Consider the following 112,194-nt stretch of genomic DNA (forward strand, 5'->3'; position numbering starts at 1 on the left):
GTGATTGTCTGCCAAAAACTGATTTCCAATGTTTCTGTGTATTTTTTATGTGTAATATCTTTACGTATGTTCGTAAATAGACTTCGGTGAACAGGGTTTACAAAGGGGTTATATAGAGAATTAAAACAATATCTGTTTTTCAAGTATCTTTACAACTCTCTGCTATTGTACTTACATTATAACCAATCCGGTCCTTTATCCCCACTTAAAATATTTTTACAGAAATATTGTAATATTTGCTGCCATTTCTGCTGTCCTCTTGGCCAACTTACTCTTACAAAAGACATTTTTAATGTTAATGAGATTTTTTTTAACTGGATAAATAAAGGTTATATAAAAGTCACTGCCAAAAACTGATTGCGGCTTCTACCTTGTTACACGAATGTTGTTTGTGGCTCAAGATGACTTTATGTCATCCATGAGGGATGCATTTGACATATGTTTCACATATTATAGCCCAACAAGTTACTTATAGCAGTTTAAATACGAGCAATCAGTTTTTGGCAAATACCGGAAATCAGTTTTTGGCAGACAATCACTTTTTGGCACAACACCGGGTCGCGGGGGCAGCAGCCTAAGCAAAGAGGCCCAGACCTCCCTCTCCCCAGCCACCTCCTCCAGCTTATCCGGGGGAATACCAAGGCGTTCCCAGGCCAGCCGAGAGATATAATCTCTCCAGCGTGTCCTGGGTCTGCCCCGGGGCCTCCTCCCGGTGGGACATGCCTGGAACACCTCACCCAGGAGGCGCCCAGGGGGCATCCTTGTCAGATGCCCGAACCACCTCAGCTGGCTCCTTTCGATGTGGAGCAGCAGCTGCTCTACTCTGAGCCCCTCCCGGATGGCCGACCTTCTCACCCTATCTCTAAGGGAGAGGCCAGCCACCCTTGGGAGGAAGCTCATTTCTGCCGCTTGTATCCGCGATCTCGTTCTTTCGGTCACTACCCACAGCTCGTGGCCATAGGTGAGGGTAGGGACGTAGATCGACCGGTAAATTGAGAGCTTCGCTTTTACACTCAGCTCCCTCTTCACCACGACGGACCGGTGCAGCGTCCGCATTACTGCAGCTGCAGCCCCAATCCGTCTGTCAATCTCCGGCTCCCTTCTCCCATCACTCGCGAACAAGACCCCGAGATACTTGAACTCCTCCACTTGTGGCAGGAACTCATCCCCGACCCGGAGTGGGCACTCCACCCTTTTCCGGCTGAGAACCATGGCCTCAGATTTGGAGGTGCTGATCCTCATTCCCGCTGCTTCACACTTGGCTGCGAACCGTTCCAGTGCGAGCTGGAGGCCTTCACCCGATGAAGCCAACAGAACCACATCATCTGCAAAAATCAGAGATGAGATTCTGAGGCCACCAAAGCGAAAGCCCTCCGCCACTTGGCTGCGCCTAGAAATCCTGTCCATAAAAATTATGAACAGAACCGGAGACATAAATATGAAAATTAAAAAGGGTAAATTTAACTAGGATGGAATAAAATAAAATATAAAACTGAAATAACTGTACAACACAAATTAGAATGAAGGGTAAATTTAACTGGGAAAGAAGATAAAATATATAAGTTAAAGTTGAAAATAAAATAACTGTACAACAAAATACACAATACACAGTATAGAAATATTTAAGAATGTATACAAATATAAATATACAATAACAGCAGCTGTACAAGTATTAAATGGAAATGAAGAAATAGAAGATTTTTAGGCCAAAGTGCAATAAACTCAGAGTTCTCAGAATTTAAAAGTAGCAAGTTATGGATGCCTGTAGTTAAACTAGTTGATTTGTGTCATCTGGATGTGTGTATCACCTCCATAGAAAAAAACATATTCAATTCAATTTTATTTATATAGCGCCAAATCACAACAAAAGTCGCCTGAAGGCGCTTCATACATACAGAGAAAAACCCAACAATCATGTGACCCCCTATGAGCAAGCACTTTGGTGACAGTGGGAAGTAAAAACTCCCTTTTAACAGGAAGAAACCTCCGGCAGAACCAGGCTCAGGGAGGGGCGGGGCCATCTGCTGTGATTGGTTGGGGGGAGAGAAGGAAGACAGGATAAAGACATGCTGTGGAAGAGAGACAGAGGTTAATAACAGATATGATTCAATGCAGAGAGGTCTGTTAACACATAGTGAGTGAGAAAGGTGACTGGAAAGGAAAAACTCAATGCATCATGGGAATCTCCCGGCAGCCTACGTCTATTGCAGCATAACTAAGGGAGGATTCAGGGTCACCTGGTCCAGCCCTAACTATATGCTTTAGCAAAAAGGAAAGTTTGAAGCCTAATCTTGAAAGTAGAGATAGTGTCTGTCTCCTGAATCCAAACTGGAAGCTGGTTCCACAGAAGAGGGACCTGAAAACTGAAGGCTCTGCCTCCCATTCTACTTTTAAATACTCTAGGAACAACAAGTAGGCCTGCAGAGCGAGAGCGAAGTGCTCTAATAGGGTGATATGGTACTACAAGGTCATTAAGATAAGATGGGGCCTGATTATTTAAGACCTTGTATGTGAGGAGCAGGATTTTGAATTCTGGATTTAACAGGAAGCCAATGAAGGGAAACCAATACAGGAGAAATCTGCTCTCTTTCTAGTCCCTGTCAGGACTCTTGCTGCAGCATTTTGGATTAGCTGAAGGCTTTTCAGGGAGTTTTTTGGACATCCTGATAATAATGAATTACAGTAGTCCAGCCTGGAAGTAATAAATGCATGAACTAGTGTTTCAGCGTCACTCTGAGACAGGATATTTCTAATTTTAGAGATGTTGCGCAAATGGAAGAACGCAGTCTTACATATTTGTTTAATATGTGCGTTGAAGGACATGTCCTGGTCAAAAATGACTCCAAGGTTCCTCACAGTGTTACTGGAGGCCAAGGTAATGCCATCCAGAGTAAGAATCTGCTTAGATACCATATTTCTAAGCTTTCCAGGGCCGAGTACAATAACCTCAGTTTTATCTGAATTAAGAAGCAGAAAGTTAGCGGCCATCCAGGTCTTTATGTCTTTAAGACATTCCTGCAGTTTAACTCATTGGTGTGTGTTATCTGGCTTCATGGACAGATAGAGCTGGGTGTCATCAGCTTAGCAGTGTAAATGTATGCTATATCTTCTAATGATGCTGCCTAAGGGAAGCATGTATAATGTAAACAGAATCGGTCCTAGCACTGAACCCTGTGGAACTCCATAATTAACCTCAGTGTGTGAAGAGGACTCTCCATTTACATGCACAAACTGGAGTCTATGAGATAGATATGATACAAACCACTGCAGCACAGTACCTGTAATAACTACAGCATGTTCTAATCGCTCTAATAGGATATTATGGTCGACAGTATCGAACGCTGCACTGAGGTCTAGCAGGACAAGCACAGAGATGAGTCCACTGTCAGAGGCCATAAGAAGATCATTTGTAACCTTCACTAAAGCTGTTTCTGTGCTGTGCTGAGCTCTGAAACCTGACTGAAACTCTTCAAATAAACCATTCCTCTGCAGATGATCTGTTAGCTGTTTGACAACTACTCTTTCAAGGATGTTTGATATGAAAGGAAGGTTGGAGATTGGCCTATAATTAGCTAAGACTGCTGGGTCTAGAGATGCTTTTTGAGTAAAGGTTTAACTACAGCCAGCTTGAAGGCCTGTGGTACATAGCTGATCATTAGAGATAGGTTTTTATGATTATTGGTAATTTTTTCTCTAATGATAAGAATTTTATTTGTGAAGAAGTTCATGAAGTCATTACTAGTTAACGTTAAAGGGATGGTTGGCTCAACAGAGCTCTGACTGTTTGTCAGCCTGGCTACAGAGCTGAAGAGAAACCTGGGGTTGTTCTTATTTTCTTCAATCAGTGATGAATAGTAAGATGTTCTGGCTTTGTGGAGGGCTTTCTTATAAAGCAGCAAACTATTTCTCCAGGCTAAATGATGACCCTCTAAATTTGTGACACGCCATTTCCTCTCCAGATTACGAGTCATCTGCTTTAGGCTACGTGTTTGAGAATTATACCACGGAGTCAGGTACTTCTGATTAGAGACCTTAGTTTTCACAGGAGCTACAGTATCCAGAGTCGTACGTAGTGAGGAGGTGAAATTATTAACAAGATGATCGACCTCTGTTGGGGTAGCGTTCAGATAGCTGCTCTGCTCTGTGTTGGTACAGGGCATTGAAGATGATAACAGTGGGTGGATTATATTCTTAAACTTAGCTACAGCGCTTTCAGAAAGACATCTACTTTGATAAAGTCTACTCTCCACCGCTGTGTAATCAATTATTGTAAATGTAAATGTTATCAGGAAATGATCAGACAGGAGAGGGTTTTCAGGAAACACTGTTAAATGTTCAGTGTCTATGCCTTATGTTAAAACAAGATCTAGAGTGTGATTAAAGTGGTGGGTGGGTTCTTTTACATTTTGACAGAAGCCGATTGAGTCTAATAACAGACTAAATGCCATGTTGAGGCTGTCATTTTTAGCATCTACATGGATGTTAAAATCACCCACAATAATTATTTTATCTGAGCTCAGAACTAAATTAGATATAAAGTCTGAGAAATCAGACAGAAACTCTGTGTAAGGCCCAGGTGGACGATAGATGATAACAAGTAAGACTGGTTTCTGAGTTTCACAGCTGGGGTGGACGAGGCTAAGCATCAGGCTTTCAAATGAATTAAAAGTCTGTCTGGGTCTTTGGTTGATTAATAGGCTGGTGTGAAAAATTGCTGCCACACCGCCCCCTTGGCCTGTGCTTCGGGGTTTCTGGTAGTTAGAATGACTCGGGGGTGTTGATTCATTTAAACTAACATAATCATCCTGCTGCAACCAGGTTTCTGTAAGGCAGAGTAAACGATTTGTTGATCAATTATTAAGTCATGTACTAACAGAGACTTGGAGAGAGACCTAATATTTAATAATCCACATTTCACTGTTTTACTCTTCGGTTCAGATGTGGATACTGTATTGTCTCTAGCTTCACATGTCTGAGAACAGAATCACCAATTACCAGTTTGACCCCCGGCGGGTGTGTCGCCGAGTGGGGAAAAACGGTTAGACACATGAACAGGTTGGTGGTGTACCTGGGGCTTCTGTTTAGGACTATGCTTCCTCCTCACCGTCACCCAGCCGCCCTCTTTCCCCAGCTGCTTGGGATCTGCCGGGGAACAGCCAGCGGGGCCTACGCCATCTTCGGCTGCACCAGCTACAGGGGCCTGGCTAGCTACGGGTGAATGAAGGGTGCGAAGCAGAGTCTCCAATTCAGTAATCCTGGCCTCCAGAGCTGCAAATATACTACATATTCTTTTCATTGTTTTGTGTAAGGGAAACTCTGATCATGTGAAAAGCATTGGTCCCAGCATAAAACTAAGTTAAATTCCATAACCAACTTTTTGTGTCATCGAGTTCCTGTCTGTCTACATCTCAGGATTTCTTTCTGGTATCTAACAGCAGAGGGGGTACTTTTTGGCAAACTGTCCCCATTACCAAACCGATTATACTGGATGATGTTGCTGGCTGCACAATGTTGACTCCTCAGACTCATTTAAGTAAAATGCTAATTTATGCTTCTTAACTGGACAGATTGGTACCCTCCAAGTTTAGCCGACTTGTTTGGGAAGTGTACTTCACGTGGAGCTCTATATCACCACCTGTTTGAGAGAATAAGCGTCACTGTGGTTACAACCACTCACCAGTGGCTTTATGTTTAATGACGCACTTAATACTCATGTGCGGAATGGTTCTTATAGAGCATTTTTGTATGTACTTGAGTAGGGCTTTTTGAAGTTTTGTGAAGACATTTCACCTCATCCAGGAGGCTTCTTCAGCTGTGAACTGGCTCTTAAACAAACCTGCTTAAGTAATGTAACCCAAGAGTGTTTTTGGTTTTTTTTTTTTTTAACTTAAATAATAAAAACACAAAAACCACTACACTTCACTGCTCATCTTTTATTTCAGCAAGAGACCTCTTTTATACCTTCACAGTAGACAGTGCTACAATTTTGCCTTTAGTGTTTGACACCACACCCACCACCAAGAACAATCCTTTCCTCAGTAAGAATGAATGATAGGAGCACAGCATCAAGCAAAGTGCTGCAAATACAGTTTGTCAATTCACCTGATATGTTGAACTAAATGAATGACTTGAGGTTAACATCTGGTCAATGCAAACATTCATTGAACAAAAAGGCACAAAATGATTCCATTCTTGCAGGTGCCGCTTTACAGCAGACGGTGTAACTGTATCAGTCAAAGTGGGAGTTCATCACAATGGTTTTTATTTGGTCTGCCTGGTTTGTCAATTGGTAACAGACCCCATTTGAAAACAGGTAAAGTTGTGTAAGTGGTCAAAGTGTATAATCTATACTCTCACCCATGTTGTGAACAAGTTTTATGCATTAGCATGCAGCCTGACCACTATACTCAAACGTCAGTGCAGTCACCATTCAATGCAAAGCAAACAGTCCACACACTGGAAGAAGAGTCCCATCAGGCTGACTGCTACTCAATCCTGGTACAGCAGAAACCCAGAGAAGGTGCTGTACTTCCAAGTGCTGCCATAGATGGCTCCACGATGCAACCTGAGCCACACCTGGTCTCCTTGGAAAAGCGGCAAAATGGCGTGGTTGCTGGCCGTTTCATGGTCTGGGGCTCCATCGTTGGCGTATGCCGACACCATCACCTCCTCGTTGCGCATGAGGTTAATGTAGAGTGGCACATTGATGGCAAGCTTCAGGATGTGGAAGATAAAGACATAGGTTCCATTCACAGGGCAGGTAAAGCGGCCAATGTGGGTATCGTACATCTCCCCTAGGTTGCTATGGAGCTGGTCAAATACAATCGGCTGGTCGAGATTTCCTGGAGCGAAGTTGGCAGTGCGAGAGGCAGTGAAGGCCACTCGCAGAGGCTGGGAGAGTGGGTAGAGCTGCATAGGCAGCAAGGCGGTGTGGTGGTGTCCATGTGGAGTGAGTGGGACCTCCACAGTGGAAACAGACAGGGAATCCCCATGACCCGAGTCCACAATTGTGAACGCTCCCTCCCTGTCTGGGCTGCTCACCTGAGAAGAATCACTCCAGGCTGCTGTGGAGTTGAGATGACACAGAATGCCATGTTGATTATTTTTAACTGCAGGAAGAAAACATCAAATCCCAAATTTGAGAATTTGGCTGTGGAAATATGTTGGTGGCACCAAACTTAAAATCAAAAATGGAAGTGGAAGCTGTAGCAGAAAAGACAATGGTTCCTACCACTGTTGTTATGTCTCCCTGCTCGCCTGTAGTTGTGCTGGTACCCCGAGTCCTGAGAAAAAGGCCACAGAAGCACAACAGTGACTTTTACACAGAAGGAAACAAGGACAGAAGATGCGCTTGGTATAAAATCTAAGTTGAAAAATAAAAATTCTGTAAAATGGAAAATTTTGCATCTTCATTCAAGTTGCAGAGTCATCTCTGTGGTCGTCTCTTTTCAGTTGATTTTCATGGAATGGGCCCTCTATACTTCCTGCTTTGAATCTAAATTGTGAGCAGCTGTCTGACACAAACTGGAATTTTATATTTTGTTATTACCTTTAAAAAATGATTTTATATAAAAGTCAGGCATTGTTCAAAGCGTTTGGTGAGTGCTGATGATTACTTGTTATGGCAACCAACACAGTCAACATATCCCACAACTGTTTGCGATTGTGCAGCCTACTTTGTATAAGCAAATACACTTCTACACACCGCTTCTGATGATCTACTTGATTATGAATTTTAAAGCTGCAAACTTCCTCAAAACAGATTGTGCTTACAGAAAAACTGCCCCCATATAGAAACAAAACGTGTTCCTTTTCCACATGAACAGACTAGTATGAAAACTGCAGGACTTGAATAAGTTGTGCTTTTACTTAGTGAGCAGCTTCACTTCTGTAAATAAATTTATTTGCTTGTCAAGTAGGTTTCCCATCCTTTGCTTGGGTCATTTAATGAAATGCCTTTTTGGTTTATGGCCGTATTTAATCCATCATTTGTGCTGGGATTATAAAATGTTAAAAGATAGGTTGACTTACTCTAGCTGCATAGAGGAGGGGACCAGAGTCCCTGAGATGAGTTGGAGAGATGTAGGATCCTCCTGTAATCAGAAACTAGTTTAAGAAAACCTCAGTTTAAATTGTGCCAGTTCACAAAGATGCTTGATGAGAAGGTCATAACCCCACAATATTAAGGAAAACTTCACACATAAAAACACTTTGTGGTTGTAGGGAAGAAGAACTCCCTTAGAACAGGACGAGCCCTTCTGCACAGAGGCACAGCCACAGCTTGGGGTGGGGTGAGGAAACGCACAACAACAAAAAACCACCACAAACCAACCAAAAACAAAACAAAAAAAAACAAGACCAATACCTCGTTGCCACCCAGAGGAGCGAAAGGTTTGAGCCAGTGCCTTGCCACCACGTGCCATACCTCTCACAGAGCCTCTGGTGTAGTATGATTGGCTGGGTCGAGTCACACCACCCGACTGGCTTGGAGACTGAAAGATCTGTCCACCATGACCCACCGAGTAATCCGACTGGTACACTAGAGAAAATGCATCTCGATGATGACGACCGGTCTAGCAGTGAGGACACAAAGCCAAGAATGCAAAACTCAACATACCTGGCTGTGCCTCCTCCTCTGAGAGGGCAAACTCGGGTGGTGTCTGGGTGCTGGCAGTGGTGTATCTGGGCTCAGTGAAAACAGAATCTGGTTTATAGGTCACCTCCCCCGTCTGAGTTAAGGAGGTGCTCACTTTAAAGACCTACAGAAAGCAGAAAAAACACAACCAACAAAAACCTCGAGGAGCTGGTTTTTTTTGGAAGTCACAAAACAGACATTGAGAAAATGTAGGCTAATGAGCTTGTTTAGCATTCATACATCCATAAGCTGTATGGGTGTTTAATAGTTTGTGGTACTAACTATTAAAATATTAGAATCTTACTTTCCAGAACTGAACCACAAAAATATTTTAGATGAGATGTCAATTTTAAATATGATGGTTCATGCACATGGTTCTCAAAAATTACCCATCTTAAGACTTCCACCAACTTTAAGTTTGTGAACACCCAGAGACTACAGCTGGAACAGCAACACATGTTCAGACACCCAGTAAAATGGAGATATAATACCCACTAACAGCCTTTGACCCATTTGCTGACACCACAAGATCTTTAATCAGAATCTCTTATCCTGAGCTGCACCATGTGTGAGAAGTCTCAGCTCTATTTCTTGCGTACAGTGAGATCTTATCTCACCTCATTTCTTTTTATATCAACACCATCTGAATCGCATCTCAGAGAGGAGCTACAGCCCTGCACTTTGACTTTAGCCACCAATGATCAAAGTCTGAATGATACTTTGATGAAACTTACTGACTGGATGTTCTGAAACTGTGCAGAGGTCAGAGATCGCCTGGTGGGCGGTGTAGAGAAAGTCTGTCCCTGAGGGGGGGTGGAAGTGCAGGATGTTACCCCATTACAGGGCGACTGCTTCCCTGAATCTGTTACTGGTGTCTGGGAAGGTTAAAAGAAACAAAATAAAGTATTCTGGCAACACTTCACAGAAGAAGTTCTCCGATGGTGGCTAAACTAATCTACCATAGGACAGCTCTTCTCCTCCAGATTGCTGGAGGCAGTCGACTCCCGGCGAAACAGTGGCGGTGAAGGAAAAATCTCTTTTTCAGCCAACTGGAGAGACTCCTAGATTGACAACAAAGCTTAAGAGAGGCACACAGAATGCAGAGTATAACTTTATATTGAAACGAATGGCTCCTTACATGAGGTAGGGCCTTTGGGGAAAGTTCTATGTCACAGGTCTCCAGGCTCCGATTTCCATTGGTCAGACTGACTCTGCGCTCTGTAAGCCTGGTGGGCAGTGGAGTGGACTGAATATAGGAAAGGTGGATATGTCACAACTAAAAACTGTTCTCATTTTTAGTCACACCTGCTTTGTTAAAAAGGAAAAGAGCTCCTTACATGCATCACTTTGGGTAGGACATCAATTGGGCTTCTCAAACCTGCTTTAGCTGTTTAGGTGAGATGGAAAACAAAACAAAAAATATTAGGAAATTTATTCAAAAAAAATCTAAGCAATATTTCTTTTGTATGACTAAAAGACCGACAAACTGCTAAAACACAAATCACATTTGCATATACTGCTAGTACATTTATAGGCCACACCCAAGCCTGCAAGCGCTTTCCTGAATATTACGTTTAGAATAGATTTAAATGTCTTTTTTTTAGTGTATTTCACAGTTCTGTCTTAATCCTACATCTCCCTATAGCAGCTCAACCCCTTCATAGGAGCATTGCCACGCTAAATGATGAACACATTTTTATTGAGTACTCAAATGGCTTTTTAGTCACACTGAATCGGGGGAATTTGAGGTTCAGCATCGAGCCCTAGGATGGACGTGGAGACTAGATGAGCTGGGAAGTCAAACCACTGATCCAAGTAGAATGCAACCTGCTATACCCCCTGAGCCACAGCCAGCCACGCTGACAATCACCTGTACACCTGGTAAGGTCCAGCACACTCGAAAAGCCTCCCATCAGTGATGTTTCCAACACCAGTCAAGTTCATCCATCTCAACCCTGACAAAACAGAATTCATGTAGTCATCCTTTAAACTCTCCCAGTGAGTTTATTACTACACCGGCCCCTCTCACCAGTGACACCAGATCATCAGCCACCAAGACTCTTCCCATCCAGGTTTGCTTCTTTCAATTTAGATTGTTTTATTTTTTAAATTTAAACAAAACTATATTGGATCTTTTGTACACAATCTAGATAAGGTTGGTGTAATTATACCAGACTAAGATGACTCCATCCTAACCACCATCTATTCAACATCCTGCCCTCTAAAAAAACAAAAATAAAGTTCAGATCCATCAGGTGCAAAACCAACAGACCAAAGAACAGCTTCTACCCGTGGGCTGTGAGAACCATAAATGCAGAGTGAGCAGACCTCTCTCATACCATCACTTTGCCGCTGCTATTCATTCCAGTCCCTGTGCAATATTTCAGCAGATGTGCAACTTCCATCCCTATCCTTCGTGACCAAAGCCCCCACAATGCTTCCTGGAAGACAAACATTGTGTAGTGTTCTTATATTTTTTTAACTTTTGTGGTCTTGCTACCTTATTTCGCTGTGCGAGCAACCCTACGATGACAATAAAAGTTCTAATTTTTCTCTTTAAGTACCCAGTCCTTCCAAATTGATCTTTATATTGCATCATGAGAACTATTAATCACTGCTGCATTAGCAAGCTTTACAATGATCCCAAACACACGGCCAATGCAGCAAAAACATACCTTTACCATTAAAGAGTACTTTGGTTGGATCTCTTAGTTTTCAGAGTTCAAAGCTGTGCTGGTCAATGCTTGTTGGTGGCACCTTCGCCTAGATAAGGACAAAAGGACCTCCTTCCATTGAACGTAAGCTCTGTTGACCTTTGATAAGCTTCTTTTAAAAAGGTAAGGCCCACCTGTGCAGTTTCTTTCATCTATGCCATTTTAATTGTTGCATTTTATATGATAAAGCACTTTGTGACACCTGAGAATAACAGACCTTGTTAATTTTTTTCTCAATTTACCCAGAATGGAGGGAGATCCAGAAGGCTGTCTCTTCAGTCGGAGCTGGTCATTTGTAGGCGAGCTCTCACCATCTAGGAGAGAGTCCTGAACAGGACAGCATTAAAAAAAACAGAGCAATAAACCTTCAGTCACTGGCAAAGCTGAAAACAACAATAGTACCACCAGTTACACACAGAAAGTTGCAAACCAAAGTCCACCTGCATAAAACTGAAGGAGCCATGGATCTTTGTCATGAGCTCCTCGAGGTGTTGTCTTCTCAGGATGGGATCTTTAGGTAAGGCAGATGCAGAACTGAAAACTTCCACAGGTATATCCATGCCAACTACCTGTCAGGAATTACAAGGGGCTCATTTGTACACCTAAAAATATTTACAGAGCATCAATGTGCGTGTCTGGTGAAGATCAGCTGTTCAACTCACCAACTTTGAATTTTGCTCCTGTTTGGCCTTCTTCTCTTTCCTCTGGGAAGAATAGGATTTGAATCACCTGAGCTTTTGAGCCAATACTGGCAGATCAGTTCTTGTAATTTAAGATCAACTGACTACTTTCAATAAGTGCGCTCACCCCAGAGAATTACAGTACATCTGCAGCCCTTCCTTATAATAGTGAGTCTTTGCTGTCCCCTCCCCCGAAGTAATGCAGTCACTGGAATGTTACCTTTGCTAAACTACAGCATTAATGTTTCGTTTTATTCGTATCTCTACCTACTGAGCTGTTGTTCACAGACAGCCTGTTCTTCACCATGAGAAGAGGAATGCATAAATCATGTTATACTTCCGTTCGATTCATTCTGATACTAATATAATGAATAGTCGTCATCAAGTCACCCAGTTTTACTCGTCATTGCAGATGACAACTGAAGAGCAAAAATGTTTGACTATATTTTACCAGTTTGCAGTCTGCAGACTGCTTCCTTGTGGTGGATGGAATGACTTTAGGTATTAAAGTGGCAGCTCCTCTCCATGGTTTGAGGACTGCAGTTTGCGGTGATGAAGGTTCCCCTGGGAGCTCCATATCCCAGCAGTCAGGAGGGTCCTGCTCCTTCTCACTCACGTATAGTCTATTGAAAAACTGGCATACAACAGAGCAGTGGGTTGGGAACTGTTTGTATATAAAGCATTGAAATGCAGTCGAAGGAAAGGGTGGGGGAGGGGACCCTAAATTAATATTGGGCTTACCTCCTTTGAAACTTCATTTGATTTTGACTTTAGTATGGCTGACAGGGCAAAGCAGAAAAAGAAATATGGAAGTCAACTTTTTCAGGGAAAATATGGCAGTTACAGAAATACATTTCATGTAGTGATGCCTTTTAAAGCTCAGCTTAAGCAGAAACAGGGCAGGAGTGGGATCACAACACTGTCAAAACTAACCTTGGAGCTGTGCAAGGGCCAGAGAACTGTTAAACAGGAGCCCGAGGTGGGACACCTGATGCCAATACAACTACACAAAAGGAATGTAGATGGCTGCAAGTCGCAGTCTAAACAAGCAAGAAATCAAAGCCAGGAGGGGCCGTAGTCTGAAATCTCTCACCTCCCTCTATACAGTCTTATATTGCAGATCGACTAACTCATTTTTCAGCACATGAAGTTGTTCTTTGCCTGCTACAGGTTCTGGTACTTCTAGCTTACAGAACACAACAAGGACTGCCACGGGCATTTCCAAGACAGTACAGTTTGGGTCAATTCCTGGACAGGAAACTCAGGAAGCACCAAAACAATGTCAAGGACCACCAAAACTAACCTGGTCAACCCGCTGGTAGGAAAGTACAAAATAAAAACCTAAAACACCGATCCTGTAACACATGCAAGGTTTTTCATGGCTGAAAAGTTGCTATTGAAATGTAATTATGGAATCTTACAAGTGTGGCTGGCTGAGCTCAGGACCACCTCTGGAGGAGGTGGAAGACAACTGAAGTACTCGCAATTCAACAGCCTGGTGAGCTCCTCTTTCAACTGTTTAACTGAAAAGGAAAAAGAAGGCAAGTAGTAGGGAAGATATTCTTAGTAAGGTAAATCTATATGCAAGAATATCCATGTATACCCTGAAAGGCTGAAATAAAAGCTGTGGATTAGAGAAAAACAGAAACAAAAACCTCCAAACACCTTCAAGAGGCTGAGGTGGAGGTTTATGAATATTTTGCTGTGTTTTTCTTGCTGTTCTTTGAATTGTAGACATTTCTTTTTGCAGCTGGTTGTAGGGCTTTGTGTCTAATATGTTAGAATTACAGGAGCTCTAGAGATCTTTCCGGTTTTTGCACTCACACGAGGATCCAGCCACCGGCTTGTCTTTTCCCTCCAACAGGTCCATGTAGGCCAGAGCCGCCTGCTCCATTTGCTCTTGTAAACTACAGCGAACAGAAAAGAGATGTCAGTAGCTATATCCTGAAATTCAAGCCACCCTGTGCCTGACATCTACAAAAATTCTATGTCAACACTCAACTTCCACTCAAGAAGGGCAGAAAACTTGGCTCAGAATTTGTGGCCTCCTGAAAATATTGTGACATGACCAATGAGAAGTGAAAGACTCGGGTCAGAAGTTTCAGTCATTTCAGTTGCTACGTCACCTTCAAAGGAGGAAGTTCACCATCTTATGGTCACTCTCACCTCAGTCTGTTATCTCTCTTGACTCCAAGCAAGGTGGTGAGCTGGCTCAGACTATGTAGCTGCTGGCCTGGAACGCATGGTGCCTGATTCTGGCCGGCCAAAAGGTCTCTCCTGACATGCTCCTTTTGCAGGCTAGCAAGGAGGTGCTGGACCTGGAGTACAGTGGCCAGACGTCGCCTCTCTTCCTCCACTATAGCTACTTGCTCCTTCTTCATGGCTTTCCTCTGGGCCTTAATCAGCTGCAGGGGAGGATTAAAGGAGTTTTCAAATTCTATAGCTAGTTGTGAGACTTCTGACTATACAACAGTTTAATTTATATAATGCATGTGAAGACATGAACGTGCATTTATTTACAAAGTACAGTTCAAATGCAGTTTTAGACCAGATCGACATCAAAACAAAAGGAAAGACAAAAACAAAACAAAGAGCACAGGTTACATTTCTAACTGGGTGGGCAGCCTACAGCCCACCAATATCATCAGATTACCAGGTGTAATTTTGGATATGCTTATCTAATGCACCGGAGCCAAACACAGCACAAGCAACCTAATACCCAGGGCATAATAACGCCTCGCCAGGATATAAAGACAAAGTGACCAGACACATTTACATTCTGAGTCAAGCCATCCAGGGTTTTGTGGAGCTCTCGTGCAAAGTCCAAGTTGTGCAGCACCTCCTCATACTTTTCCACAGCCGCCTAAAATGGAAATGGAAAGCTCAAATCACCAGTGCAGGTTCTAGAGACAGAGCTCATTTAAGAAATCACTACTAGCTGGACTCACCATTTGATCTTTGTTTAGAACCTCACCCTGCTTCAGTCTCTTCCTGTAGCCGAGCAGTTTCAGCTGTGGGGACAACACGCGTCACAAACAGCAGGCGCCCACTTTTACAGCACTGTCAGAAACTTACCTTCTTTTTCTCTAGGTTGCGAATTTTGTGTTTGAGGCAGATGAGGCCATCTTCTATGTAGGTTTCATAGCCGTAGTAAGCAGTGGAGATTTCCATGTTGAGCTGCAGCGTGTTCAACCCAGCAGGTGAGCCCATCTTCAGGATACCATCAGTGACCGAGTCCTCTTCTCTTCCTTTTGACTTCTCAGGTGGAAAGGTGATATCCAGGGTAGGTGAAGGAGATAGCTGCACCATAGTGAGCTCCACACTGCTATGAAAAAAACAAAACATCATCAAAGCTGGAGAGGAAAGATCCTGTTGTTGCTTGCAGTGTTTCAGTAGAAACAGTGGCTGGGTGGACAGAAGAGTTTGGGCAGCCGCCAACCCCGTGACAAAGCATTTATCCCGGCCACTGAGCAGCCGGCTGTCCCTGGATGAATCATGAAAGGAGCAGAAGCAGAAAGCGCAACAACGCGAACAACGTGCGCAAAAAGATGGTTTTTGTACATTTTCATTTGAACTAAACAGCCTTGTTTAAAACATCCACGTGATTCATTTTAGCCTCACTTGTTCTGCTGACTTGTCAGGGATTCATATCAGCAGAATGGGCTTCATTAAACAACATATGAGGAATTACAGCGTTTGGCTCAAGGTTCCTCAGGCTGCAGTCAAATCCCGATTAAAAATCCACGCAAACTTTCCTGCAGATATCGCGTCAAAAGAGCAGACACTTAGCGGATCAGAACTTTGCCTTCATATTGTCATCATTTCAAATTGTATCACTACAGACGCAGCAGCGTATCATTTCAAACAAACACCCACCTGGTAGCTTGTAAAAATTCCCACAGGAAGTGCCGCCGGACAGCTGCAAGCTCCAAACCAATCCCCCTCTTTTCTAACCGCGATGTTCAGCTGGCAGAGGCCACGCGGGTGTCGGCTCACACCTTTATATACTCTGCCGCTTTACACATGCCCTGCTGGGGCCGAAAGAAATCAGCCACCCCACATCCGGTTCTAGTACCTGTCGGTGACCAGACCGGATTCTCTCTGAAACATCATTACATCACTTTATAACAATATTTCACAAGTGATTTGATGGATGGAAGCATTTTGTGTGTTTTGTTGTTGGTATAAATAATTCAACTGAATCATGAAACGAGTTTACACGCTGTTCGTTCATGACATAGTTCTGTTTAAACCACAGACTGTATTTAAAAGATAGAAGTAGTCATCTCTGCATTTAGAAACATCACCTTTACCTTTTCACTCAGGTTATTTGATGTATCTGTTTATTCATTTATGAGCAAAACGTGACCGTATTCGTACAAGAGTGTGGGAGTGCAAGGTTATTAGTTATTAGTTAGCTGTCTCCAAAAACTATTTTTGTCACTCAAAAATAGTTAGTGACAAAAAACTAGTTTGTGACAAAAAGCTATTTTTGTCCCACATAGAAACATGCATCATGGCAACTTTTGGAACCAGCCTCAAGTGACCACTGGAAGAACTGCAGTTTTTGGAACTTTCAACACAGATCTTTCTGCTCTGGAGGTTTGTGCTGCGTCTCTCTCTAACATACATTTACAAAGCTGCACAAAAGTCTGTCATGACTCTTGTTTATTCAGATCCTCATATTTTTGTGTTGCTTTGCTTCCATATTCAGAACTTCTTCAACATGCTGAAATTTATTTATTATTTATTAAACAAATTAATTATTGAATTGCGTGATAAATATATTATATTATTATTATATTATTAATACTAATATTTATTTTCTTTCACATCTAATGTACAATGTCATTCATTTACGTGTTTAGTTACTTATGTATTAATTTTACTTACTTATTTGTGCTGTTTCTCCACATGTGTGGATTTTCTTTGAGAGACTGAAATTATAGATACAAACGGTGTGTAACTGTGTGTAACTGTGTGCTCATTTAAATGAGCATAACGGCAGGAAAAGGGAATAATCGCGGGTTATAGGAACTTCCCATTCCTTGCAGAAATATTGCATTTTGGAGTCACGTATTCACACTCCAGCCCAGCAGGTGGCGGTAATACAATAAAATGTTGAATGTCAACCGCCTAAAAAAAGAACTCGAGCCAATATTGACAGGTCGTTGCCTGCAGCACTGATGTGAGCGCTGTAAAGGTGTCGGGACATTAGCAGAAAGAACACCGACGTGTCTTTAACAGAAACTCGCCTCCGCTCCTTTAAACAAAATGCTGAACATGTGTCCGATAACAAGCCTTTTATTTTGAATGCTCTGACCGGACGTTGTGTTTTTTACTACCGGAAGCCTTTTCGTGTTTAGGCCACACTGGATGCAAAAGGCACGAATTTTGGGTGCAGAAACGTTAGCTTCTGTTAGTTTCATGAATGTGAGAATAAAAATAGAAACGGAACCGTGGAACTAAACACACATGGATCCCAACCGTATAATCCAGGCTCTGAAGGGAACCATCGACCCCAACCTGAGGATAGCGGCAGAAAATGAACTCAATCAGGTGGGTGAGCTAAATAGTTTTTGGTTTGCTTGTTTTCTTTTTTCGTTCGAGCCGAGGAGGGCTGCTGGTGTTTGTGGAGGATGGCGGACCGTGTTTTGGGGCTTGCGCTCGGCTTTACCTGGTTAACGTTCAGATGCATATATTAGGCCTAAGATCAGCATTTAGTCTAACCGGTACCCCGACAGTCACTGCGGCAGCTGCCCTGGAGAACAATAGCAGGCAGTTCTGACAGCCATCACGAGCTGACGGTCAGCAGCCCAAACTTTCTCATGTCAGCACTGGAGTTCAGGACTTCCTCCAGTCCTCTGTTGTTGCTCCTGCCTTCAATGGCCGAATAATAAAAAGGATCGTAATATTTGGCGATTGAGAGCTTTGCTGAGTTACCCAGAATGATGCAGAAACCCACTAATGTTTATGCTGTGTTATTTTAACGCTGGCTGCATCATGACTGAAACTTGAATTGGTAAATCTTAAATGGGTTTGAGCTGTGGGCATTCACACTGTGTAATAACTCCTTATTTAATTACACATGCATTGTGTGATTATATAAGCTTTACATCGAAGCTCTAAACCCCCCGTTTATCAACTATCACCTGCTGGGCAATCCTCGTTTTTTTAAAGGAAAAGAAATCATCGTATCTTCTTCTGTCCTCTTTTTCTTTCTCCATCTCTGAGATCGCACATTACTTTGTGTTGTTTTTCTTTCTCGGAAACGGATCTATTGCACTGTTAGTTTGCAAAGCTATACAGAAAAGGTTGGTGTGTTTGTTGAAGTTTCATTTTAATTTGTCTGCAATTTCAAAAGAAATAACTGTGATAAGTCTTCGATGTCACAACTTTGACATCTTCCTGGATGAATTCATGGCAGGCATAAGATGTACTTCAGGATGCAGAAGACTGAGTAAGACAAAAAGTATTTAACTCCAAATCTTGGAAAGGGGGAGCTGGCCGGAGAGGAGGTGGAGAACAACAGAAGGTTTGATGTGGGATTGGAAAGTTTACAAAGGCCAGAATACATTCACTGACCAACAGCTGAGGATTGCAATCCTCTAGAAAACATCTGTCTAGGATCCAATATTCTCTTGCGAGTGGACCATGAATGGACTTTGACAGAAGTACAAATGGTAATAAAATAATAATAATAATCAATCTCGCACTGTTCAAGACAGAAATGTTAGATGGCGCCAAATTATAAAAACAGTTAGACTGTATATACTGTGATGAAGTGACGCGACAATAAGTACTGATGGCCTGCAGTGTCTGTGGGGTGCTGCAGCTGCATGAGTGGGCCAATAAAAGAGAATCACACCACTAATGCACATAGACCTGCACAGCACAGTCTTTGCATGCGCAGGCTGCAGTCAGCAAAACAGGTAGAATTTTCATATCAGTGTTATTTTCACTCATTCACTCACACTTTCCTCTTTATCCTTTGTCTTTGCAGTTTAAGTGCCTTTACCGGTCACACAGTTACACACTGGTGAATGCTTCAGAGGCCATTTTTAAGAGCTGCAGCTTTGGCATCTTACATTTCATTTCCAAAAACTTTGGGTTTAAAAATGTTTTAATATTGTTTTGAATACATACGAAATTTTGAAGCTGTCCATCTGTCTGTGTTTCAGTCCTACAAGATCATTAATTTCGCCCCTACCCTGCTTCAGATCATTGTGTCGGAGCAGGTAGAGTTTCCTGTTCGCCAAGCAGGTAAGATGCTAACTGGTTTTGGTCACTCTGTTTCCATCATTATTTAGTAGTTAGAAAAATAGCACTGACCTGCTGAGAGAGACTGTTGTATGAGTATGTCTAAAACTAGCTGCCATGGCCTCCCATTTGGGAAGCACTTCACTAGTAAGTATTTGGAGTAGCAGAAGTGTGTCGGGGTTTTACACCAAACTTGAAAGGTTAAAGATTTGGATCTGCACGTGTGGTTTCTCAGCCTTAAGAAAATATTAGATATCAACAGGCCCTGTGTGTTGGCCCTGCGACAGACTGGCGACCTGTCCAGGGTGTACCTCCGCCTCTTGCCCTATGACAGCTGGGATAGGCTCCAGCGCCCCCCGCGACCCGGAAAAGGATAAGCGGAAGTGAATGGATGGATGGATGGATCAACAGACCAGTGTTTTAAATGGAGTCTTTGTGATTTGTAGAAGCACATAAATAAATGAACAGTGTGAAACTACATTAGCTATATGACCTGTGTGATGATGGTCTGATTGTCTCGGTGTGTGTAGCTGCAATCTACCTGAAGAACATGGTGAGTCAGTACTGGCAGGACAGGGAACCATCTGTCGGGGAGGTTGTCTTTCCCTTCAACATCCATGAGAACGACCGGCAGCAGATCAGAGATCAGATCTTGGAGGGTATCATCCGCTGTCCAGAGTCCATACGGTACATGCACATGTGCATACACCTGCTCACTCAGGACAGCTTTTCCCCTTCTCTTAGATCTTAACCTATTTCAACCATTAAAAGCCCTTTGAATAGTGCCCACGACATATTGTTTTCTTTTTTCTGTAGTGCCCAGTTGACCATGTGTTTGCGAGCCATCATCAAGCATGACTTCCCCGGCCGCTGGACTGCCATTGTGGACAAGATCAATATGTACCTGCAGTCTCCAAACAGCGGCAGCTGGTATGGAACCCTGCTGGCTCTCTACCAGCTGGTCAAAACATACGAGTAAGTAACCTGTTCATGTTCAGCCCACCCACCAATCACGTCTGGAGAGCAGAACGGGTTATTATTATTTTTTATTACATCTGAAATCCTTTATTTGAAAAGATAGTGAAATTGAGGTCAGGGCCCCTTTTTAAGAGTGATATGTGTGCAAAAGAAAAATTGAGTCTTAGGCCAGCGGCCCCCATCCTTTTTTGAGCCACGGACCAGTTTAATGTCAGGCAATGTTTTCACGCTGCGGCCTTTAAGGTGTCGCGGATAAATACGACAAAATAAAATCCTACGACCGAGACAAAAACTGGTATTTTGTAAATATAATAATAAAGATGAATTCACTGTGTAACTTTATTAGCAGCGTCCTCCTGAAATGCTGAAATCCTGAAACAACATGGAGAGTAACATCCTCCTCTCTGCCCCTTAATGCTCCCTGGTCACTATGGTAACATGTAACTATTTCTTTCAAAATAAGACACATGACTACAACACAGGAAAAGACCCAGGGAAGCTGAGTTAACGATAAAAACCCCGAAAACCATAAATTTCACACCAGAGCCTCTCGCGGCCCGGTACCGAACGACTCACAGACCAGTACCGGACCGTGGCCCGGGGGTTGGGGACCACATGACTTTTTTAAAGTTCATCTGGCATGAAGCTGAAGTTTTATAAGAATCAGCAGTTTTAATCTGACGGCCATGAAGGATCTGAATATGGACTGTAGGCTGGATACTTTTTGGTGACCTCATAAATATTGATGTAGAAAAAGATTTCTGAAATTTGTCGAAAGCAGACTGTGGATTTTCAGGCTTGTCATCTGCGTATTTGCCTGTAACACCTGTTACATTAAAAATCCAAGTTACAGGAGCAGTGATCATATCAGCACTGAGGCGAAGGAGGGACAGTTTACTGTAGACCATCGTGTGGTTTATCGAGGTAAATGCAAATTAGTTTTTACAGTTCTGAATATTTGGTGGAGAACATATAAAACTGTGTTGTTAGACAACGAGTATATAAAGCAAATTCCCAGCGTGAAAGCATTCCAAACTGATTCCCGAAGGAAGTGATGTAGGTACGTTTTGAAGGCTTTCCAGAACTCGGATGCTTTTCCAGGATGTTTGCAAGAGATAACCAATAGAAATATGATTTCTGTTGTCTAATTTTGATGATGAAATTTGGGATTAATCTGTGTTTTTCCTCTCCCCAACATACAGGCTGTGTCTTTAGCATTGAGATCTCTGGAAATGACTAATGCAAACCAAGGCTTGTTCTGTTTTAAAAACACTTTCAGAACATTGAAACTTTAAATGTCACAGTGGGGCTAGTCATTTTTGTCCTTATCTGTAGCAAAGCTAGCAACCAACTAAATCGCTTCATTTGAGGTGCATTATAAATCTAGTGGAAGCCCGGCTTATGAAGACCCCATTTAATGAAGAATTCATGTTACGAAGGCCTGTGGTACGGCAAAATGCCCGCGTAACGAAGTAGATAAAACAGAAAATATTAAAAAATTAAATAAAATTCCATAATGTTATGTACATGTATACGTACATATGTATGCATGCATACGTATGCTTTCTTCAACCTCCTCCTTCGTCTTCAGCCAGCATCGCCTCACTCAAAAGGCGATGGAAAAAGGTGCTTTGCCTTAAGAAAAATTGATTCACGAAAGACCCTCTGGAACGAATTAATTTCGTAAGTCGGGGTTCCACTGTATTAATTATTTTACAATTAGTAAAAATGTGCAGCTAGTTACAGTTTACATCTTTGTGCCAGGAAAATATAACATTACAGTATGGAAGCCCGTTTCTGCCACTAAAAAAAAGGATCCATAACTCGAAATTTCGAGTTATTAACTGTGACGTCTTTTCCTTGTCACCCGGAAGCTGAAGCCCTCAGGCACAAATGCTACAGCTAAGCTGTATTACATCCAGTCATGAATGCACAGATTGCTGAGTGTTTTCAGCCTGGCTTCAAAAATGATGAAATCCTTGTGTTATTGGCTGAATCACATGGTGTTACTATCAGCAGACGTACTTGCAAAAGCGCCAGTTTTGAGTGCGCGTTGCTCTGCGCCATATGCTTCCGGGTAACAAGAAAGTGACCTCATTCACGTAGATTACTGATTGGCAGAGCTAACTCGAAATTTTTAGTTATTAACTCGAAATTTGGAGAAATATAAGTCGAAATTTCGAGTTATGGATATTTGTCTTTTTTTTGTTTGGGTGTTTTTTTAGTGGCGGGCTTCCATATTACAGTGTAATGTCATTTAAAGAAATTCTCTCAGACCAGCAAGGCATTATAGAGACAGAAGCAGATAAGGCACTCTCTGCTTCAGTCTAACAGCTGAAGGAGAATGACGTCTACAACCTGAAGCACGTTCTGATTTGAACTGAGATCATTTAGTAAGTATCACGCATGTGTGTGCTTCAGGTACAGGAAAGCAGATGAGAGGGAGCCGTTGCTTGCAGCCATGCAGATCTTCCTGCCCAGGATTCAACAACTCATCAGCCAGCTTCTGGTTGATGCCACAATCTTTTCAGTCCTCATTCAGAAACAGATCCTGAAGATCTTCCATGCTCTTGTACAGGTGTGTGCACGTGTGTGTGCACGTGTGTGAGCTTTTTTTCAGATGTTTTCATGTGCTAAAAAGCCAGACACTGAAACTTTGAAATGTCTCATGTCAAAACATGTAGTTGTAGTTGTTGACACATGTAGCTCTAAATTGATATGTTTCCTTCAGTTGTCTTATGCTGAGCTTACAGAATGTGACTGTGGCCAGACTGAATGCTAAGAGGGTGAGAGGGACTACAGTCCTGCACCTTTTTATTCCTAATTACACACTTTTCAATGTGCCCTAAACTCCACTACACTGGTACAAACAGCAGCAGTTGCTGTTTATTCAGATTAACTGTCGTCGTCCGCTGATGTGACTTATGTATTAAGGAAAGGCTCAGAGATGCTTTCAGAAAGTAGACAGGTGGTCGTAATGGAAAGGAGTAAGAACGTACTTCTTCTTTCTTGCAGTATTCGCTGCCTCTCCAGCTGATCAACAACACAGTGATGACTCAGTGGATGGAAATACTCCGAGCCATAATGGACCGAGACATCCCAGCTGTAAGATCCCGAATCATATAGACACAATGTGATTTAACAAATCCAACAGTATGTGACGTCTTGATGCATTCTCAATCATCTAGATAAGGAAATCCCAAAAAGTTGACTCTGTTCATCTGCACGTAGCGTTTTCAGTGGTCACTCGTCCAAGTGACGTCTTCAGTCTCTGACTGCAGGTTTCCCCAATCTTATAAACAGTACATTTGCATAATGACTGAAACCAGGACCACTAGTGAACAATAGGCTGTGAGGTCAGTTTATGAGCTGACCTCACAGTTTCTTGATCATTTTCACATTACGGATCATTAATATGCAAATTTCCAGATGAACAGAATCAACTTTTACATGGTAAATCCTTTTAAGGTTTGGGATTTTATTTTCAAAACTTGTGTATTGCACTTTAATTCTAGTCACAGAATGATCATTAAAGTACTAGCATGCTTATTCTATGCGCTTTCAGCCCTTTATCTGCCTCGCATTACCAATCAGCCCAGCATGGATGCTTGTGGACTGTGGGAGAGTCACACAGACACAGAGAAACCAGCAAACGTTTTGTGCTGAACATTTGTTTTAATAAAAAAAAGTCTATAATGAACTTTTTTTTTAATTAAGTCCAAACAAACCACATTCATTTGGTTTCATATTACACAATCTTACAATTACACACGTGAGCCTGAACTGTTAGAAGCTTACTTCTGCTGAGACATTCAGTTATTGTGAGAGCTGAGTGGCACAAAACGGCATCATCAGTGCAGAAACATTTTTCTACTGACACAAGTGCTCCACAGTGTAGTTAAAAACCCCGTAAATAAAGGTTTCTATACTATTTCTAGACGCACGGATTAAAATTCTAATGAATGTGTTCTTCACGAGGACCTAGTGCTGACCATACAGTGTGTTTGTTAGGAGACACTGGAGGTGGATGAGGATGACCGTCCTGAGCTGGCGTGGTGGAAGTGTAAAAAGTGGGCGTTGCGCATCATCACGCGACTGTTTGAACGGTGAGTCCAGAAATGCTGTTAAATCATTACCGAGCAGATTTGGGTTTGGCAGAAAGACCTTTTCAGCATTCCTGTATTTCTGATGTGAATCACAGATATGGAAGCCCAGGAAACGTGACAAAAGAGTACTACGAGTTTGCAGATTTTTTCCTGAAGACATATGCAGTGGGGATCCAGCAGGTAAATATGTGTCACTGAGTCTGTTTGAGTTATAGGGAATGTCCGGTAAATAACACTCTGACTTTGATCTTTAATGTAGATTCTGTAGTTGATACGTATCTTTGTGGTATTTGTGCGTTACAGTCAGTAAACATGCACTCTTGTTGTTTTACGTGCTAATTGGCTTTGTTCCTCAGCATGACAGCAACAGGTTAACTCAAGAGCTCTTCAATATCTACTTGAAAATGCTATTTTATATTAGGTGCATTCCAAATTCAAGGTTATGTGATATTCATAAGGCGTTTATGCTGTGCCTAAAGGCAGACAAAAGAACATCTCCTAGATTAAAGGATGGTCGTAACAACCGGAGAGTCAAACGCTAACAACATGACTGGGAGCTGAGAAACTTTTATTAGTGAAGAATTCTGTGCAAGTAAAGACTCTACAGACTCTACCTGAAATGCCTGAAGGATATTTTCGGAGGGAAAAGTGAAGAACCGCTCTGGACTTGCTTGAACTTCAGAGGGAGCTGGAGACTTGGATGACTGCCCAAGAGAGACGGGAAAATATGAGAATCCCTGGTATTACAAAACAGAACCTTGAACCTTGAACAGGCGGAAGATAACTTCCTTGCCATGGTGTTTTTGGAAAACATTAAGAGAGAGGTTGGAAATTCCTGAGATAACGAGTTTGAAAATAGAGCACATGAAAGTTTGGCTTCACAGCCCGACTGAGCCACGAGCGCCCAGCCCCGGACGCCGAGAACCACCAATGCGCCGGCGGCTGAGAGCATCAGCCACCAGCAGGGAGTGTGGTGGGGGGTCCCCACAGATGGGGGGTCCTGAGATGTTCCCAGAGGGGCAGTCTGCCCCCAGAGCCAGGAGATGTTGCCCTCTGCTCTGGGGTGGAGACAAGCAGACCACCCCCGGTCCTGCAGCAGCAGGGAGCATCCCAGACGCCAACTCCTCCCCTCAGCCCCCCACCCCCCAACAGAGAACGGGGGTGTGAAGATCGCAGCAGCGTATTTTACACTGACCAAGCCAGATGAGTCTGCCTGTTGCTGTCTTTACCAAGTCATGCTGGTGATGCTGCCGGCTCTGCATTGCTGGGACAGGCTGAAACGTTTGTCCGCAGTTGCTCTGCTTCGACATCTGCAGTGTTGTTGTTTTCAGATGAACAGAATCAACTTTTGGGGATTTGCTTACCTGGAGTATTGAGCAAACATCAAGACTAACAGTTTGTTGCAACTAATCCTATGAGCGACGGTGGTTATTCATCCTGTGCGGTGTGTTATCCATCCAGGTCTTGCTGAAGGTGGTGGACCAGTACCGACAGAAGCAGTATGTTACTCCTCAGGTCCTACAGCAGTGCCTCAACTACCTCAACCAGGGTCTGTCACACTCACTGACCTGGAAACAGATGAAGCCGCACATGCAGGTAGGACATGCATGAAGGAATATGATCTTTGCCTGTTCCTGATCGGACCAGACCCTCTTATTCAGTTTAGAGCGATCTGAATTTAGTTTCACCAAATACTTAAAGGTACTATTCCACCAAAAATGTCAGGAACTTTAGAGAGGAGTCCTTCGGACTCAGTTCAAAGTTGACTTTATTAAAGAGTAACGAATGGATGCTGACTTAAGTTGTTCTGTCTGTGATTTCATCATTTAATCATTCATATAGTTACAAATTTCTGCCCTACTTTTTCCACTCTGGTCATTTTTATTGTCTATTTATTTTAATAAAGCCAGTCTTATTTCTCCCTCTTGAATCATCTTTAATCTCATTAATATTATGAAGATTTTGTTTCATGTAGACCATATGCCAGGAGGTCATCTTTCCTCTTATGTGCTACAAAGACGAGGACGAGAAACTATGGCAAGAGGATCCATATGAGTATATCCGTATGAAGTTCAGTAAGTGTTCAAGTATCCTGGTATTAGGGTTGTAATGATACTAGAGTTTTAGTCTTGAATTACTTGTGCACACTCTGGAGTCTCTGCTTAGTGTTGCTGTGGTTCCCCTACTGCTCTGCACAGGAACAGGGGGTCCCCATGTGTCTGTAATCTGCAGATTGCAAAGGCAACAACAGCATATCTGAGTTTGGAGTTTGCCTACCAAAGAAACCCAAAACCCTAAAAGTGAAACTGAGAGAAAGTCATTTTTGGCCATTGCTATAACATTGAGTGGTGAAGGTGAGTGCATGTCATGTCTGGGAATATGTTATTTTTGAGAGTATCCATCTTTGTATCTAGACCTCTATGATGACCATGCTCTCCCAGTCACTGCTGCCCAGAGCCTGCTGTGTAAAGCTGCACGCAAGAGGAAAGAGGTGAGCGGGGGGGGGGCATGATAGCGCACATCCACAGGAACCAGAGTGCTTGTACACAGTATGTGGCAACTAGCCCTTTGCCCAGGGATATTGATATTATATTATAGTTTATTCCACCACATGAAAAAAGGGCTCTTTCTCTTTTCCTGCCAGTGTATTTTATTTTTATTACCACAAGCCACAAGCTTTAGTTTCTGCACACAGATCTTGTAAATGTAATCTGCAGGATGTCCTGTATTCATTTTACAGGTCCTGCCTCAAATGATGGAGTTCTGCCATCGTATCCTGATGGAGCCCTCTGCTGATCCTTGCAGGACGGATGGAGCGCTGCACTGCATCGGAGCTCTGGCTGAGCTCTTACTAAAGGTACACAGAGACACGCACAGGAACTCTAACGAGCACTTTTATCAAGTAATCAGCTTCAAGATTCGCTGCATTTCTGCATGTCTGGTCCTACAGAAGCGGCTGTACAGGGAGCAAATGGAGCTGATGCTTCAGAACTACGTCTTCCCCTTGCTTAACTCTCCTTTGGGTTACCTGCGTGCCAGGGTGAGTGAACCTTCCTCCCTCCTTGGTAGAGCAGTGTAAGAGTGTCATGATGGCTAATAATGTGTCACCACTGAATGAATAATGTGGGTGCAGTTTAATCCTGTATGTATAATTTTCACCCTGTGTTTATTTCATAAAACTAAAAAAACCCCATATTATGTCCAGTTAAGGTATTTGAGTTCTATATTAAATTGAACTGCGTGTACAAACTCATCATTTAGGTTTAGGACCTAAACTGGAATAATTCCAGTTTATTTGAATCATGTATTCCAGTGGCTATTGAAACTAATGAAAAGTATGCAATAACCACTGGTAGGGCATATATTCATTAAATGAAACTTAAAGATGACCTTTTTTTGAGGAATTATTTACATTATTTACAAGCTGCACTAGAAGCTGATGTGGACTAGTGCTGTACTGCTTTCACAAATTTGACCAAGGTGGAAATTGTATGGATGCTGTACAAACTTGGGATACTCTCCTTTGTTAGTCCTGCTGGGTGTTGCACTCCTTCAGTCCGCTGCGTTTCCATGACGAGCTGGTGCTGAGGAATGCTGTGGAGTTGGTCAAACAGGATCTGATAGATGACAAAGAGATGCCTGTCAAGGTGGAGGCTGCCATCGCTCTGCAGACGCTGGTCAGCAACCAGGAACAAGGTCTGTGGAGGACAGCTGATTCACTCCTGTGTGTTAAAGCTGACATTTGTACAATGCACCTTACCAGCTTGACTGAAATCAGAATCAGTCCCATCACAGGGTTGTGAAAATGAATGTTTTGAGGGAGGTATTAGCAGGAAGTTATAATAACTTTGAAAAGTAACGTGATATTGGCTTCGATTTTTCAGATTTTTTTTTCTTGTAAATTTCTCTCGTTTTTCAAGTTTGGTTTTATTTTCTTTCCCATCACAGGCCCAAGCTTCTATTTAAAAATAATGTGTGTGTAAGAAAGGAGACATGGGTATTCCTTTAAGTAGGGATTAGAGACTGGTTGTCATTGTAGTAGTAGAAGCACTTATGAATATTGGTAGAACATAAACACTGATAAGTGCAAATATGATCATCTCCCATACACAGATTTAGTCTCATTTTCTCACTCAATCTTTTCTCATTATAAAGCCAAGCTGTACATCAGGCCTTACATTCGGCAAGTCATGCAGGAGCTTCTGCATGTGGTCAGAGAAACGGAGAACGATGACCTGACCAACGTCATTCAGAAAATGATCTGCGAGTACAACCAGGAAGTGGCCGTCATCGCTGTAGACATGACACAGAACCTGGTAGGACGACAACACAGACTTATTTTGTAGCTTAATCAGGTATTAAGGAAGCATGCAGCATCCAGGTGTGTGTGCGTGTGTGTGTGTGTGTGTGTGTGAGTGTGTGTGTGTGTGTGTGTGTGTGTGTGTGTGTGTGTGTGTGAGTGTGTGTGTGTGTGTGTGTGTGTGTGAGATTGTGGGTTTGTTTTTCTTCTCCTGAGTAAGACACAGATGAAGCTACTTTTAGGTTAAGTTAGTTTTATTTTAAGTTTAGCTGTGATCTGGGGTAAAACTCGTGAAAAACATCAGGGCAAGGTAAGAGTTAAGATTAATGTGGATGTCCACAAAATGAATCAAGGTCAGTGAAGTGATGGGAAACACCACTGTGTGTGTTCGGCAGGCAGAGATCTTCACAAGAGTTCTACAGAGTGAGGAGTACGAGGAGAACGAAGATAAGACTGTCATGGCTCTTGGTATCCTCAGTACAATTGACACCATCCTCACCGTAATGGAAGACCACAAAGAGGTCTGAGGCGCACACAGCAAGAAGTATTTGAATTTGGGACAGTGGTGAATGTAATATTTGACGCATTATTTCTTTTCATCTCTCAGATCACACAGCAGCTAGAGGGGATCTGTTTGCAGGTGATTGGCCTGGTCTTGCAGAAACCCATCATAGGTATGGCAGGTGTGTGTGCACGGGCAGTCCAAAGAGTGTGTTTTGTTTTGTTTTTTGGCGGGGGGCGGGGCCTCCCTTTTCAAATTCTGTCGTCCTCCACATTTTCACACTTTTCCCTCGTCCTAGATATTGCAAGTGTTCCAAATTTTGTTAATGAATTAATTTTGTTATTTCAAGTAAATACATTCCTTGCTATCTTTATCAAGAGCCACAGTGATCTCTAGATTATTTTTCCATGTCTACTCAAAGGGAAGCAGTCTCATACACTGGTGTCACGTTTTATCTCCTGCATTTAATGGAAATATGTGTAGAGATTGCATGTTCATGCTGAGTGGTCTGTAAACAGCACCGAGATGACTCTGTTTCCTGTTAGTGGTGTTGGATTGTCTTTCTCTTGTATCTCAACGATGTGGCAGAATATCATTGTCATTCTTTAACCACTGCAGAATTCTATGAGGAGATCCTGTCACTGGCGTTTGGCCTTACCTGTCAGACCATCTCCCCCCAGATGTGGCAGCTGTTAGGCGTCCTGTATGAGGTCTTTCAGCATGACTGCTTTGATTACTTCACAGGTATGTCCTACACCCAGTTTCATCTCCACTAACTCTTGACTGTATGTGGTATTTTCCTCCTAGATACGTGCAGAAGTTGTATTTGTGTTGTTTTGTCCATAAATTTTCAAATTATATAAAATACGTCTGCTTAAGTTCCTTCTAAACGTGTTATTTAACCTAATTAACCGTCTGCAGCTGCCCAGAAATTCAGTTTACTGTGTCCAACAGGAAATAGAGGAAATTATCTCCCCTGAGAGGCAGAAACAAGCACATATTTCACACGTTTAAAATATTAATCATAAAACAGTTTTTTGTTATCACAATAGCTGTGAAACCACAAATTGGTAACAACAAAAAAAGTGACATGTAGCCACATTAAGACAGTGACACATCAGCCTATTACCATATTTATTAAAGAAATACACATTTGTGTTTTGTAAGTTTGACTGCTGTGTTGGAGTTTTTACACGTCTGTGAAAACCCCAGACAGCTGCAGATGATTCAAATGATTTTTGTGTGAATACACAGAGGTTGTGTCACATAGTTCCAAGAATATGAAACATAAATGACTATTAACTTAATAATAATAAAACTCTTGATTCATGTTGGGTGAAGCTTATATGAAAACACTGTTGGAGTTCAAAGTATGAATTGTGTTTATGTCACAGATATGATGCCGCTTTTGCACAACTACGTTACTGTGGACACGGACATGCTTCTGTCCAGTCCGAAGCACTTAGAGGTCATCTACAGCATGTGCAAAAAGGTCTGGCTCCAGATGTGTTGAACTGTGGTTCACAGAAATATCATCAGGAACAAACATGCAGCTTTTTTCCAATGTTGTTGCTGCATTGTGACCAGTAAGCCTTTTTGTTTAAGGTATTGTCCATGGATTCGGGCGAGGATGCAGAGTGTCATGCAGCCAAACTGTTGGAGGTTATCATCCTGCAGTGCAAAGGCAGAGGCATTGACCAGGTCAGGTGCAGCTCTGTACCTTTATTTTCCACTTATCACACAGCCAGCACCGTTTCCTTTATTTCTAACGTCCTGCAGCCAGAACACTGAAGTGTCGCTAAGTGTTTCTCTCTGTCGATGTAATTATGCCCAAAGCTGGGAAGCCAGAGTCATGCCAGTTTGTTCACCTGCATGTTTCAAGCACACTGTGCTTCAAACCACATGTTGCTGACATTCTGAGGAAACAGTGCAATGTTTTCTGCTCTTTTGTTTCTACAGTGCATCCCTCTTTTCGTGGAGGCAGTGCTTGAGCGTTTGATGCGGGGGGTGAAATCCAGTGAGCTGAGGACAATGTGTCTCCAGGTTGCCATTGCTGCTCTCTACTACAATCCAGCCCTGCTCATCCATACGATGGACAACATGCACTTTCCACACAACCCGCAGCCCATAACCACACACTTCATCAACCAGTGGATGAATGACACTGAATTCTTCTTGGGGTAAGGCAGCAAAGAGAGTCCTTTGATGCTAACTACTGAGTTAGGGTAGAGAAATTCTGGATCAATGTTCTCTTGTGATTTTAAAAATTTCATGTTGTGAAGTTTTTGAGTGAAGCTGTGATTGCTATGAAGGGAGGGACAGTTTAATTCAGTTTTATTGCTTTATATATTTATTTATATTGTGATGTAAAGATCCTGCAGCAATAACAAGAAAGTCCAGACGGTTTGACGAGTTGGAGAAAGAAGTCGTTTTCCTGTGGCTCTATATCAGGAAGATTTATGTTTTCATTTTAAACACAAATTAAATAAATTCGACAGCTAATCAGTGAGAAATGTTGATCACTGAACCATAGAGACACCGTGTCATAGATTTAGAACTGTTTGGATCTGTTTTTCTGAGCTTTGAGCAAAGCCAGACTGTTTTCCACCTACTTCCAGTCTAGCATCACTGTAACTCCAGCTCTGTAATGGGCACCCACATACCAACAGGTGTTCTTTCATTAATTCTTTTAATTAACAGATGACAGTTTAATTTGTGTGAACACTCAGAAACTGCCTTGTTCTGATTCACTCTACAGACTCCATGACCGTAAGATGTGCATCATCGGACTGAGTGTGCTAATCGAGCTTCCTAGCCGGCCAGCAGTGCTGGATGCAGTGGCTGCCCAGATTGTCCCCTCCATTCTCCTCCTTTTCCTGGGCCTCAAGCACATTAATGCCTCCCGCCTAATCAACAAACCAGAGCTGCTTGCCCGTGCAGGGGCTCAAGACGAAGACCAGAATGGTGAGAATAGAGCAGAAAGCAGGAGGTTGGCACCAACAACAGAAGAAAGAGTCAGTCAAATTAGCCACTGAACTCACCAGCGCTGAGTGTAAATTAGCTGCACTATGTTTCTCACTCTCTGCTCTACTTTGCTTCGGTTAAAAATAAAGGAATTGGGTCCTTAAACCTTCTCTACCTCTGGTGGGTCACACTCATAAATGTATTTGCTGTTATTGTTGTGATTGAGGCGTCATTCTTTTACTCGGACATGTAAATATTTTGATTCGAGTGTATTAGTTTTCTCTTAACTGGGTTGTCAAAAAAATTGATGCTAAAAATTAATATTGAATTCAGATACTCATTTGCAACAATATCGATATCAACTGTGCCGTCTTTGCCCCTCCAGCTGCACACAGCTGCACACAGCTGCACACAGCAGTCAGACAAACAGCTCCTCCCCTCACTAACAGCTGAAGTAGTTTTTCAAGAGGTCAGTAAAGCTCACGGTTCAACAACAACGAAGGAAACGGTTATCATGAATGTTAACTTGACCGGTGCACATTTTAACATTTAATGTATTTAAAATGTGTTTCTTATTTAGTTGTAGCCAGCTGTGTGGTCAGTTTTAAAATGCAGGCAGTGACTGCATGTGTTCAGTGAGCGTTCTGAATAACCTGGGGTATTATTTAAATATTTAAATGTTAGGTATTTTGCTGTTTGGCCTTTGTTTTTATTAGTAAGTTCTAAAATATTGAAATCATTTGTCAAATGAAAACCAGCACAGCTGTTAACGGAAGCTGAGCGGGAGGTCGAGGCACGGTGTGCCGGGAGTGCGGTGTTCCCCCTGGCTCTAGTGGGCCGCGACCTCCCGGTCAGCTTCGAGCTGGTGGGTAACAGACGTCTCCGAAAACGTCGGAGCACTTTTGCAAATATGTGATGTCTTGATAAACTGAGCAGATATCTGAAGTTTACACAGAAACATTCACGGCTGAAAATATGTTAAAAGTTTATTTTGTGACCCAGAAAGAGAAACATTAAAACTAAGAAGCTGCTGCCACTTTTGGAAACTGGAATTGGCTGGGCCACGCTATGAATTCTGGGATAGGTTGGGCCACAAAGGATAGCAACTTGGCCTTCAAATGTGACCTGCAAAGGATGTGACCTATTTTACGAGATCTTGCAAGAGTAACTCGACATGATCTTCATGTGTTTTTTTTCTCCACTGTCCCTTGCAGGGCTCCATATTTAACCACTTCAAAGCTAAAGATCCAATGTTACCAAAAAATAAAAAATAATCCTGATTGTGTGGAAATACATAAAAGACTGAGCTGACTATAACTGTCAGCTTCTTTAGAGATTTCAGCAGCAACTAGTACAATGTCTCATTAGACTGCACTGTGCTACCAGGTTTCCTACCGGCCTAGCTTGTAATTTTGTAATAGCTACAGACTAAAGGTTACATTACACCCTTACAAAAAGATGCTGTGGTATTCTTTCACATAGGAAAACTCTTGGGAAGATCCTGTTCACAAAGTTGCTTTGGTGTCAGAACCATAAGCAGTTGGTCTGTTGACCACGACCCACCTATAGTGACTCCCCTCTTCTGGGCCAGCACTAGTTTGTGAGCCAGTCCCCAAATCAAACTGTACGCTGAAAATAATCTCTCTTTAAATCCTGGTACCTCACTCTAAATGGCTGTGTTTGTTTACGGCAGAGGAGATTCCTAGTGATGAAGATGAGGTGAATGAGAATTGTAACACCATGCAGCAGCAGTCCAGCATGCCAGCAGGCCAAGGAGGCGATGATGATGACGACGATGAAGATGACTATTGGGATGACGATGGTTTTGAGGGAACGCCTCTGGAGGAGTACAGCACGCCTCTGGACTACGACAATGGAGAGGACGAGTATCAGTTCTTCACGTCTGCCCTGCTCAGTAGGTCATCATTCACATGTTAGAGAGAACCTTACTGTTTGTTTCCGGGACACTGGGAGCAGATCTTCGGGTCCTTTAGGAAGCAGCATGGTGCTTCATGGACCGGGCTCATTCAGGTGCAACCAAGATCTAGGAAGTTTCGAGAAAGGGTCAACAGCGTGGCCCCTTCTTCAAACCATCTGTGTGTAGTTTTTGTGCTGCTGTTAGAGAATATTGTTGACTTGGAGGTGGGTGATGCTTCTTAGTTGTCTCACTTTCACTCCCCTACTCGTCCACGCCCTGCTTGCAGTGACTGTGGTGCACTACAGTTTGAGGCCCACTGCCTCTCCTTTTATACCATTTTATTCTTTACTTAAATATTTATTTGTTCACTCACTGTGACAAATACAAGACATTATCGTAACCTTCAGAAACCAGCCTATTGCAACTGCATGTTTACATTCTTGCTCTGATTGGATTCGTTGAAGTTGAAACTTTTTAATATCACATACAAAAACATTGCAGTGGGATCAGTTCATTGCTCTGCTGTATTTATGCTGTTATTTTTCCACATAGTTTGGTAACGAAACAGGATAAACACAGATGGGACCGTCCTTGACAAAAATGTGATTCTCAGTAACTTTTTTGTAAAGCAGTATAACCCATTTATAGCAGCATATAACGCCTGCAAAAAGATAGATTGCATGTCTCCCTGGAAGCCCTAAAGATTAGTTGGAAAACTTATCAGAGGGCAGTTAAGGCCGATAAACACTCCTACTTTTCTCAACTTATTTCGGCCAACTCTCATAACCCTCGTGTTTTATACAATGCTATAAATTCTGTACTTAACTTGGAGGGTTATGACCTGTTGCCGTCCTCTGAGGCTATGTGCAATAAGTTTATTACCTTGTGGACAAGATTGCTAGCCTGAGGCCTCTGATCCCACCTATTGTTGAGCCGGCCATGTATGCTCCTTGCTCAAGCCTATTCTCTGCTTTTGCACCGATTTCTCTGCGTGATTTAGAGGAGTTGGTGCTACATGCTAAGCCCTGTGGCTCCCCGAACGATGTTGTTACTCCCCGCTTTCTCCAAAAAGTATTTCCCATCATTGGATCTTATATCCTGAAAATTATCAATACTAGTCTGTTAACCGGTCAAGTTCCTAGTGGGTTTAAACATGCAGTCATACACCCCTTACTTAAGAAACCTGGCCTTGATAGTTCTATTATGTCAAATTTTAAACCTCCAAGCTTCCCCTTTTAAGCAAGATCTTGGAGAGGATTGTACATACCCAGCTGTTGGATTATTTGAATGACTCGCAACTGTCTTCCAATCTGGTTTTAAGCCCTTTCACAGCACAGAGACAGCTCTTGTTAAAGTTATGAATGACATTCTTGTTGATACTGATCCTGGTAAATATGCTGTGCTTGTGTTATTGGACATGACAGCTGCATTTGACACAGTGGACCACGACCTGCTGATCTCCTGCTTACACCACTGTGTGGGAATTTCTGATTTGGCATTGACATGGATAAAATCATATCTTTCCGAAAGTAGTTTTTGTGTCAAGCTGGGGCTGGCCGCTTCCTCTGTGGCCCCTCTGCTTTGGGGTGTGCCCCAGGGACCTATCCTTGGGCCATTACTTTTCTCGCTGTATTTACTCCCCCTTGGTGCGATTTTTCGTAAACACGGAGTGTCATTTCATTTGTATGCCGATGACTGTCAGCTTTACTTACCTTTTAGTCATTTGGATACCTCCCCATGTCAATCACTGCTTGACTGTCTTAGCGATATTAAATTATGGATGGCAAATAATTTTTTGAATTTTAATGGTCGCCCACATCGCTCTACTGATACCCCAGATGTTGATTTTGGTGATTTGACCTCTCATCTGAAAAGTTCAGTCACTAATCTTGGTGTTAAACTTGATTCTGCGCTTACTTTTGAAGGTCATGTAAATGGGGTGGTGAAATCAGATTTTATCACCTCAGACGCCTGTCGAAGATTAAGCCTTTCCTTTCCAAACCCAATTTGGAAACTCTTATTCATGCTTTTATCAGCTCACGTCTGGACTATTGTAATTCCCTTTTAAAAGGGGTCGGGTCGGGCACCTTGTCACGGCTGCAGTTAGTGCAAAATGCGGCGGCGCGATTTTTAACCGGTAGTAGGAAATTCGATCACATCACTCCGGTTCTGGCTTCCTTGCATTGGCTTCCCATTGATTTTAGGGTTCGTTTTAAGGTCCTTTTATTGGTTTTTAAATCTTTAAATGGTCTGGCTCCTGTCTACTTATCTGACTTGCTGAAGTCACATGTTCCTCCTCGCTCGCTCCGTTCAGCTGAGCAGCTGCTGCTGTCGGTCCCTAAGTCGCGGCTGAAATGCAGAGGAGACCGAGCGTTTTCAATTGCGGCTCCGATGCTCTGGAATAACCTTCCCCTCCAAATTAGACAAGCGTCATCAGTGCAGGTCTTTAAGTCCAGATTGAAAACCTATTTTTATTCCCTGGCTTTTAACTCTGTAGGAAACTGACACCTTCTTATTTATTTTATTGTACGTAATGATTTGATGGTATTTTTAATTTGGTTGTTGTTTTGATCTGTGTTGTTCAGCACTTTGGTCTGCCTGGTGTGTTCGTAAAGTGCTATACAAATAAAACGATGATGATGCATGAAACCACCGTGACACTAGAGCTGTGCTGTGTGTTTGTCTGTGTCTGTAGGGGTCCAGAGTACTGATCCAGCATGGTACCACTGTTTGACGGCTGCGCTCAGCGATGACCAGAAAAAACAGCTTCAGGAGATCTACAGCATCTCACAGCAGAGGAGGAGCACTGCAACTAAGGGCCAATGGTGAGAGACGACATGAGGAGAGAAGTTAGAAAGACGGGAAGAAACATGCTGAAAAAATTGTAATTGACTCGGTGCATGCGTTACCGCATCCAGGGGTCCGGTTCAGCTGTTCAGCTGTTCTGGCCGTTTGCTTAAGCCCACGGTCCTGGACTACAGGGAGTGCAGAATTATTAGGCAAATGAGTATTTTGTCCACATCATCCTCTTCATGCATGTTGTCTTACTCCAAGCTGTATAGGCTAGAAAGCCTACTACCAATTAAGCATATTAGGTGATGTGCATCTCTGTAATGAGAAGGGGTGTGGTCTAATGACATCAACACCCTATATCAGGTGTGCATAATTATTAGGTAACGTCCTTTCCTTTGGCAAAATGGGTCAAAAGAAGGACTTGACAGGCTCAGAAAAGTCAAAAATAGTGAGATATCTTGCAGAGGGATGCAGCAGTCTCAAAATTGCAAAGCTTCTGAAGCGTGATCATCGACCAATCAAGCGTTTCATTCAACATAGTCAACAGGGTCGCAAGAAGCGTGTGGAAAAACCAAGGCGCAAAATAACTGCCCATGAACTGAGAAAAGTCAAGCGTGCAGCTGCCAAGATGCCACTTGCCACCAGTTTGGCCATATTTCAGAGCTGCAACATCACTGGAGTGCCCAAAAGCACATGGTGTGCAATACTCAGAGACATGGCCAAGGTAAGAAAGGCTGAAAGACGACCACCACTGAACAAGACACACAAGCTGAAACGTCAAGACTGGGCCAAGAAATATCTCAAGACTGGTTTTTCTAAGGTTTTATGGACTGATGAAATGAGAGTGAGTCTTGATGGGCCAGATGGATGGGCCCGTGGCTGGATTGGTAAAGGGCAGAGAGCTCCAGTCCCACTCAGACGCCAGCAAGGTGGAGGTGGAGTACTGGTTTGGGCTGGTATCATCAAAGATGAGCTTGTGGGGCCTTTTCGGGTTGAGGATGGAGTCAAGCTCAACTCCCAGTCCTACTGCCAGTTTCTGGAAGACACCTTCTTCAAGCAGTGGTACAGGAAGAAGTCTGCATCCTTCAAGAAAAACATGATTTTCATGCAGGACAATGCTCCATCACAGGTGTCCAAGTACTCCACAGCGTGGCTGCAAGAAAGGGTATAAAAGAAGAAAAACTAATGACATGGCCTCCTTGTTCACCTGATCTGAACCCCATTGAGAACCTGTGGTCCATCATCAAATGTGAGATTTACAAGGAGGGAAAACAGTACACCTCTCTGAACAGTGTCTGGGAGGCTGTGGTTGCTGCTGCACGCAATGTTGATGGTGAACAGATCAAAACACTGACAGAATCCATGGATGGCAGGCTTTTGAGTGTCCTTGCAAAGAAAGGTGGCTATATTGGTCGCTGATTTGTTTTTGTTTTGTTTTTGAATGTCAGAAATGTATATTTGTGAATGTGGAGATGTTATATTGGTTTCACTGGTAAAAATAAATCATTGAAATGGGTATATATTTGTTTTTTGTTAAGTTGCCTAATAATTATGCACAGTAATAGTCACCTGCACACACAGATATCCCCCTAAAATAGCTAAAACTAAAAACAAACTAAAAACTACTTCCAAAAACATTCAGCTTTGATATTAATGAGTTTTTTGGGTTCATTGAGAACATGGTTGTTGTTCAATAATAAAATTATTCCTCAAAAATACAACTTGCCTAATAATTCTGCACTCCCTGTAGTAAGAGACCCTACTGGGTGTTTGCAGAGGGGCGGACCACTAGGGGGCTCCATTCACACCCAGTGAGAAGGGAAGGAGAGGGCTAATGTGTTTGCCGCCTTGTGAGTTCAGTTGTGTGAAGCCGAGATTCAGCGTGTTTGTTCAAAATGTGTTAGCACCAGTCACAATTGCAGTGTTGGCGGCCATGGTTTTTCCACACTCGCCACAGCTGGGGATTGAAACTAGGTCGCTCTAGAGCCCTGAGCTTTTCCACACACAGCATCAGGACACGGCACTGACAGTGGGCTATTTTAGCAATCTCTTATCAAAAGCCTCCAACGAATTTAACAAGCAAAAACAGTAGAAAATAAGTCATTCAGTTTACAAATCTTGTGGGTTTTGTCGTAGCAGAGGGAGAAGGATGCAGTTTTAAACGCGTCGCTCAATCCTGAGCCGAGTTTCATCTTGTGTTTTCAGAGCACTGAAGAAACAGATGGGCTGCAGAATCAGGAGAGGGGTCAAAGAAGAGAAACGCTGCTCTGAGCTGAAGTGTACTTCAGTTCAATCTGAACGATGTCAGTCTACATCCAACCATGTCTGAACAGATCCCACCAGAACCAGAGTTTCAGTAGACCTGGATGGAGTAGCAGGGGCTGGTTTCAAATCACAATAACTGCTGATTTGCTGCACTGCTTCAGACCCCCACTGGAATAATGCTTTCACTGGGACAGGTCCACCGGCCTGTGAGTGTGTGACGGTGTCTCTGTGTATACTTGAGGAAAAGATCTGCATTATAAATATAAATGTTCTTGACCAGCACAATTCACAAAATATTTTGTACAGTGCAGTGCTTTAATTTGTAACTAAGTCAGTTGTGTTTTGTGTTTGTCTCTCAGCGAAAGTGTAAAAAAGAAAACAATAAAACTGCGTCGGAGTGTTTTTGTATGTACTCTAAGAGCCTCTTTCTTCTCTGGGCAAGAAGAGTCCCTTTCTGTCTGCCTGCGTTGTACATAGACTGTGAATGGAAACGAGATCAGAGGTCTTGTAGATCGACTGTAATGTTACATATGTAATGTAAAGTGGGAGAGGAGGAGCTTTTAGTCATGTTGGATTTGTTTTTGTGAGGTTTTTTGAAACTGATTTAAGAAAACCATGGATGTTCACGCAGTAGCATCGGAGTTTTTTCTTTACTATCGTTACTCTTTACCGTTACTAAACCAACATTTCTGGTGTGTTGTTAAATAACCTGCTGAAATAGTGCAGTTAGTCCAGCTATAAAGAATTTAGTCTTTGGAATTGCTCAGTTTTTATTTATTTATTTATCTTTTTTTGTGGATTACTCAAAAAAAATAATAAAATTTCAGTTAAGTTAAAGAACTAAACTAATAACACTAAAACACTTTTGACATCAGTAAGAACCACAACCGAATTCATGCTTTCTGTAGCTGCATAAGAGTCGTCAGTGACAAGCAGGGTTTAGGGAACATCAACAAAACGATACTTTTGGGATGTTTCGATTCATTTTTCATTCTGCTTTTGCTTCAGTGCTTTTGTTCTACAAATTCTCATAAGTTGTAGAAGTCCTGCTGTCCTTTGGGGGGGACTACACATTGTGCTTCTGTTATGATCTTTACAGAATACTTGCCACAATGAGTCGTCCTGAATTTACTCAATTTGTGCTTTTGCAAATGGATCAACACAATAGTCTTTTGCATTGATTGTAAAAATCACCACAGCAGTTTGCTCTGGGTGCTTTATATTGGAAAATACAGACTATACAATATTACCCCTCTACCAATGCCAAGCAAGCATTTGACAATGCTGGGAAGAAACTCCTCTCTTTAAAGAGACTTCATCCAAGTGACGAACACTACAAACGCTACGTCCACATTTGGGGAATAGTAGGACTTCTTTGTGCATTTTTGAGGGAGTAAGCTTTTAAGAGATACACAGAGGAAGTAAATACTGAAGTTAACAATTGAAAGCACCACTCAGGTGCATCCCAGCTGGTACTGTAAGGGTTTGCTCACTGTTTTCAATAAAGATCTGAAAAGTTTCAATGTTTGCATTAGTTTAGTCAGATTGAGTTTGTTTCTACTTTGTGAAGATGGACCACATTTTTAGTTATAAATTCAGAAATTCCAAATTGTTCACATCTTTCTTCCAACGTGGGTATGCGCTGAAGAAATACCTCTGAGACAATGCTGTATGTGCAACACTTTTAGGAGATGGTGCCATTGTATCGCTGTACTGAAGAGGTTTCAATGACAGTGAAGCCTAAGTGAAAATGATGCTTTATCTTCAGCTTATAGATGATTTCACAAATGTTGAAAGAGGACCAAGAGCATTCATTATGTCAGGTCTGTCAGGAGCACATACAAGGACTTCAGTCTTTCCTTCATGAAGTTGGAGGAAGTTGTCAGCCATCCAACCTTTGATGGATTCTAAGCACTAATTCAGAAGCTTAGAAACATCTTGGGGTTTAAAAGAAATGTATAACTGGATATCATCTGCGTTGCAGTGGTAACAAATGTCCTCAAAACGGCTCAAAATATGCTGGAGAGGAAGTGGATATATTAAAAACAATAAAGGCCCCGGCACAGAACCTTGTGGCACACCATAGGTGAGAGAAGTGGAAGATGACCTGTACCGAGAAACTGCCACAGAAAAATATCGTTCAGACAGATACGAGGAGAACCACTCTAAGGCAGATCCAGATACACCGACCCAATATTTCAGCCTCTCAAGCTGAATGTGATGGTTAACGGTCACAAAGGCCGACGTGAGGTCCAACATCAGGAGAACAGAACATTTTCCTGCATGTTAGACTGAAGACTGTTTCAGTAGAATGAGCTCTGCAAAAGCCAGACTGAAATTTGTCAAGGATATTGGGTTTGACGGTATTTTTGAAATTGGCCTGTAAGTATTTGGCAGCATTTTTAAAAATAAGCAGGGACTTTACCAGACACCGGTGAAGTGTCAAGTATGGTGAGCACACAGGGGCCGATAGACTGGAAGACATTTTTGAATAACGATGCAGGTAAAATGTCAAGTGAACAGGACGATGCTTTCATTGAAAACTACTTTTACCAGCTCTGGTAGTGAGATGGGTAAGAAACGTTCTAAGATAACAGGCCGAGCTGGAGAAGGAACCGACTATGCAGATGCTGATGGGGAAATTTTTTTTTCTTACATCACTATTTTTTCTAGAAAGAAAGAAAAAAAAATGTAAACATGGCACACAGGCCAGATCTTGTCTGAACATGTCAGGATAACTAGGCAAATATTCAGAGAAAGTAACAAATTCAGACTTCAAAAAGGCGAGAAGAAGCATAAATGAGCCACATCTCTGTTTTATCTCAGTTTAGCAGATTCTTTATGTATGTATACATGAACCATTCTGAACATGTTTTGGTTTCTTAGGTGTTGTAAGAACATCCTGTTCCTCTTCAAAGTGTAATTTCCTGCAGCAACTTGACAGATGTCAAAGCGACAACAAACCACAACATCACCGCTTTAGCTTGTTTCACTTTACTGATCTGGAGCATGGCGAGTGCAGTGGAGAGGTTGCTGTGGGCCTGCATTATCCTGGATTCTGGTGTGCGCTCGATTTCACTGCCAGAAATCAGTGATTTGAAGTTCATTGAGGAATGTGTGAAGGAGCACAACTTGGCGCGGTCATCTGTCAGTCCCCCTGCTACCGACATGCTGTACATGGTACGTGAAGAAATGGCGTTTGTTTCCTCTCTCTAGTTCTGGAAAGCAGTAATAAAATCACAGTGAGTAAGCAGTGATAGAAAAAAATGACTTGTTCATGTCTTCTGTGATCTGTCTGCAGACTTTGTTGGGAATGAGGAGGTGAGGGAAAGAAAGTTATTAAAGCATGTACAGTTGTACAAAGCTTCATGCAACACATTCACAAAGCAGACTTGACGTTATTAAGCAGAAGTCAGAGGAAGTAATATAAAAGACAGACAAAGCCACCGATAGTCACAGATAGAAAAGATCTTCGGTAAGTAAAGAAATAAAGAACAGTTCGGTGACAACAAAACTGTGCAATAGATTGCACTCAAACTGCCTTTCTGGCATGGCTAAAGTGCACTGCAAATGTTGTGGCAAAAACCTCGCCACAAGTTTGGAAGTCGACTCAGCCATTTGACTTTTTACTTCTGCTTGTGTATCACAAATAATGTACTGACTTAGAAAAACAGTGAGGAAGTCAGAAATGTGTATGCACGAAAATGAAACTAGCGTGTTAGAAAAAACTGAATTAACAAAAGATGAGGTCTAATGCTTCAAATCTTCTGTATCTGCTTATCCAGACGTGGGATGAGGCCTTAGCCATTACTGCAAAAGCGTGGGCAAAGCGCTGTATATTTGATCACAACATTTACCTCAAAGATGCTTCCCGCGTGCACCCTATCTTTCTCTCTGTGGGAGAAAACATATGGACAGCCTATCCACCATCACAATTTAATACAGCAAAAGCCATAAAGAGATGGGTGGATGAAGTAAAAGACTACAGCTACCAAAAGAACAGCTGCAATAAGGTTTGTGGCCACTACACACAGGTATGTGACCTTTCTACTGCATGCATAATGTGGAGAAAAAAAAGAGAAAAAAGTGAACCATGATTTTTATATTTTTCTGCATGTGACACTTTAACCTCTTTGGTCTTTGCAGGTTGTGTGGGCCAGCACCTACAAAGTTGGATGTGCAGTACAGCTGTGCCCAGATGGCATCAAGCACTTCACTAATGAAAAAGGTGTCCTCTTTGTATGCAACTATGCCACAGCGTAAGTTGAAAACATGTTTAAATAACACAGTGAAATTAGCAAATGAAAACTTTTGTCTCAGCAGGTTATTCTGGGCTGCCCTGAGTGTCATGTGAAAAAAGGAATTTGTTTATACGTATGTGTTATGCCGCAGTCAACTCATCCAAAATGCTGCTGTGAGAGTACCCACAGGAACTAGAGCCAGGGTGGAAACTCCAGGCCTCGAGGGCCGGTGTCCTGCAGGTTTTAGATCTCACCCTGGGTCAACACACCTGAATCAAATGGTTCGTTCGTTACCAGGCCTCTGGAGAACTGCAAGACATGTTGAGGAGGCCATTTAGCCATTTAAATCAGCTGTGATGGATCAAGGACACATCTAAGACCTGCAGGACACCGGCCCTCGAGGCCTGGAGTAGAAAGACTGAGCATATCTCTCCCATACTGGCTTCTTGTCATTGGCTCCCTGGCCCCGTCTTATCTCAAAAACCTTATGAAAAGTTACCTCCTTTGCACAGTATCAGCTTAAAGCACTTGTTGCTGCTGAGTTTGCATCTTTTGCTGTGGAGTACAGCCAGACTTTTGACTGCTTCGCCTTGGGCATTTTTAATCTGTAGCTCTGCTCTAAAAGAATGTACGTACTTGGGCCCGCCTACTATCCTTGAAAAGGTAAAATGATTGGCTAGAATTCAAAGTGTGTGACATCTCAGGGAAAAAAAAGCACCGAAATAAAGCACCAAAATGTGCGCTGCTTGTCGGTCTGGTTACTACCGTTTATGTCAGAAGCGGTGCCACAATGGCACTGGATACGGTACCCATCCCTAGTCATAACTTCTTACCTGAAGTTCAGTTCACCTGACGCTCGGACTGGCGGCCACCTCGGGTCTCTGCTCCTCCTGCCTAACCTTTCCCTCATCCACCTGCTGGCCTCTGTGGAAGCTCCGCCATAGCCACCACCAAACAACTGAGTTATTTTTACACACCGGTCAGCATCTGGACAATCCAACACCTTTCATTGTTTATACCGTCACAAAAAAACCCTCCCAAAAAAATCATCGGCCCATAAAAACTAAAAATCACCATCGGCCCACCGGGCAGATGCCTGGTGGGCCGATGGCCAGTCCAGCTATGGTCTCTCCCTAACAATGTGATGCTGGATGTCTGCCGTTCTGAAACTCCTGTTTGCAGACTACAAAATCTTACCTGGGACAATGTGTTCTAACCCCGTTGTTTTATGGAAGTCATACAAACGAAAATAGTCTGTAAAAAATATCATTCAGTATGATTCAAAGGCGAAATTTTAAAGACTAAGGAAAGTTTAGGGCCAGTCTGCCTGGGCCAGGCAGATCCTCATGTACTAATGAGAAGTGAATGAACTAAAAAAGGGAGCAAGGGTGCAGTTACAATGATCTGAGACACTTTTTTAAAAATAATGTCTGTTGTTTTTATGAATGGCCACAATTAATTATGGGACAGTGTTTTCTCCTCCCCTTTCATAAAGGTCCAGTGTATCCTATGCTAAAGGAAGCATGTTTTTAGCAAGGATGTTTGCAGCTCCAGAATTGGAACAGCTCTTAGTATGGATGCCACACAGATACTCACAGGTCACTTCTCTCACTTTTAGGACCCTCCCTAAGCAGCATGGACTGTTGGAACGAACCCACTGTGTGTTAAGTTATTAATAATCTTTGGCTCTTTTCCATACCTTCACTTTTATCCTGTCCTTCTCCCCTAACCTTTTTTGTGGTATAAAGAGGTTACTATAAGCAGAAAGTACTGAGAAACAAATTAATATCACTGATTTATATGTTTTTCTGGGATCTTTTGACAATAACAATGAAAGAAAGAAACGTCATCTTTAAAATGACCCTATGTTGAAGCAAGCAGATGTGTGTGTGTGTGATAACGTGGGAGGCGGAGGTAAGATGATAAGGGGAAGTGAAGATAATTCCAGAAATTTTCCACCTAGAGTGTGGTGAGGTGACTGAGCCTCTGTTTCTTTTCTTTTACAGGGGTAATATAATCGGACAGCACCCATATGCATCTGAGGGGGGAGCCTGCTTGAGGTGCAGTGGCACTTGTGAGAATAAACTCTGTCGTAAGTATCAAGTGTCTCTGGTTCAGTGTGAAAAGTTGCTGCTTATCTTCAATCAAACCACAAGTTCAAATTTCAGCCCAGCTCATTTTAAAGATGTGAAAATTCTGATTAGAAATCAGCATGGATATTAACTCTTTAACACAGTGGGCCTCATTAACTGACATTTGCACAGTAATGTTCTTGCTGTCATTTTCACAAACCTACAGGATTCATGAATCGTGTCCTGTGTCAGCGAATGTGAATCATTGTAAATAAACAAGTTCATGCTTGCTGTCTGCGGGTTGTAATCTGCAACCTGGAATGTTCACCGTGCATGCTGCCCAGGCCCTCTGTTATAGGAAAACACATTTAGGGTGGTGTGAAGGAGCTCCAAGAGAAAAACTCTCATCCCTTCATCAAAAAAGCAGAATTCTGACTAAAGGAGGCCAAAAAAGTCAGTGTTTTCTTGGAAGTGACACTGGTTTTAAACATTTTTAAAGTATTTAATAATAATATAAAACCCCACTTGGACTGCATGTATCCCCTGAAACTAAAAAGAGAAAAGGTATGACATAAAAGCTGGTGTAGGACAAACTTATAAAAGACCAAACAAAAAGAAGGAAGCAGGTGGAGGACGGGGAGCACCTAATCTTCCACCATGACTAACCCCCTTATCTTTTTACCATGAACCATGAGGTCCGTTTTACATCCTCTCTTTAAATGACCGTAACTTGGTTACCGTTGCAAAATTCAAATGGTTTCAGAAAAAAGAGACAACAAGCTTCATGGTGATGTTCACTTTAGCACAAGGCAATCACAGGGTAGCGTCTGAACAGAGACAGGGAACTCCGCTCCGCCCAGGTTTTGCTTCACATTTCTGCAACTCCTCAACTATTTTGGGCTCGAGAGAAAATTACATTTTTTTCCTATTATTTTATAACCAAAGTCACTAAATAGGTCCAAGTAGCCTGTATGCTACTTGGATGATTAAGGATTAATGAATGAATGACGGGGAGCACCTAATCTTCCACCATGATTATCTTTTTATCTATCTATTTTGGGCTCGAGAGAAAATTACTTTTTTTTCCTATTATAAGTCCAAGTAGCCTGTATGCTACTTGGATGATTAAGGATTAATGAATGCGGTAAAATACAGTTATTACTCACAGTCACTGAGCTGTGCGTTTACATCTTAAAATATGTCACCTTGTTCTCTTGTGTCTTAATGTTGTTGCAGGTAGTCCTGAACGTGATTCACAGAAAAGTAAGTCTGATGGTGATTAAGCCAAAAAATAATAGCAGTGAAGGGTAAGGTGTAGCTCACATGGCTTTAAAAGTCCACAGCTGAAGTTTGTCAGTGTGTAGTAATGAAGTAAGCAGCACATTCCACTGCACTCAGAATTTGTCATAAAAACCATTTTTGCATTTCCAGGCTACAACTGGAGCCCAGACTGGGACACCTCGGATACCAGCAGCTCTAGCCCTGTCAGCGTTCTGATCGCTCGGCCGGTTGCCCTCAGCTTCACTTTCATTACAGCGTATGTAGTCCACTACTTCTACCCTGATGCATTCTGCTATGAATAAAGCAGCTTGGCCTGAGCAACACTGATTTCCTTTAGACATTAAGCAAATTATTCTGTCCATGTGAGGCTTAGGCCCACAAATGTAACGTGTATGAAAATTAATAAAATTACTTTTATCTCTGCTTAATTATTATCAACTATCAACTCCACTATCAGTCTCACATTATAGCACCAACAACAAAGTCAGTGCTCAAAAGTAATCTTTCATTTGACAGCACGTTTAAGGTGGTCAGGCCAGAGATGAATGGCCAGACTGCTACGAGCTGATGACAACAGTGACTCGGCCACGCGTTCAAACCGGGGCGTGCATAAGAGCATTTTTTAATGCACAACACAAACGTTGGGCTCCAGTAAGAGCAGAATGGGGGATTTGCACCATTCATGTACAGACAAGCAACTGTGTGATGCTGTCATGTCCAAGGACCAAGATCTGTGGTCACTAGGTGGTCCAGCACGTGGTTAACGTCCACGATACTCCCAAAAGTATTCGCTCATCTGCTTTCACACACATATGAACTTGAGACTTGAGTGACATCCAGCTGCAGAGTGGGGGGCACAGTTAGGCTCAGTGGGGGAACAGGCGACCATATGGCTTATAGCCAGAGAGCAGTAAGCCTGGGTTCAACTCTTCTAGGAAGGCTTTCCACAAGGTTAAGGAGTTTTATTTTAAATGGGAATTTGTGGCCATTCTTCCAGAAGCCCATTTGTGAGGTCAGACACTGATGTTGGATGGGAAGGCGTGGCTCGCTGTTGCTAATTCATCCCAAAGGTTTTCTGTTGGACTGAGGTCAAGACTCAAGTCAAGTTTACTCACACCTCATTTGCTTGTCCAGGTCTTTCTGGACCTTGCTTTGTGCACTGATGCACAGTCATGTTGGAACAGTCCCTAAACTGCTCCCACAAAGTTGGGGCCATGAAAATGTCTGTAGTGATCGACTCTAAAGAAAGATGGTGATCTCTGCGTACTCTGCGCCTCGCCACTTTGATGTAATACCAATCAACAGTTTACTGTGAAATATTTAGGAGCATAGCATTCCTGAGAGCAATCCATTCTTTCACAAATACAGGTAGAAGCAATCTGCATGCCCAGATACTTGACTTAATACACCTGTAGCCATGGAAGTGATTGGAATGCCTTATTCCCATTATAGTGCAAATCAAAGAAAGCACTTCAGAAGGCAAAAAGGGTCCAACCCAGGCCTTGAAAGGTGTGCCTAATAATGGGTGTATTTCTTTAAGGTTTTGGACACTGGGCATCTATGGTAACACAGCAAAAATGGAAATTAAGGGAAATGTAAGAAAACAAGACCTAGTTTATTTAAAAAAGAAAAAATAACTCCTTTAATTTTACATTTTTTTTCCTCTGGAAATAATTAATAGCAAGCGAGTCAAACAGAAGGAAAAAACCAACACATTCCCGTCACTGTGTAACACTGTAAAAAGGAAAGTCAAGACAGACGAAGCATCATCTTGATCCACGCTCTACACATTCACTGAAATTCTTCTTGCTGTGAGCTCAGAGTCTTTTCTCTGTCCAACAAGTGCCACAGCACAGGGAACAGTGCACAGTTAGCCTTTGCTTTTCGCTTTGTTGCTCTTCTTCTTCTTCTTTTCAGTGGTGCTGCTGGTGGGAGGTGCAGGGTTTAATGGTGGAGCACCCAGTTTCTTTGTTTTGGCTTTTTTTACTTTGTCCTTTATAGCTTCGATGTCCAGCTTGCCTTCTGTAGGAGCTGTGGATACATAGATGAGACAAGAATGGACAAATTAAGGGCAAAGCTATACCAAGTGCTCGAGAATCCAGGTTTTTCCTTTAATTTGTCACTGCTAGGTTCTGAGATCAGTGCTTGTTTTAATATTTCTACCTTTAGCAGTCTTCTTCATCAGAGGCTTCTCTTTAGGAGGAATGAAGGCTTTGTTCCGCTCTTCTTGCTTCTTGGTCAGTGCGGTGGCCTGTTTCACCTACAAAGAGGAAGGAAGTTTACAAAGGCGACGTTACACAATGCTTGGTTGCTGCCACTGAAACTCAAAAGCAGCCTGAAGAAAACCGAAAGAGACAAAGCCACCATAAATTCTCACCTTGATTTCTTCCATCTTCTTCCTTTTCTTCACACTCTCCCGCAGGAAGAATTCTCCTGTGGCCAGCTCCTGGTCAACCTGCATAGGAAGTCCACATATTTGAAACGTACTTTAAATTGCCTCAACATGCAATTTAGTCTCAGCGGTTGTGTGTGTTTGTTATACATTAGAAACACTGAAATTCTTCAAACATGCTTCCCCTGACCTTGCTCTCTGGCTGTGGAGGAGGGAACGGGGTGTACTCCTTCTTCACGCTCTTCTTCTTGGGTTCCTTGCGCTTGGCAAGATTCTTGTGTCGGAACTTGGGCAGAAAGCGCTCCCAGTTTTGCATCCGCAGTTCGGGGTCTTTGGACAGCTCCCGTTTGATCATCAGAGTCTGATGGTTGCAGCCGTGGGTGGTGGTGATGGAGGGGCAGAACAGCAGTTATAAAGATGCAATACTTTGGTCATGTTGTGTATTTACACCTTATGTAGTGACTGCAGTAAAATGCTGTTTTATTAAAGACTGCACTGTGCAAAAGTCGCTTATTTCGTTTTTTGCTAGAAAACTGGGAAATAAGTGCAGCGGTAAGTGGAGGGATTTACTGAAATGTGCAAACATAAATGGAAACCAACGAAACCAAAGAACATTTCCAACAAGTCAACGTCTCAGAGGAAATTCCAAGGCTCTTCTTTTGTTCTGTTCACAAGATGATCCCACACAGTTTGAATAACACTGATCTGCTTTTCCATCAGATATGCTTTTCCTGCATTGGCAGTGAGTTTGAGATCGCTGTCATGTCTTCCAGATGGTATTGCATGACAGCTCAGAATCTGAAGGTATTTTTCTGCAATCAGCAGACCACCACCAATTTTGACGAGACCTCCACCACTGAAACCACGACAGAACTAGGGCTGCTCAATTAATCGAATTTTAATCACGATTACGATCTGGGCTTTCAACGATCATTAAAAAATGACTGAGCCGATTATTAGCTCCTCCCTCGTGCTTTACTCTCGCGCTGCTCCGTGTGGCAAATCCAGCGCACCTCTCTGCATTTCGAACACGTGTCACAACAATTAAGAGCAGCCAGTGTTGCCAACTTAGCGACTTTGTCGCTATATTTAGGGAGTTTTCAGACCCCCTTAGTGACTTTTTTTCTAAAAAGCGACTAGCGACAAATCTGGCGACTTTTTCTGGTATTATTGGAGACTTATTTATGACGACTTTTTGACGTGAAAATGCGTATCGCTCTTACTCTCAACAAGCAGCGGGTGCTGCCGTGGGCACCTCACCCGTGCCAAAGCTCTCCCAGGCGGAGGATAGTCCTCCCCCGCTGTTATCAGGGCAGGAGATGTTCACACCCATGCGTCCAAAGGGCAAATGAATCGCGCATGAGTGAAGCCGCTGCTCCCGCACTGACTCTAACGCAGTCAATTCTTCTTCTACTGTTATGCTGTTTTGTGGATCACAAGGTTTAAAACTACTTATAAACAAACACTCTCACACACAAACTAACTCCACCAGAGTGCCAATTTCGGGTCACTTTTGCCAGTCCAGGCCCGGATAAAGGAGCAGGGTTGGAATTGTGACATTAAAAAACAATAATTGCTAAAAGAAATTTAATTTGTAGTTCTAAATAAATTCTAACTGCATTTAGGACGTTTTTTACTCACTTTATGTCTCTTCCACGATGTTATTTCTCTCTCCAACAACGTAGGTTACAATTACATTAGCATGACCAATTATACAAATTAGGCGATGACGTCATTTGGCGACTTCTAGCGACTTTTAGGACAACCAATAGCGATTTTCCTTACTGAGGAGTTGGCAACACTGAGAGCAGCGGTCCCCAACCTTTTTTGCGCCACGGACCGGTTTATGCCCGACAATATTTTCATGGACCGGCCTTTAAGGTGTCGCGGATAAATAAGACAAAATAAAACTAGTACTGGTACCGAAAAAAAGAAAATTTATTCATAACACACGTGAAAAGACCCAGGAAAACTGAGTAAACGATAAAAACGATAACAAAATAACGCTGAAAACCGATAAAAACCCTGAAAACTATACATTTCACACCTGAGCCTCAACTCTCGCGGCCTGGTACCAAACGACTAACGGACCGGTACCAGTCCGAGGCCCGGGGGTTGGGGACCGCTGATTAAGAGGACCCGAGGGAAGCTCGGAAAGCTAAGCAGAAGTTATTTGGAGAGGAGAGTGACTGCCGTTGGTTGAAAAGAGAGGTAAAAAAAAACTTCAGTGGTGTGGAAACATTATGGGTTGGCGGAGTCAGACGTGGATCAAGTAGACACAGTGTGTAAACTTTGCTACAGTGTCGTAGCTGCACCACAGAGCAACACTGCAAAGTTCACTAAACACAGATGTTTACATTTTTCATTTATTTTTTTATATTGCAAACATTTGCACTGTTATCAGTATTTGCACACTATTTTATGACAATCTTTAAAGTCATTATTCAATACATTGTTATTGTTAAATAAATATCGTCAAATAATCGAGATCTCAATTTCAGTGAAAATAATCGTGATTATCATTTTTGCCATAATCGAGCAGCCCTAGACAGAACCTCCAGTGTGTTTTACAGACGCTGGAAACTCACTGTTGTATCTCTGTCCTAACCTCTAATACGAGCAGGAACATTTAGAGTTTCAATCCATCAGACCTGTTGACATTTTTAGTTCAGGGCTTGTGTAATTTAACCCTTTTTCCCAGTTAATTTCCCTTAAGAATAGCTTCTTCAAAGCCTGGAAGGTTTTCAAGGAGGCATTATGTTGATGCCTGAACCAGCTCAACAGGCTCCCTTTGATGTTCTGTTCAGGAGGAATATTTTTCTGTTGTAAAATATTGGAAAAACATTCCTATGAAAATGATCAGGTACCTCGACTGTAAAGGAATGAGGGAAGAAAAGACCCCATGAAAAGAAATGTAGAGCTACTATTCACACTTTTACAAGAAAGTCTGGCTCCATGGAAGTAAAATATATTAAAATGATGGCTGGCTAAAGACTTCTGCACAGTGCTGTAAGCTGTAACTACTGGTTAGGCAATTTAAATAACATTCTGTGACTCATACAAAACAGGAAGTCCTATTTTAAATAGTCAGCTCTGTGAAGCATGCTCTTTCATGCCCTCAGCTCTGGGCTGAGCCAACCTTGGCGTGCAAACCCAGAGAGATGGACTTCAGTCAGGAAATCAAGAACAAGGATGGAAAACATCATCACTGGGCATAAATGCAGCGCAGTTTCACTCTGACTATTGTTTCTGCAGCAGTTTGAACACACCTTGATGTTGTAAATGGGATGAATGTTCTTCATGGTGTCCAACACCACTTTACGAACCTGAAAAGCAGAGGCAGAAGAAAATCATAAATGCTTCAACATTCTTTGTCTCATTACAGTAACAGTTCACCTCTCCATCAGGTTTAGCTAAACCCAAACTGAAGAGCGTTTGTATTACACCAACAACTTCTCTCTTTTACTCCCACGCATGAACCCACACAGTGGGCTCAGATGTTTAGCTGTCAGGAGGTTCTGTATACCCTGATGTCACAGGATAAACAAACACACTAAAGTAGTCAGCGTAGGCACCTTTTCATTAATACAACTGATCTTATTATGTTTAGTCGCCCATTACTGACAGTCTTACCTCCTTTAATCCGCTGTAGGGTCCCAGTGCAGACACCGTGTTCCCCTGCACCATCACATAGCAGTTGGTCAGTAATTCCAGTGCCTGCAGAGAAGCAACAGGCAACATGAAGCACACAGACAGAACTTCAAAAGAAATCATCTGTTAACGAGAGTTGCAAAGACACATGGGCCGATAAATGCTGCCACCTACTGACGTTGATTCAAAAGTACACAACACAGACTTGTTTACATTGCAGACTGGTGAAAATCAGTGACACAGATGCACAATTCATGGTTTAGAAACAAATTGGATTCTCCTACTTTTTCCTAACATCCATCACAACACTCTGTGGAAGCCGTGATTAACTTCAGACAGAAAGACCTCAGAAAGCTGGACTCTGGTGTGACTCACCTTTAGGGTGGAGCCTTTGGGGCCAATGAGTCGCTGCCTTCGCTTCACAAACCGCTCTCTACTCCTCACCATAGTGCCAATTTTGATGATGTCACAGGCGATGTCATCCTGTAATATTCTTACAGCCTGGAGGCAACAACACATCACTGAGGTATCAAAAAGTCTGCATCACTCTGAGTGCTTAGTGACAGCAATCACACACATACTCGAAAACATTAAAGGATGAAATCTACATGTTGTGCATGCTGCAAACTGGCACAGTAGTGTTACCTGTTCAAATGGCACACTCCTCGCCAGCAGCTTAATAAGATCTCTGGCTCTCACAATGGCATAAGGGTCAAAGGTCTTCTTAGTGGTGCAGACTGTCATGCTGCCTTCTATTAGGTCCAAAGAAGGTTTAATGTGCTGAGAACAACAACAAATGATTCAGTATGTGAACAGCTCAGGTCGGCAATTCAGCCTCGTAAAGCTGCCAATGTAAGAGCCAACTTAACACTTAACTGTGAGAAAATGTTACAGAGGAGAGAAATAATGTGTGATAATAACTGGGGATGTGGCAGTGTTCAAAATGAATTCAAATATAGTTCAGCTGTAGGACTTTCTGACACTGTGGACCGTGGCCTTTGCTGAAAGATACAAAGAGCTTACAAAGCATCAAAGAAGTCTCACTGCTTAAAGGTGTCGTGGGCATCTTTAAACAGTGACACATTCCACAATTTCCAATGCTGACCACACAACCTCCTGAGAGGTTGTGTGGTCAGCATATGTTGTTGTAGCGATTTGGCCGAGTAAAAGAACACAAACTAACACATTTGGACCACTAGTGCTGAATTTCTCATTTCTATTCCTCCGCTTACAAGATTTCAGTGTTTTTTCATTTGAACTTACAGGTGATAAGTCACAATAAAATTTTAAAACCCTGAAATAATTTATCCTGGAACCTTTTTTACATTGTAAATCTGTTAACAGGGGAGTGCAGACTTTATATCCACTATATGTGTATATTAATACAAGATAGCATACAACCTGATTAGACTAAAGAAAGTGGTAAAAAAAAGGTTGACTTTCTTCATTGAGCTACATTATAATTGAGATACAGCTGACAGACAAGTATTATCATCTGTGTTCAGTGCAAGCAGCTTGTTCTGACTCACCACCTCTCCTAAAGCCTTCTCCACCAGAGGCCAGCACTCTTTCAAGTAGGCCTCCCTGTACTTGGGGAAGAGGGTGGCAAAGCTACTCTCCTCCAGCAAACCGCGGGGGTTATCCTCTTTGGTGAACAGTGGCTCCTTCCATCCATCGGGAACTGTCAGGAGTTCGGATTCATCCACTGCAGGACGCACGTGAAGTCACGTTACTACAACGTTACTACAACGGAGGCATGGACTACCAACACGAGGTATACTTAAGCAAAGGGAACAGGGTGAGTTAGAGACAGAATATTGAAAAGATATACTGAAGGAACGCGGAGAACAGTCCACTGACTAAAATAAGACACGTTTGAAATTCTCATCATCGACGTGTTCCCCTGGCTGAGGCGACTCAGGCTGCAGACTTTGGAAACGTGTTTGAATCCCGGCAGGTAATAGCTAGCTGCCCGGCGTCAGCAAACACTTGTCAGTTTAAGTATGTGAAAAGTAAATGTTCGGGTTATTTTTTCTTGATGCGACCATTTAGCGAGTGAGGGTAACTGCACTCACCAAACAATCTGTTTACAATGCGAGAGCCGCCATGCTAGCAGAACTCCAGCATGGCTCGCAGCCGTCGTCTAAAGCTGGGAAACAATCCTGTTGTTCACGCGGGACGGCTCGCTGGTGTCACTTAACCTCATCTGACGCGAAACAATCAAACTCACCTTGGCTTTTAGTCTTCTTCGATTTTTTCCCCGTTTGCTCCTCACTCACGCCGTCACTGGCTGTGGAGGACGCCATTGCTGAGAAGAAACGGAAGTGACGTACAGTACTCTTCCTGGTGCAACCTGGAGCGTCTACTAAAATAAAAATAAAAGCTTTCTAACATCTCACCTGTTTGTTTTTATTCAGGCAAACATGGATACCATTTTTAATGATAGAGCGATTAAGCTTGTGTTTCTGTCATGTAGTGATTGTGCTTAACTGTACGAAGCTTACTGTGTGAATGCTGTAGGCATTCTCTGTGTGTGTGTGTGTGTCTCAAATTAAAGGTAAAAACATACACACACTCTGACACACAGATGCAAACGCACAGATAGATTCCTTGCATGCGTCTTCAGCATTACTGGGTTTCTGCAGCTCCTGTTTTTCGTGTTTAATCCATCCGGCACACAAGCAATTAAACACTATGAATCTGTTCCACAATATTTGCAGTCACTTTACAATGGGTCACTTTAAAAAGGCAGTCACGGATCACCACTATAGCATTTTGACAATATTTTGACAGTATTTGAATAAAACTGTTTCCTGTAGCCTAAATACGTCTCTGTACCTGAATAGAACTAAAGCTTTTTCTCATAGGGTTAATAATATGTCTACCAACTATTTCACGTCCACATTACTGCTGAGAGTTATTCCAAAAGCTTCCTTTAGTGGCTCTTCATCAGAATATTTATTTACTTGTTGACATGAAAATCAGTCACTGTGTATTTTTAACACCTAAAATTCAATGTGATGCCATTATCCTGCCAAACAACATAAAAGTCTCCAAAACGGTTAAGTATGGAACATATTATAAATGGAAAATCTTATATTGCACTCTAAGCACAACAAATGTGAAATGGCAGGAAAGATCAGTGCTCTGTTGCTGTATGCAGAGTACATGTGTACATTTTTCGGAGTACCAAAAAACACATTGCCTTTGCAGACTGATGATCAAACACAGAGATAGAGGTCGCAGAAAAATTACAAATACCTGCACGTTGCTGTCTTATGTCATTCAGTCACCTAAAGGTGGTAAGTTTGACCTTTGTCATCATGACTAGGTCTGCATGCCTACTGTAAATGCACCGATTTCCAGTCATGTGACTGGCTGATTTGTCTTAATGAGCAGTTGAGCAGCTGTACCTAAGTTACCTGATTTTAGTCATTAGGCCTTTTATAAAGTATTACTGCCATTTGTGTCTTAATATTTCTAGTAACACTACTGTAACTGCAGTGAGCACGTGAGACATCCCTTTTTATGGAAAAGGAAGGAAAAGTCATATTTATTATTATTACACGACTGTTTGTGCTGACTGAACAGGCTCAGGCTGAAGCAGTGCAGATCCTGGCCTATTTTCAAGTATCATTAAAGTTACCACGTGTTTAAATGTCACCATTAGATGTCAGTAGATTGCAGATTGCAGTCAATTCAGGCACTTTTCTTACCCCTCCTGACTCAAGTGCATAAACCGATCTACGTTAGCTCTGGTAATTCTGACGATCGTTCAGTAATTTTTTGTTTATTCTCTTTATTTGCTTTTTGGAGAAGTGAAGTTACAAAAAGCTCTTCAAACAAATTTGCTTTGGTGGAGAGAAAACAACCGTTGTAGACTGTTTGGGGTTACCTTTTATAAATGTGGGACTAGTATTGAATTTTCAAAAGTGAAGTGAGTTCTTCTGACCAGGTTCAGACCAGGATGAACACAAGTATGATACTGAACCCACTAGAGAACCGCTCCCAGCTGTGGGTTCACCTCCTCCTGCTGAACTCATAGAGAAGCAAACAACCAGTCCAGGGACAGACTCTAACGTAGCATCACTTTCATCGGTCACTCCTGACCTCCTGTGAAGCATGACGAATGTGGCCTCTCTAAATATGAGTAACTAAGAAAACATGTCAGTAGGCATCCTAGTAGTTAATGACTTAATTATTTGGGGTATTATTGCTATAAAAAATAATATTAACAGTATTATTATTATTGTGCTTCTGGCTTTAGGCTCTACTGATAACGCAGAGGTCTCTTCTTCCTCTGGGCTGTTTAAAGGGCCAGTTTATCCAAAGCTGTGTATATACCAGCTGCTGTCAGGCTTCAGATAAATAAACATAAATAAACATCAGACTGTCAAAAGAGCTCATCTGTGCGAGACCACCGAGCTGAGAGCATTTTCAGGTCCAGATCCCCCGTACGCCATCGTTGGAGAGCAGTTAAAGTTTTTCTTCCCGACTGTGATTTGAAAACGCCGAAATGGAATCAAGTCAAGGAATCTATAAACCTATCAGGGTATGTGACCGTTTTAGTTTTTACTGCATTTCAATAATTTGAAGAATTTGTTGTAGTTTTAAAAGTTGACAAACTGAGAATCATTTTAAGTAACAATGACTAAATTGCTATTTCTTTGACAGGTGTTGTTCAACACACCGATTTATGAAACTGCTGTAAAGATCTGCTGGCATCTTCCGGGCTACAGGACTCAGGTTAGACCCAGATTCATGCAAACCAAAGCTGACAGAAAATATCAGGTCATTTCTGAGAGTGGTGGTGATTAAATGTCTCCTTTACTTTTAGATTGCGATTATGACGGAGTTTCTCAGACTTCAGCAGGAAGATCTAATTCCACCGAACCTCACTGCTGAAGATCTGAGAGATCTTTTGGTGGAGAAGAGCAGGGAGACACTCAGAGAGCAGTGAGTTACTGTCACACCTGATGACGTGTAAAACCTCTGCTTTGCTCTCTTTTGAAGGCTGTGGGAGTTTGAATTAGAGGATTTTGAAGAAGAGGAAGCCAAACCTCTTCTAAGGCTGGTAAGACGAGAAAACCCACAAGACTTTTTTTTCATTATGTTCACATAACCTTTACACATAAGCGCACTGTAAATGTGTTTTCTGTTTCAGGTGTGGGCGGTGAACGTCATCAATAAAATGAGGGACGTTGAATTTGAAGCCAGAATGCTTCTTCAGTTCCCAGAGGCCGTGCCTCCTAAATTTCAGTGAGTCACATGTATACAGTCATTAACCCTGTAAGACCCAACCCATCAAAAAACAGCCAGAAAATTCAGATTCTTTGGAACTGAGATGTTTATCAACCCTTTAAACAAAAGCCACACATGAGTTCTTTGCTATGTCATGTTGTGTATGATTTACTTTTATCATGTATTTATCATATTTTTTGTATCACATTTGATACACTGGGTGTTTTTGGCAACTTTTTGTTAACGACAATGTTAATTTTAGACAAAAAAAACTTTTTTTGTCCATAATATTTTGAAATTATAGCAAGTATTGATCATGTTGATGAGATCGAGGTCTCAGAAACTCATGTATGATACAAAGGTGGTTACAGGGTTAACAGTCCAGCTACAGTGTTTCAATATTTAAGTGATGCTTTGAATATGTTTAAAAGATACCTCTTATCATGTTTTTCTACAGAGCACCTAAACTCCTGAGCGTGGTGAAGGATTACGTTGAAATCCTAAAAGAGAAGCAGCAGGAACAGCATAACAGCAAACTGCTCACCGTGCAGGAGGTAGTGATCGAGGTAGTTCCCCGTGTTCTCCAGAGCTTCTGGGAGCTTCCTCCTCGTCCCCTCCTAAACATGGCCTCCCAGAGTCTAAGCATCCTCTCCACGAGTGTCACCAAGGCCACTTTAGATCGTGTCTCCAGGAGTCTCACGGCGATGGAAACACAGGCCATCTTCACCCGCTCCATCCGAGACGATATGGTCAACAGCATCCTGACGGAGATCAGGCAGAAATTTCCTCAAGAAATTCTGTCTATCAAAGTTGCAAACTTTGCACCAGTGTTGCTGAAGACCATTGCTGATGTAGCAATGATCCAGATATGTGAAATCTTTGAGCCCCCTTCAAGTCTTCCTGATGTGAAGAACACAAATGGAGAGCGCTCCTCTGACGGTCTTTCAATGGCAAATGTTCCACCAGCCGAAGGATCTTTTTCAGAAAGTGTTCCAGAGCCTGACGTTCCCTGTGAGGAACTTCTTGCTGAAAGGGCATCCAGTCTGAGTTTTCAAGACCTTACGATTGAAGGAGCTCTTTCCGAAAGTGTGCAAGAGCCTGACGTTCCCTGTGAGGAACTTCTTTCTGAAAGTTCTTCTAGTCTGAAGGCTGAAGACCTTACGATTGAAGGTCTTTCGGAAAGTGTGGCAGTGGCTGACGTTCCCCGTGAAGAACCCTATGCAGAGTCCAAATCCAGTGTTAAAGGCGAAGAGCATAAGATCAAAGGATCTCGTTTGGAAATTGGGCCAGTTCCTGATGTTCCCTGTGAGGAACCTTTTCCTGAACCCGAATCCAGTATGAAGTGCAAAGACCTTCAGATCAAGAAGAAGAAAAAGGGCTTCTTCAAAAGACTGAGAAGTCTGCTCTGCTGTTGTTGCAGACCAAAAGTCACCGACTGACATTGAAACTGTGACCCAGTGTTGGTGTTCCAGTAACTGTAAATATGTAAATATGTTCCTTGATGATTGCTGTTCATGATTTTGGGGTTTCTTAAGTTTTCAGTGGGCTGGGTGTTTTTTCCCCCCTTCGTGTTCTTTACTTAATTCTTGTTCATAGTTCCTGATTTGTTTTCCTAGTTTTTAGTTTCTGGAGTTCAGTTGAGTTGCTATATGAGTTTTGAGGTTTTTGTGATATTTATCCCTAATGAAGATGTTTTTCCAGCAATAAAAGCTGCTGATTTAAGTTTCATTCCACCTAAGAGTCCTGTGTTTGGGTCCTACTACCTGCCTGTCACAACACACCATGACAGTTTGACCAGTTTTATGAACTCATTCATATTTCTACACGAGTCTCCATCTAGATTCAAGATTTTTTTTCCTTTCAAACATTTATGTCTCTTATGGTTCTCAAAATACTTCCACAAGTCCAGTAAGATAACACATTGATGGTATTCATTTAATACAATTTCAACCCATTCTGATAACATATGAACAACAGTAACTGAAACTGGTATATAAAATGCATTTCCTGTCAAAAATGCAGTGTGAATGCTAATAGCTGAATAGTTTGAATTTTTAGAATTGCTAAAATCTTTGGTGAAAAACATGTTTCATGGGCTGAAATACACCAAAACATTCATCTGACAAATTTTTCTAGTTAGACATTATGAAACATGACATGTAAAAGTGAATTTTGCCAAAGTTCTAGTCAAAGTTCTAAGATAGTAGTTTTGTTTTTGTTGTTTTAAAAACAAAAACAAAAAAAAAAAACAATAAAAACAAAAAACTACTACATCATGTATAATTTTCTCATGTCATGTGTAATTTCCATTGCAAATATTAATCACAGTTAAAGTAAGAGGGGAAGGCAGTAAAAACTCTGGAACGGAGACGTCATCAAGTACACTGTCGTTCCAATTGTAAAATGATCGCGCTGTGTTCCTGGGAAGTCCACACTCGCGTGCAAACTCATTAGCGAGAACAAGTACAAACTACTTGAGAAACAGTCCGAGAGTTTACAGCAGGAAACAACAAGTTACACATACTGTTTCAGACACTTTATTGGGACCGTAGCTGTTCATAGTAAGTCATGATTGCTTTGGTAGCACTCACTAAGAGCACCGTTACTCCCAGAAAGCCTATTGATCCAGCCACAATGGCTATTACAGTCATGTACTCTGCCCCTGGAAAGAGATGGATATAGGTTCATTTCATCACCCCTGTATTCACAATACACACAGCTACACACATGCACAGCAAGTCAAGACATATTAGAAGATCAGTGACAGTGTATATCAGGACTGCCTTTTTTATATGAACCAAGTAGAATTGAAGTTAAAACAAAAAACTAACAGAAATGCATTGATGCATTGTAATCTAAGAACGGTTATGGAAGCAGATGCAGATTCTTTTAAGAGTTCAGTCTTAAATTTGAATGAATGAACTGAATGATCCCTTGACAAGCTTACAGTAAGACGGTGTAGCTGACTTCACTCTTGTGTTGACAATCAAAGGTCCAGCAGACACGACAGCAGCGTGTTTCCCCTCACTCTCCATTTGACTCACGGACCTCTTTGTGTGCTGCTTGCCAGTGCATTTCTGCAACAGAATGAGAGTCAACTTTAGACTCATGCAGAAACACAAAACAAACAAATAAACTTCTGAAATCTGGATAGAATAAGGTAAATAAATTTAACACCAATCTGACTGAACCACAGCAGCATGTTAAATGAGCAATAATGGTCACCTAAGGGAATTTCATGTACCTGTAGGTTTTTGTAACCTAAAAGCTTTGAGCTCTTGTCTTCAGAGTGTACCGGCACTTTAAAGATTCCAACAGCTGATATCAAATCCAAGTGCAAAGCTGACCACCTCAAAATGGGATTTGGCTGAATCTCACTGTGGCCTTATTTGTCAAAATATCCAAACTAAATGTTCCACAATAAATGTTTTGGAAACTTACAAAAAAAGATATTTTTTCCTCTATTCATAGAAACCAAACTAAAATAAGAGTCCTACTCCAAATAAAAACTGAAGTGGCAAAGTGCATGAAAAACAACCTGTCAAAACTTACAGCCATGACTATATGAATGTCGTTTCAGTATAATGACAGCCAAGCAGGAAACAAAATGCACTGCGACTGACATGCAGTGACACACACGTGCAGTAGTTGTTGCATGCCAAGACACAATCAGAGTGGGGACAGAAACAAGACAATGTTCCCACCTATCCGTCCCTTTTGTCTGAGTAACCTGTAGCCAGACACTTACATCAAATGGATGAACTACATTATTTTACCAAGTGCATCTCAAGCTTGAAACAATTGGCCATTTTACCAGTCGACAGTCTTCATCATGTCCACATATGCTGGCCAGGCAGTGGAAGTAAAGAGGTAACTTCTTAGGCATGTTGAACATCTGAATGGAAAACCTGCTTCTATGTGCCAGACCGTTCACAGACAGCCAGTGGAAAGTGGGGTCAACAGGACAACTGAAAGGCATACGCAACAAGGAAGAAACATAAGCGTGTGGTTAGATTTAGCAATCCCAACCTTTCAAAATGTATCTTCTGAAAGTCATCAAGTCTGTGGGCACAGAGGAACCAGACTTAACAGAGCAACTGAGAAAGCTTGAGACATACACACGCACACAGTATGATATCTATAACCATAAAGTTTTAAAAAGGTTTATTCTAATAATATAAAAAAAGAGGAATAGGTATTTGGTATGTTCAAAGTCTAGCCCATTCATTGCCAGCTGCATGCTCAGCAATGCATCCTAGTTGTCAAACATAAAACGAGATTTCATGAATACCCATCTTGCAAAAGGACGCCCTGGGTAGGGTCGTGAGGGTCGATGCTCTCAGTCGTCCAGCATGACTTCACCTGCAGGAGCAGGTCTACAGCAAAAGAGCCGTTTGTCTCCAGAGCCACCTGGAAGAACAGTGTGTCCTCGAGTTCCAGGGTTATGGCATCCCTGTAACTGTTTGTGTAAGACTCATCCCTGTACAAGGTCATTTTCAGGCCCAGGTGCACTGACGAGTTAAACTCCACCAAGGTCATGGAAGTGATCCTACAAGCAGAGAGTCAGAGAGCTGAATCAGGATCAGAGAGACTTTATTTATCCCCAAGGGGCAATTAAGAAGTCATTTTCTTTCATGTTGCCCTGATTTACAGTACATTATGATAAAAAGAAAGCACACCTGCCTCACTTCACTGAAGTTTGCATGGATTTGTTCATGCACAGCCCGTGAAAGCACTACCACAGCATTCCCAACAGGTTTAACCTCTTAATTTAAACGTATTCCAGTATTCCTCATCCTACATTAAAGATTACTACTACCCCCCTCACCTTCATTGCAATGAGTTTCTCATCTAAGGCCAACAAAACATATTTTGGATGCATCAGGGGAATAAATATTCAGACACATCATGATTTTAACTGGAATAACAGACATTTTTTGGTAAAACTTTTGGCTTCATATTTGTCTTTACAATAATTTGGTAAGGAATGTATGGTCAACTCGGGTCCTGTGGCTACATAACTAGACAAAATCACCAACCTTCCAAAGGGTGTACATTATGGCAAAACATCCAACTTTGGTTTCATCTGTCTAAAGTCTTGCAGTTGGTTCTACGAGTTTTGTAAACATAATCCATGCTTCCATATTTACAAAAAGGCTGAACAAGTCATATCTGCTCAGCCTTCCCCCCCCTAACTGTATTGTTCTGAACTTTGAGGCCTGTAGAGTCTGAGATGCATCTCTTGGGCGTTTTGCAGTTTCTGAACACTGCAGTGTGACCTTGGGACAGATTCTACTCCTGAGAAGATATGCAAACATCTTGAATGCTTTCCATTTGTGATACTGAAGACTTCAAATTGCTCCCACTGATCAAAGATCAGAAGATTATATTGATCTTTGAGAAACAAACTTTGCTGCTGTTGTCTTACATTTTTAATCCCTATGGAAACATTAACAGTGTTTTCACACATTGCTTCTGCATTTTGGCTTAATTTTTGTATATAATGTAGTCTAATATGTTTTGTAGTTTCTGTGAGGTTGCATTTACTTAAACCCCAAACTGGTAATTGTATGAATATTCCTACAAACACTGGGATTTGATGAATCTCACCATTCCATATCCACGCTGACTTGAGCATTGCGGACATAATGTCGTGGGTAAACGCACTTCCACACCACTTTTAGGTCCCGCCTGCTGATCATCTGCCCTTTGGTCAAAGTGACACTCAGAGTATTCTGGAAGTTGATGTGAGTTTTGTTAACCTAGACAAAACCGACAAACAGAAATAAAACTCAAACCACAGGTATGAGGGGAAGGAGTAAAAAAGAAAAAGAAAGAAAGAAAACTGTAAAATTAAATCCATTATTGTAAAACTCAGCTAATTTGACTGCACACAGCTAAACAGATGCATTCAAGTTGGGAAAACAAACCCTAATTTGAGTATACATCATATCACTTGGAGAGCAACAATTTTCAGACTATTGTTAAATAAGATTATAGGACTCAGGATGCTTTATGCAGACTATGATTCATTAATTATCCAGCAAATATCCAGTCATGAGGTAGGCAGTGGCACCCACCACATGCGTTTGCCTTACAAAACAAAGATCACTAGGACTGCACAAAAATACAAAATCTTTCCATCCCTCACCTGTGGCATGACATGCATATCACATAATGCTGTGCAATCAATCCTGTCGAGGGCAAATATTCAGAGGTCACCGGTGTATGCTAGGCTGACAACTTAGGATACTGAGTGAAAACTAACAGAGTGTCTTTTTTAATATTGGTAAGAAATCTGTCTGGCAAACAAACCTTTCAGAGCTTCTTGCTGAGCTTAGTTACTCACCTGCTTCTCGGTTCCACATTCAGAGACTTTTCGTGAGGTACGGAAGTAGTACAGTGTCTCACTCTCATTCACAATGCAGCGACCATCATTCAGCTTCACTGCAACTGCTCCTCCCATGCGAGAATGCAGGTAGGGCTTTGCTATTGCACCAGCCATCAATTTATCCAGACACCGGCTGAAGAGACCTTTTTCTGTTTGAAATCGAGGGTCAAAAAAACAAAAAAAATCAGCAGCTGTACTACTACACAAGCAGTTTTTTTTAAAGGATGAGCTTTTAAAATAAAATACATAGGTTTAAGAGATTGATGAGAGGTCTCTGTACCTTGGCAGACTGGATGTGAAGCTGGAGCACGCTCAGTCACAGAGCTGACGTCATAGTAACCATGCTGGCATACACAAGAATATGAGCCCAGAGTGTTGATGCACAGAGAATTGTGAGAACATAAAGGCTGTTTGGAAGCACACAGGTCTGGACCTAACAAGGCAAGCAAAGAAAATAAAATTCCACTAAAAACATGAAGGTTTTTACTGGCAAGGGCTGAGCCAGCTTTTTACCAACACTTACCATCCCAGTAAATGACTCCACCTTTAACAGTGATGTTGGTGGCATTTAGAGAGCTAGTGTAATACAGAAGATCTTTAATAGGTACGGGCACATTTTCTTTAGTTTGGGAGGCATCAAAAGCCGTGAAGAAAATCTCAGTTTTGTCTGGCTCATCTGCAGGTTCAAAAGAGTCCAACTTTATCCGAACTGGCTTATCTTTCAATAGCTCCTGCAGCTGGAGGACAATACAAAGTTTCAACTTGGCAAGTCATCATAAATTTAAAAAACAAAAAGAAACAACAACCTTAAATTCAGTAACCCTCATAAGAAACTAAAAACCTTGATTATAAGTTTTAAAGTTTAAATGGAATAGCAAGCATAGAGAGTGAGGTTACTCATGTATGGCACCTTGCAGTCTGCCAGCTTTTAAATATGAACGTCTCAAACCTGAAAGCTAAAAATTTATATTAAAACATAAAAGCAAAAATTTCTGGCACAACTTCACCTACTTCCAAATATGAGACCGATGAGAGTCTAGTGAGCTAAACAAGGTGTTGCTGACCTTTTTTCACTACTCTGGAAACAGAGCTACTATTAGCAGGTAAATTAGCACACTCAGATCTGTCATCTTAAGGTTTTTCCCTCTCACTATGCACCCTAGCTAACATTAGATGTAGAAGAGTGGGAGATATTTTAAGCTGGGTTTTCACTTTTTATACAGAATTGTATAAAATTAAGATGAGCCAATTACAGAGTTTTTAGTCCATAGCTGCTGATATTAATTTTTGATGTTTTGCTCACCTTGTTGTTGAAGATCTCCTCTATTTTATCTTTAGCTTCTGATGTGCCGTTGTCTAGATCCTCAGGCAGTTTCCAGGGTACAACCACTGTGAGACCTGTGTTGTCATAATCTAACTCTAGTTCTAAAGACACCAGGAAATGGGAACAGTGGGTAAAGGTTTACATCAAAGACTATTGAAATAAAGGTATGTCAAACCAACCCATGTCGTGAGCAGGTCCACCAGCCTTCACATGGAGCTCTTTAGATGAATTGGCTGCCATGAAAAACAAATGCGAATGTTCAGACTCCAGCTGGTTGTCACATTCTTCCCACACATTGAGAACATAAGTTTTCCCTTCTTCCAGCCCGAGGAGGCGTAGCTTTGTGACTGACACACGGCTGCTGTCGATGGTGGTGCCGTTCTTCAGGGACAGCTCATATACGAAGCCCACAGCTTGCTGCTGTGGGCTACTAGGGGTCCACACAGCAGCAGAGTCATTAGAGTGGTACGTCAGCTCAGACACACCGTAAGGTCCTGGATTCACATGCAGAATCAATACAGAGGACACAAAGACAAGTAAATAACATCATACATATGAAGCCCAACATGTTACAAATAGCAGCAGTAAGATAAGTTGACAGTGAAAATAGAGAGAAGCTAATAGAGCAAACATGTCTTTAGCTGACTTACTGAACCATCCTGAGACAGCCGTTTTAAATTCAGTAATGTATGGCAACTACCAGTTTACAATATAATTATACTTATAATTCAATATTTCATTAATCCCATTAACACTAGAAGTAGTTACATTATTAAATGCCAAACACCACCAGTTACACAACTTGGCTGGCCAACGCACACAGGTCATGTTTTACCTGTTTGTGCTGTGACCGTCTTAGGACTCATGAGCACACCATCTCCACAAAGTGCCTCCACCCTGGCCTGGTACTGTTGGCATGGCAGCAGCCCCCTCACAGTGTAGCTGTTCATGAGAGTAGTACCCTGCAGCACACCTTCATGAAACACTCTGAACATGGAGATGGAAGAGGTGTTCCTCACCTCCCAGCTCAGGGTGTAGTTGGTGGGGCCAAACAATGTTTGACGCAAGTCCTCAATGTTGGAATGGACTGAGGGAGAAGCAGAAGGGGCTTTCACTGAAGGATAACTAATAGCTACTCTGCATGAAGTTTTAAATTTAAAAATGCTATTCTATAGGGAGATAAGTGAGTGCCAGTACGGTCAAAAATGTGAGTCACATACAAGAGTTTCCGTCATTCAGGACCATCTTGCTGTAGCGGGACTCGATTCCTGCCTGGCAAACAGTCTGTAGGCCAAACTTCACTCTGCTGCAGGGCTGCAGGTCAGACAAGCTGACCTCAAAGTTATCTTTGTGCCAAAACGAGACCTCGTCTGTGATGTGGTTTGTACCGTTGAGGTGGAAGGCAGTGAGAAGGAAGACCGAGTACTTGCTGTTCACAGGGCAGTCCCAGGATAAAGATATGCTGCTGCTGTTCCATGATGTAACCTCAAAGTTCTCTGGAACATCTGGATCTGACGAGAAACAGAACAAGAGCTACAGCAGCAGTTTTAGCATGTGTTGAAAACAACTGATAGCAGTGTCACTTAAAACAAAACAAAAAACCCCAAAAAGCTTTGAGGTTAAAAAAAAAAAAAAAAAAAAAAAAACCATAGTTGGCGCCATCTAGAGGTTGTTATGTGAATTTAAGGCCTTTAACCTTTGCAAATGTACTTTAATTAACTAAACATCACTCATTAGTCCATACCAGTAATAGTAGAGAGGCATGCTAAGGAGAGAGTGTCTGCAATCTCCACACAGGCCATGTAGAGGGTGCAGGGGTCCAGAGCAGAGAAGCGGTAGTGGTTGTGAGTGGTAACATCCAAAGTATGCGTGTTATAGGAGCCTAGTTCAACATGGTACAAAGTCACATTGTGACTATAGATGACATCTGGTTGATTCCTCTCCCAGGAAACCAGCAACATGGAGGGACTGCGGGACACCAGTTTGCAAGCGAGGCGCATTGTGTGACCTGAGGAGAAAAAAATAGTTTTAAAGATGCAGAAAACTGCAGCAGTAACGCACACGTTCATCTTAATCATCATAATAGTTTGAATGGTAAACATTTTTACAGCACAACTGGGTGGCTGCAGCTCAGGAGGTAGAGCAGGTCATCTACCATTTGGAAGGTTGGTGGTTTGATCACTGGCTGCTCCAGTCTGTATGCTAAGTATCCTTGGGTACTGAAGCCCAGGTTACCCTCCAATGCATTCGCTGGAGTGCAAATGTTAGATAGAACAGGTGAAAAACACATGTTGTATGAAGAGCTTTGAGTGCTCAAGTAGAGGTGAAAAGCATTTACTTCAATGATATCCACGCTAGGGTAGCCTAGCTACAGGTCACGTGGTCTCCAAACAACTTAAATATCAACTGGTTAGATACTGGTTGGATTAAGTTAGCAGCAAACATCAATGCAAGGCAGAAGAGACTAGAACCTTTCCTGAATATTCAACATCAGTAATGGTCACTTACCTTCTTGCTAATAGTTAAATGACAAAATTGGCATCTTTTACCAGTTTATTATAAATACAGGGTATAAACATTAGGAAACAACTAACCATGTATAAATAACACCCTGTGGTTTTATACAATTCTGTTGCTAAGGACTATTTCATAGCTGGTTCAGGTGACTTCCCAGTTTTGCTGTCTAAAGTGCAACTATAGGAACGACACTCACCCAAAGCAAGGAAGAAATTTTCCTCCTGTTGGAAGTATACTGTTCCATTTTCACATGCAAACACTTCAGTGGGACTCAACAACTTGAGGAAATCCTGAGGAACGATCAGATCCCAACAGCAATCAAACTATGCAGTGAGGTGGACTGTGCATGAAATCTAACATAACCACTCATCTGTGTAAAAGTTGTTGTCAAAAGTACCTTAGTGGCATTTGTTGGATGTTGTAGTGGCTGCTTTCGGCCTCTGACTTTAGTAAACTTTATACCTTGGGGTGAGGTAAACACATTTAAAGGAACATTAAACAAGAGGTTGGGGTGTCAAATTAAATTGGGATTAAGAAGGTATGTTGCTTACGTGGGCTTTGGGGAACTGTTAGAGTCCATGCCTGGACAGAGCCACCATATTGGAGGGTTAGCTGGTTTTCAACACCCGGCGACAGAGTCACAGAAGTCACTTTGCCCACCTTTCTGATGGATTTCAATGATGTGCCATTGAGCCATATGTCTCCATTTTTCCTTCAAGAATGGGAAACAGTACACCTCATTTTCTCCTGTATATTACATGATCATTCCATGTGACTGATTAATAGCTGCCTGTTTATCGTCAGCCTTATTCAGAAATGGGCAGCATAACATGATCCGGTCACATTTGAAGTTTTAACAAGCCGTTCTCTTTATCATCTAATACAGCAAGTCATCTTGGCTAAGCTCATTAGACCTCTTTGATCAAAACTAAACATAGTATATTTACTCAGTTACTTCAGTTGAGTAGTTCTAATGTAATAGTGGGACGTTTTGTCATTGGTGTATGAATTCTTGAGGTTGTAGTGACCTTAAAAACATTTGTTACATTAAACTTTAATAAACAAACATTAAGAATTATTTGATCATAATGTATGCAGTTCTGTAAATACAGGTACTTTTAATTAAGGTACCTGACGCATATTTTTCATGTTAAAACCTCTGTACTACCAACTTATTTAAGAAACTAAATACTTATTTCATCCCTTTTACATTTGTCCTGAGGTCTCTGAACAGCACAGGGGGAGATTATGCAAATCTATGAATCACGTTTACCTGTCCAGATCATTCCCTTTGCTCATCCAACACAACGAGAAGGAAATATCGTTGCAGCGTCCTGGAAGAAAGTCGATGAGAATACCTCCAGATGTCACGTTTTATTTTCACCATTTTACCTCAGCAACCAAACTCACCGAGCGATATGACATGAGGCACCAGGATGAAGAAGACGAACGAGTACTGTAAGGAGTTCCTGAAAATATTAGAAGCATATGAATCCGCTGAATTTGAGTGAGATAAGTTTGTATGAACCGGTAGTGATAAGTTATTTCCTTACATGTTCGTTGGAAATCCAGCAAAGGAAAGTAGGTCGCGTTTATTAAAAGAAGGCCGGGGCTTGAATCAGCAGGCTGCTAATAAGTGACAGGTGTGCACTTTCAGCTCACCTGCTCAGATCCTCGGTGACGGATTACTGACGTAAAAAAGTCTTTTTTATTTGTTAGAAACAGAAAAAGCCCGCCTAGTATTGCACCAATAGCGATACGTTGTATTATTCTTTATCTGCTAATGCAGAGGGGAAGACCACGAAGGATTACACAACTTGATTGCAAATGTGCAAATGTTTTCATCTCCTGTTCAGCGACCTGCCATCGCGCACGCTGGTCGACACTCCGCTATGGTTAAGGATATGATATGTACACGTCTGTTTCCAGGATTTTTTATAAATGTCTCAACAGGTGAAGCCAAGTGGGTCATACTTACCGATTCATTAATGTGTAGTGCATCACTTTATATGTTACAGCTGGAGATTATTTTAATTGCTTATATTCTGCTTTCCAGCTTTATTGTAATAATACGCATTCGTTTATTTATAATAACATATTACTACAATCAATTATCGTCAGAATGTTAAGTATTTAACACTTTGAAACAAAAAAGGGTTAATCTGAAAAAACAAACAAACATACCATCTATATGTTTGATGGTGAAATTACACGAGAAACTGCTTCCGTCATATAAGTGATTCTACAGTCTGAACTCTGGGTGCAACTCAAAAAGAAATATCACACTGTAATCATTATTACTGGAAACAAGAAAATTATCTAATCCCATACTTTAAAAAAAAGAAAAAAAAGCAGGTTTTACGAATTTTCTGGATTTAAATTCGACTTTTAATTCTTTTCGAGAACAGCCGACATGCTAAAGATTGAGATCTTCCAAAAGGGGGAAATGTGTGTTAATAAAATAAAATAATAAAAATTAAAAATCAAAGCATACTTTTCTATGACATAACCCCAATTACAGAATAACTGTGGCATGTTGTTGTACATAAGGCCTGTAGATGGCACTGTGTACCTTGTGTTTGCTGCCCTCTGCCTGTAAAGAAAAGCGTATTAATAAATGTATTGGTTTTAATTATACATCAGTGACTGATAAGTCTGAATGGTAAAGGAGAAACAGATTTTTATATAAGCACAGAAACCGGCGTTCATGGAGCCCACTGCTTGGCTCATCCCTGTTTACCATTTGTGCGTGACTGCGATTACATTAAGCAAAGGAAAGACGACTCGTCCTCTATTAGTGGTCCTGCACCGCAGAGTCTGCATCCAGCTGTTCAGAGTCTACTGGACAGCACTCAACAGTAAGACAGAGCAGCTTTTGTCTGTTTAATCTTAATAAGGAACCAGGCAAATTGGAGTCACAAGCATGCAGAGTGTGCAGAGAGTTTCAGGCGTATGAGGGCCGCAGCCATAAGTCAAGTCAAATCATGATCCAGGCAGCTGGTCTGGGGAAGTATTAAGAGTATTCTATCACAATATGGAGAACTGGCACTGTTTGCTGCTGCTGTGCACACTGAGTTTAGAGCTTTCCTCTGGAGGAGTTACAAAAAATGATGATGACATCGACCTTGTCAGCTTTTTGAGAAATGTCTACCCCGAGCCGTTCATCATCAACCGAGACTTTGAGATAAACTCCGTCGAGGAGCTGGGACGCCCGGGGGACCCTGCAATCATACAGCAAACCAAGGACAAACCTGTCACTCAGGATACAGATGGGGCTGCTGGACCAGTGGTGATAACCAAAGATGGCCAGATCAAGGGGATTACTGTGGATAAGGCCCATGTATTCTATGGTGTTCCGTACGCAAGTCCTCCTGTTGGGGCTTACCGCTGGAAGCCCCCCAGACCTGTGAGTCCTTGGCACGGGGTTTATGATGCCTCCTTTCCCAGGGCCGCATGTATGCAATTCTGCAGTAAAGCTATCACTGAGGAGTGCCCTAAGAGTGTAGGTGTATTACAACCTTGTATTTCTTTATATCCTGCTACGATGTTTTATATCACTTTAATGTTACAGCTTGAGGTTATTTTAATTGCTTCTGTTCTGCTGCTTTGTGATAATACATAGCTGTTGTGATTAATAATAATAATGGATTGGATCTATATAGCGCTTTTCAAGGCACCCAAAGCGCTTTACAATACCACTATTCATTCACTCTCACATTCACACACTGCTGGAGGCAGCTACAGTTGTAGCCACAGCTGCCCTGGGACAGACTGACAGAAGCGAGGCTGCCATATCGCGCCATCAGCCCCTCTGGCCAACACCAGTAGGCAAGTAGGGTAAAGTGTCTTGCCCAAGGACACAACGACCAGGACAGAGAGCCCAGGGATCGAACCGGCGACCTTCCGGTTACAGATGCGATTCCCAACCCCCTGAGCCACGGTCGCCCGTAATGTGCTGACATGCTAATTATCATAAAATGACACTAACAGTATAACACTGAAATTTTAATTTGCATAGGCTTAGTGCACGCAAACTTTCACATGTCAAAGATATTTCATATCCAGTTCAATTAGACTGGTTAGATGCAGCAGGTGGATCAAAAGAGCTGCCACTGACAGTGTGATGAAGCCATGGATGCTAAATTCTGCACTTAGAGATGAAACCAATTTCATTAGAGTAAAAGTGAACAATCCAGCCCAGTGAAAGTCGTTAGAGTCCATGTTGTAAGGCTCACGTCACATGGAGCGGCGTCACTTTATGAGGCCATTGTTAATAAATTATATTTAGCAAAAAGATTCTCAAAGTGACAAATATCTATAAATAAAAACCTATGTATATTTGTTTTTTATATATTTAAATTGTATTTACAGAATACAATTTCCAAACTAGTACAGTTATTTACAATGAGGGAGAGCAGTTATGCTACTTTGCTGTATGCCAGATTTTTAAGGACAGCTGATAATAATCTTGTGTGAGTAGAAACGTAGTCAAAATCCAAATGTAATTTAAGTTAGCGATATTAACAACATGCTCCAGTTATCCATCTGTTTGTTTAAACCGGCAAACCTACCAAGACTATTAACAATATCTGTGTATATAAATAAGAACTATGTCCTTACACTAATACAATAAGCTTTCTGAATCAACTTTCTGTCTAAATATGATTTAAAAACATAACAACAACAAAAAAAAGTGCCAGCCACTTAAAATAACTGCAGAATGTATGTCGGTAAAATGACAGCAGATAACTGAGGCGATGAACAGTCTGCAGCTCAGGAGGTAGAGCTGCTCATCCAATAATTGGAAGGTTGGTGGTTCGATCTGGCTGAGATCACCAACCACCAACCAAGATACTAACCCCAAGCTGTTGCACAGTTGGAGTACGAATGTGTGTAAATGGGTAAATAAAGTATGTTATATAAAATGCTTTGAGTGCTCCAGTAAAGTAAGAAAACATCATATAAGAACCAGAACATTTAACAAAAAGTGGAGAATCCAAGCACTCGTATATGCAGCACTGGGACTACCTAACCTCTGAGAAATTCAACTTTATTAAAAACAACTAACAAACAATATCAATAAAATTAATTCAGAAAATGTGAGTAAGCAAACTGAGTACACTAACCAAGAGACGGTGCTCAAAGGGGACAAATGTCCTTATTCAGTCCTAAATAAGGTGTAAGGAGTATAAGAAACCTGCTGTGTGAGCCTACTAATTAGTTTGTACCATAAACACTAAATAAATAATTTATATTCTATCTGCAGTTTTTACCTTTCACCTGGCTGGCAATTGCCTCCTAACTCGTATCCATGTATCCGTGTATCCGTGTATCCATGTATCCATGTATCCATGTATCCATGTCACACACGGCCAGAAGTATTAAATTCAAAAGAAAAAAACAAAACAAGATAAAAGTGACAACAAAAAGTGAAAAATTGAATGACCTGCATCCTCTAATGTCTCCAAAAAGGTCAGTGAGGATTGTCTCTACCTCAACATCTTTGTACCACTGGATGTGGACTTGAGCTCTCCTCTGCAGAGCCACCTGCCTGTCATGGTTTGGATCCATGGTGGAGATTTCATTGCTGGTTCTGCCTCCAAGCCTCTGTATGATGGACGTTTCATTAGTAACTTCACCCACAGTGTTGTTGTAAGCCTGGAGTACCGACTGGGTAAGAAGGATTACGTTTAAATGGACCCATTAGTGTGTAACAGCCTGTGTATTTGAATCTCAGTGCCTGTGTCACTCTATGATCCCACGTCAGATTTCACTGTGCACACTGGGATAAAATTCAGATGAACTTTAGCAGTGGACGTCTCAAAGGCAACAACAAGAAACTCGTGGAATCACTTAGTGAAAATAAGAATTTACTTATTATAGAGAGCATGTGTGCGTCTGTGTGTGTGAGACAGTACGAGCCTGAATAATGCTTGTGTGCCACTTTAAAATGGCCGAGCCTGTTGGTAATTACTCTGCTTTCCTGCAAGACTGAAAACAGGAGCTCTGATATGTGAACAGTAATTTGGAGCTCGGAGGAAATGAATGTCTTGCCTGAGTCAATTACGTCTTGTTGATCATGTGAAATCCTGCATCATTAAAGGTGCATTTGGGTTCCTTGTGTCGGGAAAAGATCCTCACACATCAGCTGCAGGGAATTATGGGATCCTGGACCAACAGGCAGCTCTTCTTTGGGTCCAACAGAACATTGCTGTGTTTGGAGGGGATCCCGCCAAGGCAAGCAAGCACACAGACACACACACACACACCTAAGATAATTATTTTAAAATGAGGCATTTATTAATAAGGTGGGAATAAACATTGTAAGAAAACAGGACAAAAGAAGAAAAAGGGGAAAATACTGAGAGAATGACCACAGTGGGGAAAATAGTGAAGCAGTTGCTTCCAACAGTTAAAGATACTCATTGTAAACTTTATGCTCAGAAGCTCCGACATATTTTCTCAAATTCATAAAGTATAAACATTTAAAGAAAAGTATAATCTCAGAGGGGAAAAAAGGAAACACATTTCCAAATTTGATAACTCACTTGGTTTGGTTTAGACCAAAAGTTTCATGCTATTTCCATATTTAATTCTTGGACTTTGCTAGAGTAACTTTTACAGTTTAAAGTCATTTTTGTTTATCTCCTGTCAAATGCAGCATCTTAATTAACCTTCTACTTAAAGCATGCTATTTGAACCTCTTCCACTTTTCTTTTAATCCAACTTTGTTGTGATTTGTTGCCCTTCACAAACAACAGATTGGAACAGCATTCAGGTGCCCTTAGATGGCCATTTTAAGGAGATCTGCTTTCAGTGACATCATCTGACATCACAATTCTTACCTTTTTCTGTCATTCTGTTGTATACCTGCTGGTGTGGTTGGGATAATTGTCCTCTTGTAAGACCGAGGCCAAGCTTTAGCTGTCAGACTCACTTTTCTCTAGAATACTTTGGTAAACAGGAAAGTTGACTCAATAATGTGTCTGCAGAATAAGCCCAAATCATCACCTCTCTACCACCGTGCTTGACATTTTGTTTGAGGTTTTTATGCTGATATGCTGTGTTTTGTTTTGTTTGGCAAAAACAAACAAACAAACATGTCAATGTCCATTATAGCCAAATATCTGCACTTTGGTCTCATCTGTCCAAAGGACGTTGATCCAGAATTCTTGTGTTTCTTTTTCAGATGCAACCTTCCAATACTTGCAACCATGTTCTTTTTAGTGAAAAGAGACTTTCTCCTTGCAACTCTTATATTCCTTTATCATTATCATATTTACCATGCTAACTGAGGCCTGTAGGGCAATGTTTGTGGCCCACTATTGTTGATGCTGTCTATCCTCATATATACCTGAATTATCCAGACCAGCAAAGCGCCAGAACTTCTGCTCTTATAGCAGAAGTTTTTTGCTGATGAACAGTTTGATGCAGTTTGGTGCATTTGATTATCAGCACCGGTCTACTTTATAATTTCACTTTCTATGGGCATGCTCAGTTTTTCACAAACGTCTTCTACATTTTGGCTTAATTTAATTTTTGTTAAATAAATAATGACATGGTATAATATGTCCTCTTTTGTTGCTCATCTGAGCTTATTTTATTACCTGGTAAGGAACAGGTTATTTCTGTTACACCCTGATTGTCATGGATCGCTGTGTGGCAAGCAGGAGGGGGACCCAAATGCAAAACTCACAGACACGGGGATGAACTCGAGAAACACAGCTTTAATGCTGGCACGGCAGAACACAGGAAATACAAAACTAAACTGGGAAAAGTAAACTAACACTCTCAGGTAGACACAGGAAGATCCACACAACATGAGGGAGAACGCGACGCCGAACAGAGGGAGACGCAGACAGAAATACACAGAGGGTTAACGAGGAAAGTGGGAACACACGGGGAACACAGCTGACACAGATAACCATAACGAGACAGGGCGGGGTGAACATAACACTGACGGGAGACGGGCAGAGTCAAACAGGAAGTACAGAGGTTCAGACAGGAGGAGAGAGAGCACGGGGAGAACACAGACATAACAGGCTGGGGAAAACATGGAATAAAACACGAAAGGGGACAAGGGCTCATGAATACATAGAGGGGCACACAGGGGGTGAGAGTCACAAAGGGAAAGCACACAGGGAACATCATAACAGGGCAACTCAGGAAACAGAACCTAAACAGGGAACTGAATACAAAAATACAAGAGAACTAAGAATACTGGGCCAACACGGCCCAGGACCATGACACTGATAAGTTAAGCCTTTCTCAGGTCAAGCCAACTCCAAATTACAAAGTTTCCTTGAAGAAGCAAACTTGCTTTTCTTTCCAAGCTCCTTAGACTACGATCACCTGGATGTAGATGTCGTACATTTACTAAGCCTAACTTTCATTGTTCTGTTTGTATTTCGTTTGATATGAAATTAATATTTTTTGCAATATTAACAGAAATTAAGTTAAAGAATTTTAAGTAGCGACATTTTTTTAAAATCAGGTCACAGTATTTGGGGAGAGTGCAGGCGCTCAGTCGGTAAGCCTTCACCTGATGATCCAAAGCAGCAAGCCTCTGTTTAACCAGGCCATCCTGCAGAGCCTGCCCTTCTCCATCCCTCTGAAGACCAGGTGAGGAACTAACAGCTCAGGGCAATACTGGGCATGGATGTGAGATAGATGCATGCTTTGATTTAAAGCTGAGCATTAGATTACGTGAAAGATCTTGATCACATTTCAGGATGACTTCAAGCTGAAATGTAATTTTCTTTTTTTCTGCACATCTTTCCCAGACATGATGCCCTGAAACTGGGAAAAGGCTTTGCTAAACAGACGAACTGCTCTGTGAGCGACTTTGTCTGCCTGCTGTCTCTCACTCCGCAGGCCATCCTGGCCGCCCAGATGAAAACAAGTAGGACGCCACAAACCCCAGATTTAGAGCAACACTCATTGCTGCCCACATATTACATAAGGAAGCAGGATATAGTATATTTGTCTGCAAATGACTGTGAAAAACATGTTCATAGTGAGATACTTGTAAACAAAATCATTATGACTGAACAATGAGCCTCTAAAGGGGCAATTAGAGTAATTTTACTGTCTAACAGCAAGGAATAAATTTGATATATCTGCAGGCCCGACATTGTTATTGATCTGTATCACTGTGATTACATCATCGACAGCAGTTTTCAGGATGGATGAACTCACGGTTATAGCTTATAATTGAGGCAGGAAAATGCACTCTGGAGAAGAAGTTTAGCTCCCTTCCTTAGACAAACAAATCACATTAATAGGCTTTTGAGTTTTTATAACACTGCATACGATGCATTGCTTAATATACTTTTCTCCCTCTGTGTTTTAACTTGCCAATCTGTTTTTGATCCCAGGTTCCAAGATTTTGAACCCATTCAGGTTTCTGGAGGTTTTTGAGACGTGGGGTCCGTATATCGATGGGGAGTTAATCAAAGAGCAGGCTGTCACTGCCTTTCAAAAGGGGCACTGGCAGAAAGAAAAGCCAATACTGCTGGGTAAGAGCAATAAGAGAAACCACATTGTATTATTACTGTTATTATTCAGGATTTATATTTTATTCTCTCAGCTTTCTGCTTAACTCCCACTGGTTCTTGTTATACAACTATTTGATATGAAAATTCCGACATCATGACAAAGCTGAAGGCAATGTTTGATTTTTAAGTACAGAGACAATCAGAAAAGCCATTGGGCAGAAGAATCACAGCAAGTCCACAGGCAACACAGACATCTACTTGTTTCTTTAGAGTAATGTTGTTTTCTGTCCTGCAGGTACAACGTCCGAGGAGGGGGTTCTGTTTGCGTATGGGGTCTTCAACAAGCCAGTCTCCACAGTGGAGTGCACCGTGTACATCACAGCCATCTTTAAACAACACACCCTACAGATCCTACACAAGTACCTGCCCCTGTACAGGGATGCTGACCACAGAAATATGCTGGCTCAGGTAAGAGGAGTTTAATACCGTCTTTTTAGTGTTAGTATTGCTCTTAAATTGGAAAAGAGTCTTTCACATGGCTGGGGAGGAATTTCGGCCTGCTTTTGTTTTGCAGAATTTTGCAGACGTTTTCAAACTTGAATGACCCGTTTAAAGCCCTGCTAAAGCATTTTGGCATTTCCTTCAGCACTTTCTGGCAGAGAGTCTTGTCTTGTAGCAGCCCCGATCATCACACTACCACCACCATGTTTGACTATTTGATATTTTTTTAATGAAATGCCAGAGATTACTGGACACAAAACTTGAACAAAAGTTCATTTTTGTCCCATCAACCCAGAAAATATTTTCACAAAGTCTTGGGGATCATCAGTTTTTAGCAAATGTGAGTTGAGCCTTTATTGTTCTTTTTAGTAAGCAGTGATTTTCGTCTTAGAACACAGATGCCATTTCTGCCAAGTCGCTTTCTGATTGTAAATGATGAACACTTTGACCTTAACTGAGACAACAGAAAACTGCAGTTGTTTAGATGTTGTTCTCAGTTCTTTTGTGGTCTCCTGGATGAGTTGTGTTTGTGCTTGGAGTCATTTTGGAGAGAACTTCACCACTGTTCAAAGTTTTCCTCCCAACGACCTTGTAAACTTTTCCAGAATGTTTTTCTCATCTATTCTCAAGTTTCCTCAAAATATGGCATGATGGTGGTGTTTCTTTGAGATTTTTTACTTTCTCACGTATGACTTTAGATAGCTTCTATCCAGAGGTGTGGACTCGAGTCACATGACTTGGACTCGAGTCAGACTCGAGTCATTAATTTTATGACTTTAGACTTGACTTGAAAAAATGTTCTAAGACTTGTGACTTGACTTGGACTTTTACACCAATGACTTGGGACTTGAATTGGACTTGAACCGGTTTACTTGAAAAGACTTGATATTTTACCCCAAATATAAAATTTAACATGCATATTATATAGAGATTGAAAATGTGACGTCATTCACGGGTAGAACCGCAAAGGATTCTGGGAACTCGTGGCAAGCGGTACTAGCGCACGCAGGCTTTCAATTAAAATCAGTCATACAGCAATAAAAAGAAACACAAAAATGTCAAGAAGCTGTTGTATTATTAACTGCAATAGCCGGTCGCATGACAGCCACGGGAAGCCGACGGGTAAAGAGATCGGTTGTTATCGGATTACGTCGTTGAAGAGAAATTGTTCGAGCCATGTTTCTGAAGTAACAAAGACGCGACGGATGGTCTGGATTGCAGCCATTCAAAGATCAAATATAATGTCCCAGAACCCTCCAGCTCACAGGTTAGTCTGCTCCAAGCATTTACATGAAGGTCAGTCTGCTGTTGTAGTTAATGAGTCATTTTCATAACATAATTGGTGATATAGGTTACAAGCAAGTCTGGCGCTGAACAGAAATTGTCGCGCTATGCTCCTTTGTTTATTGTGCATAAATAGTGAATTGTCCTGACACAATATTGCGTTTCGCTTCTGTTATTATGGTACATTGTGTTAAGATTCAAAAATTGAGGAAGGGTACAAGAGGTGATCGAAAAATAACCACACTGGTCCGGCCGGGTGAAGTCAAACGAAGATTTTAATTCACATGTGGGAAGATCACTGGAAACAGCAATTGATCTTCAACTTACTCAAAGCATTAAACAGATATTTATACCGTCAGGGCTTAAATTTAATGACGCCCCTTCAACGTCACAGATACATTTTATACATAGATCAAATCAAAACCACAACGACTTTTGACACCGTTTAAAAGAACAATTGTCTCCTATCTTCACAACAGGTGCTTCCTGTCACTGCCGGATGCTCGCAGCAGTTCTGCGACAAACTGCTCTTGTTGCAACCCCAGCAAAACATGATTAAACTTTCACCTATAAATGATTCTCTAACTAAGTGTGTGTCTGTGTGCTAACCACAATTGCACCCTGTTTCACCTCGCGACTAGCTCCTAACCTCTAACCAGACAGAGAGACAGAAGCCACTCTGATATGCAACAACTGAAACTATGTATGTGTCCTCTACTAAATAAATGTTTTAATCAAGAACCCCTACTTAAAGCTTAATACAAGAATATGAACATATAAAAGATATTAAAATGAACTGTTGTGTAAGCATGTACTGCAATTCCTTCTATGTTCTAGTTTTCCCTCAGCATGGATCATCTAGACACTCTCACTAGATGAAGCTCAAAACCATTAATGAACCTGAACATCAACTCAAATAAGCACAGATATGCAATATGTATAAAATAGTTATAACTGCACCTGGAATACAAAGTTAACCTCGTCATAAACATCTTAAGGCCATCTTAAAGCTATCTGTTACATTGTTAAAGCAATGATCATACTGCAGATTATATTATGCTGGTAAAATACTTTTTGTTCATCCCCACAATCCCCCTTTCGACCTCTGGCACACCAGAGGTCGATACATAGGTTGTTGTTCACTCCTCAGTCCACTCGACTACTTCCAGATCCATCATCGGCATCATGGACATAGGGGCCACCGCCCCAGGGTCCACTGCCTTTACAATCACCTTCTCTACCAACCTTCGGGCACAAGGAATGAGACAACAACCACAGGTCACCAAAATACCCACCAATACAGATAGAGACAACATAATTGACAGAACAAGCCCCTTCCACTTTCCGAACACTGAGGTCATCCAGCTCTCCAGCGGGTTGTCAATTCCCGAGTGGTCATGCATGGTCCTAGAGAGACTCTTTAGCCCCTCCAAGGCTCGCGTCACCGAGCCATCTGGAGCAGTGTTATTCGGGATAAAAGTACAACACTGATCACCGAACATTGCACAAACCCCCCCTTTTTCCGCCAATAACATATCAAGGGCCATTCTATTTTGGACTCCCATTAATGAGGTCGGACCCATTTGCTCCGCTAACCCTTCCATCCCGTCTCTGGTAAGGTTAGAGAGCCTCAGCAAATTATAGTGAACATAATTGATTCTGTCTACATTTTTGTTCGGGGTCACTGGAAAAAGAGCAGAAATTATTGGAAGATTCTCAAAACCCGCAGCTATTTGGTCTACGAGTTTATATTCATTCGGAACTCCTCTGGGGACCCCTATTGAGTCAATCCAGGTTGGCGAGTTCAGCCTAGGGTCATAAGCGTGTGTTCCCTCAATTGACAAAAACATATACGTTTATTCACAGGATAAAACAGGTTTTTTGTATCACTAATTGCCCAGTACGATTACAGCATACAGTATTATTGTCACTGCTACATTTTTGTGATGCTACCAGCAATTATTTCCACTACTAATTAATTACCGTTGAGCTCAAAGGTTATATTAATAAACGGTTAAGGAATGTGTATTTATGACGACGATTTGTGAGACTGGTAAACTGATGATACGTACGATGGTCTTTCGTTCTACACGGTGCATTTCAAGTTCCTGCACCCATCCGTCGGTAAACTGTACCTGGACTTGTTGCAGTGACCGGAAGTTACTAAACTTCATGAGTGTATGCACTCACTCCAAGAACTGTATGATTATAAATATGCATATAAATAAAGAAGCTATTTTGTGCAAAGATGTCAACTGTAAGAATGCTGTGCATAAACATTTACTCTGCTCCATGTATGATGATATAGTGACTGCTCTGTATAAAAGTGGCACACTGCTTAATAAACAATATAAGCATAAGAAACCTAACATCAGACCTGGCTGGAAAGAACATGTATCCATGTACCATGATGAAGCTCGCATAGCTTATAAATGTTGGGCCATGGCTGGAAGACCTAAACAAGGCCCAGAATTTGAACAGAAAAAATGTGCGAATGCCAGATATAAGTACGCTGTTCGCTTTATAACTAAAAATGAGCAAATGCTAAGAGCAGATTCTTTGGCCAGGAAAATGCTGTGTAATAATACGGCAGATTTTTGGAAAGAGGTGAAAGCTCTTAATAACTGTAAACCATCTCTACCATCAACTGTTGAAGGTGTTTCTGGGGCAGATAACATTGCAGCATTATGGAGACAGCATTACAGTGCGTTGTTTAACTGTATAAAAAGTGAACCATATGAGGACAATCTTGACATGAGTAATGACACAATAAGTGTAAGGACACATGAAGTATATGAAGCCATTCATAGGTTGTCTGATAATAAATCCTCTGGTTTGGATCACATCACTGCAGAACATTTAAAACATGCTAGTGTAAGGCTAGCTCCTCTTTTAGCACTCTGTTTCACTGGGTTTATGATTCATGGCATATTACCAGACTCAATGCTGTGTATTTTACTGGTACCAGTTATGAAAGACAAAGCTGCAAAAGTGAGCTGTTTGGATAATTACAGGCCAATTGCACTAGCCAGTATTTTATCTAAGGTGTTAGAAAGAATCTTGTTTGACAGAGTTAGTGTGTTCATCTCTTCTCTGGATAATCAGTTTGGCTTCAAAGCACGGCACTGACATGTGCATATATGCACTCAAGGAAATAGTCAGTTTGTACAGGGCTAAAAATTCATCTGTCCTCATGTCTTTCATTGATGCCTCTCAGGCTTTTGATCGAGTGAACCACAGAAAACTTTTTGATAAAATGAAGAGATGGGGAGTTCCTCAGTACATCGTGAGGATTCTCTCTTACTGGTACGCTCATCAGAACATGCAGGTTAAATGGGGAAGCAGTATTTCTGCCCCCTATGGTGTCAAACAGGGTGGGATTTTGTCTCCAATTTTATTTAATTTGTATGTTGATGATCTGTCCATACAACTGAGAGCCTGTAACACTGGGTGTATATTAGGTAAAGCACTGATAAATCATCTTATGTATGCAGATGACCTGGTTGTTTTTAGTCCAAGCAGTGCTGGGTTACAGGATCTTCTTAATGTCTGTACTGAATATGGTGTGCAATATGACATTGAGTACAATGCTGCTAAAAGTGCTGTTTTGATATGTAGAACCAAGCAGGATAAACAGCTAAATTTCCCTTTGTTTAAACTGGCACAAAAAACTCTTGAAGTTCATAAAAAGGTGAAATACCTCGGTCACTTTATTACTGAGCAAATGAATGATGATGATGACATATACAGACAACGGTGTAAGCTCTATGTGCAGGCAAATACTATTGCACGCAAATTCAGCTTTTGTTCACTTCCAGTTAAAGTGGCTTTGTTTAAAGCGTATTGCACACCGCTATGTACTGCCCCCTTGTGGTCATCCTACAAACAATGTAGCATGCAGAAGCTGCATGTTGCATATAATGATGCGATGAGAATCCTTTGCAGGATACCTAGAAGTGGTAGTGCCAGCCAGATGTTTGTAGCTGTGGGTGTTTGGACTTTTAAAGCACTTTTAAGGAAGTTAATGTTCAATTTTAGAGAACGACTGGATGGTTCGAGTAACAGTATAATTTTAGCACTCACAGATCCGACAGTGAGTGGTTCCCGTTACTCATCCAGTCTCAGAAAGCACTGGTTAAAGTGTTTGTGTATTTATTGATTTATTTTAAGTAATTGTGTTTTATGTATATTATGGTTTTATGTTTTTACAAATGTTTTAGATACTTATTTATATACATATATATATTTAATGGTGTATACCTTGTGTTGGGGGGGGGGGGGGGAGTGTTGTGTGTGCGTGTGTTTTTTTTTTTTTTTTTTGTCTTGTTTTTATGGACATGAAGTCTGCCAATTAAGATTGAATTGAATTATAAAGATCCATTAGAGTGTTCATCATATCGTCCTATATCACTCTTAAATGTAGATTTAAAAATACTGTCAAAAACACTTGCTCTCAGGCTAGAGCAACATCTACCATTGTTAATTTCTCCAGATCAGACAGGTTTCATGAAGGGTAGGCATGGTTTTTTCAACCTGCGCAGGTTTTTGAACATATTACACACCAAGTCAACTACAACCCCTGAAATTGCCTTATTACGCGATGCTGAGAAGGCATTTGACCGGGTGGAGTGGGATTATCTGTTTTATACTCTGCATAAATTTGGATTTGGCCCTAATTTCATTTCATGGATTCAGTTACTTTACTCCTCACCTATGGCACGTGTTAGAACAAATTCGTTATTCTCTTCTTATTTCCCACTTCTCCGTGGTACGAGACAAGGTTGTCCCTTATCCCCTCTTCTTTTTGCATTATCAATTGAACCACTGGCGATTAAACTGCGAGCTGACAGTTGCATTAAGGGCATCTTCAGAGGTGACCAGGAGCACAAAATATCCTTATATGCTGACGACCTCCTGCTGTATATGTCAGAGCCTTTATGCTCTCTTCCCCGTGCTCTTGCCATTTTTGAATGTTTTGGTAATATTTCAGGTTACAAGTTAAATCTGCATAAAAGTGAACTTCTCTGTGTCAACTCTATAGCCAGAAAGATTTCATTTTCAGATTTTCAATTTAACGTTAAATCAGGGTATGTGACCTATCTGGGGGTTAAGGTTACCCACTCATACAAAGATCTTTATGAAAGAAACTTTGTCGCGCTGCTTAAAAATACTGAGACAGATCTTCAGAGGTGGAACAATTTACCACTGTCATTAATTGGCCGCATCAATTCTATCAAAATGAACATACTACCCAAGTTCCTTTATTTATTTCAATGTATCCCATGCTACTTACCCAATAAGTATTTTATAACACTGAATAAGCATATCTCTGCATTTATTTGGAATGGCAAAAGTCCACGAATTCGTAAAGATTTCATGCAGAGGACTAGGCCAATGGGTGGATTAGCCTTGCCAAACTTTCAGTCTTATTATTGGGCAGCAAATATTCGTAATATGCTGTACTGGATGAGTAATGTTACTACAGAGACTCCAGCTTGGCTCCAAATTGAGTCATCCAATTGTGGCAAAATTTGCCTATCAGCTTTGTTGAGTTCAGCTCTCCCATTAGAACTATACACCTATAAACGTAACCCTTTGTTGTATGACTCGCTCAGAATCTGGGTGCAATGTAGGAAAAGGTTGGGGTTACACTTAATGTCAATTAAAGCACCTATCTGCTCAAACCATATGTTCCCACCCTCCATGATGGACTCTGCCTTTAAAATATGGGAAAGTAATGGCCTTAGAAATATCAAAGACCTTTTTGTAGATGGGATTTTTGTCTCATTCACGCAGCTCCTGAAGCAGTTTAATGTTCCTCGGCAACATTTTTTCCGCTATTTACAAATTCGTCACTTTGTAAAGAGTCGATTTCCTTCATTTCCGGAACTACCTGAGGAAACTTCTTTGGATAAAATTATTAATATAAACGTTCATAAGAGAGGGCCGATTAAAGAAATCTATGCTATACTATTAGATCTTCAATCTCCTTCTCTCTTCATCCTTAAAGCACAGTGGGAGAAAGACCTTGGGATGACTATAACAGATGAGCTCTGGCAATCTTTTCTCCAGAGGGTACACTCTTCTTCGATATGTGCCAGGCATGGGCTCCTTCAATTTAAGGTCCTACACCGATTACATATCTCCAAGGAAAAGTTAGCCAAGTTCTATCCAGGAGCTGACCCTCTGTGTAACAGATGTAAAGCAGAAACAGGTTCGCTCCTTCATACCTTTTGGACATGCCCCAATCTTCATACCTATTGGGTGTCTATATTTAACACTCTGTCAGAGATGTATAACGTTAAATATGAGCCTTCTGCTCTAACGGCTATCTTTGGGGTGATACCTCAAGACATCACTTTGCCAAAATGCTATTCGAATTCTATTGCCTTTGCTTCACTTATCGCAAGGCGCCTTATACTTTTAAGATGGAAGCAGGAAGCTCCTCCCACACATGAACAGTGGCTTGCGGAGCTCATGAGGTTTTTACATTTAGAAAAGATGAGATATACACTGGCAGGTTCAACCACCAAATTTCTTAGGGCATGGCAGCCATTCTTGATGTACATGGAAACATTTAAAATGACCACCTTATCATGACCAGATACCATATCTCTATATCGCTATCATAGCTAACTGTACGCTGAATGTCCCTTATACATTTTATTTTTCTATTTGTTTGTTGTTGTTTGTTTGTTTTTTGTTGTTTTGTAGGGGTTTCTTTGGTTTGTTTGTTTGTTTTTTCCTTCTCTATTTCTGTTATCTTTTGGGGTATTGTAAATACTGAACAGCAAACTACTGTATGTTCAATGTTTTGTTGTTAACATGCTGCTGTCACTGAAAATAAAATTTATAAAAAAAAAAAAAAAGATTGAATTGAATTGAAATAAATATGCTAAGATGAGATAGCTGACCTCATCTAACTAGCAAATGTTGTCCAGGCTACGTTGGTGATACAGTTTTTTTAATGTGTATGATATTTTTGTCATGCGATTTTAAAGCTGGTCCTACAACCGCATCCAAGAATAACATGCAGCTTATCTCAGAACTGTCGGTGAAAATTATTCTTGGAGCTAGGTTTAATTGAGCTGCATTTTAAAGAGGTGCAATTTCACAATTTGTGTATATTTTCTAAGTTCACTATTTTGTCATGTGTTGAGAAAAACACAGATTTTAAAATTACATGGTCTAATATTTACATTTAGCATAACTGCAACATTATTTTTTCGTTTTTTTTTTTTTAAAGACTCGAAAGGACTTGAAATTCAAAGTTTCAGACTTGTGACTTTACTCGGACTTTTACACCAGTGACTTGAGACTCGACTCTGACTTGCCTGACATTACTTGAGACTTGACTTGAGACTTGAGGATAAAGACTTGAGACTTACTTGAGACTTGCAAGACAATGACTTGGTCCCACCTCTGCTTCTATCCCTCATTAAACAAAATCATCATTTAAAAAGTACATTTTGTATTTAGTAGTAGTAGTATTTATTTATTGTCATTGTCAAGAACAATGAAATTGCGTTTGGGGCTTCCATACAACCCACTATCTTTGTCTAATATTTATATATGCAAAAAAGAAAAAAAGAAAAAAAAAGAAAAAATCTAAATGATCAAAATTTACACCTTTTACCACTTTAAATATATAAAGTGCACCATACTGGCAAATATTTAAAAGTGCCAGTATGGTGCCATATTATTAGGATGCAATGTTTGACTTTAAGCCTCAGTTTTATATAGGGTAGGGCTGGTGTGCAGTTTAACACTGAAAACAGGTCAAATGTAGTCCACATGTAAAAGAAGTTCAATTTCTGGTTTGAACATGCTGGTTGGTGCGTAGGTCCTCTCTGTGCTAGCTTGTTAGTTTTTTCAACAGCTCTCATGGTTTTGATCTCTATCTCACACACTCATACTTAACAGGTGGAGAAAATCCATGTCACTTACATCGTCTTGATGCATTCTCAATCATCCAGGTAAGTCCATCTGGACGTAGCGTTTTCAGTTGGAGAAACATTTCGTCACTCATCCAGGTGACTTCTTCAGTCTCAGCTGACTGCAGGTTTCCAATCTTATATCACATAAATGGCCCCATGAAAAGTGGCAGGTTAGCCTCCTTAGACTGTGAGATTTCCATCAGTAATGGGGGACATCTAAAAGCTGACATGTACCGGAAACCTACGCATATGGGTCAGTATTTAAGGTTTGACTCTCATCATCCACTGGAGCACAAACTGGGCGTCATCAGGACGCTACAACACAGAGCAAACACCATCCCCACTGACACAGCAGCCAGGGAGGCAGAAGAACATCAAGAAGGCCCTGAGTAAATGTGGTTATCCCAGCTGGACTTTTGTCAAAGCTGGACAGGCACCTAAAGAAAGCTCCAGCCGATCCAGGAGAGAAGGACAATCGCTGCCTAAGCAAAAACCTGTAGTGATCCCATATATGTCAGGAGTATCGGAGCAGTTGAGATGCATTTTTTCTAAACACCGGGTCTCTGTGTCTTTTAAACCCCAAAACACGCTGCGCCAAAAACTGGTCCACCCCAAGGATCGGGTCCCCCGACACAAACAGAGTAACATAGTGTACGCTGGTAAGTGCAGGAGGATTGCCAGGATTTATACATCGGGGAAACCAAACAACCTCTGGCGAAGCAGATGGCACAACACAGAAGAGCCACCTCGTCAGGCCAGGACAGAATCAACCTTTGGAGACATGTCACTTACAGCTGTTTGTAGTAGTCTTTTTTTTCATACCAGCAGCATGAAGTAGCAGATTTAGATCAATAATTATTCATGACTGCTTAAATTTCCAGCGGACACTAATTTTATGATAAATTGCTTCAGATATTTGTAATGGTTAACATGATGGTTGGTAAGCAAACCAACATTGTCTGATGTTGGCATGTGCTAGCATAAACGTCTTTGTGTGCTGTGTTTATCATTAATTTTGATGAGGGAAAAATGAGAAAACCCCCGAGCAGTATTCTGGCTGCGATTTTGATGAATAGTGTAAGGTGTCAGCCTCTGGGAGCGGGTCAGGAGGTGACACCTATTTAGTATTCAGTCACAGCTGACTGTGCAGTGAGGCTGTCCTGCATTTCTTCGTGAAGGGTGCTTCTTCACAGGACCGGGGGTCAGTGCAAATATCCGAGCATTGCTGGGAAATGTATTTTAAAGAAGCTGTTTTGAATTTTTCCTGCCATGCTACTGTGATTTATTATTGCTGTTCCTATATAAAGAGGAAATGTTTTCCCTCACTCATTAAAAGTGTAACCCCTAGCCTCCATTGCCAACCTTGAAATTATGACAATAATTATGGTTGCCTGCCAGAGACAAAGTTTTGAAGAGACCAAAGGCTAATTATCTAGAGTCCCTTGCTTGCATTTCCTCTGCTACAGGGTGCACTGGTTAACACTTGAAGAAGAGTTCACAGAAATAGAGAAATATTCAGTTCACAGAAGGGGAAGTTTCTGAAGCATGCTGCTTTTGATCCGACAAATTGCATATAATTAATATTCCTCCATTTGCTGTGGCTTCGTTTCTATCGTTGTTCTATCTGGTGGCTGTCAGGAAAGTGTCAGGGAGCTTTACATTCAGCCAATAATTTGCAAGAACCTGCAGAGCCGAACATCTCTACAAACCTAATGCGCTGTCTGTGTTCAAGAAGTCAAACAGCTTATGTAAAAGAAAAAAAGGATGCATTTACATAATGAGCTGCATCTGAAGAGGTTTTGTTCTGTTCCATTCCTCCTCTTGCTCACAGACTGAACAGTAAATCCTCACACACACTCTGCCACACACATGCATCAATAACTACTCATTGCGTGGCTGTGTGAGGCAGGACATCACGTATGGATCGATAACCCTCCTGGCCAGTGCTTGGTGTGTAATGAGGACCCAGCTGTGTTGTACTGTCTGCCGCCTGTCTGTGTGTAATGAGTGATGGGAAACTGAAAACAATTGAACTCTTGCTGCTGAAGTTGGTTTGAAATAAATGTTGCATTTCCTTATGACCAGACTGAAAAGACAGGAAGATTTCACCACGCATCAAACTTTGGCATTATAAGTAACCTTCCAGATTTCAGTGGAAATCAAACAACATGCTTTAACGCTGCCTACAGAGGGAGCTACAGCTCCACTGTCTCTCATTCAGTATTTTTTTTCTCACCTCCATCATTTGTATGGGTGAATCATTGGGACCACCTGGAGTCAGGGAGGTTGTCTGCTTGAGATTCAGCTTGACTGCTCCACTAAGAAGCAACTCGTCTCTCCTGAACATCTACAATGACAGGGGGGACGAGCTGAGGAATCACAGATGAAGTAGAGGACAGGCTTCCAGAGGAGGAAGCAATTACTGGAGGAAGACACCCTGTGTGTATTAATGCGAGTAGAGTGAATAACAAAAACATCTCTTAGAATGACGTACTCTGATTGGCCTTCAAAATGATTATAAGATTGTAAACTCCATAAAGGTACAATCTCTTGCAGCCTGTGTTATACTGCATCAGCTCAAACTAAGTATATAAAAACAACTGTCACCTGAGTGTAATCTTAAATAATGTCATAATCACTGATGTTAAAAACTGTAATACGTTTGCTACATGTAATATGAGCAGTGTTAGTCATTGTGACTGACCCACAGAGAATTAGCTGTTGACTTTGCAGTTCCCCACTGAGTGTTTTAGCATCACTTACATCATTGTTTTGGTTCCTACGTCCAACAGCTATGGTTTAGTCTCACTGATGTCATCAACCTCATTTTCAAGTAGCTGCTTTCAGAGAGGGAGCTTTAATAAATCCAGAGTAAATAGCCTGAGGTATACTCAGCACTATCTGTCGGGAGCAAATAAAGTCAGGAACTAGCTGGCAAACATGCTGGAGATTTTTCCAGTTAAAACGCCAGCTATTTCCAGAAAGACTAAACAAAGCAAAAAATGAAATATCCAAAGTCAGAATGTATCTGTCCAAAAATCAAGATAAACTGCAATAAATACAAGTGCCAGATTGAGATTAAACATGCAGCTAGCCAGCTTTTTATCTTGCAATATGTAGTAGTACCATTACTGGTAGCATGTTTTCCAAAATTGTGGCTTTGAAGCAAAACGATACTGAGCCATGGGGGTAACTTCGACTTACTGAAAAGTAAAATATATATGTTCTACCTTATAAATAACCATCATCATATTTGCAATAATTCAGAATGAACTATTAGAGGTATAATTGCCACAAAATTAAAGAAGCATACTGATGACATGGCATCAGTCTTGTTTTGCCATTTTGAGCTGCGTTTTTCACACGTGTGACACTAATGTTTAGCGTTTGCTGCGTTTTTACTAACTGGAAAGTTTCTTTTTCTGTCCAAACGTATGTTTGGAAGACTTGGTTCCACACTTCAGTCTCAGTATGGTGTACAGAGGTTAGCACTGTTGCCAGCTAGAAGGTTTTGGATTTCTGATCTTCCAGCAGTGTTTGTTGAGTTTTCATGTTCTTCATGTTTCACTGTGGCCGTCTCAGGTGATGTTCTAAACGGGCTGTAGGTGTAGATGTGAGTGTTTGTGGTTATGTGCTGCCTTTTCCCACCCAAGGAAAATCATGCAAAACATTTTTACCTTTCAGAAAGATGCATTTATTGCTTGAATTTAAATCATAAACACCAATAAAACCAGCAAACCTCATATATTCCTTAGCTATACACATGAGGAAAATGAAGTACAACCTTACAGCTTCTATAGGAATCAAGAGGCTGATAATCAAAGGCACTTCATTAGTTGATCATTAGCATCTGTGCCCACTTCTGCACTGAAGCAAAAGATTTGCTGGTCTGAAGCAGTCAGGTGTGTCTTAACTCAATAGCAGAAATGATTTTTCCAGCAAATTCACCCCAAAGTCAGATTGTGAAATGCTCTGTGAAACATGCACCTCAGACTTTACAGGTCTGAGTTAGCATTTCAAATATAAAGTTCATGGCAGTGCAGGACTCTTCTTTCTTTCAGCAGGTTTCTGTCACATTTTTCAATTCAGAATGGAAGGTATCTTCCCCCAGGGAACTCCAGGGCGGTCAGGAGGTGACACTGCTGGATATATTTAATATTCAGTCGCAGTTCACTCTGCAGCAGGGAGTTGGTGAAATTACAACAGGAGCTTACTCTTCCACGTACACACACTGTGTGTCTTTATAATAAGTTAATATACTGTGTTGTGTTGTTTGTTGCGTTGCGGTGTGTCATATCGTGTCGTGTTGTGTTATATGTAGTGCCGACGTAGGACAGTTTTCCAATTTCATTGTACTACTGTACTATGTGTGACTGTGCAATGACAATAAAGAGTTATCTTATCTATAAATGCCACTTTTCCTGAGGCCCGCAGGGGTCAGCGCAAACCAGTCACAGTGGAAGCAGATGTGGAGAGCTCAGCTTTAGTCCTACAATTTTTATATTTATGGAGTATATACATTTTCTCTGCATTAGACAAACACAGTATTTCTGAGTGCATTTTGAACAATACGACTAACATAATCAACTTCGTTCCCATTGAAAACCCCACTAACCAAGTCTATGAGCTCTGTGACAAGTCTCGCTATGGCAGAATTATAAACACCTCTGCTGTCCTAAGGAAAAATGAGACTTGATTTTGTAAGCGAGGGAATTTCAGCTGAATCACTGACAAGCTCATCGACTCTGTGTGAAGTGCTGCCATCACTATGAGCAGTTTCAGTAAAGCGGCAGCTTCTGTCAGACTACTAGAAATGACGTGGTACAGATTTTTATGTCTGTGAAGGTTCTCGGTCATCCAGGTCATCGTAGTCCAAGGAGCTTGGAAAGAAAAGCGTCTGGAGGTTGGCGAGCAGCCTCCCAAAGAGAGAGTGAAGGCCAGAGAGATTACAGGATCTAGCTTTTATACTCCGGTCATTCCCACCGCTCATGTGCTGTTAGATCATTAACGATCTGACCAGTGCTGCGGGGAGGGAACACAAAAGGGCCCAAACAGTGCTACCAGGCCATCACGCGCCCACCCATAAAAATAGGGCTTAGACAGCCATGACGTTAGTTAACATTTTGCCAACACTTGAAGTTGTATTACTAGGACACAGCCCTTGATAATGCATCAGCCAAAACATTGTCTGCTCCCTTTATGTGTCAAACTTCCAGATTATATGGCTGAAAGAAAAGGCACCATCTCAAACGCTGATTGGGATTCTGGGGATTCTGAAGAAAATGAAGGAAGGTGAGGCGATTGTGATCTGTGTAAACTAAAACAGGATTCCCCCCTGCCCCTACATACACTTCAAAATGTTGTAGAGCCCATATTAAAGCCGATGCGCCCTTCTCCACTATCGAGTAGTTCATTTGGTATAATTTGAACTTCTGGGAGAAAAAACTGACAGGAAGGTCCACTCCATCCTCCCCCTCCTGCAACAGAACAGCTTCGGCTCCCACCATACCAGTATCTACCTGTAGTTTGAGTGGCTTATCCATGCAGGGAGCCGCTAGAGCAGGTACAGAGGAAATCAAAATTTTCACTTCCTGAAAGCCTTCCTGACAAGGTGGCGTCCAAAAAATCGTAAGCTTGTAGCCGAGAAGGTTAGAAGCTACAGTGGAAAATTCTTACAGAATTATCTGTAGTAGCCAACAATCCCAACAAAGCAACCAAGTTACTGGGTGACTCAGATGTCCCTGTAAAATGGAATCGCCAGGCGCGCATTGGTGTAACATCCTCTGCACCACTTGCACAGACATGATAAGGCTTTAACAGGTATGCATGAAAAAGTGATTTCCTTCTGTGGTTGGGAGTAGCAACCAGATGATTTCGATCTGACACCTGCCGCAGTGTCTTCCAATCATCCTGTAAAACTGCTAGTCGACCCTGAACAGTGTGACCACAAACCAATTAATTTGGGCTGAACCCAGTCCCAGCCTGAGTAACTTCTCGTACCACTAGCATGAGCCAGTCCCTCATTGTTTTGGTTTCTACGTCCAACAGTTATTGGTAGGCAGTCCCTCCTTCCAGTCACGATCCACTTCCGTACAATAAGCACGCAACAGGACTTCAAGGTTTGGTGAAACCTTTCGATAGCTCCCTGACTTTGTGGATGGTAAGGATTGGACTGGGCATGTTTTACCTGAAGGAGCTTCAATATTTCTGTGAACATACTTGATGTGAAATTTGTCCCTCGGTCACTCTGAACAATCTTTGTGATACCAAAAACCGAGATAACCTGTGACAGGGCTTTAACCACTGCTCTCTGGTAATGTTGGGTATTGGGTAACCAGCTGCGTAGCGAGTAGTTAAACACATCACTGTTAATAAGTACATATTTCCTGCCTTTCACCTGGGTAACGGCCCCACACAATCAATCGGCAAATGCTCAAAAGGTAGGGCAGCACGGTGGCACGGTGGTTAGCACTGTTGCCGCACAGCAAGAAGGTCCTGAGTTCAATTCCACCATCAGGCCGGGGTCTTTCTGTGTGGAGTTTGCATGTTCTCCCCGTGTTTGCGTGGGTTCCCTCCGGGTACTCCGGCTTCCTCCCACCGTCCAAAGACATGCAGCTTGTGGGGATAGGTTAATTGGATAATCCAAATTGTCACTAGGTGTGAATGTGCGAGTGAATGCGAGTGTGAATGGTTGTCTGTCCCTGTGTGTTAGCCCTGCAACAGACTGGCGACCTGTCCAGGGTGTACCCCGCCTTTCGCCCTATGACAGCTGGGATAGGCTCCAGCCCCCCGCGACCCTGAAAAGGATAAGCGGAAGCGAATGGATGGATGGATGGATGGGACATAAAGCACACCCAACATGCTCCTCTGACCATTGACGGAGCGTCTGTGGAGAGAGTGAGCAGCACCAAGTTCTTGGGTGTGCACATCACAGAGGATCTCTCCTGGACGTACAACACCAACACCACAGCACTGGCCAAGAAATCACAGCAGCGTCTCTTCTTTCTCTGCAAACTAAGAAGAGCAGGAGCTCCAGCCCCCATCATGTACACTTTCTACAGAGGCACCATCGAGAGCATCCTGTCGAGCTGCATCACTGTGTGGTTTGGAGCCTGCAATGCGTCCTGTCATAGAACCCTCCAACACATAGTGAGAGCTGCAGAGAGGATCATTGGTGTCTCTCTCCCCTCCCTCCAGGACATTTACAGCACCCGTCTCACTAAAAAAGCCCTTTGCATAGCGGCTGGTCCCACGCACCCAATGCAAAGCTTCTTCAAGCTGCTGCCGTCAGGGAGGAGACTGCGGAGTCTCCAGGCCAGGACCAGCAGGCTGAAGGACAGCTTCATCCATCAGGCTGTCAGGAAGCTTAACTCCCTTCCGATTCTGCCCCCTCTCCCCTCTCTCCTCCACGGTCTCACTGAACTCTGTCACACACACACACACACACACACACACACACACACTCTCTCTGACTCACTCACTGGCCTGCACCAGTTACCAGTCACTTTGTGGAGCATTGGACTGCCATTACCTCATAAGACTTTGTTGTTACACTATCTCTTACCGTATATTACTAAATCTCCATTTGCACTATTTGCTTATTTGCACTACTCTGCCTGGTTTACACTCAATGTCATTTACCCTTACTTGAATATTGTATATTGTATATTGCATAGCTTTCTTGTTATACGTAAAATGGTATTGTAATTATTAAAATTTTTACTTTTTAATTATTTTATTTGCATTTTTTAATCACTCTCTTATATTTAAATGTTCATTTGCTATTTCATCTAGGGTTTGAGAGTAACGAAATTTCTATTCTCTGTATGTCCTGTACATGTGGCAGAATTGACAAATAAAGTTGACTTGACTTGACTTGACTTGACTTGACTAAAGGTGCTCAATTGCTTGGTTGGGCTTTCCAATCACTTGACAAATGTGACCTGTTTTAATGAACAAGGAAATGAACTTTTTCAGTTTTGGCCCAAAAAAATGGCAAAGGACTCTGTCATAAGTTTTCTGAACACCTAAATGTCCAGCAGTGGAATCATGAGCCGTCTTCAAGACATCCGCTCTAAGTTTATGTGAGATGACAGAAAGCATGTCCCATTAAAGCTGGGCGTACACTGTGCGATTTTTGGCCCATTGTGAGCTGATTTTTCAGTCGTGCGACCGTTTTGGTGATCGGCCCGAGTTGATATACTGCTTAACGATGGTGGCCAAGAGCAACTTCACCCTGTACTAGCTCTAATGACAAAAACAGATGATGTAACGGTACAGTCATTACATTTCAACTCATACCCAGGACTTTAGAACAGCAACCAGTATCAATTTCTGAGGGCAACACTGGGATAAATAAATGATAAATCCAAAGCACCTCTGTCTCTAAGAATGTTTACAGCTATCTTCTGGTCATGACCCACCAATGAGACTAAACCTGCAGATACGTATGGTCTATACCCTGGGTCAGTGAACTGGAAATCCAGTGGATTTCTTTGAATAATCCCAGGAGTAATCGCAGACCTAGTGTGAACCTGCACAGCAGCTATTACCTTATTCCTTTCAATGGGGGCAGCCAAAACTGCAAAGGCAATGTTTCACTGAACGAGTTCCCTGTGCAGATTTAGCCTCAGCCTGCAACAAAGGGCACTCATTTTCCCAGTGCCCTTCACCTAAACAGTAATTGCATGTCCTACTTTAGTTTCAATTTGCGCTGGTAGAGTCTTGTTTAGTAATTGCATTCTGTTGGCCCTTTCTCCCAACTAACAAGACAATCTCCCTGCTTCCAACCACAACCTCCTTTGATTGTCAAAGTAAACTCATCTGCCAACACTGCAGCATCAGAAGCATTTTTCACTTTCTCCTCATTCAAGTATGTAGCTACTCGTTTAGGAAGAGTGGACCATAACTGCCCAGCAAAACAAGCTCCCCCAACTGTTCAAATGTACTTACTCCAGAGGCAGACCACTGTCGTATCTTAGCCAACCTCTCAAAATGCAATAAATAAATAAATATTGTCATAAGCTAGTAGAGACATCAAAAAGTTCTCTGAAGTCTGGTGAGCTAGTCTGACAAGAATCAGGAAGCTGACCCTTAACCAGGTTTAGTCTATAATGCTCTAAAGTTAGTGAGAGGCACACAGCAAGCTAGAGTTCAGAGTTTGGTCTTGAGCTTGTTTTTGTCCTACAGCACAGTGTGAACAGTACTTTTTGGGGTGCACCATGATGAAAGAGCAAACCTGACATGCCTAAGCTGAAAAAGCTTTGCCTAGTGAGGCCAAAGCTTGGACTGTCCTGCAGTGTGCTTTATACAGAGTGATGCAACTTGGGTAGTGTTGTTTCTGTGTGATTTCTACTGATGACTGGAAAAATCTCATACTTGGGCTCTGACGTAGATGCTGCACCTCTCCTCTCTGGTGCACCTTGAGATGTTTTATCAAACAACCTGAATGAAAAAGAGCCATAACCTATTTTTTACTCCCAAGCTTGGCATTTAAGCAGATTGCTGTTTGCTATCTGTCTTTTGTCTTCATCTCTTACTAAAACAAATTCCCAAAAGGAACCTTATCAGGATGTTAAAAAACCCCAAACATTATCTCCATGGCACCAATGGTGCCATGACACAGAACAATATATTGAACACAATCAACTTTACTGAAAAGAGGCAAGGGCAAGTTATTCCAGGGGTAGAAGATGAGGATCGGTCTGGGTGGAACACTCTAGGTCTCAGAAGTGGTATTTACCAGATGTCATCATGTGGTCACATGTAGGAAATAAAACCACAAAGGTGGAACTAATAGTAAAACAGAAGGTGGGATATTAGGAAAAAACAATCTAGTATCAGCAAATGGTCCAGCATTACATGACTGCTTACAATGGAAGTGGCCCAGCTCAACCATTCTGGAATCTCCAGATAACATTAGGCTTAAGGGTTCCCAAGAGAAGAACTCATTTAGGAAAGTGGTGGAAAGAGCTTCCTGGTGGCTGTGGCCTAGGAGAGATGTCAAGGCCTGGAAACTGTATGGAGATGAGTAGTGTTCATTGCTGAACAGCCAACTCATGACCTCAGTGGCCACATTTACTGAAAATGGTTGTGATATGCCTTCTCTTATGTAAATAAAAATGTCAGTAATTGAAATTGAAATGTCCTTTGGTAACATGGTAATTTTGCATTGTTCCCTCTTTTGCTGCCACTGCTCCTTCCTTGGACGACTTTTGATAGATACTAACCACCGTATCCCACAAAAGCCGGAGCTTTGGAGATGTTCTGCCCCGTCTTCTATCACAGCTTGGCTCCTGTCAAACCAGGTCAAATCTTTACACCAGCCCATTTTTCCTGCTTCTAACACGTCAACTTTGAGGATAAAATGTTCACTTGCTCCCTGATATATCCCACGCACTAACAGGTGCCACAGTGAAAAGATAATCAGTGTTATTCACTTCACCTGTCAGTGCTCAGAATGTTGTGCCTGATCGGCATCCATAGATGAATACGTTCAAATGCACAACAGTTACTGAATGGAATTTTTAAAGCATTTGTTCTTTCTGAACATGACAATAATCTGACACTGGAGAAAAGAAGCGTGCCCAAAAACAAGGACAGATTTTAGCAACGAGAGAGCAAGTTGGACGGGGGAGAGAGAAGAATAGAATAGAATAGAATAATCCTTTAATTGTCCCACAAGGGGAAATTTGGGTGTAACAGCAGCGATAAAGACACATAAACAAACAAACAGTACACAAGACACAGAACAGAAACATACACAATTTTTACATATTTACATCAAGGACAGTGGTTACCAAAAACAGAGTACTGTACCGTTATTAAATTAAATACAGATAAGAGGCAAACCCAGGTTGTAGTGTGAATCGGTTGATAAAATAGTGCCAAGTTGTGAGGAGAAATTCTTTTCAAAAGATATAATAAACATAACTTGTGCTCGTATTGCCTTGAATGTGTGAGACATGATCATAAACCTGTGTGGCAAAAAATAAATAAGTAAATAAAAAGAATTGAGTGAGAGAGACAGAGAGAGTCCCGTCAAAGTCAGCAAGTTGTTTTCAGCTTTCAGATGTTCAGCTGTGTGGGTGCAGGTTGTGTGCTGCTGAAAAAGACACATTGGTTTCTAGGTAACAGCCAGGAGAAGACAGTCTACCTTCATTTTCTTTGCTTCTTTTTAGCCGAGAGGGAACAACATTTTCGCTGCTCTGCCCTTAGCCCATCTCTTTGTAGATGCAAGGCTAATTAGTTATTCTTTTTCTTTTCTACACACGGCAAACTCCACAAGAATCGCAGTAAAGTACCGACTTGGATGTTTCTTTAATTTTAAATCAGATTGGTTGTTTTCATTTTGTTTCCAGGCTTAATACTATTCAATACTAGTATCTGACTAGTTAATTAATATAGAGCTACATATCCAGCATATGGAACATACAGCCATGAAATTTGTCCATACTTAACCTTAACCCACAGGTTATTATGGCTTTAAGCAAAGGGTAGGCAGTAGGCATCCATCCATCCATCCATCCATCCATTCACCCACTTCTGTTTCCCCAGTTCAAGGTCATGGGGTGAATTGAGCCTATCTCAGCTGTAATATGGAGCGAGACAGACATAGTAATATAATAAGAATATGGTAATTACTAGGGTAATCTTTGTGTGTGATCTAAAATGAGTTGGCAAATTTGCAAAAAAGAATTCAGAAGGGAGCAAATATTTTACACTGCACTGATGGGTAAAGTGCAGAAATAAAGTACTATTTGAAAAGCTTGAGTGGTCATAAGTAAATGACAGTTTTCGCAAAGGTGGGCTTACCTACCTTGACATGACCCTTGCCAATGTCAAACTTTAGGTGAGCATCATAGATGTGAATGGTGGATCTGACTGCAAATCTAAAGGACTTTGTGGTAGCAACTTGTCACTCAGAAAGCAGCACCCAATAGACACAGTGCTTTTCTCTAAGCCGTAAATGGTAAGGTGAACATCGAGCTTTACTGAGATTTGAAATTCACAATTGAGACTACAGCAGAGGGCCAGAGACATGAGTGCGAGTTTAAGGCAATTCATTAGTAACTTCACTTTGAAGAGTGAGATGATGATGACCATTTATTGTTCCAGAAAAAACTGTTTGATGAAGATTTGATCCATTACTGTAGGAGGAATATTGAGTGAACTGCATGTCAAGCAAAAGGCTTGTTTTACAATTTTGAATAGCGTCTTTCATACACATATAAACCTCATCTTATCGATTCTCTTATCGACTTTCATTAGGTTCTCAGTGGCTGCACTTTGAGAGTGGCCACCATCGTTAAGCAGCATATCAAAGACATGACATTCATGTATTCGTTCTTGTTGTGCATGCTGTGTGGTCAAATGTTTCTGCATGTTCAAGGTATTTCAGCTGTTTGTTATGATCAGTGTTGGCGTTATTGCTCAAACAAGTAATGTAGTGCACATATTACCCGGAACACTTAAGTGATGCAGTTGTTACAAAACAACCTGAAACGCATTGTCTCATAATTGTCAGCTAACAATATAAACCTATAGACTACAGTTCCACACACTCCCCTGGTACATTTCCTACAATGAGCAGACTATTGCACAAGTTCAGATAGAACCGATAGGCAAGCAGAACAACAATTTCAAGGAACTAAAGTACTAGGAGCTGGTCCTTTACAAGAACCGGTTCTCTATTCCCATGCCTCATAAAGCTGATAAAAAGTCCAGGTTTGTGAAAGTCATTACAAATCATCCTGAAAGTGTAGATTTGCCAAATTTCATTATAGTTCAGGCACTAAGACAATTTTGTGCCAACCCACCCATGGGATGTCTGATTGGACTTTGGTGGTACTATTAGTAAGGTTGTGTTTTCTGGAGTTATATAATTTATGTTTTACTCCAGTCTTATCTGATCTTAATCTGCAAAAACCACAAAGATCAGGTGGTGTTACTACAGGAAAAACAATGCTGATCATCAGAGTTAGTGGGTTTTATCTTCATGCAACATGCTTGTTTGTAAAACATTTAATAACAAGACAATTAAGACATAAATAATGTGACCTCACCATCTCCCTCTTATTTTCCTTTCCTCAGATTGTTACGGATTTTGTCTTCTTATGTCCATCGAGGAGGTCAGCATGTGCTGGCACAGCAGCGGGGAGCAAGTTCTGGATGTATGTTTTTGACCATGTGATCTCGGACCGCAGTGTCTGGTCAGGTCTCACTTTCTGCTATGAGCATTCCTGCCATGGTGCAGAGCTGCCCTTTCTTTTTCATTCAGCCTCTGTGGCCAACTTCACCCTGTCACCGTCGGAGAAGCTGCTGTCCAATCGAATGCTGTGCTACTGGGGTGCCTTCGCTCACACCGGCGACCCTTCCTCCAGGAGCCAACAGACAACTTTCTGCCGGGAGCAGCGTCTGCCTATTTGGCCGCGCTATTCTGACACCAGTGGCTTTCTGGTCATGAACCTCACTGTGCGTTCCCATACGCAAGCTGGAACCAGAAACCATATATGTGATTTCTGGGACCAGCTGGGCATCTACTAGAGAGGGAACAGGCTGGGCATGCTGTTCTTTTGTTGAAACTAGAGTCAAAAGAATGGCTCTTTTCCCTGCATTGTTTTGTTTCTAAAAGTAGGATGTGTAGATGTCTGCTCTAGCTTTGCTCTAGAGTTAGTTAGTTAGTTAGTTAGTTAGTTGATGGAGTTTTGCTAGTTACTACAGTACTGCCCTTTTGTCTTTTGTTTGTTGCAAGTAAACCATGTATTTGTTTGTATGCGAGATTTCTTTTCTAATTGAATGCAAGTCTGCATGACTTGAATTGTTATCTAGGAGCAAAGCAGCCAGACGGTACTTTTTAGCTATATCAGTCACCAGACTGGATTATTACAACAATTCACAAATTCATTACCATAATGTTTGGTACAAAAAATCATTGCTTAGGGGGAATCCTGCTCATTCTGTTCTGTTGTTTATTAGGGATTTGCATATTTGGACTGGAGTGAAATGTCTTGTCAACTATGTGGTGTGGTCCAAAATATTTTTCTGCCCTGAAAACACATCACTGAGTTATTTCTGCTCACAACTTATTAGGACCTGCAGCCATGTGTTGTTCTAAGAGAAAAGCCTCCCTTTACAAAATGTTATGACTCATAAGACACTGGCATCAAACACTTAGCCAAAAGAAAGCTGGTTCTATCTGGCAAAAGGGGAAAACGAATGCATTTGGTAACAGTGGTGAACATCAGTAGGACGATTGGTTGATGGAAGGCTAGTTTGGTTTCTGGGATCACGTCTGCTATGCAGGCTAATGTCAAAGAAATGCAGAATATCTCAAACAACAGGAAATTGGATTTATGTTGACTGAGCAAGTTCGTGGTGAGCTGGTGAACCATATCTTGCTGCCTATCTGTAACCAAATCCTTCCTGGAAATACTATTTACCTTATATAACCTGCGACTTTAAGGCAAAGTGATTGAAGATTAATTGAACTAATAATGCTGGTAGAGAAAACCACTGACCGGCATATGACAGTATGGTAAATACTCTGCTTTAAATGTGGGTCACTGGAACTAACTGCCAGTCACAAAGCAATGGTAAAGAGGGAATTGTTGCATATGAGCCCTAGAAGGCAGCATGGTACTACTCAAATTTGGGCTGCCAGTGATGTTTTTTGCTTTTCGCACCCCCCTGCAAACCCCAGTAGTCTTGCAGTGGCACCATTTCTCACACGTCATTGTTATGCTCTCCTGGCTATTGTTTCTATCTTAGATTATTAAGTAATTAAGAATTAAACCCATGTCAGTCTCCACTTTATATTGTAATAACCCTAAAGGCCATCAGCAACACATCTGCGTGTTGTGAAAAGTAAATGGCTTGACGCTCTCAGCTAAGTCACTGACATTTTGTTTGACATGTTATGTCAAAACAATTCAGTTATGATTCTCATCATATCAGTCTTGCCAGTAAGTGATATGGGTCCACAACGAATGCTAATCTAAATTTACATAAATAAGGGTACAGCTTGTCATATCATCCAAGAACAGAGGAGGCAGTAATTTGTGTGAAATAGTTGTAGTTTATGAGTTTTACGTTCCAACAGAAGTGGTTTGAAGTCTTTCAAATCCTTCACTTGATCTGGGAGCTTAACTGGCAAATGTCCAGTCATAAGCCTGCTTCCTTAGCCTTCAGGCGTTCACCACTCCTGTCTCTTTCTAGAGCAACTGAAGTGGCCTCTCTCCCTACTGGCACAAAGGCCACAGTGAATTGTCCTGTTTCCTTTGGGGCCAGTTTAATATATGCCACAGACACACACGACCATTTTTATTGGCTGTTTACACACGACTGGTAGCGCGCTGACACACTAGGGTGTGTTGAGGCCACCTCATTATCTCAGCAGACATTTACTTTGCTGTCATCCAGTATCAAAGCACGGCCCTGTCTGAGATGGCCGCACAGCTAATCAATTGCTGTTCATCCCAACACTGCGCCAAAGGCTGTGCTCACAGGCTGTCCCCCTCCCCCTAAAAAACCCTGCTGCTCATTATTGTGACAGCTGATAAGAGGGAGATGGAGTGAGAGCGAGAGGGGACAAACAGACACAATCCTTTCTGTTGCCTGTATAATTTAGAAAAGGTTATGGAATCAATGTCTGGCTGTCTCCAGCTCCAGATCAAGGTTGTTGGCTTTGCACAGACATTCCAATAAGATCTGATTATGGCCACTGCATTTGCAATTAAAAATCAGATGACAGCCTTCGCTGCCCAGTATGCTGCTTGGGACAGTTAGAATACAGCAGCACGCTGTCCACTGGCGTCCTTCTCAAAACAAATTGGGCTCGTTCAACTTTTAACCTCCTAGGACCTGGCGTCCCAATATGTGGACATCACATTTTGGGTTGTCTAGACCAAAATACTAATTTTTGCTCTACATGGGCCTGATATCCACTTACGAGGACGTTATACTGCCACTGTTCTTTCAAAATTTTAAATGAATGCCCTCTTATGTTGATCTTTTTTTTCTCAGAAACAAAAATCAGGTAAAAAAAAAAAAATCAGATAATTCTTTGTTTTTACATTCATCAGGTCCCAATCAGCCCAAATAGCAGAGAGAAATTAAAAATGCATGCCATGACAAAGTTTGGGTCTTAGGAGGTTAAAAACAGTTTGACATAATAAGTGTATTATGTGTTCTTGCTTTCAGTCAGTGAACTGATTTAAAATGTATGCCACTCTCACATCTGTGTATACTGTTGTGGAAGTTTTCCATTAAATAAAGCCTGCAGACGAGCGGTGAGCGGTAGCTAACATTCTTTAATCAAACACACAAAGAACAGACAACCAAGCTTGATGAAGTCCCTGCATGACCGCGGGACAGACGGTCAGCAGAGTCTCCCTGAGTCCAGCATGGCTCTCAGTTAAATACCTTCTCCAGGAACAAAAGGCAGGACACAGCTGTTTCATACCTTAAGGTTCACACTCCCTTGCTGCCTCCCAGAGTCCTCGAAGAGACAAAAGACTCTTCCTGTGGAGTTATCTGCTTCCCCCAACTTCCTTACTACACCCCCACCATCTGTCTTACTGTATGAGTGTGAGACATGTTAAAATCCAGTGGCACCAAGGTATCATACAATAAAATAATGTGATTAATACATAAGTAAAATAAATTCCTATACAATACCTATAAAGTTAAATGTGAAACTGACATAAGGAAAATACATAGCACTAAGCAAATCCAGAAACAACACTTCTGAGGGATTCAGTTTCTGAAAAACAAAACAAAACAAAACTCTCTAGACTTCTGGGCTACACATCAAATTTGACTTTTTTGACCCTATGCGACCCAAATCCGATCATGGTGTGACAGTGTGAACGGCACAAATCCGACCTGGGTCACTTTCATATGTGGTACTGAATCCGAGACATATCTGATGTTTCAGAAAGCGACTGCTGTTTGATGGTCACGTCGCATTAAATCCGTCTTTTACGTCACTGACACGAGACAGACGCCAATTATCAGCGCCGGAGAAGACATGGTGAACGCTTCCTGGCCATCCCGTGTAGATGTCAGTGAAACTGCTGGGAAGACAATGTTGGAGAAACGTGAACATTTTATTTGTTCTGTATAATCTGCAGATTCTGACAGAAATCTGCAGCTATCCTTTGAAGCAGCGCTCCTCTAAAACAGCAAAAAGGATCATTATTAGGCCAAATGTAAATAACAAAATAACTTTAACTTAAAGCGAAATTGGGAAACGAAAAGTCCGAAACAAGTCTTTATATCAAGGCCATCAGTCACACAATACTGTTGGTCTGGGTCTAAACAGAGCGCGTTGTGTGTGACGTCTTCTTTTGCACATGCGCCGCTTTGAGCGTTCACACTAGAGCTATGCTTCTCTCCTCTCTCTCCAGCTACCACCTGTAAACTCTAGACACCAAGGTGTTCTAGACCCAAGACCAACAGTCTGTGACCTGGGTTTGCCCTTGGTTCTCCTCCCAGCAGGATATGCCAGGACACCTAGTCTGATACCTGAACCAACTTAGCTGTCTCCTTTTCAATGTGAAAAAGCAGCAGTTCTACTATGAGCAACTCTTGTATGTCATCCTTGGATTCTTCATCTCTACGGTTTAAACCTCAGGCATAGGAATCCCCTATCTCTAAGGTTTAGGAATCCCCTTCAGTCTCAGTCTTCAGACTGAAGAAGCCACTTGGTTGAGTGAAGAAACGTTTCTCCCACTGGAAACGCTACGTGCAGACAAACATACGTTTTTGTGATTTCCCTACCTTAATTAATAAACATGCATCAAGACACTCTGGAGGAAGTTTATCGCTGTCACTTGTATCTGTGATCTTACTTTTTTGATAACTGCCCACATCTTGTTGCCATATGATGTAGGGACATAGTTCAAAAGCTTTGTCTGTGTCTGTGATTCCAAAATACTAGAGCTCCTCTAACCTGAAATGAGCACTCCACCCTTTCAATACTGAGAACCTCTCATAGTGAGGTTGTAAACCACCTCCATCCTGGAAGTCACTGGTGGTCACTGCCCAAGAAGCTCATACCTTTCCAAAAACGGTAAGGATAATTCTGAGAATACCAAATTGAAAGGTGTAGCCGATATCCCTGTGTTGCTGTTGTTCCTGCATCATAATGATAATGTTTGTAATTGAACCAGTTACACTGTTGTGATGTGATAGCATTGCAGTGTGAAGAGAACAACTGTTTATATAAAAGTCTGTACAGGAACAAGTGGTAAGCATGTCAGCTGCTTACTTTATTATTTGATATCATTTACTCATGTTGGTTTGCTCATGATCATTTTTAAAAGCATTAGCTCACTTCTTGGCTAATGCTAACTGCTCAGACAGCATCACTGGTCAGTTGATGATCCTGGACCAAAATTATTATGAGGATGTAGGAACAACACTAACACAGGGATGTGAGATTGTGAACTTGGATACCCTTCAGTCCTTGGATTCACCTGGAAATCCTGCTTATTAAAGTAATGAATGGAGATGATGACAAAGACCATCCCTGGAAAAATACATCTCCCCATGGGCACAATTCCGACTCTTTATCAGCAGTGCAAACTAAATTATTTCTACAGGAACTGAAAAAGCTGTAACAACAGGCCATAGAACTTCTCCAAATCAACAAAGCACACTGGGTAATTTCTCATGGACCCCAAAGTATCATTAACAGGCTAAAGAGCTGGTCCAGTGTTGCAAACCTTATTTTGGGATAAAGTTACCTGCAGAGTTTTAACATGTGTTTAATATTATTTGACCTGTGATTCTATATAATAATGTCCAGATGACTACAGAAATTAACATTGTGACTCTCTTCCGATTCATTTGGATAAGGGCTTGGTCTTGTAGCCTGGAATAATTTATTTCTAGAAGGACTTTGACTGAGCTCAGACCCAGTTAGCATAGCTTAGTAAGAAAATTAAAACCAACCTGACTCTGTTAGAAGTTAATGAAACCTACCTCTACACTGTGAAGCTTATAGTTTGAACTATATGATCAAATAAGTTTCAAAATCCTTATTAATAATCTGGAGAAGTGCTGCCAGGAGGAGTTTGTTACATTTTGACAGAATTGGGCTACAACTTTCTTCCATTGTTGTACTTCTAAGTGAAACTAACCCAGCAAGAAGGTAAACAAGTGTTTTTCTCAAAATGTTAAACCTTTCTCTTAAATTCTGAAAAGGGCCACAAAAACTGTTTAAAATGAAAGCATGGCGTTCTAACACTTGTGATATTCTGTTTGAACTTAGCTAAAAGAAAAAAAATGTGACAAGTTTGCTTGTAGATTATGGCTTTGGAAACCCCCCACAAATGACACTGCAGACAGATAAGACTGTTCATTTCTGTTTGTGGCTGCCTCTTCTCTTTCCTGGCTTTGCTCTTGGCTACATGAATAAAAGCAACACAAGCACATCTGTCTCAACACAGTGAAGGCTCAAGGGCAGATACGAGAGGTGAGATGAAATTAGGACTGCTGCTGTTTATTTCCAAGATTAAAAACAGAGCACAAAGGCCTTTTGGCTGAAATATCACATTGTATATGATAGTTACAGTTTCGCTTTGAATGTGGAAGTGATATTCTCTCTTATATTTCCTTTTAGTGCTGTGGGCAGATATCACCGTCGACAAACTCCTGCTTGAAGATGTGCCATTTATCTGTCTTGTGCTCTAAACAAAGCAGCCTGTGAAGGATAATCTTTTATTCTGCTGCAGACTCAGCAAACGTTTCACAGAAGGCAACAAGACCAAGTTTCCTCAAACAAGTGCAAACTTTTCAGCCTGTTTAAACTGAAGTTATGGCCTTCTCATGGACTTGGGACATATTTTAGTTTACCACGAGCATGTAGGCAAGCATAAACAGCTATCAATACTTTAGTGTAAAGTATTATATGTGGTATATTCCTACTGAATTTTGAAAGTATTCAGAACCTTGAGTTTCAATTGCACATTTCAGTCAATTAGCAGCCTTGGATATCTTTGTACGTACCTTTTAATATTTAAACTTGGTGTCTCTGCAGATTTTGGGTATATACTACTCCTATCCAAAAAATCATTACAGTAAGTATTTTCAGCTCAGCTCAGTTTATTCATTTATTTATTGTTTCGGTCTAAAGATTTTCGTAGCACTTTCTATTACAGCTCATTAATAAAGTGGTAATAGTAGCGAGGCAGAAATGAAAAAAAACCCCCCCCACTTTGTATCTGACCTTTCCATGTGCGTGAAAGTGCTGCGAGGACCTAAAACAAAAGAAATATAAGATATTAAAAATGTCCTTTTAGATATAGTGGTCACTGAACTAATATTGTTTAAACTATTACACCTGTCTGAGATTTGCTGGATTTTAAGGAAAGACTGTTTTTGTTCTTTCTTGGAATGAAAGAAATCTCAGAAATCACCAAAAGAAATTCCACAATATTATATTTTCTTTAAAACACTTTTTTTTTTAAAATTTGTCATAATACGTTATTGAATCACATGACCAAACATGGTATTGATTGTTACATGGTATGTCATTTGTATATGATCCCAGTTGGATATATTGTTGGATATATACAGTATATTGTAGCTGAACAATCCCTCCCTACAGTAATTAGTAACATACTGACAACCACCAATAATCCCACTGCTTTTACATTTCTAGTGCTAAACATGACATTTTATGAGCTACGTTTCTGTACCATCAGGGATTAACACAGGATGGATGGCTGTCAACCAGGATGCATGAGACTAGAATAAGGTGCAGACATACATTACTTTGCACAGCTTTGTTTAGTTGTTTACAGTCAGTCATCACTTCACCATAAAAAATAAACACAAACACTTCAAATGAAGGACTGTTAGTCATTTATGCAAATAATAAATAAATAAATCTGGTGAAGTATTGGTTTCAGCCAACCTCCTGGTTCAGTGCAGTGATGCTTAACATTGCTTGATGACAGAGAATGAGTAAGCATATGGATTACAGCACAGATGCATCATGGGACTGAGACATACAAATATTGAAAATCACTAGCACAGTCAGAACCAAACAGAAACATTAGAAGCAATTTGGATTCGAACCATGAATTTCAAGTTTTGAGGAGGTAGACTGTGGAATAATTTTCTTCACTTTAACTTTTATGTAACAATTACTTTACTTTATTTTTCCATTATCTTCTTACTCCACAGGGAAACACATATTCTTCTATAATTCCTTATTACCAAAGCCATCCCCTCCATATGTTTTGAAAAACACTTGCACATGTTTAGTAGGACCTTTAGGCGTAAGGCCCAGTTAAGTGCCAATTAAAAGCGAAAAAAATAATTGAATCAGCTTTTTTATTTCAGTATTATACAGAAACCATGTGCATACAAATGACCTCATTCAGAATATGGAGCTTTCTGCTGACCTGCGAGCCTGTGTCTCATTCTCTGGAGATTTACTATGTTATGGCAATGCTGCTGCCAGAGTTGTTGTTTTTTTTTTACTTCCCCAACCTCAACTGAATCAGTCCGAAGAGCTTACAGTGTACATATAGAAGGTAGACTATGGTGTTATTTTTGTGCCACTATTCTGAGTGCACGTAAAAAAAGTTTGCAGGTGCAACTGTTGCATTTTGAGGAGAAATTTATTTCGAGCGAAGAAAAGCTAAATTTGAGTGAACAAAATTCATTCCTGCGTGCAAAAAATGTATTTCAGTGTTTGCTATTATCCACACACCAAAGCAGCCCCTCTCGCTCAGTTTTTGCATTTGCGCTCGCTCGCAATGTGTTGCTCGCGCTCTCAACATTTCTGCCCGTGCGCGCTCAACTCTTTCTCTACACCAGGGGTCAGCAACCTTTAGCACCCATAGAGCCATTTGGACGCGATTTCCACGCAAAAGAAAACACTGGAAGCCGCAAATACTTTTTGACATCTAAAATGAAGAGAACACTGTATATATTGTTTTTTACTTTTATGCTTTGTGTGAACAACTAAGGTGTGTTGCTTAAATCCATGAAGTGCTACAGAGAAAATTACATTTTATTTATGTAATTAACACATTTTGAACTCTTAAAGAAATATAACAAAAGGAAAGACACCCAGCTGAACTAAAATGATCCATGTAGCAAACAAAAACTGCTGTGAGCCGCCCCCCTTATATCGCCTTTGGGCTTTTGGAGCCTTGACCTGACTTTTAAAAAAAAATAATTGGAAAAAAAGCACTATGCTGCTGAAAAAATGAAAAATAGATATTTGCAAAATTCTGCCTAAATATGTATTTTACCTGGTTAATGTGTGTGGCGGGGCATGGTCTGCAGTGCCGCTCCAGGGGTGGCGGACGCACCTGAGCGCCACCCGCAATCGCGCCTCCCCGCCTTAACGTCTGTGCTGTTGTGTTGGTGTGTGTCGGGTTGTGAGCTGAAAAGCTACAGCCGGCTGTGTGCGTACAGCAACTGTGTGTGAAAAGTGGTCAATAAAGAGATGCTGAAAAGCGTGTTCATGAAAACATCGTCGGGTCTGCCGTGATATGTTTACAACGGGACTTCTGCTCCTGAACCTCTGCGCACAGCGTCTGCAAATCGGGGCTGTACGAAGTCACATTCATCTTTACGCAGGACTGTAAGCTGTCGTCTGTGAGGCGTGAGCGGCGTTTGTTTTAACATAGTTCACAGTGGAGAACAGCTGCTGACATAATGTGGATCCAAAGATCCATAATTAGCCTACCTGGGGTGGAAATTCTCGATAAATGCACGGCGTTTCGGCGGGTATACCGGTGTTCTGGGAATCCATCCTACCTGGCAAACCATCCTACCCGTTGTTTCTGCACATGCGCACAACACGAAATTCAGTGACAAATTGTCCTACCTTTGTGAATATTAGCTAGAAAAATACTCTGACCGGTAAAATTAACTGCCAAACCAACCTACCTTTGTGAATGTCACCTACAAGCAAACTTTAACAGCTAAAATTCAGTGGCAAATCATCCTACCTTTGTTAATAACAGCTAGACACATACTCTGACGGGTAAAATTAAGTGCCAAACCATGCTACCTTTGTGAATGTTACCTACAAGCATACTTTAACGGGTAAAATGAAGTGGCAAACCATCCTGGCTGTTTGCATATGAGCTACAAGCATACTCTGATGGGCAAAGTTAGGTGGCAAACCGTCATACCTACTTAAATTGGTGCTGGAATTACTCTGTGACAGCAGAAATGTGCATAAACTACTTACGGTAGGACGTTTTGCCAAAGTAGGATGGTTTGTCAGAACACCGGCTTCCACGAGTGTGACGCTTATTTTGAGCGATCAAAAACTAATAGAATATAATTTTATTTTTATATTTGAATATCACAATAATCTTCCAATTTAGAACTACAAGTTAAAAAAGAACTAACATAAAAGGCATCTCCGAAAACGTTAGAGCACTTTTGCAAATATCTGATGTCTTGATGAATCGAGCAGATATTTGAAGTTTACACAGCACCAGTCTCGCATGAAAATATCTTAAAAGTTTATTTTGTGACCCAGAAAGAGTAATATTTCAAACTCCGCCACTCTGTGTTCCTCCGCCACTGCCTCGTTTGAGCTTTGGACCAAATGCATTCTGGGATATTGCATTTCGTCATTTCGAGCTGATTGGAGACCAGAACAGCCAATCAGATTTTTTGCATCCAAGTCTGTGATTGGCTGGTTTTGTGGCACAAATATAACGGTGTAGAGAAAGAGTTGAACGCGCTCGCTTGCAATGTGTTGCTCGCGCTCTCAACACATTGCGAGCGAGCGCAAATGCAAAAACTGAGCGAGAGGAGCTGCTGAAATACATTTTTTGCACACAGCAATGAATTTTGTTCACTCAAATTCAGCTTTTCTTCGCTCAAAATAAATTTCTCCTCAAAATGCAACACTTGCACCTGCAAGCCTTTTTTTCGTGCGCTCAGAATAGTGGCACAAAAATAACGCCATAGTAGACTACAGTGCATTTTGCTTATAAATCCAAAAAGGGCTGTAATTCTGAGCTGAGACTTATGTATTAAGAAAGTGTAGGCGGGTGAGAAGAGATAGCAGAGCATTCAAACTCCAGTTTGCTACAGCTTACTGTAACAATAACACTCGAGAGGGCACCTTTTACTGTATTGAACCAAACATTTACAGCATCAACACAACACTGATCAGAGTTTCTGAAAGCTCCTTTGTGTTTAAAGCTTTAAAGCAGCTTTGACCCAGTATAAGTGGAGCAACTGTGTTTGAACTATCCATAGTGAGAAATTCAAAATGAAAATCCTCTGTTGCTTTAGTTCTGCGTGCAAACTCACGATCTGGTTAATCCTGTGTATTGTAAAAACTGAAAGACAGCTGTGATTACTAGTAGCTCAGTGCTGCCTGTGGTATTGGACTCAGCCGTAACAGTATCCGCCTGGTTTTGTGGTTCATTGTTCAACGTTGAATTGCACACAGGTCTCAGAGCTTCAAAAAAAATGTTTTCTCGCCTCACAGTGAGCCATGAGACTGTGAGGCTATTCAGAATACATTCGTCAGTCATAATTACCAGCTTTCTGAGCAAATACCGGGATGTTTCTGCAGCTTAGTCACTCATGGGCAAAGCACTAGTTTTTGAACTTCACAGTTAATCATTTTTCCTATGGCAGATTTTGATTTGCAGTTTGCTTTAATACATGATGCAGTTACTACAGTAACTATCAAGTACAGACGTTTTGCTCGCCTCTTTCAGTAACTTTGGTTAAATCTCCATTAACCGA

General features: G+C 41.5%; 7 protein-coding genes across 17 annotated transcripts; 4 read left to right on the forward strand and 3 right to left on the reverse strand.

Moving 5' to 3' along the window:
• Nucleotides 1-5,918: 5,918 nt before the first annotated feature.
• Nucleotides 5,919-16,105, reverse strand: caprin2 (caprin family member 2). Of its 4 annotated transcripts, none has more exons than XM_082509629.1 (21): nt 15,906-16,105; nt 15,105-15,351; nt 14,978-15,040; nt 14,806-14,892; nt 14,196-14,434; nt 13,854-13,936; nt 13,451-13,552; nt 12,771-12,808; nt 12,481-12,663; nt 12,012-12,053; nt 11,790-11,918; nt 11,592-11,676; nt 9,973-10,022; nt 9,774-9,881; nt 9,595-9,696; nt 9,370-9,510; nt 8,618-8,759; nt 8,366-8,539; nt 8,032-8,093; nt 7,232-7,283; nt 5,919-7,109 (listed from the first exon to the last, which is right to left on the reverse strand). In XM_082509629.1, the coding sequence occupies exons 2-21, from the start codon at nt 15,336-15,338 to the stop codon at nt 6,490-6,492; spliced, it is 2,736 nt and encodes a 911-aa protein (XP_082365755.1). In that variant the 5' UTR covers nt 15,339-15,351; nt 15,906-16,105; the 3' UTR covers nt 5,919-6,489. The 4 variants fall into 4 exon arrangements, with proteins under 4 accessions (XP_082365755.1, XP_082365757.1, XP_082365754.1 ...); XM_082509631.1 differs by having other exon boundaries at nt 8,426-8,539; nt 15,105-15,354; XM_082509628.1 differs by having other exon boundaries at nt 15,105-15,354.
• A 1,063-nt stretch (nt 16,106-17,168) lies between these two features.
• On the forward strand, nt 17,169-39,527 carry ipo8 (importin 8; the record flags this gene model as incomplete). Of its 3 annotated transcripts, XM_082511610.1 has the most annotated exons (25): nt 17,170-17,588; nt 19,211-19,292; nt 19,820-19,976; nt 20,106-20,264; nt 22,689-22,845; nt 23,283-23,372; nt 24,279-24,373; nt 24,469-24,553; nt 25,835-25,969; nt 26,349-26,448; nt 26,788-26,864; nt 27,114-27,230; nt 27,324-27,413; nt 27,904-28,069; nt 28,529-28,689; nt 29,069-29,194; nt 29,281-29,347; nt 29,794-29,919; nt 30,570-30,667; nt 30,781-30,876; nt 31,135-31,355; nt 31,934-32,139; nt 33,833-34,054; nt 36,753-36,882; nt 39,056-39,527. In XM_082511610.1, coding segments are annotated over exons 1-25 (3,048 nt in total). In that variant the 5' UTR covers nt 17,170-17,504. The 3 variants fall into 3 exon arrangements, with proteins under 3 accessions (XP_082367735.1, XP_082367736.1, XP_082367737.1); XM_082511609.1 differs by lacking the exon at nt 39,056-39,527 and having other exon boundaries at nt 17,169-17,588; nt 29,281-29,356; nt 36,753-36,886; XM_082511611.1 differs by lacking the exons at nt 17,170-17,588; nt 39,056-39,527 and adding an exon at nt 18,532-18,712 and having other exon boundaries at nt 29,281-29,356; nt 36,753-36,886.
• A 2,498-nt stretch (nt 39,528-42,025) lies between these two features.
• glipr1a (GLI pathogenesis-related 1a) lies at nt 42,026-47,137 on the forward strand. Of its 4 annotated transcripts, XM_082509812.1 has the most exons (7): nt 42,113-42,295; nt 42,417-42,436; nt 42,901-43,149; nt 43,262-43,374; nt 45,363-45,448; nt 46,665-46,691; nt 46,860-47,137. In XM_082509812.1, exons 1-7 carry the CDS (start codon nt 42,229-42,231, stop codon nt 47,009-47,011), a joined length of 714 nt encoding a protein of 237 aa, XP_082365938.1. In that variant the 5' UTR covers nt 42,113-42,228; the 3' UTR covers nt 47,012-47,137. The 4 variants fall into 4 exon arrangements, with proteins under 4 accessions (XP_082365937.1, XP_082365939.1, XP_082365936.1 ...); XM_082509811.1 differs by lacking the exon at nt 42,417-42,436 and having other exon boundaries at nt 42,026-42,295; nt 42,901-43,128; XM_082509810.1 differs by lacking the exon at nt 42,417-42,436 and having other exon boundaries at nt 42,027-42,295.
• A 1,168-nt stretch (nt 47,138-48,305) lies between these two features.
• On the reverse strand, nt 48,306-55,099 carry krr1 (KRR1 small subunit processome component homolog). The gene is made up of 10 exons (XM_082509806.1): nt 54,983-55,099; nt 54,282-54,457; nt 53,398-53,532; nt 53,128-53,253; nt 52,735-52,818; nt 52,371-52,427; nt 49,292-49,462; nt 49,087-49,164; nt 48,873-48,969; nt 48,306-48,740 (listed from the first exon to the last, which is right to left on the reverse strand). The coding sequence occupies exons 1-10, from the start codon at nt 55,056-55,058 to the stop codon at nt 48,580-48,582; spliced, it is 1,161 nt and encodes a 386-aa protein (XP_082365932.1). The 5' UTR covers nt 55,059-55,099; the 3' UTR covers nt 48,306-48,579.
• A 99-nt stretch (nt 55,100-55,198) lies between these two features.
• Nucleotides 55,199-59,746, forward strand: LOC309691840 (uncharacterized protein). 3 transcript variants are annotated; one of them, XM_082509808.1, is made up of 4 exons: nt 55,199-57,498; nt 57,590-57,826; nt 57,917-58,011; nt 58,451-59,746. In XM_082509808.1, exons 3-4 carry the CDS (start codon nt 57,944-57,946, stop codon nt 59,430-59,432), a joined length of 1,050 nt encoding a protein of 349 aa, XP_082365934.1. In that variant the 5' UTR covers nt 55,199-57,498; nt 57,590-57,826; nt 57,917-57,943; the 3' UTR covers nt 59,433-59,746. The 3 variants fall into 3 exon arrangements, with proteins under 3 accessions (XP_082365934.1, XP_082365933.1, XP_082365935.1); XM_082509807.1 differs by having other exon boundaries at nt 55,199-57,304; nt 57,427-57,498; nt 57,590-58,011; XM_082509809.1 differs by lacking the exons at nt 55,199-57,498; nt 57,590-57,826; nt 57,917-58,011 and adding an exon at nt 58,325-58,354.
• A 768-nt stretch (nt 59,747-60,514) lies between these two features.
• Nucleotides 60,515-69,925, reverse strand: LOC309692170 (uncharacterized protein). The gene is made up of 19 exons (XM_082510412.1): nt 69,779-69,925; nt 69,636-69,694; nt 69,499-69,559; nt 68,777-68,937; nt 68,623-68,687; nt 68,422-68,515; nt 67,453-67,716; nt 66,929-67,219; nt 66,544-66,795; nt 65,888-66,202; nt 65,688-65,809; nt 64,908-65,121; nt 64,665-64,817; nt 64,343-64,533; nt 63,604-63,755; nt 62,285-62,542; nt 61,808-61,961; nt 60,941-61,070; nt 60,515-60,655 (listed from the first exon to the last, which is right to left on the reverse strand). Coding segments are annotated over exons 1-19 (3,063 nt in total). The 5' UTR covers nt 69,781-69,925; the 3' UTR covers nt 60,515-60,530.
• Nucleotides 69,926-71,150: 1,225 nt separating this feature from the next.
• LOC309692171 (cAMP-regulated D2 protein) lies at nt 71,151-103,737 on the forward strand. Its single transcript, XM_082510413.1, has 8 exons — nt 71,151-71,727; nt 73,698-73,899; nt 74,329-74,462; nt 76,720-76,847; nt 77,009-77,127; nt 77,603-77,743; nt 78,018-78,190; nt 100,537-103,737. The coding sequence occupies exons 1-8, from the start codon at nt 71,260-71,262 to the stop codon at nt 100,987-100,989; spliced, it is 1,818 nt and encodes a 605-aa protein (XP_082366539.1). The 5' UTR covers nt 71,151-71,259; the 3' UTR covers nt 100,990-103,737.
• Nucleotides 103,738-112,194: the final 8,457 nt, after the last annotated feature.

The sequence above is a fragment of the Aulonocara stuartgranti genome, assembly GCF_965226115.1.
Source record: "Aulonocara stuartgranti genome assembly, chromosome: 17".
Lineage (NCBI taxonomy): Eukaryota > Metazoa > Chordata > Actinopteri > Cichliformes > Cichlidae > Aulonocara > Aulonocara stuartgranti.

Bases quoted from the DNA above. Each gene is read 5' to 3' on its own strand.
- caprin2 (XM_082509629.1), bottom strand. From the start codon at position 15,338: ATGGTGCAGCTATCTCCTTCACCTACCCTGGATATCACCTTTCCACCT. The intron at 11,677-11,789 runs GTGGACTTTGGT...TGTCCTGTTCAG, and splicing joins GCTCCTTCAGTTTTATGCAG to GACTCTCTCCTAGATGGTGA. The intron at 8,760-9,369 runs GTAAGTTTCATC...TGCTTTCTGTAG, and splicing joins AGTTTCAGAACATCCAGTCA to GTCTTTAAAGTGAGCACCTC.
- glipr1a (XM_082509810.1), top strand. From the start codon at position 42,125: ATGGCGAGTGCAGTGGAGAGGTTGCTGTGGGCCTGCATTATCCTGGAT. The intron at 43,375-45,362 runs GTAAGTTGAAAA...TTTCTTTTACAG, and splicing joins GTATGCAACTATGCCACAGC to GGGTAATATAATCGGACAGC. The intron at 45,449-46,664 runs GTAAGTATCAAG...ATGTTGTTGCAG, and splicing joins TTGTGAGAATAAACTCTGTC to GTAGTCCTGAACGTGATTCA.
- krr1 (XM_082509806.1), bottom strand. From the start codon at position 55,058: ATGGCGTCCTCCACAGCCAGTGACGGCGTGAGTGAGGAGCAAACGGGG. The intron at 49,463-52,370 runs GTGTGTTCAAAC...TGCAACCATCAG, and splicing joins ATCCCATTTACAACATCAAG to ACTCTGATGATCAAACGGGA. The intron at 48,970-49,086 runs GTGAGAATTTAT...TCCTCTTTGTAG, and splicing joins AGAAGATGGAAGAAATCAAG to GTGAAACAGGCCACCGCACT.
- LOC309691840 (XM_082509807.1), top strand. From the start codon at position 57,899: ATGTGTTTTCTGTTTCAGGTGTGGGCGGTGAACGTCATCAATAAAATG. The intron at 58,012-58,450 runs GTGAGTCACATG...GTTTTTCTACAG, and splicing joins GCCGTGCCTCCTAAATTTCA to AGCACCTAAACTCCTGAGCG.
- LOC309692170 (XM_082510412.1), bottom strand. The intron at 65,122-65,687 runs GTGAGCAAAACA...ATTGTCCTCCAG, and splicing joins AGGAGATCTTCAACAACAAG to CTGCAGGAGCTATTGAAAGA. The intron at 62,543-63,603 runs GTGAGATTCATC...CTCTGCTTGTAG, and splicing joins GTCAGCGTGGATATGGAATG to GATCACTTCCATGACCTTGG.
- LOC309692171 (XM_082510413.1), top strand. From the start codon at position 71,260: ATGGAGAACTGGCACTGTTTGCTGCTGCTGTGCACACTGAGTTTAGAG. The intron at 71,728-73,697 runs GTAGGTGTATTA...GTCTCCAAAAAG, and splicing joins CTGAGGAGTGCCCTAAGAGT to GTCAGTGAGGATTGTCTCTA. The intron at 74,463-76,719 runs GCAAGCAAGCAC...TTTTAAAATCAG, and splicing joins TTGGAGGGGATCCCGCCAAG to GTCACAGTATTTGGGGAGAG.